The 117497-nt window shown below is 48.7% G+C and overlaps 2 protein-coding genes and 1 long non-coding RNA gene across 4 annotated transcripts; 2 read left to right on the top strand and 1 right to left on the bottom strand.

Annotated features, from left to right (window-relative positions):
• Positions 1-9015: 9015 nt before the first annotated feature.
• Positions 9016-15728, bottom strand: LOC113891337. 2 transcript variants are annotated; one of them, XR_003510727.1, is made up of 3 exons: positions 15601-15728; positions 13234-13987; positions 9016-9056 (listed from the first exon to the last, which is right to left on the bottom strand). It is a non-coding gene; the product is annotated as an uncharacterized LOC113891337 (long non-coding RNA). The 2 variants fall into 2 exon arrangements; XR_003510726.1 differs by having other exon boundaries at positions 13234-13474.
• Positions 15729-15921: 193 nt separating this feature from the next.
• Positions 15922-37786, top strand: NPC1L1 (NPC1 like intracellular cholesterol transporter 1). The gene is made up of 19 exons (XM_027539254.1): positions 15922-16060; positions 17034-18565; positions 21082-21182; positions 21592-21764; positions 22006-22134; positions 22546-22728; positions 23834-23948; positions 24079-24206; positions 24668-24805; positions 25086-25175; positions 31234-31424; positions 31591-31715; positions 32307-32433; positions 32602-32657; positions 33591-33741; positions 33915-34146; positions 34290-34403; positions 34480-34642; positions 36835-37786. The coding sequence occupies exons 1-19, from the start codon at positions 16007-16009 to the stop codon at positions 37032-37034; spliced, it is 4002 nt and encodes a 1333-aa protein (XP_027395055.1). The 5' UTR covers positions 15922-16006; the 3' UTR covers positions 37035-37786.
• A 4361-nt stretch (positions 37787-42147) lies between these two features.
• Positions 42148-112885, top strand: NUDCD3 (NudC domain containing 3). The gene is made up of 6 exons (XM_027539253.1): positions 42148-42645; positions 47783-48093; positions 88205-88337; positions 98190-98333; positions 108043-108231; positions 111132-112885. The coding sequence occupies exons 1-6, from the start codon at positions 42454-42456 to the stop codon at positions 111240-111242; spliced, it is 1080 nt and encodes a 359-aa protein (XP_027395054.1). The 5' UTR covers positions 42148-42453; the 3' UTR covers positions 111243-112885.
• Positions 112886-117497: the final 4612 nt, after the last annotated feature.

Genomic DNA, 117497 nt, shown 5'->3' with positions numbered 1-117497 from the left:
TATTGTGCCCGCTTATCACAGTGTCACCGTTATCCACTTACCAGGCCTCACAAGGCCCAGCTGGCGAGAATACTTAGTGGAAGAGGGTCAGCAGGGTTGGCAGGGGAGCTAGGAAAGAATTGGGAAGAAAGTTGGAAGTGCTTGAGTATTTCATTCCAACAGAACCAGGTAATGGTACCAGCACAAGCTGGTCTGCACAGTGAGGGGAGCCTGGGTCTCTGGCTGCTGTTAGCGGGTGGTGGGCCCTCAGGTTTAGGGTCTCCACGTTTCTGCCATCCTGAGAATTTCTAGGGAGTCAAGGTGCATGTGGTGGGGATTGCCGCTCAGGTGGGATTATCAGTGAGTGAAACAGCAGCCAGTACATTGCCACCGGGTTCCTGAAGCCTGCCATGGCTCGGGCACCTTAAGGAGATGAGCTAATGGAGCTGAACAAAGATGGCAACTTAGCATTTGTTGGGTCCCACAACTGCACCAAGAGCCTCATGAGTGTCACTGCCTTGTTGAAGGGCCCAAGCTTGGAGAGCTTCCTGTACCCCTGCCTGGCAGCTGGCTGCAGACCTCCGCACCTGCCGTGTGAGGCAGGCATGGCCCTGGGAACCCAAGAGCCTGGGACATTGAGGCGGCAGTCTGCTCAAATGGTGTGCCAACCTTGTTCCTCTGAGCCTGCCACCTCCTGGCGTCCCAGCCAATGAACTTAATGTTGAGTCTGTGCAGATGCAGGAGAGTGGGCGCCTTGGGTTTCTCCAGTGATGTTTCTTTTCAGAGGGGCCTCTGCTGGTGGGGTGCATTCCTGTCTGGGAACAGAGCTGGGGCCTGTTGGCCACATGCTAGATGCAAGCTGTGTGCTGAGACCCGCGCTGAGTGTTCTACCAACATCGGGGCTGCTCCCGAGTTCTGGGTGGGGCGGTTGAGGCTCAGAACTCACCTGGCAACAGGTCACAGGGTGGGTGAAGAGGACAGGATTTGGACAGCACAGGCCTGCTCTGGTGTCCCAGGCTGGCCCGCTGTCCACCCCCGTGAAGGAGTAGCCTGCTCTCACCAGCTTGGGAGTGGGTGCCATCCTAGGCACTTCACATAACCCTGTTTATATAACCCACGCTTGGCTGGAACAGGCCCTGGCACTTGGTGGAATCTGTGAATTGGGCCTGGTCAAGAGAATGGTGTGTTTCTGTGGCCTGGAACTGCAGATTAAAGGTGTGTAGACGTCTCATACAATCACACAGCCCTGGGAGGAGGCTGTGCTCTCCACTTACACACAGGGAAACAGGCTCTCAGGGGTTGAACTTGTCTATCTGATACCAAAACCTCTGCCCTTGATAAGTGTGTCCAAAATAGAATGGAACAGGCCATGGGACATGGGCATGCACGTGATAAGTGAGCTGAGTTTGGAAGGAAAGAGGTCACTGAACAATAGATAAGCTCGGCAGGTTTCCAGCAGGTTCCAGGCTGGCTGATGTACAGGGCTCATGGCAAAGGGGTCAGCAGAGTGCAGGGAAGTTCCACACCTCTGGCTGGCACAATCCCACCCACACATAGGCTTGAATGGCTATTGTGTTCCTGGCTCTGTGCTCAGACCTAGGGGAGATGGACAGAGCCCAGTCCCTGCATGCGAGGAGCTTTAGAGGGGTTGAAAACCAAACTTTCAGTGCATCCCAACTTCCCCAAGCTGCAGACTCCACGAAGCATCTGTCTGCTCCGCCATCACTTGGGGCTGCCAGGTGTAGACGCTGGGCTGGAGGCAGGAGGGAGTGGGTAGTGCCCTCTGGCCAGGCGCACTTGTGGCTAGATCATCTCCCTTCTGGGACGCCCAGGTGCCAGGAGGGTTACCTGGGGCCTCACCCTATTAGAGGAGTCAGGTGAGACTGGAAGTGGGGTTGGGGATGGTGAAAGTGCTCCAGGGGGGAGGGTGCCTGGGCATGTTTGGGAATAAGGAAACCAGAGATCATCACTGAAACAGGGAAAAACTGAAAAACTAAACTGATGTCTTTTATTTAAAATTTTTTTTATGTTTTGGCTGTGCCACGCAGCACATGGGATCTTAGTTTCCCGGCCAGGAATCAAACCCACATCGCTTGCTTTGAAAGTGTGGAGTCTTAACCACTAGACCACTAGGAAAGTTCCTGAATTATTTTTAAAGGACGATACAGCTACATATTAAACATTCAAAAGGTGCTGGTGGATTTGAAGCAGGGGAACACCCTGATCAGATAGCTGAGTAGCCATGGTGATAACACTGGGGCAACAGAATGTCCCTAGAAACCTCTGGACCCAGAGCACAAACCAATTCAAGTGCATTTCCTATTTCAGCTAATTCTCTCCCCCATCTGTTGAGGATCAGTGACTCAGCATTTGGGGAATTAGTTGGTCTCGGGACTTTGGTCTGTAGGAGCAGTTTCTCCTGGAGGCAACGCCAATTAAGTTGAATTTGTGCCAGGAGGTGCCCCTGCCAAATGCCTCTTTCCCCCAGAAAAAAGCCTTGGGGTGTCCTGGCTGCCAGTGGGGCTGGGAGCTGCTTCTCGTTTGTTTGCCACAGTGGTTTTTCTGTGGAAAAGGAAGTGATCCTTCTGGGCAGGAACAGGTGCCTCTGCCCAGCCTCCCATGGTGTGCCAGGCACCTCGCTGGGCAGAGTCAACCTCATTGAACCTCAGAACCTCTTCAGAGCTTGAGTGACTGTCCATGAGTCCATTCACAAGGCCAGTGAGAAGCAGCGAGATTAACATGGCATGGCTGAGCTAGAGAGCGTGGGCATGTCGAAGGCCTTCAACCCTAAGAACTGCCTTTGTGGCACCTGAGCTCGGCCAGCCTGACCTCCAGGGAGGCATCTCACCTTTCTTGGCCTCTTCTGGGGTCTCAGCTGTAAGTGCAGGTAGAAAGTACCCCCTCTGAGTGTCTGTGTGTGTGACATGTGCCAAGGAGGCCAGGCAGCCTGGGAGCCCTCCCCCGCACCACTGTGCCTGGCTCTGTGTCGGCCCCTGGGTCCCGTGGGGTGGCTCTGCTCACAGCACCCTCAAACTTAAATGCACACCTGGATCACAGAGTCTTCTTCTCGGAAGGCAGGTTTCATCCAGCTGGCTTGGGGCAGGGCCAGAGATTCTGTATTTCTAACAACCTCCCTCCTGAGGGAGCCTGATGCTGTGGGATCCCAGACCAGCCCTTAAGAGGCAAGCTTTAATGTCCACACACCCATCCCATTTTAAAGATTGGAAAACTGAGGTTCAGAGAGAATAAGTAGGCAGCTTAGGGCTGCCCAGTTAAGTGGCAGAGTGGGAGGGTGCTCAGATCAGTGGGCTCTACTTTGGAACCTAAGGCTCAGCCCTGCCCTGTCCCTTCTCTGAGTCTGACCTTGATCTGTGAGGTGCAGTGATGAAGCCTATAACTTTCTAACCTAAGTATATCCCATGCAATGTTTATGACATACTAAAACATTATTAGCTGCTTCTTTGAAATTTAAATCCCACTGGTCAGGACTTCCCTGGGGGTCCAGCTGTTAAGACTCCATGCTTCCGATGCAGGGATGCAGGGGCTTGGGTTCTATCCCTGGTCGGGGAACTAAGATCCCACATGCTGTGTGGCCTGGTCAAAGTTAAAAAAAAAATCTCCCTGGGTGTCTTCCTCCATATTTACTAAATTTGACAGCCCTGGAGTGTAAAACCTTTCTGGCCTGGACATGGCCTCCTCCAGGAAGACTGTCTGACTTCCGGCCTGGGCTGGGCATTTTTTTCTCAGTATGTCTCTAATACTGCCCTTGACCTCATTAGGGTTTTCTCTGACCCCTTGTCTCTGCCCTGGCCTGGGAGCTCTTGGAGGCAGGCACCATGCTGAGTTGTCAGTGGATTCCTGGGCTCAGGAACTGGGACTCACGGGTGTTGATAAAAGCTTTTCCCTTGAGAGTGTCCCTGGTCCCTTGGGGGTCATTCATTTTCATAACCCTCTCTCCTCTCCAACTGAGGCTCTTGAGCACTATTTCCATTTAAAAGTGAAAGGGAGGATGTGCCAAGCAGGCTGGACTCTGCTGCCCTACCCGAAGGGCTGGACACTCCCTTCGAGTCACCTCTGTGACTCAAGGTGGAGACTGGGCTGTGGGCCTGGGCCATCCTTCGTGTGAACCCGCAGGCCTTCCCTGCCTCAGCAGTGGGCTGGGGAAACAGGCTCCCAAGATGCCGATAGCTTCCCTGCAGGGGATGGGGACAAAGGACCAGACAGCCTTGAGCTTTCTGGCTTCCACACCAGTGCATCCAGACCGTGACTGAGTTGCAGGGAAAGATTGTCTCATACGTTCACTGAAATACATAGATTGGACCCTTATATGTTCAATATCTTCCAGGAACCAGGAACTCAGCTTCCAAGAGCAAAACACAAACATAAGGCAACCGAGAAGCCAAGTGGTGTGATGGCGGGAGCATATGGCCAGCCTGCATGGGCCGGGGATTGTGGGCAAAGTCCCCACAGCGATGGAGAATTCCATGCGAGCTGTGAAGGACAGGCAGGTTTGGGGAGGACTTGGAGGGGGTTTTGTGGCATCACAGCTGAGCTGGGGGAAAGGGACCCACAGCACATTTGCAAAGCAGTGAGCAGGTTAGCTGGCTTAGCAAAGGCTGCACAGGGCTGTAGTTCTCAACTGGGGTGATTTGCCCCAACGGGGCCTCTGGCAAGGAGTGGAGACAGTTTAAATCATCACATGTGGGAGTGGTGGATGCTCCTGGCATCTAGGGGGTTGAAGCTAGGGATGCTCTTACATCCTACAGAGCCCAGGGCAGCTCCCGCATTGAAGAGTTATCAGGCTCAAAACGTCCATGGAGTCCTGCAAGCAACAATAGGGGAGGGCATGCTGAGAACCAGGTGGGAGAGAGCAGGGGCTTCTAGGCATGTTACTCAGGAGTGCATATAGCTGCAGTAAGAGAAACTCCAGGATAAGGATGTGAATGAACAAGGGTCAGAATAACTGGATGACTGTGGACTTGGAGCAACATCACTGCAGTACCATTATGGATCCAGATTCTTCCATCTTCCTGTCCTGCCATCTTTCTTTTTTTGTAATTGTGGTAAAGGATACATAACATAAACTTGATCATCTTAATCATTTTAAGTGTATGATCTACATTGCTGAAAGGTGAAGTATATGAAGTAAATTCACATTGTTGTGGATTCACTACTATCCACCTCCAAAACTTTTTCACCTCCCCAAACTGAAACTCTATACCCATTAAATGATAACTTCCAACCCACTGTAGGAGCTCCTGGAAACCACCATTCTATTTTTTTGTCTCTAGGAGTTTGACCACTCTAGGGTCCTCATATATGTGGAATCATACAGTATTTGTCCTTTTGTGTCTGGCTTATTTCATTTAGCTTAATATCTTTGAGTTTCATCCATGTAGTAGCATGTATCAGAATTTCATTCCTTTTTTGTGGCTGAATAATATTCCAAGCCTGTATATGCCACATTTTATCCATTCACCTGTTGATGGGTGCTTGGGTTGTTTCCACCTTTGGGCTGTTGTGAATAGTGCAGCAATGAACATTGGTGTACAACTATTCCTGCTTTCAATTCTTTCCGAGTTGATTTCTTTGTAATGACACATTTTGATTCTGTTCTTGTTTTCTCTTGTTTATAGTGTATAGCTGCGTTTTTTGGTAGATAGCACGGACATTACATATAAATCCTAAAATCAGTCAGTCAGTTCAGTCACTCAGTCGTGTCCGACTCTTTGCGACCCCATGAATCGCAGCACGCCAGGCCTCCCTGTCCATCACCAACTCCCGGAGTCCACCCAAACCTATTTCCATTGAGTTGGTGATGCCATCCAACCATCTCATCCTCTGTCGTTCCCTTCTCCTCCTGCCCTCAATCTTTCCCAGCATCAGGGGCTTTTCAAATGAGTCAGCTCTCAAATCCTAAAATACAACTATCTAATCTGAATTGATGATAACAATGTCAAAGAATACAAAGCTCTATTCCTATACAAGTTCATCTTCACTTTATATTACTGATGTCACCAATAACATCTTCTTACAGTGTTTGACCAATACAAATCAAATTATAATTTCCATGAATTTGTCTTTTAAATCATGTAGCAAATTTAAAAATGTAGTTACAAACCAAAGTTGCAATAATACTGGCTTCTATATTTGCACATATATTTACTTTACCAGAGACCTATATTTCTTTAAGTATCTTTGAGTTCTGTGTCCTTTCATTTCAACCTGAAGAACTCCCTTTAGTATTTCATGTAGGGCAGATCTAGTGGTAATGAACTCTTTCAGCTTTTATTTAGGAATTTCTTAATTTCTTCCTTATTATTGAAGGGTAATTATGATATATATAGTATTATTGATGTTACTTTCTTTCAGGACTTTAAACAAGTAATACCTACTGCCTCTGGCTTCCAAAGTTTCTGATGAGAAATCACTTTATAATCTTACTGAAGCAAATTTATACATTATGCGTCACTTCTCTCTTGCTGCCTTCAAGGTTATCTCTTTGCCTTTGGCCTTTGACAGTTGATTATATATAGTGTACCCTGGTATGGATCTCTTTATGTTTATTCTACTTGAAGCAATGATTTATATCTTTGAGAAAATCTGGGAAGTTTTTGGCCATTATTTCTTCAAATACTCTTTCTTCCCTTTTCTCTCTACTCTTCCTTGGACTCCCATAATATATATGTTGCTTTGCTTGATAGTGTCCTAAAGTCTCATAGTCTTGTCAGTTTTGTCTCAAGCTTTTTTATTTCTGTTCTGTATTCAAGTCCACTGATCATTTCTTCTGCTTACTTACATCTGCTGTTGAACCCTTCTAATGGATTTTTCATTTCAGTTATTATACTTCAAGCTTCAGAATTTCCTTTTGGTTTCTTTTTAGATTTTCTCTTTGTTGATATTATAATTTTGTCAATACATTTTTTCCTCATTTCCTTTAGTTCTTTGTACCTTCACTCGCCCCCCCCCCCCCATTGCCTTCTTGAATATATTTTTTAAGAAACTAAACGTTTAAAAATATTTAATTATTTGGCTGCACTGGATCTTAGTTGTAGGATGCGGGATCTTTGATCTTCGTTGAAGCATGTAAAATGTTTAGTTGCACCATTTGAATTCTTAGTTATGATACGTGGGACCTAGTTTCTTGACCAGAGATCGAACCCAGGCTCTCTGCATTGGGAGCACAGAGTTTTAACTACAGGTTCACCAGGGAACTCCCCAAAATAGACTTTAAATAAAAAAGTTTACAAGAGACAAAGAAGAACCTTGTATATTAATAAAAGATTCAATATAAGAAAAATAATTTTATATAAACATTTATGCACCTGATGGCAGACCATCAAAATCTATGAAGCAGAACTTGACAGAATTAAAGTGAGAAACAAAGTTCTACAATAATAGTAGGAGAGTTCAATGTCTCACTCTCAATAGTAAGGAAATAGAGGACTTGAACAACATGTTAAACCAACTAGATCTAACAGGCAAATACAGCACACTCTGCCCAACAACAACACAATACACACTCTTTAAAATTCACAGTTTTTTTCAAATACAATGGAATTAGGTCACAAAGTCTCAACATTTGAAAAGATAGATATAATGTGATATATATCCTCTGATCAAAACTGAATAATTTAGAAATAAATAATAGAAGGAAAACTGGAAAATTTGTAAACTTGTGGAAACTGTACTTAATTTTTAAACTCTTAAACAATCAATCACTCAAAAAACAAATCACAAGAGAAATTAGAAAATAATTAGAGATGAATGAAATGAAAACACAATATACTAAAACCCATGTGATGCAGTGAAAGTGGTGTTAAGAAGGTATTTATAGTTGTAAACAAGAAAGATTGCAAATTGATAGTCTAACTTTACAACATAAAGAATTAGAGAAAGAGGAACAAACTAAACCCAAAGCTAGCAGGAGGGAGGAAATAATGAAGATTAGAGCAGAGATAAATGAAATGAAGAATAGAAAAACTGTATAGAAAATTAATGAAATTAGAAATTGGTTCTTTAAAAGCATCAACAAAATTGACAAACATTGGTTAGAATCAAGAAAAGGAAGAGGGAAGACTGCAATTATAAAATTTTTAAAATGTAAGTGGGGACATTACTACAAATTCTACAGAAATAAAGTATAAGAGAGTACAGTGAACAATTCAGATCAGATCAGATCAGTCGCTCAGTCGTGTCCAACTCTTTGCAACCCCATGAATCGCAGCACACCAGGCCTCCCTGTCCATTACCAACTCCTGGAGTTCACTGAGACTCAACGTCCATCGAGTCAGTGATGCCATCCAGCCATCTCACCCTCTGTTGTCCCCTTCTCCTCTTGCCCCCAATCCCCCCTAGCATCAGAGTCTTTTCCAATGAGTCAACTCTTCACATGAGGTGGCCAAAGTACTGGAGTTTCAGCTTTAGCATCATTCCTTCCAAAGAAATCCCAGGGCTGATCTCCTTCAGAATGGACTGGTTGGATCTCCCTGCAGTCCAAGGGACTCTCAGGAGTCTTCTCCAACACTACACTTCAAAAGCATCAATTCTTCGGCGCTCAGTCTTCTTTATAGTCCAACTCTCACATCCATACACGACCACAGGAAAAACCATAGCCTTGACTAGACGAACCTTTGTTGGCAAAGTAATGTCTCTGCTTTTGAACATGCTATCTAGGTTGGTCATAACTTTCCTTCCAAGGAGTAAGCGTCTTTTAATTTCATGGCTGCAGTCACCATCTGTAGTGATTTTGGAGCCCAGAAAAATAAAGTCTGACACTGTTTCCACTGTTTCCCCATCTATTTCCCATGAAGTGATGGGACCGGATGCCATGATCTTCGTTTTCTGAATGTTGAGCTTTAAGCCAACTTTTTCACTCTCCACTTTCACTTTCATCAAGAGGCTTTTGAGTTCCTCTTCACTTTCTGCCATAAGGGTGGTGTCATCTGCATATCTGAGGTTATTGATATTTCTCCCGGCAATCTTGATTCCAGCTTGTGCTTCCTCCAGCCCAGCGTTTCTCATGATGTGAACAATTGCATGCCAACAAATTAGAGAAATATAAAATGAACAAATTCCTAGAAACACAAAATTTACCAAGAATAAATTATAAAGAAACAGATCATCTGAATAGACCTAAAACTAGTAAGCAGATTGAAGCATAATAAAATATCTCCTAATAAAGAAAAGTTCTGGACCTGACAGCTTCACTGGTGAATTGTACCAGACATTTTAAGAATGAACACTAATACTCCTCAAATTCTTCCAAAAAATCAAAGAGGAAGGAACATTTTCCAACTCATTCTATGAGAACAGCATTGCCCTGACACCAAAGCCAGACAAAGGTAGAAGATAAAACTACAGAACAATATCCCTCATGAAAACTGAGGCAAAAATCATCAACAAAATATGAGCAAACAGAATTCAGCAGCGTGTTAAAAAAAATTATACAGCATGACCAAGTGAGAGTTACTTGTTAAATGGAAAAATGTTTCAACATACTAAAATCAATCAATTTAATATGCCACATCAACGAAATGAAGGGAAATAAACCCACTGTATCATCTCAATTGATGCAGGAAAGAATTTCACAAAATCCAATATGTTTTCATGATTTAAAAAGAAAACACTCAGTAAATGAGGACTAGAAGGAATACTTCATCACAATAAAGGTCATATATGGAAAAACCCACAGCCAACAGTGTACTCAGTGATGAAAGACTGAAAGCTTTTTCTCTAAGGTCAGAAACATGGCAAGGATACTCACTTTAATCACTTCTTTTCAACATAGTTCTGGCAGTTCTAGTCAAAGTAATTAGGCAAGAAAAAGAAATAAAAGGCATCCAGATTGGAAAGGAAGAAGTAAAATGGTCACTGTTTGCAGATAATATGATCTTATATGTAGAAAACCCTAAAGATTACACAAAAATACTTGTTAGAACTTAATAAATGAATTCAGTAAAGTTGCAGTATACAAAGTCAACCCATAATCTCCGTACATGACACAATTCTGTACACACAATTCAAAAAACAATTCCATCTATAATGGCATCAAAAAGAATGCAATACCAAGGAATTACCTTCTTTAGTAAAAAGGAGGTGAAAGACTCATACACCGAAAACAACAAAACATCACTGAAAGAAATTGAAGATGATGTAAATAAATTGAAAAACTTCCAGTGTTCATGGGTCGGAAGACAATATTGTTAAGGTGTCGATACTATCCAGAGCAATGTACAGATCCAGTGCAATTTGTATCAAAAGTCCAATGATAGCTTTCACAGAAAGAGAAAAACACACCCTAAAATTTATATTGGAACCTCAACAGCTAAAACAATTTTGACAAAGAACAGAGACAGAGCACTTACACTTCCTGATTTAAAGAATTATCACAAAACTATGTAAGCAAAGCAACATAGTATTGGCATAAAGCCAGAGAATAGAATAGAATAGAAAAGAAAGCTCAGAAATAAACACCTGCATGTATGGTCAAATGATTTTTTGATAAGAAGACCAAGACCATTCAATGGAAAAACTGTCCATTCCCCCATTGTCCATTCGGGGGAATGGACAGTCTTTTCAACACATGCTGGGAAAATTAGATATCCCCTTACAAAAGAAAGACATCAGACCCACACTAATACCATATACGCAAGAGACCAAAGACCTAAACTTCAGAGCTGAAAAACTACAAAACTCTTAGAATAAAATATAGGACAAAGTTTTTATAACACTGGAGTTGGCAATGATTCCTTGGGTGTGACACTAGCAGCACACTTAGCAAAAGGAAGAGTAAACGAAATTGACGTCATGAAAATTAACTTTTTGCATCAAAAGTCACTGTCAACATAGTAAAAATACAACCCACAGGATGGGAGAAAACATTTGCAAATGATATATCTGACAAAAGATTAACATGCAGAATATAGAAAGAGCTCTTAAAACTCAACATCAAAAAACAAAACAAAAAAACAACCTATTTAAAAAATTGGTGAAGGACTTGAATAGATGTTTCTCCAAAGAAAATATATGAATGACTAATTAGTATATGAAAAGATGCTCATAAAGGAATTGAAAATCAAAACTACAACGGGATACCACCTCACACCCATTTAGGATGGGTACTATCAAAAAACCAGAAAATCACAGGCGTTGGCAAAGAAATGGACAAATTAGAACACTTGTGCACTGTTGGTGGTAACATAAAATGGTATAGCTGCTGTGGAAAAAGGTATGGTGGGTCCTCAAAAAATAAAAAATAGAACTGCCATATGGTCCCATAATTCCATGTCTAGGTATATTCTCCAAAGAACTGAAGCAGAGTCTGGAAGAGATGTTGTACATCCGTGTTCACAGTAGCATTATTCATAATAGCCCAAAAGCGGAAGCAAGTGTCCTTTGACGGATGGGTAAGCAAAATATGGGTGTATACATACAAGGACCGTTATTCAGTCTTAATAAAGAAGGAAATTTTGCAATATGTTATAAGATAGATGAATCTTGAGGACATTGTGTTAAGGAAAATAGACCAGTAACAAAAAGACAAACACTGTATGATTCTACTCATATAAGGTAGTTAGAGTAGTCAGATTTATAAAGGCAGAAAGAATGATGGTTGCCAGAGGCTGGGAGGAGGGGAAGATTGGGTGCCAATGTTTCATGATATCGAAGTTCAGTTTTACAGGGTGAAATGAGTTAAGAGGATAAATGATGTTGATGGTAGCACTTATTTATATTTAATGTATTTAATACCTCTGAACTGTACACTTAAAAATGGTTAGATGGTAAATTTTGTTATGTGTATTTCATGAACCATAAAAAAGGTATACACACTACTCGGCCATGAAAAAGAAGGAAATCATGCCATTTGCAGCAACATGGATGCAACTAGAGATGATCATACTAAGTGAAGTCAGAAAGACAAATATCGTATGATATCACTTAAATGTGGAATCTAAAATGATGGCACACGTGAACCCATGTATAAAATAGAAACAGATTCACAGACAGAGAATAGACTTGTGGTTGCCAAGGGGAGAGGCAGAGGGATGCACCGGGAGTTCGGGGTTAGCAGATGTAAACTATGACATTTAGAATGGATGAACAAGGTTCTAATGTATAGCGCAGGGAACTATATCTAACCTCCTGTGATAAGCCACAATGGAAGAGAATATATATATATGTGTGTGTGTGTGTGTGTGTGTGTGTGTCGAAGAAGGCAATGGCACCCCACTCCAGTACTCTTGCCTGGAAAATCCCATGGATGGAGGAGCCTGAAAGGCTGTAGTCCATGGGGTCGCTGAGGGTTGAACACGACTGAGCGACTTCACTTTCACTTTTCACTTTCATGCATTGGAGAAGGAAATGGCAACCCATTCCAGTGTTCTTGCCTGGAGAATCCCAGGGACGGGGAAGCCTGGTGGGCTGCCGTCTATGGGGTCGCACAGAGTCGGACACGACTGAAGCGACTTAGCATAGCATGTGTGTGTGCATAACTGAGTCACTTTGCTATACAGCAGAGATTGTCACAACATTGCAAATCAACTATACTTCAGTAGGAAAAACAAATGCACAAAGAGCTGTGGTTTTCAGCAGTTTGGATTTGGGGAGAGGGAAGGATGAATAGGTAGAGCATACCAAGGGGATTTTTAGGCCAAGACACTATTCTGTATAATATTATGGTGGTGGATACATGTCATTATACATTTGTCAAATCCCATAGAATGTGCAATACCAAGAGGGAACTCGAAGGTGAACTATGGACTTCAGTGAATAATAATATGTCAATATTAGCTCATTGATCGCAACAAATGTGCCATACATTAATGCCGGATGTTGATAATAGATGAAACTTTTGAAGGGATAAAGGGGCATCTGGGAACTGATACCTTCTGCTTAGTTAAAAACATTTTTTTTAATTAAAAGATTTATAAAGCTGTGTTTGCTTGGTTTTTCTGTATACATAAGACTGCTCAAAAATTAATTTTTTTTTAAAAGAAGTCTTCACATTGGGCAGAACAGGATCACGGGACCACTGCTGGTTGCAAAGGAGGCTGGGAGAGCAGGGAATAGCATCTTTCACCTGGACTATAAACACAGCCCTTCACCAAATAGAATCAGGATCTGATGGCAAAGATGAAAGCTCTACAAGATGACCAGGCTTGAAATCTTAACCTGCAGGCTGGTTACCCCCCAGGAGCCAGAAATTACCAAAGGCTGTTCACATCCCTGCTAGTCAGAGCATAGCACACGTACCTATCCAGGTGCCACGGCCTGGACCAGTGACCAGTAGAGCATTGCAGTCATACCTTGACCTCTCAGCCCAGACTGTAGACCCTCTGCAGGCTCCTGGGATGCACAGCGGCCAGTCAGTGAGGGGAGCTGAGTCAGCCAGGCATCCCTGACCGCAGGAGGGCCGTCCTTGCCACCTCCTGAGCTTAGGGATGGTGTTCAGTTCCAGTTCTCTCTCTGCTACTGCTCAAACATATTCAATCCCCTTAGTAATAAAGGAAAATTGAAAATGAGGCATCTTTCTACAGTTATTAAATGTGTAAATCTTGATAACAGATTGAACAGATCGATGAGGCTAGTGATTTGGCATTTTTGATTTTTGCTGGTGTCAGTGAGAAGAATCACAGACCTGGGGAAATTCATGGGTGTCTACCATCACCAGACACCAACCAGAACCAATCAGCACCGATCAGTAATTATCAGGATAATTACTCAATATATCCTAGATTAGATTAGCCCAAGGAGAAAGCTGATGAACTCTGTGTGCTTAGGGTTGTAAACTTGGTACTCTTTAACACTCCAATCTCATCTCTAGAATCCCGGATTAAGGAAGGTAAACATGAAATAGAGGAAACAGAGTTAGGCAAGAAGATAGTCACCCAAAACTTGTTTATTGGAAGCAGCCTGACCTTTGGCACGAGGAAAGCAGACGATCCATCACTGTGGGACACAACCCAGTGACACATGTGCTAGTCAGAGAGTAAAGGAAGCGTTGAGTCTGTGTTAAAAGTCAGGAGATAAAGTGGGATACAGGAGTGTACAGGAACTGTGGTCACAACTGAAGTCTGTGCCCCAGGGCGTGACCTCAGAGACCCCACATGCACAGGGAGCCTGGTGGTGCGTCTGTGGCTGAGCGTTTTCCTCTGTAACTCAGAACTGGCTGGTACTGCTCTCACCCTGTGTGTGTCTCAGAGAAGACTGCAGATACCGTACATCTGGGCTCCGTCTCTATGGGTCTCCCGCTGGGAACGAACTAGATCGAGGGGGTGTGCCTGGGGGCTCCACACATGGCAGGGGGGGGCCTGAGACTGAATCTGCAGGGAGTGTCCTCAACCAGCAACCAAAGAAAATGATGGACAAGCCCACACCCTCTGGGGCAGTCTCCCCGCCATTTCCCAGCGGATCTCTGTGGGCATACAGATGCCCACGTGGGAGCCTACTCTTTTTTTTTTTTTTGACTGTAAAGCATAGCGTGTGGGATCTTAGTTCCCTGACTAGGGATTGAACCTATGCCCCCTGCAATGGACGTGCAGAGTCTTAACCACTGGACCACCAGGGAAGTCTCAAGAGCCCACTCTTCAATGCACCCTGGTCAATTCTTTCCATGTCCTGGCTCATCCTTGCTATCTGGTACTGCCCTCTGGGATCACCTTCCAAATCAACTATTCATACTGGAATCCCTGTCTCAGCATCTCCTTCTCAGGGAAGACATCTAGGAAAGAGAACAGAGCCCATAGCTGTGGGCTGGAGTCCTCAGCATCTGCCGGTCAGGGTGTGTGGGGGCAGGGCCAGGGAGATGCCGGAGGGAAGTCACTGCACACAGGCAGGCCCTGGGCCATTGACTCTCCTCTCCACTGTGGCTGATTCCAGGTTTAGGGATCTGTCTGCTCCTGCCCCCGCATCCCCCCCTTGGCGTCTGGTTCCCTTCCTCTTGGCTTCTGTCTTCCCCCGTAGCTCCCTCTGAGTCAGGCCAGCGTCCATGAAACAAACACAAGACCAGGGAGATAGCAGGTTCCTTCCTGCTACTGCCTCTGGCAGGTGGCCACAGGGGAGATTAGTCTCCATAGGCTGCCCTTATCAGCTCAGCCTTGGCATGGGGGCCAAGGTCTGGCCCATTCTGGTGATAGTGAGCCCAAGGAAGCCTTCAGAGATGCCTATCTGGAGGGAGCAGGGGTGAGTGCAGAGTACCTGGGCCCATGGAGGGTGGGGCTGCTCGCCTGGGTCTCCCAGAAACACTCGGCCCCCTCCACGGTGGGTGGGGACAGACCCAGGCAAGGGACATAAGGGAGGGGGCCAGGGCTGAAGAGCAAGGCTGTGGCTCTCAGCCCTGGGATCTCTGTGCGCTGTCAGACGCCAGCGAGCTGGGCCGTCCCCTCTACCCGCAGGAGGAGACTATTGTCCCTGCGTCACTCCACTCCCCACTGCCCCCTCTGTTATCGGATTGTTAATATTAATTAACAACAGTTGCTAAGGATGACAGTGCAAGGGTGTGCCCTAGCCAGAGCTGGCCTGGACCCAAGAGGGCACTGAGGAGAGTAGGGGTCTGAGGCTTGGGATCTGGGGTGGCGGGTAGGGGTGGTAGAGTTTCGGAGGGCCAGTGTCCAGACCCACCTGAGTCTCCCTCTTCTCCTGGGCCTGGTAGCTCCTGCAGCCGAGGCTGTGTGGGAAACTCTCGGCAGGTCGCTGGCTGGCCCAGCCCTCCGGCCTTGGTCACTTTGGGAAGTGGGTAAAGGGGAGACCCTGAGAGGCTCATCTGAGAGGGTGGGACCAAAGGTGGGAGGGACAAGTGATCCATTGATCATTAACTAGCTAAGAGCCCTGGGAGGCACAGGGCTCAACCCCATTGGTCCCCAACCCAGTCAGGTGATGCTGTCCCTGGTAGGGAAGCTGCCCTGTAGTCCGTCCCCAGTTTCAGTATATGTACGGCTGAAGTGGGCTCTGGCATTGTCAGGAGCCGGCCCTTGGCTGTCCCCAAGGCCTGGCCTCACTTACCCTCTGACCCCTGCCCAGTGCCAGGATGGTGGAGACTGGCCTGAAGGGCTGGTTGCTCTGGGCCCTGCTCCTGCACTCGGTGAGTCCCAATCCCTGTGTCCTCTCTGGGCAAGGGCTGCTTGGCAAATGTGAGAGAGGGCCAGGGGTCTGCAGATGGGGGCAATTTCTACATAGATGAGGGATGCCAGGCACCCTAGAGAAGAGGTGCAGGTTGGGAGTCTTAGGCTGCTCAAGTCTCCAGATGATGGGGTCAGATGGACACAAGCATGGGGAATGGGACAGGTGGCTTGGGTGTGACCAAGTTCTTCCCATCCCTGGTCTGCTGTGGGTGTCCTGGCCTAAGGTGGCTCGTGGGAGGTTAAAGGAAGATCCAGTCCTGGGGTGCTGATGAGGTGGATTCAAGGGGAGAATCACCCACAGAGGATTTGGCATCCAGGGAGGAGGTCCGAGGTTCTTACCTCTCAAGTTTCCTGCTCATTTCCACGTCTGAGGAGGTGGGTGAAGGTTTTCAGCTCCCGGCAGATGAAGGCAGGGGAAGCTCTGCTCAGATTCTCCAAGAGGGGTCCCGGCCTCTGGGTGTGGTCTGCAGTTTGGTCATGGTGGTGGCTGACTGCTATGGCAATGATGCCCGAGGCACACAGGGCCTGCATCCACATGGCTCCTGGGAGTCAGTCCCTTGACTTGTCCAGGGGCCACTTTTTCTCAGGAGGACCACACAGGGGTCCAGGGGTCTTCTGGGTGACCCTGTTCTCTCCCAGATATGTCAGGTCACCTCTTTCTTCAGTGACCCTGTCACTCAGGGTCAACCAGGCCTTCACCCATCCGCTCACAATCCTTAGACACCGCCGAGAGTCCCATGTGCTACTTGGGCATCCCATCTCCTCCAGTGCTCCCCTGGACCCCCTGGCATCCTGGAGCTGCCCGACGTCCACCCCTCACCTGCCCTGTTTGGCATCATTCCCCACGCCCTCCCTGGCTGCCCACTGCCCCATCAGCTACCCAGAGGTGCTGGCCAGCGCTGGGGCCCGTGGTGACATTGCCCTGTTCCACAGGCCCAGAGTGAGGTCTACACACCCATACACCAGCCTGGCTACTGTGCCTTCTACGATGAGTGCGGGAAGAACCCGGAGCTGTCCGGAAGCCTGGCTTCGCTGTCCAATGTGTCCTGCCTGGATAACTCACCTGCTCGCCACATCACAGGTGACCACCTGGCCCTCCTACAAAGCATCTGTCCCCGTCTCTACACTGGCGCCAGCACCACCTACGCCTGCTGCTCCTCCAAGCAGCTGGTGGCCCTGGACATGAGCCTGCGGATCACCAAGGCCCTCCTCACTCGCTGTCCCGCCTGCTCTGACAACTTCGTGAGCCTGCACTGCCACAACACCTGCAGCCCCAACCAAAGCCTCTTCATCAATGTGACCCGAGTGGTCACACAGGGGGACAGCCAGTCCCAGGCCGTGGTGGCCTACGAGGCCTTCTACCAGCGCAGCTTTGCCGAGCAGACCTACAACTCCTGCAGCCGTGTGCGCATCCCCGCAGCTGCCACACTGGCCGTGGGCTCCATGTGTGGCGTCTATGGCTCTGCCCTCTGCAACGCCCAGCGCTGGCTCAATTTCCAGGGGGACACGAGCAATGGCCTGGCACCCCTGGACATCACCTTCCACCTGTGGGAGCCTAGCCAGGCCGAGGGGAGCACGATACAGCCTCTAAATGATGAGGTCGTGCCCTGCAACCAGTCCCAGGGGGACGGTGCAGCGGCCTGTTCCTGCCAGGACTGTGCCGCCTCCTGCCCCGTGATTGCCCAGCCCCGGGCCCTGGACCCCACCTTCCGCCTGGGCCGGATGGAAGGGAGCCTGGTCCTCATTATCATCCTCTGTTCTCTCTTTGTCTTGCTCACGGCCTTCCTCCTGCGGTCCCGCCTGGCCGAGTGGTGCAGGGGCAAGCGCAAGACGCCCAAGCCCAAGGCAAGCATCAACCTGGCCCACAGGCTTAGCCTCTCCACCCACACCCTCCTCAGCCGCTGCTTCCAGTGCTGGGGCACTTGGGTGGCCTCATGGCCACTGACCATCCTGGCGGTATCTGTGATTGTGGTGGTGGCCCTGGCAGGGGGCCTGGCTTTTATAGAACTGACCACGGACCCCGTGGAGTTGTGGTCAGCCCCCAACAGCCTAGCCCGACGTGAGAAGGCGTTCCACGACAAGTATTTCGGCCCCTTCTTCCGAACCAGCCAGGTGTTCATGACAGCACCTCACCGGCCCAGCTATAGGTATGACTCCCTGCTGCTGGGGCCCAAGAACTTCAGCGGGATCTTGTCCTCGGATCTGCTGCTGGAGGTGCTGGAATTGCAGGAGAGGCTGCGGCATCTGCAGGTGTGGTCGCCAGAGGAGCAGCGGAACGTCTCCCTGCGGGACACCTGCTACGCCCCCCTCAACCCACATAACGCCAGTCTGTCCGACTGCTGCGTCAACAGCCTCCTGCAGTACTTCCAGAACAACCGCACTCAGCTGCTGCTCACAGCCAACCAGACGCTGTCAGGGCAGACCGCCCAGGTGGACTGGAGGGACCACTTCCTCTACTGCGCCAAGTGAGTCCTCCCAGGACCAGGTTCTGGGGTCAGCATGGGCCTCGTGGGGCCCAGGCCGGGTACACATCTTGTATGGTTGAGGTGCTCTGCCTCTCGGTCACGTGGGCTGTGATGTGCCGTGTCTCTCCAAGTTCCTTCTTGGGTTCCGCATCCTCAGTGGAGTGCACGCTCGCCATACCTGATTCACACTTGACTGTCCTGGCCTCCACGTGGTCTTTCTGTAGCGCTCCTGATGTAGCTGGACTCGTCCTTGCATGTTCTTGGTTTAAGGGTCACAGAGCAATCTGAAGGCCCTGCTCACTGGTGTGCTTTGTAGTTTCCCTTCTTTGCTTCTGTGCTGGGCCTGGGTGCAGGCCAGCAGGGCCATGGGCAGCCCAGGAGGTGCCCCGGGCCTGGGCAGGGGCCTGGGCCAGGTGCCCTGTGCAGGTTGTTTGGGGCTTGGTCCCCAGCTGCGTGAACTTGGCTGTGGTGCAAGCAGGAAGCCAGTGAAGCTTATGGGTCTTAGGACCAAGAGTGGAGGTTTGAGAGCTACCAAGCCTTGAAGGGAGCAGGCTGGCTAGCAGCACTGAGGCCCCTGGGGTTGGAGTGGACAGAGGTCTTCAAATGCTTGGTCTCAGGGTCCCTTCACTCTTGACAAAAGACCAAGCACCCCAGAGAGCTGGGGTGTGGGTAGAGGTTATATTCACTGACATTTACCACATGAGAAAGTAAAACTGAGAAATGACAAAATAGTTAATTAATTCTGTAACAATAGCTATAATAGGCCCATTATATGCTGACACAAATAACATTTTTTATTTATTTATTTTTTTAAAGGAAATTATTAATTTTTTTTTTCTGTGCTGGGTCCTTGTTGTGGCACACAGGCTCTTTGTTGTGGTGCTCAAGCTTCTCACTGTGGTGGTTTGTCTTGCTGTGGAGCACAGGCTCAAAGGCACGCAGGCTTCAGTAGTTGTGGTTCATGGGCTCATTAGTTGTGGTGCACGCATGGGCCCAGCCATTCTACAGCATGTTGGATCCTCATGGACCAGGGATGGAACCCGCGTCCCTCACACCAGTAGGCATACTCTCAACCACTGGACCACCAGGGAAGTCCCATAACATATTTTTATGAAAAAAAATCGTATTTTCTGTACTGAAAATATCAGGAGTGATCACAGTAACATTGTTTTAGATCTTTGCAAATCTCTTTGGGGTCTGGCTTAGCAGAAGATGCTGGATTCTGGCATCTGGTTCTGCATTTGGCCCGTTGGTTGAAGTGCAGCGAGAATGCTTGGCCGCACACCCACCCATGTAGCCAGAGGAGGGAAGTGTGTTGTCAAAGCCTTTCCAGAGAATTGTGGGTTTTCTTTACTACTTCATCTAACTCAGCAAGTGATGCTTTCTTAAATGTTAGCTGCAATATGAAACTAAAGCCATGTCAGTGAACTGTCTGTAGGCCACAGACTTGAGATCAAAGGAGGCTGAAAACAGAATGGCATCTTAGTGTTATTATGGACATAGTTTTGACTTTGTAGACCTTGAAAGGGTCTCTAGGGCTCCTGAGACCCTGGGTTACCCTGAATACCTCTGGATAAGAGTCAGGGCTCCCACCCCTCAGGCAAACCAAGTGTGGGCTGCTTCCCGGAGTCTGTGCCTCAGCCCCAGGGCTGGCCCTTGGGACTGGCAGGTCAGGGGAAGAAGCTCTGACTCTGGGTTTCCAGTCCTTTGTTGCTGTTCAGTTGCTCAGTCGTGTCTGACTCTTTGAGACCTGATGGACTGCAGCACGCCAGGCTTTCCTGTCCTTCAGTATCTCCCGGAGTTGCTCAAACTCATGTCCATTGACTTGATGACGCCGCCCAACCATCTCATCCATTCCAGTCCTTGAATTGCCTTTATTTTGATTTTGGATGCTCACAACTCTTGGGTGGCCTGATTATCCCCATTTCAGAGACAGGGAAACTGAGGCTCAGAGGGGTGTGGTCAACTGCTCAAGGTCACACAGCAACCAGCACTCCCCGCCAGCTGGTGACTCACAGGTGCACTCAAAATGAGTGCTTTGTCCAGGCACCTATGACCCATTTACAGAAAGGCCTCAGTGAGGGGCATGGAGACCCGACCACAGTTACAGAGCTGGAACATTGAATGAGGAAAGAAGGAGTTCCCACCTCAGGGCCTGGAGGGCTCTGGGCTGGTGGGAGGAGACCCCTGAGGGCAGTGTGAGGCCTGTGTGTCTCTGTTGGTGCTTAGGACTCAGGGAGGGGCTGGTACCAGAATCCAGCCGCCACTCCAGGGGAGTGTGTGTGATGCTCATCCACCTGCCAATCTGGAAGGAGATGATGGTGGAGCCAGGACCATGAGGCTGGTGTGAAGGGAAAATGAACTCGAGGTCCTGCTCAGGGAGCCCCAGTTCACTCTGGATTGGACCAAGAAATGTTCTGATTGGGGGTCAGGTGATGGTGCTGGGGTCTGGGGTGAGGTACAGGGGCCATGGTGGTCGGAATGGGGTCAGGAAAGGTCCTTTTCTCTCCCACCAGTGCCCCCCTCACCTACAAAGATGGCACGGCCCTGGCCCTGAGCTGCATGGCTGACTATGGGGCACCCATCTTCCCCTTCCTCGCCGTGGGGGGCTACAAAGGTAAGCTCCGACCTCCCCAGGAGGCCAGTGAGTGGACATATGGGGCAGGAGTCATGGACAGAAGGATGGGAGAGGCCGTGGGGGCTTCCCACTGCCTGGGAGCGGCTGGGTCGGTGAGGGGCTCATGGGGATGACAGACCTGCCCATCCTGCATCCTTTCTCTGTCACTTATTGCATCTTCCGCCAACCCTGCTCAGGTTCTCTGGTTCTGTGCCTGAAACCACAGGTTTTGCCTTTGACTGATAGAGGGAAGTAGGATGTAGAATTACACAATGGCTTGGACGAGGAGGGTGGGGGAGGAGAGGCAGGGGTGTGGCTGCAGTTGGGGGAGGGGAAGCAGGGGTGAGGCTGGAGTAGGGGGAGGAAAGCAGAGGTGTGGTTGGAGGTAGCTGAGCATTTTTCTTTCCAGGAAAGGACTATTCTGAGGCAGAGGCCCTGATCATGACCTTCTCCCTCAACAATTACCCTCCTGGGGACCCCAAGCTGGCCCAGGCTAAGCTCTGGGAGGCAGCCTTCTTGGAGGAGATGCGAGCCTTTCAGCGTCGGACGGCTGGTGTGTTCCAGGTCACATTCATGGCGGAGGTAGGGGCTGCAGGGTCCCTGGCTCTGGGGCAGACAGTTCAGGTGGTTTTGGTGGGGTCCTGTATCCCCATCCTTCCCTCACCCCTCCCAAGTGACCCTGAGCTAACGGGTGCCTGCCCAGGAGGATGGGGTGATGCTACAGCTGTTTGTGAGCCACGTCCGAGTTCACAGGGGCTCACATACACGGTGCCCTCTGGCCGAGCTCTTGGGTCAGGGGGTCTGGTCGGGTGTGTGTCCACAGCGTTCCCTGGAGGATGAGATCAACAGCACCACGGCCGAGGACCTGCCCGTCTTTGCTGTTAGCTACCTTGTCATCTTCCTGTACATCTCCCTGGCCCTGGGCAGCTACTCCAGCTGGCGTCGGGTACCGGTGAGAAGTGAGAGGGGAGCTGTGAGGGTGAGCTGGCCCACCATCAGGGTGCCTAGAACTTTCCCAACCTACTGTCTAGAGCACTTCAAAACAGCAAAGTGGACATACCCAGGGTGGCTCTTCCAAGGGGTGATGCTTCTTGAAGTGTTCTGTTTCGAAAGGCCATGCGAGTTTTCACTCTGCTCATGACAACCCTCCCTCGACTTGTGCAAATGCGAAGTTGGTATTTACATAGTCTTACGATGCATGCTCGAGGAAGAAGTGGTCAGGCTCACAGGACCTGCTCTCGAGAGGATGGCGCTGCAGAGTGGCCAAAGTGCAGAAGCTCAGAGCATGCAGCTCTCCTCTAACGAGGGTTGGGGCACATCGGGCAGCCCTGCAGCCAGGAGGCTGAGCCTGGTCCCATTGCAGGTGGACTCCAAGGCCACGCTGGGCCTGGGCGGGGTGGCCGTGGTGCTGGGAGCAGTCGTGGCCTCTATGGGCTTCTTCTCCTACCTGGGTGTCCCTTCCTCACTGGTGATCCTTCAAGTGGTGCCCTTCCTGGTGCTTGCCGTGGGGGCTGACAACATCTTCATCTTCGTTCTTGAGTACCAGGTAAGAGGGCAGAAGTTCTGCACACCCTCAGCTGCCCCTACACACCCAGGCATGGCCCCATGGGTTTGCTGGGTTTATTTCAGCCTCTTCCTAAGCACTGATGTCCATGTGTACAATTCCTGTAGAATACAGTGCTCTGTGTTTATCTTTCACATAAATGCATTTGTACCTCACATGTCTCCTGAACTTGCTCTCAGTTAGCCCCACATTGTGTCTGGCAAGAGTGTCACACAGCACATCTGTTACTGAGCCCAAGCTCATACTGCTCACTGCATGGCAGTCCAATAAATTGAGAGATGAGGTGCTGGGGAAAGGAATAGTGACTTTATTTGAAAGGTCAGCAGACTGAGAAGATGGTGGACTAGTGTCCCAAAGAACCACCTTACCTGAGTTAGAATTTAGACTTCTTTTATACTAAAAGGGGAAGTGGTGTGGCTGGGTGTTGCAAACCTTTTGGTGCCAGAATCTTTTATTCTTGCAGCTGTCAAAGTAGGTCCTAAACCCCTCCAACAAGGCAAATGTTAGATTCTGTTCTGCACCCTTTTAATCTCTATATGAATGGAAAAGTGTTATACCCTTTAAAGGTCAGAGCCTTGGCAATGGGCTGTCATGTATATTCCAGGCTCTGGGCAACATCCTTTTACAAAAGATCCAGAGACAGCAAGACTAAGCACAGGCAACAGAGCACAAAGGTTAGAGGTCCAATATGGAGTCATGTTTGTTCATCTCTGCTCTACACAGAGCCACCTCTGTCTTTGTAGTGCTAGGTAGCATTCCACGGAAAGACAAGTAGAATCTTTAGCCTCTCTTGTTAGTGAACATTTAGAGTTCTAGTGATGAGTCAGAGGAAGGATGCTATGGACATCCCAAAATACACCATGCGTTTCTCTGGGCCAGACCCTGAGAAGTGGAAGATGTGGCAGGGCAGAGTGTCACTGCCCCGCTGTCCCCACTGGGGAAGGTGGGGGCAGTTCCTCAGGCCTGGCTGCATCTCCAGGCAATGCCCATGCCTTGGGGAGTGAGGGCATGTGGCAGCTCCCAGCTGGCCTGTGAGGGACAGAGCCCTTGGTCAGATCTTGACCCTGTCCCTGCCATCCCCATGCAGAGGCTGCCTCGGAGGCCTGGGGAAGAACGGGAGGCCCACATCGGCCGAGCCCTGGGCAGAGTGGCCCCCAGCATGCTTCTCTGCAGCCTCTCTGAGGCCATCTGCTTCTTCTTAGGTGAGCCTGAGCAACCCCTCCCCACCAGGCACTGGGAGTTCTTATGCTGGCAGCCCCCTTTCCCTCTATTACCATCTGAGCAGGTGCCAGGCCCTGAGATTCACTCTTGACCCCCCTCCCCGTCCCCCAGGAGCCCTGACCCCCATGCCAGCTGTACGGACCTTTGCCCTGACCTCCGGCTTTGCAGTGCTTCTTGACTTCCTGCTACAGATGTCAGCCTTTGTGGCCCTGCTCTCCCTCGACAGCAGGAGGCAAGAGGTAGGGGTGGAGGCAAGGCCCAGGGACTCACCCTTGGTCCCCATCTTGGCCGGGGATGGAGTGGCTCCACTTTGCACAGAAGGCTCAGAGCATGGGGACTGAGTGTGGGAACAGCGTGCTGGAATGTTTAGGTCACAAAGTCCCTGATGTCCCGTGGAAAATTAACTTTGTTTTGGTCATTTGGGGGAATATGATCAAACCTGCTAAAAGTACCTGAGGTCGTGAAATAAAGTATAAGTGAGAGATTGACAGGGAGGGAGCTCTTGTTTCGGTGATGGTGCAAAGTTCAAAGGTATTTTATCAAGGCCGAAAATGAAGATAAAGAAAAGAGCACACTGGCATGTCCCCATCATGCGGTGCTGGAACAGTCCACATGTGGAAGGTGACTCTCCCACTCCACGGGAGGGAAGTGGTCCCCAGGGTCTGTTTTGGGGTCATCTTGAGTGCCTTCCTCCTTCTAGGCTTCCCGGATGGACATCTGCTGTTGCAAGACAGCCCAGAAGCTGCCCCCGCCGAGCCAGGATGAGGGGCTCCTGCTCCGATTCTTCCGCAAGTTCTACGTCCCATTCCTGTTGCACTGGCTCACCCGCGTGGTCGTGGTGAGTGGGCGAGAGGGGCAGCAGGGGGACCTTATGCCACCCAGGGTTGGGGGGGCCTGGCAGTGTCTGGGGTGGGAGGGTCTGCTTAGCCTTGATCCTTGCCCGTGGTCATCGGAGGGGTCTGGAGCTTGCCCAGGTCCAGGGTCTGAAGCCGGGGCAGGGATGGGGGTGCTAAGATTCAAGTTGGCCCAACTCCAGAATGTTTCTTACAAGACCCCGTCCAGACCCAGACTGGGGAGTTGCTGGGTGGGAGGCTTTCAAGTGACGCTTCCCTTTCCAGGTGCTGCTCTTCCTGGCCCTGTTTGCAGCGAGCCTCTATTTCATGTGCTACATTAATGTGGGGCTGGACCAGCAGCTGGCTCTGCCCAAGGTGGGTGCCCTCCCTCCCCTCTCCTCAGTCCCCAAGGCTGTGAGGGCAATCAGCAGCACAGAGTGGATGGGTTGGCCTGAACCAGGGGTGTGGTAGGGGTGGGGGACCATTCATCATGAGGAGTTAGGAAGAGAAGCCATATTCTGCATGGAAAGTGCCTGAGTTCGGTTCCAGCCCCAGGCCACCAGAGGGAGACGACCAGGCAGCCGAGTGACTGGCCGTGGGAGCCGATTGTCCGGGCAGAATGACCAACATCTCAGTGAATGTCTGCCTAGTGCCAGATGCACAGTGCCTAGTGCCTAGTGCCTAGTGCCTGCCTCTCTGTCCTCAGGCCTGGGTTTTGCAGCAGCAAATGTCCCTGGACTGTCCTCGGAAAGACAGGGAGGGTTGGGGGCTCTGGGGAAGAAAAGACCTGGATGGTCTTGAGGATTTTGGATGGAGGAGAGGCTTGAGGGGTGTCTGAGCATGAGTGGGATTTGCAGAGGAAGGAGGCAAGGGTCACAGCACTGACCCATGGGAGGTTGGGGCGTACCAAGGCTCATTTACTTGTGCAGAGGTGACTGTAGGTGTGCGGAGGAGAGGCAGTAAGGCCGAGAGCTGGAGGTGCTGCAGGTGACGGGGTGGGGAAATGTGCTGACAAGGACCAGCTAGCATATGAGGTTGACAGGAATCATACATCAAAGAGGCCAGGGACCTGAGGTTTGTCTGGACATGCAACCAGAGCTGGGCTGGTGGCTGGGGGAAGCAAGTCTGCATACCTGTGCTCTAGGGGAGAGAGAGCATCATGAGGGCTTGGACATCCAGGGCCACTGTAGGGGTGGCGATGGGGGTCTGGGCGTGGGCAGGAATCTTGGATTCAGTGGCCTGGTAGCCACCTTCTGGTGGTGCTGGTCTTGGAAGCAAGATGAGGCGGGAGCAGAGCAGACAGGCAGGACGGCACCTTCGAGCCACCATAGGGAGCAAGAAGAGGCTGCAAAGCCAGCAAGGGTCCAGAATGACTCTGCCACTCACGGTGGCCCTGGGGACTGCTCACACGGCTGAAGAGAAGAGGGTCCCCAGTGACCCCAGAATGGGTATCAGTGGCCTGGTAGGCCAAACCAGTGAGAAGGAGGTACTGGGCTGTAAGACCAGCTGAGGAATTTTTTTTTCTGGTTGTGTTGGCTCTTAGTTGGCGTGCTCGGAACCTTTAGTCACGGTGTGTGAAATCTTTAGTTGTGGCGTGTGGGATCTAGTTCCCTGACCAGAGATCAAACCAGGCCTCGTGCACTGGGAGCGGGGAGTCTTAGCCACTGGACCACCAGGGAAGTCCCCCAGCTGAGGTTTTGTTTATGCTCTTTGTTTATTTTCCTTTGGGGGAGAATTTGTTTCTTATGACTATATAAAATGTATTTCTTTCAATTTTTTTCTGGTAAAATATAACATAAAATTTGCCATTTTAACCATTTTTTAAGTGGCATTAAGGACATTGTACAATCCTCACCATCATCCATCTCCATAGCTCTTTCATCCTGCAAAACTGAAACTCTGTCCCTATTAAACGCTAACTCCCCATTCCTCCTCCCCCAGTCCCTGGAGCACCCCCTGCCCCATTCTCCTTTGTGTCTCTGCATTTGTCTATTCCAGGTCCCTTACATATGTGGAATCATCCATTTGTCCTTTTGTGATGGGCTTATTTCATTTAGCATGATGTCCTCAGGGTTTGGTCATGTTGTAGCATGTATCAGAATTTCCTCCCTTTTTGAGGCTGAATGATATTCCTGTATGTATGAATGCATATATATCACATTTTGCTTAACCATTTTTCTGTTGATGGATATGGGTTGCTTCCATGTTTTGGCTATTGTGAAATAATGCTGCTATGCACATGGGTTTACAAATATCTCTTTGAAACCCTGCTTTTAATTATTTTGGGTATATACCCAGAAGTGGAATTGTTAAATCATATGGCAATTCTATTTTTAATTTTTTGAGGAACCTTCACACTGATTTCTATATAGCTGTACCATTTTACATTCCTACCAACAGTGCAAGGGTTCCAATTTCTCCATGCCTTCACCAACACTTATTTTCTGAGTTTTGTTTGTTTGTTTTTTGACAACAGCCATCATAATAGATATGAAGTGGTATCTCATTGTGGCTTATTTGTGTTTCCCTAATGATTAGTGATGTTAAGCATTTACTTATTGGCCATTTGTATATTTCCTTTGGAGAAATGTCTATTTTTGAATTGGGCTGGATTTTGTTGTTGTTAAGTTTAAAGAGTTCTTTAGATAGCTTGGATAATCAATCCCTTATCAGATATGTGGGATTAATATCTGATTAATTAATATCAGATATCAGATATGTGAATTGTGAATATTTTCTTCATTTCTGTTGGTTGCTTTTTTACTCTATTGGTAGTATCTTTTGATGTACTTAAGTTTTTAATCTTCATGAAGTCCAATTTGTCTATTTTTGTTGGTGTTGTTAACTGTGCCTTTGGTGTCATATTCAAGATAAATCATTGCTGGGATGTATAATTTCTATGACTTTGTGAATTTTTCAGTTTTCCTTCTGTTAATGATTTCTAACCATGCAGTCATGGTCAGGGTGTATACATAATATGACATCTATCTTTTTAAATGTTGAGATTTAATATGTGGCCAAATACCTAGTTTATCTTGCAGAATGTCCCATGTGTATTTGAGAGGAATCTGCATTTTGTTGTTGAGCAGAGTTTCTGTATAAGCTTGCTAGATTTAGTTGATTTAGCGTTGTTCAAGTCTTCCATTTCCCGACTTGTGTTCTGTCTGGATGTCCTACCCATTACTGACGTAGAGTACTGAACTCATTGTAGAATTTCCTATTTCTCCCTTCAGTTCTGTCAAGTTTCGCTTCATAGATTTTGATGGTCACTCATTAGGTGTGGAACTGTTTGTATACACTTATCCTTGCTGTACTGAATCTTCTAATAATATATAATGTTCTTCTTTGTCTTGTAAACTTTCTTGATTTAAAGCCTATTTTACCTGGCAGTGGGATAGCCTACTATTGCATGGAATATCTTTGCAATCTTTGCAAACTGTCTACTATTTGCATGGCATATCTTTTTCTATACTTTCACTTTCAACCTGTGGGTGTCTCTGGATCTCAACTGACTCTTATAGACATCATATTGTTGGATCCTATTTCTCTAACCCATTCTGTCCACTTCTGACTTCTTATGAGAGAGAGTAGTCTATTTACATGTAAAGCAATTACTGATGAGGAGAGACTTGCTATTGTGCTGTTTGTTTTCTATGCACTTTATAGCTTGTTTCTCATTTCCTGCATTGCCATCTTCTTTTGTGTTTAGTTGATAGCGAAATGTTTAAATTCTTTTTGCATTTCCTTTTGGGTATGTTATATGACTATTTCCTTTGTGGTTACCAGGGAAATTACGTTAAATATCCTACAGTGCGTTGAATTTATCCTAGATTAACATGGATTGCTTACAAAAAATCTGTTCCTTTACTGCACCTTTCCATTTCCTTTCAGTTATTGCTATCATAAAATCACATCTTTATACATTGCGTATTCAAAAACAGAATAATACTTTTTTAATGTATCAATCTCTTAAGATATGTAGAAATAAAAAAATGGAATTGCAAACCAAAGTTATAATAAAACTAGCTTTTATAATTTCCCATGTATTTACTTTTACCGGTGATCTTTATTTAATTACATGACTTTGAGTTATGCTTTAGCATCATTTCACTTTAACTTGAAGGACTCACTTTATAGCTTCTTGCAGGACAGGTCTTCTGGCAACAGACTTCTATAGTTATTTTAATTTTTAATGCTTTAATTTTCCCCCTCATTTTTGAAGGACAGTTTTGCCAAAAATGGGGCTCCTGGTTGAGAGTTTTTTCCCACTTAAATACTTTAAATATACAAATCCACTGCCTTCTGGCCTTCAAGTTTTCTGATAGAAACTATGCTTATAATCTTTATATATAATAAGCCTCTTCTTTCTTGTTGCTTTCAGAATTCTCTTTTTGTCTTTATCGTTCAACACTTGAATTGTAATGTGCCTTGGTTCTGGGTCTCTTTGCGTTTTCCTACTAAGAGTTTGCTAAAGTTCTATGGATTTTTATACTCATATCTTTTATCAAATTTATGAAATCTTGGCCATTGTTTCTTCAAATAATCTCTTTTCCTCTTTCTCTCTCTTTTCTGTCTGGGATTCTTATGATGTGTGTGTTGTTCTGCTTGATGATGCTGCACGATCCCTTAGTTTCTGTTCATTTTCCTTATTCTTTTTTCTTTCTGTTTTTCATTTGATAATTTCAATTGTCCTGTCTTCATGTGTGGCCATTCTTCTTCTGACTGCTCAAATATGTCTTTGAATCCCTCTAGTTATTTCTTTATTTATTGTACATTTCAGCTCCAGAACTTCTTTTTGGTTCTGTTTTATATTTTCTCTTTATTGATCATTCCATTGTGTGTGTGTTGTGTGTGTTTTGGCTGTGCTGGGTCTTCATTGTGGTGCACAGGCTTAGTTTCCCCAAGGTTGTGGAATCTTAGTTCCCTGACCAGGGACTGCACCTGTGTCCCCTGCATTGGAAGGCAGATTCTTAACCACTAGATCACCAGGGAAGTCCCTCCATTTTGTTCATACATTGTTTTCTTGACTGTGTCCAGAAAACAATGTTATTTTGGCTCTTTGAGCATCTCTAAGATAGTCGTTTTAAGGTCTCTATCTAATATATCCATTGTCTGGTCTTTCTCAAGGATAGTGTCGATTAATTTTTGTCCCTAGGTATGGGCCATATCTTTCTGAGTCATTGCATGCTTTATGATTTTGTTGTTGTTTTTGAAAAATGGACATTTGAGTCCAAAATAACTCCAGAAATTAGATTCTCTCCCATCCCCAGAATTTGCTTATTTATTCATTTATTTTAAAAAGTTAATTGTTGCGAATGTCTCTGTCCTGGAGATCAGCTTGAGATGTAAAGTCTTTACAGATCTTTTCTGAATCTCCACTTTTCCCTGGGCATGTGCAGTGACTATCTACTTTTCCTTGTATTTGTGGTTGCTTTTGAGTGTCATGTTTCTTAAATGTCTGGCTCTCAAAAGGAGAAAAAGGGAAATATGAAGGGGGAAGACAAATTTAGCACTTGCCCTTTAATATCTTGGGCAAGTAAAGATAATCTTTAAATATCTTGGCAGTCACTTCAGTTTGAGGTGAAGGTTCTAATGGCACCTGACTTTGTTTCTGCTCTACTGAGATTAGAAGCAGCAATGAGTGATGAGAACACAGATCCTTGATATTTAAGAGGCAGGTCTGCAAGCTGTGTGCAGACTGTTCCTGGAATGCATTCATGGCTGCCTGCCACAGGTCGGGGAGGATAAATGATGACTAGCTAGTACCATACTAAGAGCTGAAGTAGATCGAATTAACCACAATCTACCATCCAGAACTTTCTCTGGAAACTTGAAGCCCTCACTAGACCCCAGAGTACCAAAATAGTTACATCAGGCAGATTCTGCCAGTGCAGTTATTGTCTAGATGGGGAGGCGAATCCTGGTACTTCCTACTCCACCATCATTCCTGATGTCACTTTGAAGTTTTATGTTGCAGGAGAAGGGAATGAGCCATGAAGATGCCTGGCATACAGCCTTGAGGGTGTGCAGGAGGGTGTTTATATGTGTGCATCCATGTGGGCTGTGGTCATAGGCTAACTTGCTAGACTGTGGCTGTGCCAAACAGGGGATGATAGGAAGGGGTAAAAACTATATGTATGTGTTCGTATGTGTGTGTCAGAGAGCGTGTTCACACAGGGGAGTATGTGATGCCCTGTGCTTGTACCTCCGTTGAGTGTGTTCTGTGTAGGTATTTGTGATTATACCTAGATAGGTGTACCTTGGAGTGTGTGTGTGCCTCTGTGGGTATACTTATGACCATGTACGTCTGTAGTGGAACTGTACACATGACTCTGTGAGCCTGTACCTCTGTGTGTATCACTGTGTGTGTATCTCTTGAGCATATGCTGGAGGTGTGTCTGGCCATGGGCTCACTGACTGTCTTCCATTGCAGGACTCATACCTGATCGACTATTTCCTCTTTATGAACCGCTACTTTGAGGTGGGGGCCCCGGTCTATTTTGTTACCACTGGGGGCTACAACTTCTCCAGTGAGGAAGGAATGAATGCCATCTGCTCCAGTGCAGGCTGCAACAACTTCTCCTTAACCCAGAAGATCCAGTACGCCACCGACTTCCCTGATATGTGAGTGTCCCAGCCCACCTCTGTGTGTCTCTCTCCCTCCTGCCCTGCTGCCCACCTGCTGCTATGCGCCTGAGGGGAGCCAGCGTGGAGGTTGGACTGTAGGAAGGACCCACAACAGCTTGCCTATCTGGTCCTGTCCCCTGACTTCCTCTTCCCTGACATTCAGGTCTTACCTGGCCATCCCTGCCTCCTCCTGGGTGGACGACTTCATTGACTGGCTGACTTCATCTTCCTGCTGCCGCCTTTATATCTCTGGTCCCAATAAAGATGAGTTCTGCCCCTCGACTGTCAGTGAGTATGGGGCCTCTGGGAGTTCAGGGCCCACCATAGCTTGGGGAAATTGGGACTAGAGAACGGACAGAACCAGTGGAGGATCTCTTACCCCTTCCTGCCCTCCTACAGGGTCAGTTTGGGGCAGGGACCCTGTCTAGGTGCTAAGGTTGGGGTGCTACACCTATATATGTAGATGTCCAGCTGGATTACCAGGCAATCGCACCCTCCTGGCCCTGCTGAGTTGTGCCCATACCCACTGAGCAGACTGGTGCTCAAGTGCCATGTGAGTGGAGTGAGAGTTGAGGTTGGTGCATGATCCTGCCTCAGCAGCTGCGCTTGTAGGTGGAGTGGGGAGGCCCCGTGGAGGCTGTTTCTCCGCCCTGAACTTTGCTTCCCACCCTGCTTGAAGGTACCAGCAGTTTCCATATATGAGAGGGGCACTCCTCCCATCTGTAGAGGCAAACACATATCTCTCCACAGTAACCATGCTTGTTACAGCAGTGGGAGTGCATGGGGATCCTAATGGGAAAGGAGCACAAGGTGGGGCAGGGCATCGTCTGCCTGGCCTTGGGGGGTGCTGCTGCCTAGAGCCCCCCACTCTCTTTGTAGACTCCCTGGCCTGCTTGAAGACCTGTGTGAGCCCCACAGCGGGCTCTGCCCGGCCATCAGTGGAGCAGTTCCACAAATATCTTCCCTGGTTTCTGAGTGACGAGCCCAACATCAAATGTCCCAAAGGGTAGGCAGTGGGCGGTGGTGGGGGGGCACTGAGGAGGACAGCTGTGTGGGTGCCCACGGCAGGGTCACAGGGGGCAGGAGGCAGTGCGGGGCCTCTAGGGGTAGCCATAGGCCAAGCTCACAGAGGGGACAGATCCTTGGCTAATCTGTTCTGGTCCTCCTCCTGCAGTGGCCTGGCAGCATACAGCACCTCAGTGAATATGAGCTCAGATGGCCAGATTTTAGGTAAGTCTGGCCTTGACTGGAGGGGAAGACCAGGGTCAGCTGCCCCGGGGGCCCCAAGAGTCCCAGGAGACAGATTCTCCATCTTGAACCTTCCCTCCTTCTTCCTTTCTGGGGGACTTCTAACTGTCCTGGTCCTGTCTTCAGAAGTCATGTCACCCAGTTTCATGTCCTCGGACTCCACCCTGTGTCTGCCTGCTTCCTTCTCCCCATCCCCTAAATTCATAATCAGTGTGACATTCATGGAATTCTCAGTGGCTGATGCTGCACTTGGGGGCCACCTACTTCCTCTTCTCTCAGGTGCAAGTCACACCCAGATGTGGGCAGTGGGCAGCCAGTTCAATGAATGACTATTCTACTTACCCAGGGGGTCCCCCAACCCACAGCTCTGTTAAGTCAACTGTTGTATTTTTTGTCTCCCTTTCTGGTCCTTTCTTATAGGAAAATGTGCATTGGAAAAATAATGAAATTAATGTTAAGAATCCAGTGCATGTTTTGAAACCATACAGAGCAGTGTTTGGGTTCATCCAGGAGATCTCTCTCTTTCTTTAAAAAATATATTTATTTGGCTGCATTGGGTCTTAGTTGTGGCATGCAAGTTCTTAGTTGTGGCATGTGGGACCTAGTTCCCCAATTAGGAATCGAACCCAGGCCCCCTGCACTGGGAGCCTGGAGTCTTAGCCACTGGACCACCAGTGAAGTCCCTCAGGAGAACTCTTTAAGTTCCATCCATCAGAGGCAGGGCCAGGACTTGAGTCTGGCACAGCAGTAGGACCAGCTACAGAGCTTGCAGGGCTGGGGGAAAACCGAAATGCAGGGCCCTTTGCTCAACATGTATTAAGAGTTCCCAAATGATGGCAGCAGATCCCTGAACTCAGCTGAGCACTGCCTCTTGGGGGTTCTGAGGGTATCTGACGCAGGCTCTGGCTTTCACAGCCTCGCGGTTCATGGCCTACAACAAGCCGCTGAAGAACTCGCGGGATTTCACGGAGGCTCTGCGGGCAACTCGGGCACTGGCAGCCAACATCACCGCTGACCTGCGGAAGGTGCCAGGCACTGACCCAGATTTTGAGGTCTTCCCTTACTCGTGAGTGCATGTGCTCCAGAGGGGGGTGCGGGTGAGGGTGCTGGGTTGGCAAGGGTGGCCGCGAGGTGGGGGTGGGCTCCAGCAGAGGGGCTTCAGCTGCACCTGGACCCAGTGTTCATCCCGAAGTGGGCACAGGAAGCTGCGGAGCAGTGACTGTGCTCTGTGCCCCACAGGGTCACCAACGTGTTCTATGAGCAGTACCTGACCATAGTCCCCGAGGGGCTCTTTATGCTCACCATCTGCCTGGTGCCCACCTTTGTCGTCTGCTGCTTCCTGCTGGGCATGGACGTCCGCTCCGGCCTCCTCAACCTCTTCTCTATCATCATGATCCTGGTGGACACTGTGGGCTTCATGATGCTCTGGGACATCAGCTACAATGCTGTGTCCCTCATCAACCTGGTCACGGTAACCCGCCGGCTGGAGTGTCAGGGCTCTAGTGTGGGAAACGAGGCTCCCAATTCTTTCTAGAGTCTAGGTGCTGCCTGCTGGCCTGGGTGGAGGCCCCTGCCCCTGCCCTTGGGTGGCTGAAGCCCCCTTTCTTCCCTCAGGCGGTGGGCATCTCTGTGGAGTTTGTGTCCCATATCACCCGCTCCTTTGCCATCAGCACCAAGCCCACCCGGCTGGAGAGGGCTAAGGAGGCCACCATCTCCATGGGCAGTGCGGTGAGTGATAGGCTGCCTTGCATGGTCCTTGGCCAGCCACCCCGTGCCCAGTCTGACACCTGCTTGTGACCCCCAGGTGTTTGCAGGAGTAGCCATGACCAACCTGCCTGGCATCCTTGTCCTGGGCCTGGCCAAGGCGCAGCTCATCCAGATCTTTTTCTTCCGTCTCAACCTCCTCATCACTGTGCTGGGCCTGCTGCATGGCCTGGTCTTCCTGCCCGTCATCCTCAGCTACCTGGGTGAGTGCCAGGCCCCTCCCACAAGATTCCAAGCCACAGGCAAAATGCCAGGAACACTCACAGCCCCCCCTCACCTGGAACGGGTACTGCCCCAAATTGTGGGCACACCATTTCTCCTGGTTTGGAAGCTACAGTTTTTCATTTAGCATATGAAAGCATCTTTTTGGGGTCAGATGTGCATTTCAAACACATTCAGTGGCCATATGGTTCTCTGCTGCATGCCATTGAACTTTTGATCATGACTTGAGCAAAAAATAGATTTTCACATTGAGAGGAGATATGTACAGGTATGGACATGGACATGCAGAGTAGAACAGGCCTTTCACAAAATAACACTGCCTAAGAAGCTTCAGGTATTTTCTGTTCTATTCTATCATTGATTTTTTAAGAAATTCCGGTGTTATCTGAGAAATTGATTTCATGAGTCATTCATGGGTGACAACTTGCAGTTGAAAAACATATCCTTTTGTATGGATTGGCCACAGTCCATTTAGCCAGCCCCCAGTTGCTGGACATTAGACTGTTTCTGGCATCACCAACTTGATGGACATGACTTTGAGCAAACTCCAGGAGTTGGTGATGGACAGGGAAGCCTGGTGTGTTGCAGTCCATGGGGTCACAAAGAGCTGGACACTACTGAGCGACTGAAATAGAGCTAGAACTAGACTATTTCTGACTTTGCATGTTATTGTCAGTGCTGCAATGACTATCCTTTGTGGCTGAATCTTTGACCTCATTCTCCAATATATCCTAGAGAAAGTTCAGTCCATGAATACTGATTGTTCATTCCAACTGTTAACACCCTCTAAGAAGTTTTACCATTTAAACTCCTATTAGCAACATGTACATTTTTGTTTCCTCACTGTAGAGCATTCAGTTCAGTTCAGCTCAGTCAAGTCTGATTCTTTGCGACCCCATGGACTTCAGCATGCCGGGCTTCCCTGTCCATCACCAACTCCTGGAGCTTACTGTAGAACACAGTTATTCTTTTTTAAAGAATTACTTATTGGCTGCTCTGGGTCTTTGCTGCTGTGGGCTTTCTCTAGGTGCAGCGAGCAGGGGTTACTCTAGTTGTGGTGCGTGGTCTTCTCTTGTTGCGGGGCACAGGCTCTAGAGTACATGGGCTTCAGTGGTTGTGTGCATGAGCTTAGTTACCCCGAGACATGTGGGATCTTAGTTCCTGGACCAGGGGTCAAACCTGTGTCCCCAGCATTAGCAGGCTGACTCCCAACCAGTGGACCACTAGACAAGTCCCTACTGAGCACAGTTATTTACACACCCCATCCCTCCACAGAGATTTAAACAGGACCCCTGGATGGAGCGTTCCCTCATAGGGTGGGCAAGCTGAGAGTTCAATTTTGCACTGTTCCCTGACACCAGGACTAATAATAATGGTAATTTTAGATGGACCATTTATATTAATAGAAGAGTGTGTTTGTGTGCTAGTAAATATATATTAATTCTCTTATCATCCCTGGAGGTAGGTGATGTTTTCATCCCCATTTCACAGATGAGGAACCTGAGACCCCTCCATCCCAGTAATAGAGCTGGTCACATGCAGTGTATTTGGAGGCCACACAGCACCGGCACCCCTCCGCAAGGCACCCCAGTCTTGTAGAAACTTCCTGACCCCCTTTGGAAGAGGAGAATGTGGTTGTTGGGGACCTCCCCAGAGGCTACCTGGCTGGGGAGCCACAGGTCCCATAGGTCATGGCCACCCCTTGGAGATTCTGAGTGGCCCACCCCCTGGAGAGTGGCTGGAATCCTGACAGAGAGGCGAGTGGCAGGCGCAGGGATCCGGGTCCCCTCTCTGACCTGAGTCTGATGACAGTGAGGAATGGCTTCTCTCAGCAAGGAATGCTTGCACAGCGTGTCCAAGGAAGAGAGGAGGGGGAGGGAGTCACTGGCTATGGGTGGCTTAGGGCTTCCCCTGCCAGACCCCCGGATGGCAGGGACCTGCACTGGAAGGCAGAGGGGACCAGGGGCTGGGCGTGGGTGGCAACTGACAGTTACCAGCTTTTGGGGGGTGTGGTGAAGTGAGGGCTGGGGTGAAGGGCAGTGATGGGAGGTGGGGGGCTTAGGACTTAGCTCTCCCTCTCTAGAACTTCCATTTGAGGCTCCAACACATGCCTGCATCCCGCACCCAGCATGCCGCCTCCCTGACCGTGTTGCTCGTGTCTGTCCCTCTGCAGGGCCTGATGTCAACCCAGCTCTGGTGCAGCAGCAGAAGCAGCAGGAGGAGGCAGCTGCGGCCAAGGAGACCTCTTGCTCAAAGCACCCCGCTCAGATGAGCACTGATTATGGTGTCTACGTCAACTGCAGCTTTGAACATCCTGCCAAGAGTGTAGGAGGCCTCGAGAGCTCTCCATCAGAGAACAGGCAGAAGTTCTGATGGGGCCAGAGCCCCTGTCCAAGCTCATCAGCCATGACCTGAGGGGCCATGAAGGCTCCTCCTGGGGGTCCTTTGACTTATCCTTCCCCCAGGCCCTGAGAGAGGCTGTCTCCACAGGACCGTCCACCATCGGTCATCCTCTAGCCACCAGATCTCACCCATAAGGACACTGATTGTGATAGAGGTGCCACGTGATGGCTTGGGTGTGACCTGGTCCAAATCCATCTCTTGAATTTGACATGTGTCCTCCTCATGCAAGTTTTAAAACTTTAGTTCCATATATGTGAACAACATATTTGTTCACATTTAAAATTTTCCTTAATTGATACCATACGTGACCTATCCTTTTGCAATGAGGTTTTTTTTTTTTTTTTTATGCAGCATACATTTTTTCGATTTATTCGTGACGATACATGGAGATCTAGTCCAATCATTTTAACTGTGACACAGCTTTCCATTGTGTGAATGAACAGGATGTTTTTTTATGCATTCCCCTGCTAGTGGGCAATCACATTGTCCTGAATTATTTTTTCTGCTATAAGTCCACAGTCACTTATGTGGAATTTCAGAACCCCCAGAACTCTGAAAACCTAGTGTGTTTGTTTTTGTCTTTTGTAAGTTTGGGACAAACTCATTTCATAGCAAAGACTGATCAGACACGATGTATCTATTTATACTCTTTATAAATAGGTTTCCCTGGTGGCTCAGATGGTAAAGAATTTGCCTGCAATGCAGGAGATTCAGGTTCTATCCTTGGGATGGGAAGATCCCCTGGAGAGGGAAATGGCAACCCACTCCAGTATTCCTGCCTGGAGAATTCCATGGACAGAGGAGCCTGGCGGGCTATAGTCCACGGGGTTGCAAAGAGTCAGACACAACTGAGTGACTAACACTTCTCTTTTTTTTTTTTTCTCCCATAAATAGCATACTTACACTCTTCAGCCAACTTGATGTGAATAGTCATATATTTCAGCACATTAACAAGTTTGATTTCATGTTGCTTCCCCAGATCCTGATGAGGTCTAATATCTAATGTACTGTAAGCATCAAATTACCTTTCTAAAAAAACGTTCTAAATTCTGAAATTCAGCTTGCGTATGGGATTTCAGGTATGGAACCATGGACCTGTGTGATGAGCAGGTGTTTACACGTCTCCTGTCTATGTGTGGGGAGCTACCATCGCTGTAGCACTGAATGGATACAGACTAGTGTCTTCCAGGGCGTCTGCCCTATTCACACCTCCACCAGCAGGGGATAAGGGTGCCTCTTTCCCTGCACCAATACCAACACAACGCTCCACTTGTTTCTGGGAGGGAGGGGAGTGGGGTTATAGATTGTTATCCCTTTCTAAAAAATACTTTTTTAAAAGAAAACTTTTTTTATTTTAGAATAGTTTTACAGAAAAATTACAAAGATAATACAGAGAGTTCCTGTATGCCCCCCGCCCGCCCCCCAAAATTTACTTGAGTAACACATTAGTGTGATAACACTTGTCAGTGTACCATGAATGAACCAGTACTGATAATTACTACTAACCCAAATCCATATTTTGTTTAGATTTCCACAATTTTACCCAGGGTCCTTTTCCTGAGCCAGGATCCTGTCCAGGACACTCCACAACACTGTTGTTATGTCTACTTAGGCTCCGTTTGTTTGTGACAGTGTTTCAGGCTCTCCTTTTCTTTGTTTTTGGTGACTCGGACAGTTGAAGATTGGTCAGGTATTTTAAAGAATGTCCTTCAAATGGGGTTTGTCTAGTGTTTCTCCCGATTAGACAAAGGTGATGGGTTTTTCGGAGGGAGATCACGAGGCAGAGAGCCGGTCTCAGCCTATTGTGTCAAGGGTGCCTGCAGTCACCGTAACTTGTCGCTGTCACACTGGCCCTGACCACCTGGCTGAGGTTGTGTTGGCCAGGTGTCTCCTCTGTACACTTATCTTGCACCTGTTTGCGTGGTGCACTCTTTGCAGCGAAGTTGCTATGCACAGCCCACACTTAAGGGTGAGTGGTTATGCTCTACTTCCTGGAGGGTGGAGTGTTTACATAAATTATTTGGAACTCTTCTGAACAGGGAAATTGTTCTCCATTTATTATTTATTCAGTATGCTATCTTTATCAGTATGGAACCAAGGATGCTCATTTTTTACTTTGGGTTTTAATATAGTGACTATTTGCTCCACATTTGGCCATTGGGAACTCTTCCAGTTGGCTCCTAGGTCCCTTTGATGTATTCCTTTCACTGTGGGGTTCCCCCCACTTTTTGAGCACTTTTGTACTTCCTGGCATTATAAGATAGTATAGGCTCAACTTGTATATTTCTATCCCAGTCCTAGAGTCAGCCATTTCTCCCAGGAGTTCCAGTCCTTCATCTGGAGATAAGATTAGAAATCAGGATCTGGGTGTTCAGTGTGTTTTGCTGCTGGGGCTTTGTTGCTTCTGATCCTCTCAGCTGAGAGAGCAAGGGCATACATATGTGAATACTGACCTGTATATGTACACATTTCTAGAAGTATTTCTATGAAAAGCCATCTGTATCTACATTAAGCTAAACAGGATTTTATGCTGATACCTCCAGTTATAACCCATAATCACATGAATCATTCTAGACTCCTTTCTTGCTTCTCTGTAGCCTCTCATGCCACTAATGAGAAGCCGGGCTCCACAACCCTCACCATTTACTTAGTTGTTGATTACCTTTATACATATGTAGGAGTCTGAGAAATGATAACCTACACTCCTGTGGAAAACAACTTTAGAATTTAGTGTTTACATGCAATTCCTTTTGCCTTTAGTCTTACAGACATCATTCCTTTCCAAAGTTACTTGGGTTAGCATCTTTCAGATGGGGTCAGTATCCCTTTCAGAGAAGCTGCTTCATACATTGAAAAAATATTTATTTATTTATTTTTGGCTGAGCTAGGTCTTTGTTTCTGCCTTCAGGCCTTCTCTAGTTGCGGAGATCAGGGGCTACTCTTTAGTTGTGGTGCGTGGGCTTCTCATTGCAGTGGCTTCTGTTGTTGCAGAGCACAGGCTCTAGGTGCATGGGTTCAGTAGTAGTGGGGCACGGGTTTAGTTGTTCTGCAGCATGTGGAATATTCCCAGACCAGGGATTGAACTCGTTTCTCTTGCATTGGCAGGATTCTTAACCCCTGGACCACCAGGGAAGCCCTTATACATTTTTAATATAGTTAAGATTCTTGCATCACATTCTTTATTCCATTCTGATTTTACAAAATCATGTGTGTAAAAGTTTGTTGGGGGTATTCAGGAGAACACGATCCCTGGTTGACCCTCTGGCTAGACCCAGGCAATGGGAGACTCCTCACGCCTTCCTCTGTCCTTGTAATGTATGCTCTGCTGCTCTGCGTACCATTCTCACAGCGAGAGTTGTTTTCAACAACATCTTCCTCTCAACACCTTGAGAGAGGAAGGTGTTTTTGAGACCATCTGGACAGTGTATGTGATTGAACCCAGTTAAGGTGTCTGTATAAACATTTGCGATTCTGGCAAAGTGGACGTGAAAATACACTGGTCTTGTGGCTGCCCAGGACAAGTAACTTTCCTTGCTTATTAAACCTCCTACCTACCAGTCTGAAGTGGTCTGCCTCTTTCTTCCATCTCTCCTTGCTCTGTGTTGTGTATACAGAGACTAGATTGTGAACAAAGATCCACTCAAAGTATTAGGACAGACCAATGGATATTAATGTGACAAAGTAGGAGACATTTACTGATACAATTTCAGATTTCACAGTGCAACTAATCTTTAAGAAACTACAATTTGTTGAATGTTGATGTAGTTTCCAAGAATACTCCTCACATTTATTTGAAAAGGCAATTAAACTGCTATTTGTATAAGACTGGGTTTCTCATACTTCAATCAAAACACCATACTGCAATGCAGTGAATGCAGCAGATGTGAGAATCTGGCTGTCTTCAATTCAATTAAGCTAGATAGTAAAGAGATTTGCAAAAATTTAAAAGGATGCTTTGTTTCTCATAAACTTTTACTGCTCTGAAGAACCTTACTTCTTTACAAAAATATGTTAACATGTTTTTATTATGTTAAAATGCATAAATATTTAAACATTTTCTGTTTTTATGTCCAATATGGTAACTATCAATAAACAGAATACACATAAAATTTATGGAAGACTCCAAAGAGTCTTTGATATATTTTAAGAATGAAAATGTGTCTTTTTTTTTTTTTCCTCCTTTTGGCCATGGCCACACTTGTGGGATCTTAGTTCCTGGAGCAGGAATTGAACCTGGGCATTCTGATGTGAGAGTGCAGAGTCCTAACCACTGGACCCTCAGGGAATCCCCTGTAAATAGGTCCTAAGTCCAAAAAGTTTCAGAACCGCTGCTCTAGAGCAATTTATGAGTTTGACTTTGTTTACAATTCATTAGAGTCCATACACTATGAAGATACATGTTAACTTGTAGATTTCAGGCCAGTAGAGATGCAAATCATTTCTATCCACTAGGAAAGATAATCTACATCATTTTATAGGACACCAGCCAGCGTTGTATCCAATCTAGCCATCTTACTCTGTTTTCTGAAAGCGTTATAAATACCCAGTTTCTCGAAAAGCTTCTTCAAACTAGCTTTATCATATCATTGGTTACTGTTAATTAAAATGGATAAATCTCTGATGTGTTCATTATATATTTGAGTAAGTGTTATGTTTTGAGTTTCAGATTATGCTTTGAAAGACACTTAGAACATGTATACATGCTGTCTGTGTATATATATATATACTATGCATACGCATATATACTATACACACACATATATATGCGTATATGTATATTTCACAGGATGGCACACCAGATTATTCTGCATCTAGCTCTTTCCATTTAATACTGGTACATGCACTCACTTGACAATCTTGTCTTCTTTTATTTATGCACATCACCTTGCATTTCACCCACGACTACGTTAGTAACGGGAAACACACCAACAGAAAGGTCTCAGTTTCCTCTTGGGACTCGCAAGCAAAGGGTTCTCGCTGTCCCGCCTAGTTTCTGGATATCCAGTCTGGAACACAGCCCACAAACCACGTGACAACAGCGTGGCTCACGTAACAGTTGTTGCCCGCGCTACAACTTTTCCGCCAGTTTCCAACATGGCCACTAGGCGCCCTCAATGCCGCAGCCCCGGGCCCTCTTGCGCTTCGCGGCCCACTTCTGCTCCTCAGCGAGACCGCCCGAGAAGCCCGGGGGCAATAGGGGCGGTGCCTGGGTCCAGTCGGCTCCAGCGCAGTCCAGCCCATCTCCACCGCGGGGGCGAACAAGAGCGGACCGGAAGTTTCCCGGGCGCGCTAGCGGCCGAGGCCGTTACTGCAGAGCACCGGAAGTGGCCATAGGCCGGCGTCCGGGCCGCGCCCGCAGTGAGTGAGCTTTCCTCCGGCCGGCGACGCCATGGAGCCCGGGGCGGCCGAGCTGTACGATCAGGCCCTGCTGGGCATCTTGCAGCACGTGGGCAACGTTCAGGACTTTCTGCGTGTGCTTTTCGGCTTCCTCTACCGCAAAACGGACTTCTACCGCCTGCTGCGCCACCCGTCGGACCGCATGGGCTTTCCCCCGGGGGCAGCGCAGGCGCTGGTGCTGCAGGTAACGCGCGGTGGGCGGGAACCTCGGGGTGAGGTGGGGGAAGATCGTGGGAGCCCCGATCCCCGCGAACCCGCTCCCGTAGTCCCCCACCCTCTGGGAGCTCAGGCTCCTGCGAGCCCGCCGCTTCCTCCGCTGCCGACCTCAGTTCATTCTCTGGCGCTTCCCCGGACCCGCCTCCTGCGGCCGCGGCTTCTGCCGAGATGCTAGTCTGTAATCAGTTTACTCCTGTGCGAGAGATGCCGGCTCTAGAGCAGCGTGGTCCGATAGGGTGCATTTGGATGTCAGAAGCGTAGGGCCCGGTCAGCTCCAGCAGCGCGTAACCCCTTCGAGTGACAGGGCCGGCCAGGCAGAGAATGAAAACAGTGCAGGCTAGACTGGGGAAGGGAAGGGGCGGCGGCAGCACGGACACCTGCACACCTCAGAACTACGACTACTGGACGAGGGGGAGGCTGTGTGATGGGTGTGGTTCTCTCATTTGAAACGTGACTTTTCACGTCGAAGACCGTATAATAGTACTTAATAAGTTTACATGTGAGCATATATCTGTGCATCCCAGGTTAAGCTTATGTTGGAGGCTATCATTCACTGAAGTTGACGTGGTATTTGAAATGTAATAAGCAAGAATTCACACTCTTAGCCGCCGCAGGCATTGGAGATACACTGGTTATGCGGATGGTTAAATAATGGTTTCTCTGCTTGGGACACTTACGCTATATTTAAAGAGATGAAATACAGTAGCAGGGATCTTTGCCTGTTATCTGACAGAGCCATTGGAAGGAAAGGAATAGAAATGATCTTTTGGAAATGAAGACAAGTTTTGTAGAGGAGGTGGAATTTTGATGGGATCAAAAGAGGATACTCAGTCAAGCATTGAGCCAGGAACCTGAGAAGGTAGAAATGCTGGCGATACCTCTCACTGTTGTCTAGCACTTTACAGTTTATAGAGTGATTTCAAAGGTTCATCTCGTGAAGTCTTGCTACTCACTTCAGGTTGGTCCGATATTACTTTCCTAAGTGCCTGCATGAAGAAACAAAAGCTTAGAATGTTTGAATAACAACCAGAGATGATATGGTCAAATGAGGAGTGAGGTTGGTATTCCGTTTGAAAACTTAAGGCTGTTCCTCATCCTTGTAGTGGTTAAGTACCATCCAAGTGATCAGAGAACTGTGTGTCAGAGATGGTTTTTAGCAAATCCTTTGGCAAATGAATAATTTCACGGAAGCCTGAGAAGTAGATAAGGTTGAATTTTATGTGGCAAATGAGGGTGCCAGTTCAGCAGATCAGGTGTTTTGACCAAACTCATCATATAGCTAGAGCTCAAAACTTCATTTTTCTGATTCCATATCTTTCTGTTCTATTATTTAACCAGTCCATTGTAGAGCGGCAACACTTTTGTCTAGGGTGATCTTTTGCAGAAAAAAGAAAGGAACATTTACTGAGCACCTAGCAGTTGTTACGTAATTTTTGTTCTAGGTTGTCATTTGTTCCTAACAACCTGAAAAGGTTGATCTTTCTCCTTGTTTTACAGGTGAACTGACAGGTAATTCATGAATCTGGTAACAGTATGTAAGACACCTGCTATGTTTTAGAGACTCTCAAAGGTTAAGACTTGGTGAACAGTTTAATAAAGTGGAGGTAGGGAACAAGGCAGAGAGGGGTGGGATGGGCCAGCAGTGACCCAAGGTTTCAGACCAGGGCACTGTAATATCAGTAGTGTATTCACTGAATTGTCACATGTGTTTAGGGGAAGAAGCTTAGTTTTAGACAGGTTGAATTGGAGATTGCAGACAGAAGTCTCTGTCCATAGGCTGTTGAATTGTGGGACTGAATCTCATGGGAGGTAGAAGAATCTGAGTGGTTTGAAGGAGAGGAGCTGAAGGTGAAGGAGCACGGCAGAGAGAAGGTGCTTTTGGAGGGAAGGACCCCAGAGAAGGAATTGGAGAAGCAAGAGGCTGTAGGAGTGGGAGGGGGATGGAGGGAAGTGGGCAGGGCAGTAAGTTCCATGGAAACCAGGAGGGACAATTTCTAGCAGGTAGTTAAGAGGAATGTAGTGTTTTTTGAAAGTGGTTCTCAATCGTCAGCATTGCCCAAGGAACTTTAAAAGAGCAGATGTCCCCTGGTTATTGTGGTTGAGTAGATCAGGGTAAATCCTGGGGAGCTGTTCTTTTATTCAGAGAGGCATTGGGCAGTGGGGTGCTTGGGGGTCTTTTCAGAATTCAGGCAAAGAGAGTTTGGATGGGAGTATTGTAGTGCTCCATTCTGGAACTCCTGTTTTCCCCTGGTATTTTGGGGTATGGGATGTTTGTGTGGTTTAAACCTTCTTCAATTTTTCCTCCCAGTTCTAAGGGCTTGCACAGCCAGGCTGTACAGTTTGAAGGACCTTTAGCAGGAAAGATGCATGTGGAAATTGTATTCCACTCCCTTATTTATTAGTGTATTTTAAGAAGACAGTAATTTAGACTGACATTTTGTTCATTTCAGTTGAACCTGTGTTTATTCTGGAGTTCAGTTTGGGAAGCCTGCTTAAAAGGTTACCACCCCCTCCCCCCCCCCCCCCCCCCCCCCCCCCGCCCCCACCACCCCACCTCCCCATGAGAGTCAGGAAAGCTAGCTCTTTTTGCTCCTCCTGGAGCTTCTTGGGAAGTCTTGGGAGACTCACTCTTCTCTCTGTCAATTGAGAAGGTTGCTTGGAGGTCAGGGACACATCTTCCAGCTCCGCAATCCAGAATTCTGAAATGAGTGCTGAGGTCAGCGGCGATGTGAGAGGTGAAGCACGTGTCATCTTAGAGGATCCGGGGGTGCTGAGTAAGCAAGGGCAGTGGGGGCCACAGTGTCATCAGGAGTATGAGGCCTGGGGTCCAAGGGAGGTCCCAGTGTTTGGAGAGAGCCCTTGCTGTTACTTCTTTTCTGGAGTTAAGATGAAGATGTGGTGTGTCAGGAAGATGAACGGCTCTGAGGGCAGTGGGTCTGGTGTCTGGTAACATTGACATGGGTGTGAGAGGAGTGAGTCAGGGGCTCAGGTTCTCTGGAGAAGCAGAGATAGGTACTGTTTCTAGTTTTTAACCTTAGGATTTCCCTTGCCTTCCTCTGCCTCCATTTCCTTTCAGTGTTTAGTGTGCTTCCTGTATAATTGTTTACTTTCTTCTTTCATTGGCAGGATCTTGGGCAAGTTACCCTCTGAGCTTAGTTTTCCCTCATCTTTGAAATATCAGTGCTATCTTCCTAACAGCATTTTCCTGAGGGTTGTGAGAGAATGTTTATAAAAACACTGACATTGTAACTTCTCTTGTTCTGTCTTCTGGCCCAGTGCACACAGCAGTTATTTAGCCCCTGTCTACATTCTAACCCTTTGGAAACTGACTTCTACACACTTTAAAACATTTTTGTTTTGTTAAGACTACTTTTTAGAGTAGTTTTAGGTTCAGAACAAAATTGAAGGGAAAGTACAGAGATTTCCCATTTACCCCCTGCCACCCCCACCCCTACAGCTTCCCCTGTTGTCAATATCCCCCACCAGAGTGGTGCATTTCTTACAATGGATGGACCTGCATTGACATATCATAGTCACCCAAACCCAGACTTCACTTTGGAGGTCATTCTTAGTGTTGTTCACTTTATGGGATTTGGACAAATGTATGATGACATGTATCCCTCATTATGACATCACACAGAGTATTTTCACTGCCCTAAAAAAATCCTGTGTAGTCTTACTTGTTCATTCCTTTCTCCCCTCAACCTCTGGCGACCACTGGTCTTTTTATTGTCTCCAAAGTTTTGCCTTTTCCACAGTGTCATATAGTTGGAATCACACATTGTGTAGCATTTTCAAATTGGCTTCTTTTACTAATATGCGTTTAAATAACCTCCATGTCTCTTCATGGGTGATAGCTCATTTCTTTTTATGGCAGAATAATATTCCATTGTCTGGATGCACCAGTTCGTTTATCCCATCATTTATTGAAGGATATCTTGGTTGCCTCCAAGTTTTGGCTCTTATGAATAAAGTTGCTATAAACATCCGTGTACAGGTTTTTATTGGTACATGTTTTCATCTTCTTTTGGTAAATACCAAGGGGCATGGTTGCTGGATTGAATGTAAGGGTCTCCTCCCACCCACTTTTCAACGTGGATCTTCTGGCTTTCCTGTCTCCAGCTGCCATAAGAGATATTTCTTGATGAGCCCACCTCTTGGCGCTGTGACATTTCCTCCTGTCATTCCTCTGGAAGACATACCTTTCATTCAAGGTCTGATGCAGACCCCCTTCTTCTAAGAGATGTCCTTAGCTCTCTGTCGCCAGAATGCTTGTTTGCACCCACATTCCGATGGCATCACATGTATCTATCACAGCCTTTCCTGTCAGACTTGTCACTTCTGGGTCTGTCCTGGCCACACTTCAGGGTTATGTGCACCCTTAAATAGTGCATGCAATATGCCGTTTTCCTGTGCACTTTTTGGATGGAGAGTTGCAGTACTTTTTTGGGTGTGACTGTGTCCCAGGAAAGATTAATGACTGATCCACATGCCAGAAAATTGAGTTGTTCAAGGGTGGGAGCTGTCGCTGGATTTTTGGTGCTCCTGGCAAGTTGTAGGCACGTTATGAATGTCTTTTGAATTCCCAGGGTGAGACTTGCACTGTCCCTCCTCCCATGCAGTATAGGACGATAGCAGCAACCCAGTGAGCCAGCCTGCACTGTGGACTGAAATTCAACCAATTCCCCATCTTCCCTTTTTGCATCTGAGTTGTTGGGGCTTTTATAGCTCCCAGCACCAGGACAATGGGTTCTTTGCATTTTGAACAAGACTCTCTGGGGCTGTAGAAGTAATGACAGATGAGACCATTTAGTTACACGTCTTTTGACGTAAATATTGGGCTCATAGGTGTGTAAATATTGTGAGCCTTGGCTTGTAAAAGTTTCACTTTTTCATTGATTTTTGGAATTCCCCTGTTAAAGATTGTTTTCGTAGTGGCTTTTGGTGAATTTGAAGTGCATTTCCATTTTGCTAGTGGGAACATCTTCTTATCTATTGCTTTTTCATTCTTTTTTTTTTTTAAACCAGATTTTGCTGTATTTCTACAGAATGTGTGATACAGTACTGGCAGATGAACTCAACACTGAATTGCTGTTTGATTTTAGGTATTCAAAACCTTTGACCACATGGCCCGTCAGGATGATGAAAAGAGGAGAAAAGAGCTGGAGGAGAAAATCAGGAGGAAGGAAGAAGAGGAGGCCACGGCGGTGGCAGCTGCCACAGCGGAGCAGGAGCCAGTTCCAGCCCCGGTTCAGGAGGTGGAGGTAGACTCCACCACAGACTCAGGTGGGCCCCAGGAGCCCCCAGGCCCACGGGGCACCCTGCAGGAAGTGGCTGTCAGCTCTGGGGAGGCAGAGGCACCGGGAGCAGATGCTGGCGCTGCTGAAGCCCCCAGGGAACCGCTAGCTCTTCCCAAGTAAGAATCTCTACTCGGCTGCTTCTTTCCTTTCTTTTTCTTTTCCCCCATCATGATTTATTACGAGGTACTGAATATAGTTCCTTGTCCCATACAGAAGGATCTTGTTTATCTGTTTTCTACATAGTAGTATGTGTCTGATAATTTAAACTTATAACTTATCTTCCCTTTTCTCTTTGTTAACTGACAACTTATCTTCCCTTTTCTCTTTGTTAACTGTAAGTTTGTTTTCTGTGTCTGTGGGTCTGCTTCTGCTCTGTGTATAAGTTCATTTGTATCTTTTTTAGATTTCACGTGTGAGTGATATCCTATGATACTTGTTTTTTTCTCTGTCTGGCTTACTTCACTTGGTATGGGGTATGGTAATCTCTAGGTCTATCCATGTTGCTGCAGATGGCATTATTTCCTTTTTTTTTAATAGCCCAATAGCATTCCATTGTGTGTGTGTATGTGTGTGTATCACATCTTTATCCACTCATCTGTTGATGGCCACTTGCATTGCTATCATGTCTTGGCTATTGTAAACTGGGGTGCATATGTCTTTTCAGATTAGAATTTTCTCTGGATATAGGAGTGGTATTGCTGGATTTTGTGGTAACACTATTTTTAGTTTTTTAAGGAACCTCCATGGTGGCTGTACCAATTTGCATTTTTACCAACAGTGTAGGAGGCTGGCCTTTTCTCTACATCCTCTCCAGCATTTATTATTTGTAGGTTTTTTAGTGATGGCCATTCTGACCAGTGTGAGGTGATACATCATTGTAGTTTTGATTTGCATTTGTCTAATAGTGATTTGATCATCTTTTCATGTGCCTGTTGGCCATCTGTACGTCTTCTCTGAAGAAATGTCTGTTTAGGTCTCCTGTCCATTTTTTGTTTGGGTTCTTTGTTTTTTTTGTTATTGAGTTGTACATTATTTATATATTTTGAAAGCTGTAGGTCAACTAGTTCAGTCCTCTTCCTTTTTCTCTCTGTAAGGTAAGGTAATAGTCTGCCCACAGTCATACAGCCAGTTAAGAGCTTGAGCCAAAGTTAGAGCACTGGGTTCATAGAGTTATGCTTTCCCATGAGACCTACTTATCCGTGTGGAAGTTTCTCCTCAGAGTCTTGATTCTGTTCTTCCCCTGCAGAGTAACTGCTGAGATGCAGGCCTGCGATCCTCTTGGTCTAATGCACACGTGAAGAAGTTGTCTGATACGGGGGACTGTGGACCCAGAGTTCCCCCCAGAGTCTGCCATTTAGTAAATGTATTATCTTGGGCAAGCAGGGTCACTTTTCTGTGTCTCCGTTTTCGCCTTTGCAATGCAAAGGTGGTAATTACAGCACCTGCCTCACTGGCTGTCGTGACTGTTGAATGAACTAAGGATCATACAGCGACTGAGTGGAAGGGCTTCAGTCAGGCCCTGTGTTGGTACTTGTCTTCACTTTTCAGAGGTTCCGCTCCCTGGTGCTTCACTGCTCCCATTTGGGTGAGAAGAGCTGATACCTCCTTGTGTATGAGCTGAGGCAGTGTCTGAAAGACCATGCTGCTCCTGGCCTGTTTCTGTTTTTAGGCAAATCTGCTTTCTTCCCTCTTTAATAGGACCGCTCCCTGCCCTCTCCTGGGCTACCTCTCCTGCCTCATCCCTTCTAATTTAACTTCCCTTCTGTTCTTCCCTCTCCTTGCACTGTGCCTGTGACCTGTTCTGGGGAAAATGAATTTTTTGGAGACAGGTTGGGGCAAGACAGCAGAGTCTGAAAGGCTGAGGTCGACTGCATGGAGGATCAGTGCCTGTAACCACCATGTGTTCAAGAGGGGGTTAACTGTATGTGTGAGAAAAGCCTGGAAGGAAATACGTTATGAGTGGAATTGTGAGTGGTTTTCATTGCCTTTGTTCTTCCTTACTATATTTTCTAATTTTTCTATAATGATTTGTATACTTCATTTTACTAATTTTTTGCATTCTTTTTATGTCTAAAAACTCTATTAAAAGAGGGGGTTTATTTTTGATTCATGAGTAATAGATTAGAATAGCTGCCTTGTTGTTTTGCAGAGACCCTATTCTTAGACCAAAGAGTTGTGTTCTGGGTTTTGTGAATCCTACCCTGGTGTAAGTATAGACTGAAGACTTGGGTGTGTCCCAGAAAACCTTAGACTGATGCTACAGGCTCAGTGGTTCCAGGGACTGAACCTTCTTGGCCTTCAGGTACTTGCTGATTTTCCGTGAACAAAATAAGAAATTGTGGTCCAGATCTCTAGCTCGCTCTGACAGACACTGCTGGGGCAGCTCTGAAATGGAACATGAAAGCCGTCCTTGTCCCCCTAGTCCCTCCAGTCAGTGCCCAGAATCACTTATCCTGTGAACTGTAGATCTGGAAATCGAAAGAAAGAAAGTGAAAGTCGCTCAGTGGTGTCTGACTCTTTATGACTCCATGAGCCTGCCAGGCTCCTCTGTCCATGGAATTCTCCAGGCCAGAATACTGAGTGGGTGCCGTTCCCTTCTCCAGGGGATCTTCTCAACCCAGGGATCGAACCCAGGTCTCCCACATTTCGGGCAGATTCTTTACTGTTTGAGCCATCAAGGAAGCCCCTGTAGATCTGGGGATTCTGTTAATTAAATAACCTAAGACAGTTACTCTTGAGGTAGCCACACAGGAGCACTGCCTTTCCTGGGTAACCTGTCCAAAAACCAGTTACCTAGAGTCTGATTTCCAGTTTGAGATGACTGATTTCTGATTCCTCCTGCTTGCTACCTGTTTGCTGGTGGTTCTGCCCAATGTTGGGTAGTGGTGATGGCAGCTTCTCTCAGTCTACAGGCAAATCATTCTTTGGAGTCAACTCCTTGTCCCCAGCCTAGGCCCTGCCAACCACCGGTTAAAGTTTCTGCAGTGTACATTTTTGCTTATACATAAAATAATGTGCAGATTTTTAACACCTGCAGATTTTTAACACATGCCACCTCAGGGCTTAAGATGCCCAGTTTTATTCCTTAGAGAAGAGAGCATTTGGGCACACAGATTTCCTTGTCCATACAAGATAGCTTTGAGAACATGCTTACTTTCTGCAGGGGAACTTCACAGTATATGAAGCTTCACAGCTTCACAGTGTCTGAAGTGAAGATACTGTAAAAAGTACTGCTTCGAGTCCCAGTGTTTCTATTGTACTTGACCCAGTGAACTGTGCTCAAAGGACTTCTAGGGATACTGCTGGGAAACTTTCAGAAATGCTGATGACATTACTGTTGCTGTGAAAGGAGAGGGATGCAAAATCAGTACTATCAACATCCTAATGGCTACATTGGACACCTCTCAGAGCAGCTGGTGGGTGGGGTTTGCCTCTGATCCCATCTCTGTGTCTGGTCCCACTTTGGTGGCAATAGGTCCTGCAGTTTTGCTCTGGATCTGCAGGTGTCGCTGTAGGCAAACAGTAATAATGGCACTTGCTGGTGCTAGAGTGCTGACAAAGATGTCCAAAAGGCTGTGCTACCTCTGGCTTTTGCCTTTATAAAATCATGAACAGAATTTTTTAAAAAGAAGAAAAAGGAAAGAAAGCATTATTGGCTCTTCCACAATACAACCTTGAACTGCGCAGATTCATCTATACATGGATTTTTTTCAGTAGCAAATACTACAGTACTACAGAATTCCTGAGTCCCTCCTGAGCTACCCATCTTCCTGCACAGGGAAGCAGACAGAAGAGCCTCGTGAAGGGGTGGTGTCATGGAACTGCTTGATGCATTGACCTGTGTGGTAAAGTCCTGATAGAAAAAGGGTGTGTTAGAAAGCTGCTCAGTGCTTCTCTTATTTTGGGTGGCATGGCCTTTGTGTTCAGTTATTCCACTTTCAGATTCCAGATTTCCAGTAGTATACCCAGCAGATGTTTCATCTTCATCGCGCTGGTGCATTTGCCCATGCACAGCACGCTCTTCAGTGCTTCTGTCCCCTCAGTAAGGTCTTCCAGCCTTCTGTCCTGCCGCCTGCCACAGGTAACTGCGTCTCCTTTGAGTGTGTGTTTCCTCTTACCATTTGTTTATGACTAGTTCTCACATCTTTCAGCGTTGGGCAGAGACTTACTCAGCCTGTCTCTGGTCCTAGCTCCATGTTAGGTGAGTGTCTGATGCATGCTGAGTTCATTCCTTCGTGCCTCTCCTTTGGTTCTGCTCACCCACATCCTGTGACATCTCTGCCTTAGAGGTGCAGAGGGCATCTCTGCATGGGCTGTCACAAGAGCAAAAAGGCAGAAGTTTTCTGCCGGGGCATCCTCCCTGCGTGCAGTCACGCTGCCTGAGAGCTGGCTTTCTGGGCTGGTCTCTAAACAGGGTCCTTCCTTTGTTGGTCCCTGCTTTTTCAGGTGCCCATTGCAGGAGGCCCTTTGATAGAGTCACGTGGACATACCGGAATGCCACCCCAAGTACCCGCCCTGTCGGCTTATGGTGAAGATTGACTGAGGTCAGTGTGTAAGACCTGATGAGCAGGAGTCCTGCACATAGTGAGCCCTCAAGTAGGTACTGTTCTCGGTATTGCTTTTCTTTCCTTAAACAAGAACAGACTGTTTTTCTTCTTCATTATAATCAGTGTAGGCTATTTGGATAACAAAGATAAGGGTATAAAGACAAGAACACATCCTACCATTTCCCCTTAATTTTATGGGATATTTCTGCAGTTTTTTCCTATGCATGTAAATGTGCATGCATGTGTTTGAACACACACGCGCACACACACACGCACACACAGTATGCTTATAATATAGTTCTCTTACACTTGGCTTATGTTTTGCTGAACATTGTATGCTGAGCATTTCCTGCATCCCTTTTGCTGATTTTGATTTCATGTTGTGTGTGCTGTTGAGTGTCGTGTGTCCAAGAGGTTCTTTTGCTCAGATGAAGGTGTTGGCTGTAAACATGCATTTTGAGAATAGTAAGTGGAAAGCCAGAGGTCCAGGGATGTCTGCCTGCTTTCCCCATAGACGCAGCTCTCAGACCTCACTGGGGCTGTGCTGGGCCCGCCTGCCTCAGGGTCTGTTTTCAGTCTCATCCAGTAGAGAAGCTGCTGTCCCACCCAGCGATTCACCCTGAAACTGCCCCTTCTCTAAGGAACCTCAGGTGTAAGAGGCCTCAAGGATTTGATTTAAATTACAAGTCAAGAAACATGATATAGGTTGTTTGCTAGAAGTATTTTTTTTCCTCTAGAAACATTATATTCCTGTTTTCATTTTGGGATTCATTTCTAGCTTCTAGGCTTCATTTAGAAGAGGTTAGCCTGTATATCTTACAGCAGTGACTTAAGTTTATTGGATACTGAAGCCGCATCATAAAAATGACCTGGTGTCCTAGCCTGTGAGAGTGAACATGAGTGTGTGGGGAAGGAGGGGGCCAGTGAGACTCCCCCAGGGAGCCCCCCCCACCCCGGGAATGTGTACTTCAAGATGCCAGAGCCTGACATTCTTCCTTTCCACCGATGAGGAATGGAGATAGCAGTGTGAAGTGCTTTGCTTGAAACCATAGTTAGAAGGGAGGGCCAGAGTCAAGGGGAATTGAAGCAGTACTCAGTGTTCTCTGGGGCCCAGATGTTCTCTTTGTTGTGTTAAGAAAAAAAAGAAAACAGCTATTACCAGAACTGTCTGAGAGATACTTTTCAAAAGTAACACAGTCGGTTTCTATTTGAGTGTTTTTTGGTAGCATTGAAGAAGTATAGAGAAACCTATATGCAGGTCAGGAAGCAGCAGTTAGAACTGGACATGGACCAACAGACTGGTTCCAAATAGGAAAAGAAGTACGTCAAGGCTGTATATTGTCACCCTGCTTATTGAACTTCTATGCAGAGTACATCATGAGAAACGCTGGGCTGGAAGAAGCACAAGCTGGAATCAAGATTGCTGGGAGAAATATCAATAATCTCAGATATGCAGATGACACCACCCTTATGGCAGAAAGTGAAGAGGAACTAAAGAGCCTCTTGATGAAAGTGAAAGAGGAGAGTGAAAAAGTTGGCTTAAAGCTCAACATTCAGAAAACGAAGATCATGGCATCTGGTCCCATCACTTCGTGGGAAGTAGATGTGGAAACAGTGGAAACGGTGTCGGACTTTATTTTTCTGGGCTCCAGAATCACTGTAGATGGTGATTGCAGCCATGAAATTAAAAGATGCTTACTCTTTGGAAGGAAAGTTATAACCAACCTACACAGCATATTGAAAAGCAGAGACGTTACTTTGCCAACAAAGGTCCGTCCAGTCAAGGCTATGGTTTTCCCAGTGGTCATGTATGGATGTGAGAGTTGGAGAAAGCTGAGCACCGAAGAATTGATGCTTTTGAACTGTGGTGTTGGAGAAGACTCTTGAGAGTCCCTTGGACTGCAAGGAGATCCAACCAGTCTATCCTAAAAGAGATCAGTCCTGGGTGTTCATTGGAAGGACTGATGCTGAAGCTGAAACTCCAATACTTTGGCCACCTTATGCGAAGAGTTGACTCATTGGAAAGGACCCTGATGCTGGGAGGGATTGGGGGCAGGAGGAGAAGGGGACGACAGAGGATGAGATGGCTGGATAGCATCACTGACTCGATGGACATGAGTTTGGGTAAACTCTGGGAGTTGGTGATGGACAGGGAGGCCTGGCGTCCTGCGATTCATGGAGTCCCTAAGAGTCAGACACGATTGAGCGACTGAACTGAACTGACTGAAAGAAGTATAGCTTTTTATGCTTGCTTTTTTTTTTTTTCTGTTGAAAAAAAAGTATATGTACCTTGTGAAAAATGTATTAAGTTGACTTTAAGTACAAAGGGGAGAAGACAGAAGAATGTCATGGATCTGGGTGTACTCATTGCCAACCTGGCACCCAGCCATTTCTCCCCCTCCTGTGTTATTTAGAAGTAAGTTTTATCTCATCATTTCATCCGTAAATGTTTTCAACCAGTGTTTAAACTTCCAGTTTTTCATAGTGTCATAATGTTTAAAAAAGTTTAAATCTATAAATTAAAGGCTCCAACCACATATTGCTTATAGTTGACCCTCTGCTTTTCTATTCTCAAAATTTATTTGTTTAAAAAATCAGGTTGTTGATATGCTGAGTTTCCCACTCCCTGATTATTTTGTAGTAGAGTAAATGGTAGGCTGCAGTCCATGGGGTCGCACAGAGTCAGACACGATTGAGCGATTTCACTTTCACTTTTCATTTTCATGCAATGGAGAAGGAAATGGCAACCCACTCCGGTGTTCTTGCCTGGAGAGTCCCAGGGACGGGGGTCACACAGAGTCGAACATGACTGAAGTGACTTAGCAGCAGCAGCAGAGTAAATTAGCAGTTGGATTTAGGGTGAACACTTTTGAAAGTTATGTGAGTGTGTACTGAAAATGAGTTCTCCCTAAAGGCAGCCATTGTCCATACTTTTGTAAAAACCTTTTGAATTTATTTATTTTTAATTGGAGGATAATTAAATAATTAAATAACCAATGTTGTTGGTTTCTGTCATACATCAACATGAACCAGTCATAAGTATACCCCTCCCTCCTGCCTCGCAGCCCCTCTAGGTTGTCACAGAGCATCGGGTTGGGGTCCCTGCATCATACAGCAAATGCCCACTGGCTGTCTGCTTCACATATGGACATCTTTATGTTTCAGTGCTACTGTCTCAATTTGTCCAGTCTCCTTCCCCCGCTGTGTCCACAAGTCTCTTCCCTATGTCTGTGTCTCTACTGCTGTACAAATAGGTTCATCAGTACTGTCTTTCTAGATTCCATATGTATACATTTATATACGATATTTGTTTTCTCTTTCTGACTTACTTCCTTTTGTATTACAGACTCTAGGTTCATCCATCTCACTAGATGTAAAATTTTTCTGTCTTATAAACTTTTATTTTTCATATTGATTTATATATGATATACTGTGTGGACTTTTAGTTACATCCCTGAGCAGCTGACAGGCCGCTGACAAGGACTGAGTCTTTCTGTTGCCAGGTGCCCTTTTTCCTGATATGCATGGTCACTGTCTTCACAACTACAGGACTTTTAAGATGCTGATTGCTGGACCCACCCCTCGAGATCGAATTTGACCGGCCTGGCTGCCACTGTGTGTCAGAGTTTTCGGAAGCATTCTGGGCGAATCTGCCTGTAGCTAAGGGTCAGACTTGACTGCAGCCGTTCAGCTGTGGCACAGTATTCTCCTGTGTGGCATGGTGTCATTGTTTAGTGACTCTCCGCAGGGAGTGTAATTAGGCTGTTTTCAGTCTCCCACCGTCACAAATGATGCTGCAGCGAGTGTCCTGTACCTGCACATGTTTCTTGGAACATGTGTATGAATATCTGTTGGATGAATTCCCAGAACAGGAATTACTGGGTCAGAGGGTATGAAGTGTGTAATTTTGATGGATGTTGCTAGAGTGGTCTCACAGAGGTTGTAACAGTTTGTTCTCTCTCTCCCGGAATGTCTGATGGTGGGTACCTGACCCAACCCCAGGTGCCAGCCAGCAGCCCTAACACATTTCTTGACTGCTCTTACCTTTGCTCCATTGGTTTTACTTAAAATGTGTTTTTTCCTTTTCTGTTCCATTTATTCATAAACACTAAACCATTTGTTCTATTTGTTTGTTAGTACCTAGCTGTTTTATTTACAATGGCTTTATTGTGACACATTTTAATACTTGGTTTAATCCCTTGTCAACAGACTTTTCTGGAAAATTTTTCCATGTGAAAAATTCTGTTGAAATTTTTATTGGTAATACATTAGATATGTAATTGTAATTAGAGAGAAATGACGGCTTTACCTTATTGAGTCTTTCTGTCTAAGAGCTAGGTACATTTTGTTTATTCATGTCTTGTTTTATATTCTTCTGTAGAATTTTAATGTTTTTACTCAGTAAGTCCTGTGCACCGATACTGAATTCTCTCACTGTTTTGTAATGGTGTCTCAGTTGATTTTCTTGGATTTTCTAGGAATATAAACTCTTTAGTTTTATTATAGTGTTTTAGTGACAACTGTGTTTAGTAATACATTATATATATTTTTAATATTTTTGTAAATTCATTTTTTTTCTCTCCCTTAAAATTTGTTGCTCTGAGCCCCCTGGAAGGGTGGAGCTGACATTTGCTTGAAGGGACGGGGTAGGGGATGGCTAGTTCTGGGGGTGACAGGTTAGGCTTTGGCTGCAGTCATGTGCGTGATGTCCGTGAGTGATGTCGGTAAAATCTGAGGACGCTAGTGATCTCAGGTCTGGAACTCAGAGGGTGGGATGTAGGCGGGACTGGAGTGGGAGTTTGAAAAGCATCAGTATATGAATGGGTCTGAAGCCACTAACTGGATGAGATCACAGACTGGATGAGGCGGTGAGTGTAGATGGAGAAGAGGTCCAAGGATTGAGAGCTGGGGCACTGTACACGAGGTGAGGGGGCGTCTGCCTTGGGGTCAGGAGAGTGGGGTGTGTGATTGGGGGCAGAGCAGGGCAACCACGAGTGCCCTGCCACGAGGGTGGGAGGCCAGTGGTGACACGTGTGCAACATTCGCTGCTGCTCCACCCTGTGCTTGCTCTCTGCTGCATCCTGCGCATCCTTGGCCTGCTTTTGTCAGTCGTCACTCCCTTCCTTCAGGACACACTCCTGACCTCTCCCCTGGTCTCTGTTTCTGTGGTTGGCTCTCCTTGTGGCAAGCGCTTCTCTGGCCTCTGGCTCAGACCCTTGTCTCTGGCCCCTGGTGGCGGCTCCCGTGTGTGTCCCCATGTAAACTGCCTTTTTTATATCTTTAGCCCCCTGTGTTAGTTTTCTCACCAGGGAAACCAGGAGAAGGGCAGCTGGCAGAAAGTGATGGAGGGACAGAGCCCAGCTTTTCTGTTACTGTGTGCACCTTGGCTCTATTTATCCTGTCCACCATGTGTCCAGTGCCTGCGATGTCCCTGGCACATAGCTGGCACTTAGTAACCAGCCTAGTGAATGAGTGATTCATATTAAAAGTCATATTCAAAAGTGATAAACTTTTGAATTTTAACCTATCTAAATCCATTACCGAGTAACATTCAGGTTTTCTTGAATTTTCATAGAGTTATGAAAATTTTCATAGAGCTTTCACATCTATGTTCTGTTCATCCCTGTCTTTTATGGCAACTCAGCATTCTGTAAACTCCTGGTTGAGTCCTGTGTGACCACAGAGCCCTGAGTCCCTGTCTCTGTATGGAGAGGCCAGGCACTTAGCTTTCCTGCTGGTGAAGAACCCTTGAGGGACAGGCCTGGGACTGGTGGGAGTCCAGAGCCCTAGTCTGAGCGGGCCTTGGGCTCTGTAGGCTATACTGCAAGGAGGCTGAAGCAGGCCCTAGTTTTTAGTCTCTTTCTCTTAAGCCAGGGAATCCGTCCTCCTGTGGGTAAGAGAAATCCTTCTGGGAAGGCCACCAGGTACGACAGGTGGGGGCTCAGCAGTTGGCGACATAGGGCTCTACCTCCAGGTTCGCTTGGAGAAGCCCTGGAGTAGGTCGTCTCGGATGACTCCGCTTTGAATCCTGTGTGCCTAGTTGGTTGTGAGCTTGGATTCTGAGTTTCTCTTGAGGGTCAAGTGCATGTCCCGGTCTCAATGATGCGGTGGAATGCGGTCAGTTGTTTCTTAGCTAAACAAGGGCCAGCATGTGCTTTTGCATATAATTCTCAAGGTCTATTTATTTTGTGGTCTTTAAAAAAAAAACTTTCTGTTTTAGATGATTAAGACCTGCCAAAAAAAGAAAAGTTGAAAAAACCATGCAAAGAATCCTGTGGATCCCTCTGTCAGCATGCCAGATGTTTGTACCTCCTGTGACCAGGGGCTGCTGTGAGCACATCTGAAGACCTTGTTCCGTTTTCACCCACTGTTCCATTAGGGTCCTTTCTGCCTGGCCAGCATTGCATTTGTCGTCGTCACTGCATTAGGGGCATGTCTCCTCAGTCTCCGCTCTCTGGCACAGTTTCTTAGTCTTCTCTCTCATGACCTTGACACTGTTTGCTTGGTAGAGTGTTTCTCAGTGTGGTTTTTGTCTAATGTTTTGTTTTGACCAGCTAAGGTGGTGTCAGTGACTCCTTTTTTTCTGTGCTAAAGAGTTACTATTTTCCCCTTTGTAATTAATAAGTGTCTTGTGCAAGAGATACTTTGAGACTCTGTAAATATCTTTGTTTCTTCTCATATATTGCCCACTAATTTTAGCAACCATTGATTATTCTCTCCTGAAACAGTTACCGCTGTGGTGTCTGCTAAATTGCGATTTCCCGTTTATATCCTCCTTTCCACATTTATTAGTTGGGATTATATTGTTAGGAATGGCTTTTCTTCCTCCTCCACTCACTCTCATTCATGCACTTGTTTCTGTGTGTTGGAGTGCCTTACGATGTTGATTCTGTAGTTATGACCCCCATGTCTTGTGTTGTTGCTCAGGAAGCCCGTCAGATGGACTTATCCTTTTGACATCTTCACATCATTTTCTGAGCACTTCTCATGCTTGTGCCACAACATGTTCCATGTCATCCTATTGTGAAGTCGGCTTTTTCTCCAAGAGGCCTTGGGGTTTGTTTTTTGCATTTTTGGTTTTTTTTTTTTGCCGTGCTACATGTGGGAACTTAGTTCCTCAACCAGGAGTTGAACCCGCTCTCCTTACATTAGAACGTGGAGTCGTAACCACTGGACCCCCAAGGAATTCCTGGGCCTCGGGTTTAATTGGAGAATGGTCTGAAATTGAGGATCTGGGCACCAGGTGTATTATCACTGCTTGTGTCCTGGCTACTAGGCCTGGGTTATGCCCGTTTCCCGGTTTCTTTACCTCTGAAACTATCCTGCCCAACTTTTTACTTCCAGTGTTCTTCTCTGTGCCCCCTTAAAAAAAAAACTCATGGTATGGATTAAGGGTGTGCATCTTGGGAGTCAGAAACCCTGCATTCAGATGCCAGCTCAGACCTTGTTAAGCTGTCTGGCCTTCGGGCCTTAGTTTTTCCATATGTCAGGTAGGGGTGATGATTCTCAGCTTAAAGGGTTGTTGTGAGGGTGAAGAGAGACAGTAAAATGAGAGTGTTAGTTCAAGCGGAGGGTTCACTTGGATTCGTTCATCCAGCAAGTGTTTCTGGAATGAATACACATATAGGTTTGTCTCAGGATCTGGGGCACGTGGCGTGCAGCAGCGCCAGGCCCGGTGGGCCCTCTGGCCGGCTGGTGCAGGGGCAGCGCCTTGGACGCCTCCGCCTTCCCGAGCTGCTCTGAGCTGGAGGGAGGCGGGGGGAGGAGTGGGCGCTTGGCTGTCCCCAGCTAAATGAGCAGTCCCGGTTCTGTCAGTGCGTTCTGCTTCCGGCAGCGAGCCCCACGCTGGGCTGTGGGTGGCATTGTCATGTGTGGAGTTGGAAGGAACTACTCCCCTCCTCTGGCATAACCTTTCTGCCTTCCTTGGCCAGTTCTTCCGTGGGGTGGGGTGGAGTGGGGTCGAGTGTGACTCGCGCTAAGTGCGGCATGGGGGCCGATGAGGGGGACGGAGTCAGTGCTCTTCACGTTTCCATGAGCCCTCAGGTACTTAGACAGAATCTTTTCTGTGGGGCAAATCAGTAGGAAGTGCTGTTCCCCCGGTCCCTGCAAAGCCCTGTGCCTCGGGCAGCCACTCCACCCCCGCCAGCGTCCCTGGGCAGGCAGGCTCGCTCCCTGGGAGCTTTCTGTTCTGCTGCTGCCAGAGTGTCACAGTAAGTGGGTAGGTAGGACTAGCTGTGACCTAAAAACACTTGAGCATTTTCTGGGCGTCCCTGGGGAAAGCTGAATAAAGTAGGAGGAATGTCATTTCAAATGCTCATGTTCTCCCAGGAGAACAAACTTCCAAGTCTTTCCTGGCCTCTTGTTTCTGAAGGCAGTGCTGCTGACTCTGCGACCCTGGTGCCCACAGGCTGGCCCTGTGACCCTGGTACCTATGGGGTGACCCCATGACCCCAGCACCTGCATGTGGACTCCATGACGCTTGGCCCACATGCTTGGCAGAATGGGTGCTGCACAAAGCGATGTCATGACGACTGGTTTCTTAACTTGCTTTGTGGGACCGCCCACCCCAGCCCACTCTGTTGGGTCCTGAATAAGAGAACAGAAAGAAATCTGTTCTCCATCCCAAGAAAAACAAGTCCCCAACTCTCCGAAGAGCAAAACACAAAGGGAGTACCTCCCAGAGCTCAGGGTCGGGAAGGAGGGGGATGGTTGCCACACAGCAAGGGTCCGTGGAGCTGGGTGTGGTCCCTGTCCTCCGGCAGATTGGCAGTGCCCTCTTTCAGAGTAGATCTCACTTTAACAGCAGTGTTCAGGTTTCTGCCAAGGACACTGGGGAGAGCCCTGCTGAGGGTGGCCCAGGGGCTGGAGTCTCACCTGCCCTGGTTGGCAGTTTCCATTGGCTGCAGGGTAGAGGCTCTGCCCCTGGGTCCAGTGGTCATTTCTTTACAGCTGCCTCCTTGTGCTCATCTCTTTCCCACTTTGTGGTCTTGTGGCCGAGGACCTTTGATTTTGCTGCTGCAGTGTCTACTTAGATCTGCCTCCCGTTATCTCTCTAGCCCTGATGCTCATGCTTAGTTGCTCAGTCGTGTCTGACTTTGTGACCCCATGGATTGTAGCTGGCCAGGCTCCTCTGTCCATGGGATTCTCTAGGCAAAAATACTGGAGTGGGTTGCCATGATGTCCTCCAGGAGATCTTCCCAGTCCAGGGATTGAACCCTGATTGCCAGCATTGTAGGCAGATTCTTTACTGTCTGAGCCACCAGGGAAGCCCCCCGTCTAGCACTAGAACTTCCTTTTTCCTTAAAACTATTTTTTGCTGATGTTTTGAAAAATGCTATATGCAGATATTAAAAGGGATTGTAGCAGCAGAAAGGGGAGCCATGGAACTTCAGTCCTCCTCTCATCATGACCCCGCCTCCTGTTCTTTCCGCAGAGAGGTGTCTCTCCCCCTACCCCAACTCCGGGCATGAGCCAGTCACCACGGGGGAAGTCTGTGAGGATCCGTAGATGTTTATTTATGCCTCACCTCTACTTTTTAGAAAACAGACTATTTTTTAGAGGAGTTTTAGGTTCACAGCAGAGTGAGCAGAGTACAGAGTTCCCACGCACGCCTGCTCCCACAGGCACAGCCTCCCCCACGTCACCACCCTGTCTTTCAGATTGAATTTTTGCAGGGATGATAGCATGCTGTGTACATTGCTCTTCCCTTGCTTCTTTCACACAGCGACTCTTACAAATGTGTCCTCGCCGGCCTCATCGATGCCGTGTGTTCTTTGGAGCGGCCGCCTGGCGTGTTCCGCTGTGTAAACTGTGCTCGGTGACTCTGTCTGCTCTGTTGGCCGTGTTTCTTGTGGAGTTAGAGAACGGTGACCAGACTGTTAGATTCTGAAAGTTCTCAGAATGTCTTCAGAAGTAATACATATTCATTGAGGAAAATGAGACAGCTCAAAAGCCTAGGAGTAGGGGTTGTCCGTTTTCATAAGGTTTTTGGTCCACAGAATAAAAAAAGACAGATTTGGGCGTCTGCAGAGGTATTTGTTTCTGTGACTGGTGTGTTCTTGAGATGTCCGTGTGTCATTGGCCTGAGCCATGCCACTGTCACCTGGAGGTCGGTCTGGAATAGAGAAACACGTGATGTAACCCAGCATTTAGTCCATGGGGCCTTTTCCTTTCTAGATGCCCTGCCCCTTGGGGGACTGTTACAGAAGCACTGAGTTCTCATTTATTTCATCCAGAAAATATGATCCTTTGAAATTTTTCATTTATTTTTCCTTACACAGATAACTGAAGAGTACACTCAGAAACAGATAAATCTCAGGCCCCATTTGACCACCCCGATTGCAGTGTGCTCCCAGAGACAACTACTTTCCTGGAGTTCACCTTTTGTGTTTCCTTTTTTTTAAATTTCAGTGATCACCAGTTTCTCAGCTGGCCGATGGATTTTCTAGAGTCCAGTATCCCTCCCATCGCTTGGAAGGGTGATCGTGTCTGTTGTGGGGTCCTGGTATCCTGTTCCCTCTGGGGCTCACAGCAACACTTCTTTCCCTGTAGAATTTGGTGGCCCCCATCCTGGGAAGCTGGCTTGTCTCAGGGCTTGGTGATTCCTGATTTTGTGTTCCTTTTTGTGCTCCAGACTCCAGTTACCCTGTCTGTGAAGTCTGTCATTGATTCACAGCTGGTCTCTAGCAGTGTTTAGCAGGGCACGGGTGGCCTTGGCTGTACTGTGTCCGTCTCTGTTCTGCAGGAATGGAGCACCACTTCCTACGTGTCCCCAGACGTGTCCCCACACTCTCTGGGTTTGGTGCCACTTGGTTCATATTTTGCGTGTACTGGGAAGAGGGCAGGAGGTGAACCTGTAGTCCTTCTGTTGTCCTGCCCTCAGCACACTGGCCCTTCTTATTTGAGCAAGACCACAGCTGGGTCTGTCTCAGCATCTTTGACCCCTCCACGCAGACTGGGGCTTGAAGCCTCCTACTCGGTTCGTTGCCTTTCTCCATTCCCTTTAGTCTCATGCACACTCAGGCAGGTGTGTAAGATAATTCCCTGAAACTGGTGGCCTCCTCTCTCCCTCCCCACCTAAGGCTTCTGGTCACTTAGCCTAGCTCGTTGACACTCATTTTCTCTCCATTGCTTTTGTCCTGCAAACCTCACACTCTGCACCGTTTTATTTCAGACTTCTCCCCAGGGAGCCGTCTCCCGCTCTCCCTGCCTGCCTCCATCCCCGGCTCATTCCCTGCTCATCCCCTGATCCTACCAGAATGTCCCTCTTCTTGGGAGGACACTCCCCTCTATGCCCTGGCTCCTTTTCTGTCCTTCTCCCTCTCTGACCATGCCACTGGTTCTGGGTTCAGACTGCCTGAGGTTAGTCACGTATCCTTTTCTGCATCTCAGACTTGGTCTGTGTGCATAAGTACAACTTAGGCTTGAGGGGTACACCCCGAAGCTAATTATCCGAAGCAGGTTGTAAGTGAGAAACTGAAAGGTCATCTGCCTGAACTGCCCCCTCCACATGCCCAGGATGCCCTCCTGAGTTCTGGGGAGACATGGGCTCTCGAGCATCAGCACCAGCTGGCTCAGCAAGGTGCCCTCTCGGTACAGGGCTTGCCCCTGGCTCTGCTGAGGGGACAAGGCCACCCCTGCTGAGGGCCCCCTGGCCCCTTCATCTTCCCGCTGTCCCTAGACACTGGATCGCCTGGCTCCAGACTTGGAAGGCCCCTGGAATACTTGGTAAATTTACCACATCCTGCGTAGTCGTGGTTCTTGCAGGCCTGACTGTGGTCTGTTCCGCCACCAGCCGGAAACCTGGTTAGCTGTAAGTGATGAGGTTGAGCTGGAGCCCACCAGACACCCCAAGCCTGTGTCTTGTGTGTCTCACAGTTGAGGCTGCTGCCCCCGTGAAACTTTCACTTCGATCCACAGGCGGCTTCTGGCCAACTTGAATTCAGAATCTCCCAGGGAAGGGAGTTCGCAAAGATGGGGCCCTTAGGCAGAGTGACACACCACACGCATCTGTTATGGGTGCAGTTTTCAAGTATAGTCTGATGTATTTTTACAAGCGAGCATTGCCATGAATCACCACCCAGAACAAGATATTCCCAAGTGAGAAATAACCGGAAACTTGCCCATGTGCTCCCTCCACCCCCTCCCTTACAGTTGCGAGTGTGTCTGTGGTTTTGTTAGATCAGCCATGGACACTCCCCTGTGGAAGGCTGAGCTGTCTGCATTCTTAGCGCAAGTGTCTACGAGCCTGTCCCCACAGCTCGGCCAGCGGAGGGTGTGCTGAGCTTTTGAATTTTTTGTTCTTTGAAAGATGAGATACACTCATATTTTTAATGTTTATTTCTTTTATCATGTGTAAAGTTGTGCATAGTGACATGCAGCTAAGGCTAATTGTGTATCTTTTTTTGAGAGTACTCCATCTTTTGCTCATTTTTCTGTTAGGGTTTGTTATTTTTTTACTTTGACTTTCAAGAGCTTGTTCTCTATTTTGGAGAAATTAGGCTTTTATCTGTAATATAAATATTTTCCTCCAGTTTGTCTCTTGACTTTGTTTATGTTAGGTTTTGCTCCAAGCAAAAGCATTTTTTAATATTCATAATGTTTGTGTTATAAAATTAATCAATTTTGGGGGGAGAGTTCTGGAGTTTGAATTAGGAAGCTTTTCTTGTGCTCAGTTCGGGAAGGATTTCAGCCATTTTCCTCAAGTACATGTTTGCGTTTTTTCTATAGTTCTGTGAAAATAACCCTTGTGTGGTCTCATTTTTTTTATATTTATAAAAGATCCATTTGCTCTCTTTGTATGTGTGAGATGTGGATCCAGTGTTACCATTTCCAAAATGTCTCTTCAGGTGTCCTTATGACATCTGTGGTACACTGCAGGGACCGAGTTTTGCAAGAGGACTCTGACAGGTCTGGGCCCCTGGGGGGAGCCTTTGGCTCAGCCTTGGCCCTCTCTGAGGCAGTGGTGGCACTGAGGGGCCACACATCGTCCAGGAGTGTCCTGTGGTCTGAAAGATCTTGTCAAGCAGTGCTCCTGCTGGGGAAAAGCTCCCTCACCTCCCTGTTCTAGAGAGTCTCTGAGGCACTGCTTAGCACTTGCTCCCCAAAAGTGTCTGAGTGGATTCGACCTCTGAGCCTGGGTCAGGACGAGATGGCAGCAGAGCTGTGGACAGTGCCTGTGGACAAGTCACAGTTCCGTCCTGGGTAAATGAGGGGATTGTGCTGGATCATCTCTGAGGTCCCTTCAGCCCTTTGTCCTGGACGTGCACGGAGCAGTTGTCTTGCGTGGAGCCACAGCGTCCCCTGAGTGTGGCCTGAGCCCTGTGCACACTGTTCTTCGTGGGCACAGAGGCTGGCAGGTGGCTTTGTCTGTGGGGATAAGCTGTGTGGCTTGGTGAGGATGGTTTTGGGGATGATTCAAGCACATTATATTTATTATGCACTTTGTTTCTAATCTAATGCCGATGCTAATCTGATTGGAGGTACTGGTCCGTGGCCAGGAGGTTGGGGATCCCTACTTTAGATCCTGTTTTGCTTTTCTATAAGTTTATATCAAGAGGTGATTCTCCAAAGAGTTGCTAAGCATTCATTTATTTAAAAAGTGAAAACTCTGTTTCCTCCTTAGCTTCTTAACCTTGCCAGACTGTGCTCCCTTTTTATAAGAAATACTTTGTGTCTTTGCACTTTACTATCCTAGGTGAAGTTTACCAGTGCAGGTACTTAAGTCTACCAGTGCAAGTCACTTAAGTGCTGTGCTAGTCAAGCGTTTTCAAAGAGGTGACTAACTTTCAGGAGAGCCCAGAATCAAACAGATTCATACACAGTTGTATGCCTGGAAAATTCAGTGTGATGAGACAGGCAAAAGATTGTTAGGGTTTTTTTCTAAAATTAGGCTCTATTTCAGGCTCAGATTAGTTGTAAATAGGCTGCCTGAAGTTTAGAGGGAAGTGTGGGGGCTTGAGGGCAGAGGACAGTGTGTAGGCAGAGTCACCTGCTTCCTCCAGGCCCCCAGTGCTTCATGGCATCTCTCCCTTTGGTAGCTGTCAGCCAGGTAGGACTTTGCTGTTTTCATGCACATTTGAACAGGTGGAATGAGCTGCTTTCAGGTTTCTTTATTCCATGAGAAGTTAAGCTTATACACACACACACACATTTATATGTTTTTTAATATTTATTTATTTGGTGGCTTTGGGTCTTAGTTGTAGCACTCGGTGTCTTCATGGCGTCATGCGGGAGTCTCTTGTTGTGGCACATGGGCTGCAAAGCTCACAGTAGTTGCAGTGTGAGCTTAGTTGCTCTGAGGCATGTGGGATATTAATTCCCCAGTTAGCTCAGTCGCTCAGTCATGTCTGACTCCTTGCGACCCCAAGGACTGCAGCACGCCTGGCCTCCCTGTCCATCACCAACTCCCAGAGCCTACTCATACTCAAGTCCATTGAGTCGATGATGCCATCCAGCCATCTCATCCTCTTTTGTCCCCTTCTCCTCCTACCTTCAATCTTTCCCAGCATCAGGGTCTTTTCCAATGAGTTAGTTCTTTGCATTAGGTGGCCAAAGTATTGGAGTTTCAGATTCAGCATCAATTCTTCCAATGAATATTCAGGACTGATTTCCTTTACGGTGGAGTGGTTAGATCTCCTTGCAGTCCAAGGGACTCTTCAAGAGTCTTCTCCAACACCACAGTTCAAAAGCATCAATTCTTTGGCTTTCAATTTTGTTTGTAGTCCAACTCTCAACATCCATACATGACTATTGGAAAAACCATCGCTTTGACTAGATGGACCCAGCCTGGGGTCAAACCTGAGTTCTCTGCATTGCAAGGTGGATTCTTAACCACTGGACCACCAAGGAAGTCCCAAATTTATATTCTGATCAATTTTTTATACTTATTCTCATCCTGGAGACATGATTGTTAGAGGATTTTGGCATATGAATTGCATGTGTGTTGATTTATTTATATAGGTTATTACATAGTGAACATGTTAACAACACACTGAAGGGTTGCATTTGTTCAGTACCTGTGACTAAAACCCTAGAAATTAGTTTCTGTTGAAATCTTAGGGCAATTTGTGAAATGTCATTAGTAAGCAAGATGTATCCAGTTCTTTTACTGTTACCTGAAATATTCTCAAGGATCTAGAGGTAACACACATTTCTCTTTGTCTTTCCTTCTCTCCCAGGGAGTGTGTGTCTGGCTTTATTTTTACAGTGCTACAGATAGTCTCCTAGGGAGGCCACCTGTTCTTGGACATCTGCTGCACAGCTGACTGGTCTGAGCACTGATGTTGTTTGCTGTAGAAGTTGTCCTGTCATCACCTGTTCATCGCAAGTGTGGACAGCTTCCATGTGGTCACAAGTTTGGGCCAGCTGCTAAGGAGGGTGGCAGTGTCCCCAAGGACTGCTGTGTCTCACCTGTCTGGGCTTGGCTCACAGGCTTCTCTCTTCCTCAGTTTCCTCAGTTTTGGCCACTGGGGCTGAAGGCATGGCAGCACTCCATTCATAGGATGGCCCAGCCTGCACTCAACAGCTGTGGGTTTGGGGCCCTGACCCTCAGCAATGGGGGTGGGCTGTCTTCTGCCCTTCCACTCTCTCAAATGTGGGAATCCATCAGTCCAGTGGTAGGAAACTGATTATTTGAAGTTTCTTCTTCGCAGGCCACCCTGATGTTAGAGAAAGTGTCTCTCTGTGGTCCTGCCCTTCTATCCTCTCACCCCACCTGTGTGTTGTGTCTCTGTGGCCCATGCCAGGCCCTGCCGTTGCAGCCGAAGGGACAGGAGGTGCTTGCAGGCTCATGGTGTGGGGATGGCAGCAGACAGCTGTGGTCCAGTGTGATGAGTGTCAGGAAGAGGTCAGACAACCCGCTTAGACATCTGAAATGCTTCCTGGAGAAGGTGTGCTAGACAGGGCCCCAGGAGCTAGGAGTGGGGGCTTCCTGGTATTCCAGCCCATGTCGTGGCAGGAGGCAGGCAGGTGAGGGCCCTGCGTGTGCTCAGGAACTCATAAGATGGGCAGGGTTGTGGCCAGGCTAGTCTTTGGGTCTGCTGTCTAGGGCCACCTCGCATTGGTGGGTGTGGAAATGAGCCATCATGCAGTTCAGATAGGCTTTAACAGAGACTTTGGATTTTTTCAAGAAAGCCAAAATCTCTTACTGCCAATTTTGTGAAAAGCATAACAGTCACTTTTTCATGTGGAGTGTCTTGTGGTATTTGTGATGGAAAAACGCAAACAAACATGTTGGGCAACTCAGTATGTTATCAAGTAAACTCCCATTAAATTAAAAAAAAAATTTGTGTTAAAAACAGATATATCATTGCATTGTTCATGGCTTCCTTTCCTTCTCTCATTAAATTCAGTTACAGAAAGTTGTCCTGGAGAATTATATACAGGTTTCATGTATTCTGAGTCCAATTAATATCCAGATATTTAATGTTTGTATTGCATTTAGGAGTGGCATTCTCTTTGCCACTCTGTGTTACAGCTTGTGGCAGTTAGGAAAGCAGTTCCTCTGCAATGGAAGTACAGAGTCTTAACTGCTGGACTGCCAGGAAAGTCCCTGGAGTGTAAGTTTTATCATTTTTTTGTTAAATTTATTTCTAAGCGTTTTATTCTTTTTGGTGCTGTCGTGAGTGGAATTATCTTAATTTCTTTTTCATACTGTTCGCTTACTGTTATGAAATGCAATTGATTTTTTCATATTGATTTTTTTATCCCACAGCTTTGCTTAACTCATAATTTTTACTGAATTCTTAAGGATCTATCTATTATCTGTCTGTCTACAAGATCATGTCCTCAGCAGATAGAGATATTTTCACTTCTTCCTTCCCTTTAGGGTGCATTTTATTTATTTTCTTGCCCAATTGCCCTGGCTAGCACCTTCAGTATTACATTGACTAGAGTGGTAAGAGTGGACATCCTTTCTTGTTCCTAGACATGGGGAAAAGCAGTCAGACTTTTACCATTAAATGTGATGTGAACTGTGGACCTTAGTCTTCCTTTACTCTTATGTTTTAGTTGAGAACACCTGCTAGTAACTTCCTGAGAAAGTGTCCATGAGAGAATGTTTTTGAGATGTCACCAGGCTTCCTAATTTTCCTGGGATTAAGGGGTTCTTGGGATAAAGGGGCTTTTGTTTTGTGGGCAGACAATTGCCCATGACTGAGTGGGTTCCCAGGATGTGAGAATCCAGTGCTGAAGCCAAGAAGGTCCTGAGCAAACTGGGGCAAGCTGGTCACTCTCCCAAATGCCTGAACATGTCTGTGTTGCCTTTATACTGGGTTGGTGGTCCGGCTCTGTGCTGAGTGTTAGGCTGGCAGTGTGCCCTGCATTCCCTTGTTTTCTTCTGGCCCACAGTGCACTCCTGAGAGTCAGAGGGCATTCTGATTCTTGCTCTTCCTGAGCTTACTCTTCCCTGTGTTCCTGCTGTTCCAAAAATGTGTTCTGCTTCTCTGGGTTTGGCTCTCGTTCAGCTCAGTGTGCTTTGCACCTGGTGGGCCTGTCAGACTGTGGATTGATATTCTTCATCTCTACAAAGTGTCTTTAAATTCTTTCTGGTTATCTTCTCCCCTTTATTTTCTTTATTCTTCATCTAATTTTTCTGGTATTAGGAAATTGGATCTCTTGTTCCAATACTCTTTTTTTTTTTTTTGGTGATAGGCACACCCTGCAGATATTGCAGGTTTGGTTCCAAACCACTGCAATAATGCAAATGTCAAAGTGATATGAATATTTTTGTTTCCTAGTACATATAAAAGTTGTTTATACTATAAGCCTATTAGGTGTACAGTAGCATTATAATTCAAAAACTAATATACACACCTTAATTAAATTTTTTTTTTTTTTTTTTGCTAAAAAAATGCTAACCCTTACCTGGTAGTGAACGCAAGGTTGTCGTAAAGCTTCAATTTGTTTTTTTTTTTAAAAAGAAAGCAGTATCTGCAGAACGCAGTCAAAATGTGGTAGTGCCTGTGTACTCTGTCTCTGACTTTTTTTCTGGGAAGCTCATGCACGATGTCCTCATCTGCATCCTCCAGTCCTTTTGTATTGAGTTAGTTTTTACTTTGCTGTCATTATTCATTTCCAGAAGCTCTTTCTTTGTTTTCTGAAAGAGGTTGTTGCTGTCCTTTAACATAATATTCTGTTTTTCAAGGCTGCAGTATCCTCTCACTCTTGTGAGAGGACGGACACGTATGTGAAGATGGAGTCGGGTGTGTGTGTGTGTCTAGCTATTTTCAGTTCCCTGTGGAGTAAACCTTGAGATTTTGGAGAGTAGGTAGGGGTGGTTGCTCGTTTCGTGGAACAGGGAAGGGGTTGATTTTTCCTAGACAGATTCTTTATCCTGTCCTTAGTAATTAGCCCACTTCTCTACTTCGTAAAGTAACTGTGTCCCCACCTCAAGAGCCTTTGGGGGTTCTGTGGTCACAAGGAGTGTGCGTTTGGTTTCAGGTATGAGGTGACTGTGGAGACCTGTGAGTGGAAGTGGTTAGCTGACAGGAGCGTGTCAGTCTGAAGTTTAGGGAGGGGAGCAAAAGTTGGAGCCACTCATCATCTTAGACGTGATGGTTGTAATCATGGGAATCAAGTTTTATCTCTGAAAGGAGTGAGAAGGGCTGTGGCCAGTGAGAGATTGGGGAAAGTGTTCTGAAGATCTGGGGATGGCTGAAGAAGAAGAATCAGTGAAGAGGGGTAGGTTGGCTAGAGGGGGATCTGAAAGCAAGAGGGTCTAGGAAGGACTTGTTGACCTGAGCTGGGACAGGGGGCAGAGCTGTCGGGGAAGGGTGAGGTGGGTCTCAGTGGACTGAAAGCAAGTTCAGGGAGTTGAGCTCATCCATTGAACTATGTGGCCACATTTGGGATGGCTGCTGCTGCTGCTGCTAAGTTGCTTCAGTTGTCTCTGACTCTGCGACCCCTGAGACTGCAGCCCACCAGGCTCCCCCGTCCCTGGGATTCTCCAGGCAAGAACACTGGAGTGGGTTGCCATTTCCTTCTCCGATGCATGAAAGTGAAAAGTGAAAGTGAAGTCTCTCAGTTGTGTCCGACTCTTAGTGACTCCATGGACTGCAGCCCACCAGGCTCCTCTATCCATGGGATTTTCCAGGCAAGAGTACTGGAGTTGGGTGCCATTGCCTTCTCCGTTTAGGATGGCAGAACTTGGTAAGTCAGCAGATCCTTTGTTCATGTGCTCTTTGCTTACTTTCTTGACATGGAAGATGATTGGTTTATGTTACAATGTGTTTGACCTACAATATTGTAGTAGTTGCCAGTGTACAACATAATGATTCAGTATTTTTATAGATTAGAGCCTGCCAGGCTTCTCTGTCTATGGAGTTCTCCAGGCAAGAATCTGGAGTGGGTTGCCATGCCCTCCTCCAGGGGATCTTCCTAACCCAGGGATCGAACCCAGGTCTCCCGCATTGCAGGGAGATTGTTTACTGTCTGAGCCACCAGGAACCCAAGAATATTGGAGTGGGTAGCCTATCTCTTCTCTAGGGGAACTTCCTGACCCAGGAATCAAACCCAGGTCTCCTGTGTTGCAGGTGAATTCTTTACAGCTGAGCTACAAGGGAAGCCCCTGACAGGTATGAGGTGGTATTATTGGTTTTTATTTGCATTTCTTGACTTGAAAGAACCTTACTCTTTACATTTAAAGACAGATTTTGAAGCCCAGCATCTTGATGTGGAACATTAACCCTAACATCCCAGTATTAACTCCAGGCATGCCTGGGATGTGATGCGGCCTGTGTGTGAGGGTGGCTGGTGACAGCAGACACGTGGTGAAACTGAGTCCCAGCCCTTCTTTCTTGGGCCCGACCACGGACAGTGACAGCCTGTCTTGGTGGGCCGTGTGTGAGTCTGGTCTCTAGGATGGCAGGATGCCCGTTGGGAACCCTGTTCTGGTGCCCGAGGACAGGTTCTCTGGCTCCTCCATCCTTTGGGAGGTGAGGGTGTGACTGCAGAGTCAGTGTTGGCTCCCTTGTCAGGGCCTTGGCCTGTGCACCCTCAGGTCCCCTGCCAGGGCCCATCCCTGAGGAAGGCAGAGTGTGTCCTCCGTAAAAGGAGGAGTGGTTTTCCATCAGTAGCCCGAGTAGATGTGCCATATTTGAAAGACTGCCTGTCAGAGGTGCCTTTCTGATGCTGGTTTTGTTTGTGACTCTTCCAATAGTAAAGAAAGATCTTTGTAAACCTCTACATAGAACTCTCCAGTCTGCATTGCCAGAATCTGGGCTGTGTTCCTCAGGCATTGTTAGTCCAATGAGGTAATTACATTCAATAGAGTATCTAGTTCCGCTACTTTAAAGGGTAAAAGTATGGGAGTTGCAAATATATACAGTAGTCTAAGAGGCTCCTCCAAAGCACTTTTTTCAGGAGGCAGTAAAATTAACAGTGCTGTGTGGGGACAGGCATTGGGAGCCAAACAGCAAACTAGCTCGGCAAGGCTGAGTGGCATTGTGCTCCTGCTCACTACCCCGGGCTACGGGAGCACCTGGCCAGCCCGTGGCCTGGGTCTTGTCCAGCCATCCATTCAGCCCCCTTCAAAGCAGCACTGGCTGGAGGGTCTCAGCTCATATATATGCAAGAGGAGGGGGCTGTTAGGGAGGATTGAGTCTCTGACACAGAACTTTATAAATAGTAGGAGTGTTTCTCCAGCCTGTCTTCATTCTGTTCGCAGCTAAAATTCCCTGGCAGCCTGTAACTAATGAGAACGGAAAGTACTATTTGCAGAGACTGAAATCCAGCAGGCGTTAGTGTTCCCATGGCACGCTGTTGCTTTGGCTGAACTCTTGGGCCGCCATCTCTTCCATGTTGAGCTGTTGTCAGGCTGTGAAAACAGCTCTACTCTGACCAAGACCCTGGATGTGTGTGGAGAAGTGTGTTTTGTCAGTGTGAGAGCCTGACCACACACTCTCAGAGCTTAGGGTCGTGTGCATGGGCAGGTGGCTAGCACCCAGAAGTCACAGTTCTGAACCTGAATTTGGACCTGAATTGTGCCATCTCATGTGTGTAAACTGGGGCTAAGGACCAACACAACTTGTGGGTGGATTCTGAGGGTCGGCTACTGCCAGTCTGTTAGCTCACAAGGCCGTGCTGTCTCCTCAGTGAGGGGTTATGCTTCCCATTGCACCAGTGAGCACACCGAGACTTGGGGAACTGGGCCAGCTTGTCCTGGTTCCATTGCTGGTTGGTGGCCCAGCAGGGACCTTGACTCCAGAGTCTGTGTCCTTGAGCACTAAATTATTCTGCCTTTTTTTTTTTTTTTAATCTGAATTCCTTCGAAAATGTTCCTTGCTCTGACTGAATCAGACATGTGAATCCCTTTGCCTGGCCTTCCATTTTCTCTCTAGGGTCAGGTGCTCATTGCTTCTCAGTGTTACATAAGCTGCCGATTCTCGTCCTCACACTGTGAGTACCATCGATGCTGTGTCAGAGTCTGGAATGCACCTTCTACTGTGCACATGTGTGTGTACACACACATACCCCAACAACCGTCCTCCCTTCCAAAACAAGACAGAAACACCAGGCACAGTTAGTGGGGAGACTCTGCCAGACTCCCAGGGAGATGGCGTGGGAGGTCAACAGGTTGAAAAGGGTAGGCAGTCCTGTCGGGGAATTCCAGTACTGGTGTGCCGGTGTTCTTGTGGTCCTGTGGGAGGTCTGAGGAGAGAGGGCTTGTCAGTACCTGGGGGCTGGGATGACCTGGTGAAGGACCCTGACTCACGCTGAAGAAGTGGGTCTATCTTGTGGGAGATCGCCAGTGGTTTCTAACTCAAGAGTTTGGTACTGTGGCTTGTTTGCAAGTTAACAGGGAGCAGACATAGCTGGGGGTGCAAACAGGATACCTCACTGGCAGTGTTTCCGGAGAAACACTGTGTGTGGAAGGTGCAGGGTTAGTGCTGTGACCCTTGGAGCTTATGGGGAGGACGGGGCAGAGGAAAGGTTGACCGTTGGAGACCAGGTGGTGATGGGTGTGATGGTGGAGGAGAGAGCTGGGGACCGGGTGGTGATGGGTGTGAATGTGGAGGAGAGAGAAGGGGGCCCAGGTCTCGGGCAGAAAGTTGATGTCAGATACTGTAGGGGGAGTGCAGGCTCTGAAACTACAAAAGCCCTGCTTGGCTACGACACTTGGAAGTTGCTGGGCTTGTCAGAGAGTTTCACAGCGGGGTGCTCTGGAGGGTTAGGTGGAGAGGAAGTGACTTCCTGAAGGGAATGCTGGTAGGGAATGGGGGTTTTTTAAGTCCTTGTTTGTTGCTAAGATCTGCTGAGGAATGAAGTGGGTAGCAGTAGATGAGAAGAGCTAGAGGCTGTGAGAGACAGTATATCCATGGGAAAGGTCAAGCAGGAAGCAGTCAGGGGGCCTGGCAACGTTGATCTTGGCAATAGGAAGCAAGAGCAGCATCCCAGCTCCCTAGGGCTCAGCATTTCTAGTTAACATCGAAATTGTGTTCCATAGCATTGTTAAGAGTGGAACTTTACTATGTCAAATGAATGCTTCACTTTGTGTGTGTGTGAGTCACTCAGTCATGTCCAACTCTTTGTGACCCCCATGGACTGTAGCCTGCAAGGCTCCTCTGTCCATGTGGATTCTCCAGGCAAGAATAGTGGAGTGGGTTCCATTCCTTTCTCCAGGGAGTCTTCCCGAGCCAGGGATCGAACCCAGGTTTCCCACATGGTGGGCAGATTCTTTACAGTCTGAGCCACCAGGGAAGCCCATTAACTAAAACCTTAGTTCACTGGAGTAGTTCTCTTTGCAACATATATTCGTGCCACACCAGTGTGAAGGTCTTTGGGGTTGGTGCACCTCTTCCTGGCCTGGCAGAGGGTGGAGAGGGTGTGGAGGGAGTCAAGATGGTGATTGGGCGAGAAAAGGGCTAATTCCCCTGCCTTGACTTTCTCTGTTTGGATTTACAGTCAAAGCAGTGGATGAGGGCCAGGCAGTAGGAACCTGAGGTGAGAATGGAGGAGACAGGCCGGTTCCATCTCAGAAACCTGGAGAGCAGAGAGGATAGAAGTGGCTGGATGGGGCCCAGGCCTGCGGCTGCCCCCATACTGGTCAACCAGCCTTATGCCAGGCCCTGTCTCAGGTCATCAGCCTGCAGTTCGTGATTGATTTTCACTTAGTGGAATTTAGTGGATTCAGTTCAGTTCAGTCACTCAGTTGTGTCTTTCTCTTTGCGACCCCATGGACTGCAGCACACCAGGCTTCCCTGTCCATCACCAACTCTTGGAGCTTGCTCAAACTCATGTCCATTGAGTCAGTGATGCCGTCTAACCATCTCATCCTCTGTCGTCCCCTTCTCCTCCTGCCTTCAGTCTTTCCCAGCATGAGGGTCTTTTCCAATGCGTCCGTTCTTCACATCAGGTGGCCAAAGTATTGGAGTTTCAGCTTCAGCATCAGTCCTTCCAGTGAATATTCAAGATTGATTTCCATTAGGATTGACTGATTTGATCTCCTTGCAGTCCAAGGGACTCTTGAATTCCAGGTGCGAGTTTTTGCCTGCTGCAAAGGCATTCTAGAGTTTACTGAGAGGAAGCTGGTGCACATGCAGAAGGCTGACGTGAGGCTGACCTGCAGCAGGACAACTTCAGGTCAGGCCTGAGGCTGCTTCAGTGGACAGCCTTCCCCACCCCTGATGGCTCTGGGCCTTCACAGCTGAGGAGATGGACTCCCTCTCTGCTTAGAGTTCCAGGGCGTTCTTCTCAGATGGAAAACGACGCTCAGACATTGGTAACTTGAAACTTTTTGGATGGATTTAAAAGAAACAGTGTGAGAATGTCTTCTTTAAGATTATGATGAATATATAAGTTCTGTGGTTTACATTTAATGTGTTCAAAGCTTGTCCAGCTGTATAGCAGACCCTTGTTAGGTGTGGTTTTTCTTCTGGAAGATTGTGATTTCATGTGGGGCCCCATGACAGCTGTGCCTTTTGCTGCCCAGGTGTAAGCGTGAGATGAGCAGAGAGCACCATGCCTGCTCTGTGTGTGTCTCAGTGTCGTCTGCATCCTGGTGTTGAGTGTGAAGGGGGGATTCGTCCCTCTTGTCATCAGGGATGAAGCTTGGTCCTGGTGAGGGCTTGGTGGGGAAAGGCAAGGACGGATGAGCAGGCTGAGGGAAACGGGTGGGGAGGGGAGGCGTGCCTCCAGTGTGGTTGGCTCACCCCGTCCCGACTCAGCCCCCGGCTTCTGAGTATCTGGGCTCTGCCAGCCCTCCAGGTGCTCGCCCTCCTGCTACTCCCGCCGCCCCTTTAGGCTCCCATGCCGCCTGCTGGCTGGTGCCCCCAGTACCCTCTCCTCCAACCTCTTCTTGTCCCTGCTGACCCCCCACCAGCTTCCTTTCCCACACTGGGAGCGGCCTGCCATCTGATCAGCGCCACATGGCAGCCTTGCAGGGACCTTTTAAAGCAATCAAATGATATCACTCCTGGTTCCAACCCTGTGGTGACCACCCATCACTTTTTGATTAAATTCCATACCCTGGTTTTAAAAGCCCAGGTCTTACCTGGCACAACTGCTTCTTGTCTTTGACAAAACAGTGACAGTGTTTATAGAATTGATGATCCAGGTGAGTAATGATGTTGATGATGGTGACACTTACTCTGGGCCAGGCTCTGCTCTCAGCGCTTTGTATGTCTTGACTCATTTAATCCTCACGTCTCTGAGATTGGTACTGATAGGTCCCCGTTTTACTGGTGAGAAGCTTGGGGCATCAGCCCAGGGTCACATGGCAAGTCGCTGGCAGAGCTGGCTTGGGGCTGGGCGCCTGCCTCCCCTGCTTGCCGGGGTGATAGGCACCCTTCTGCCTATCAAGCCTCTGAGTGACTCCCTTGACCAGAGATGTGGCTCTGTGGCCTTTCTGAGCAGCCTGTCGTGTCATCTAGCAGATCTCAGTGGGAGGCCCTGGAGGCTCTGCAGGGGCCACCCAGTCACATTTATTAACACGGTACACCACTGGCCCTCGTGGTCTGAGCCCCACTCAAGTGGGCCTTGCCTTTGATGCCCCCTCTCAGGCCCCGGCACCCAGAATGGTGTAGGCATAGTGGTGCTCAGCTGGTACTTCCTGAGCAGCAGGTGTGTGGATGCTGCAGTCACAGGGGTTTGGCTTTGGCACTGCTGGTGGCCAGGCCTGGACGGAGCTGAATGTGGGGGCCTGAGGAGAGGGTGGCACAGGGAGGCCAGCGCCGGGCAGATACCAGGCATCGGGGCTACGGGTCAGGCAGGGTGTGCCGAGAACTTGGGCTATTTGATGTGGGTGACCCTTTTAATCGGGACGGGGCAGGTTGATGCTGATGCTATGGGGCTTGTTTCCCAGCAGATTGCTTAGCTCTTCTGCTGGAATTCCTCCCAGAAGTTGGTGCATGCAGGAAAACAAAGGGCCATCTTTCTGAGTCTAGATTGGAGTAATTCAGGCTAAAATCCCTTAGGTCCACTGTCGCCAAGCTGTGGTTCAAGTTAGGAAGCCAGCTCATCAGTGCCCTCCCCGGACTAACTGTTGTGCAGACACATCTCGCTATTTGTGGATCCCTGGCATTGTCGCCCCCAAAACGGCAGGAGCAGTAAATAACCACTCTCCAGATAAAGCAAATGGGAAAACACTGCCAGAATTTGCTACATCAAGTGCTATGAACAATGGCAGTCGGCAGGGAAATTATGCAGAGGGAAAAAGCCCTTTTATTTCCTTTTCAAAATCGGTGGGACTGGAGAAGTTCGGGAGGTAGGGAGGAAAAGGAGGGGGAAGAGTAAATACAGTAATCTTGAATTGGAGATGATGCCAAGCCTCATTGCCTGGGCTTTGGTTCAGCATCACGGGCAGGAAATGTTAGCGAATGTCTATTATTAACAACCCTGCATCGTAGAGAGCTGCTTGCACATGGAGTACTGGGTGGGGTCTTGTGAAAATTGTTTGATGTAAGTCTCTCAGCAGCCGTGTGAGTAAGCAGGTGAGGAAATCCAGGCTTTAAAGGGGTTGAGACATGTGATCAGATAACACCCTTGCCCCAGTGAAAGTCAGGATTCAAACTTTGGGGTGGCTTGAATCCCAGGGCCTGAGTTCTGGCTGTAGAGTGAGCCTAAGAGTGGAGTCGCCCTTCTGCCCCTAAAGTGGGCTGGTGCACTTGTCTTTTGGGGGTTTTCTGATTTTGGCCCCACCACCACCACCCCCTTCCCTAGCTAGTGTTCCCTTTCTGTCCAGAAAGGAACAGAATGCCACCTTGCGTGTTGTTGTCGTTTCTTTAGTCACTTTCAGCCCGGGACAGTTTCTCCATCCCTTTGGTTTTTGTGACTGTCAAACTTCTGAAGACATCAGGTGTGTTGTAGACACTCAGTTTGTGTTGGTCTAGTGACCGCGGAGCCTGGCGGGCTGCTGTCTATGGGGTCGCACACAACTGAAGTGACTTAGCAGCAGCAGCAGCAGCAGCAGTCTTTTCTCATGGTCCAGTTGGGGTATGGATTTTGGGATGAAGACCGCAGAGGTGATGTGTCCCTCCCCTCACATCCTATGAGTGCCCGTCATACGAACATGACTTAAGACTGTGATGTTGGCTTGGTCGCCTGGTTGAGGATAAGTCTGCAGGTGTCCTTACCCAATGTCACTGCTGTTCCCTTTCTGTTCTCTGGTCACTGAGCCCATCTCCACCTCCTAGGAGGGTAGAGGAGTTGCTGAGAATTTGTTAAATTTGTTAAATTCTCAACATAGATTAAAACCACATTGATAAATGCTTTGGGGGAGATACTGTGAAGTTATGCAAATATCCCATTTCCCCTTAAAAATCTCACCCACTATTTTTAGCATCATCAGTGAATCTTGCTTACAGCAATTATCACTGTGGTATTAACACTGATTTTATATTTCCCTCATTCCTCCTGTTTATTAATTAGTTGTTTATTTATTCAGTCATTCATTTGTATCAGAGTGACTCACGGGTATCACTTTCTTCTCTGCCTTATAGTCCAACACTGTGTCACGTATTTAGCCACTCACATCAGTTCCAGCTCTGCCCCATTGGGAGCTCTCTGGTTGGCTTCTTTGTCCTCTTGACGTTCTGCATCCTGTGGTTTTTTGAGCGCTTCCTTACTTTCTGGCATTGCCTGGTTCCAGGCTCATCTCATCGTATTTTCTCTTACACCCGTTCTCCAAGGAGCCTGATTGCTTTCTTTACAGGCAATATTTAGAAACCGTACATGGCAGTGAATGAGCTCACTGCTTCTGGGAACCCCTGCCGCTGGGCCCCCCTACCACTGCCCTGTCAGTATATGTGCTTATTATCTTTTTTTTCTAGAAATACATTGAAATCTTTGTACCTTTCTCTGAGAGTGAGAACAGGGCTCCTATCACCTATAACCTGCGATGGAATAGGCCAATCCTTCTAATAGGTGAATTCCGTGTTCCAGCTTGGATGCATTCTGGAGGAGGTGTTCCTGCTTTTGTGATTGACTGGTTGACTGTGAGCCCCCAGCTGCTTCTCTGTCTGTCTTGTGTTGGTGGATATATCCACCCCCAACACAAGCACCACCCAGTCATCACCCTTCGTCTTTAAACGGTGTTTCCAGTTGTGCAGCCTCATACATTGGACGCTGATTGACCTGCTGTCGTGCTTACCCCCCTGGATGTCAGATAGATCTCTGATGCGATGTCCTGCCTACTCTGTGACCCCCTTTCTACCCCAGGGCCCCCCTCTGGCCCCGTGACCCTCTCTTGACTCCACGGCCTCTCCTGGCCATGGTGCAGCTCCTTTCCTGCATGTGTGATGGGTTCTCTTGGGCAGCAGCATGCAGACTCTCTTGGCTGCGCCCTCAGATGCCCAGTGCAAATGTGGGGGCAGCTCCGCGAAGCTGTGCTGGCTCTTTCTCTGCAGTACAGCTTCCCATTTTCTGTACCCTGTTGTGTTCTGTTCCACACGTAGATTTTATGACCCACGCGCTGAGAAGTGCTGTTGTAGGGTGTGCACTCTCCAGGGCTGCATGGAAGGTTATACTCCTCTCACCCTGCTCTCTCATTATCTCAGTGGTTTATTTATTGTTTTTTTGTCAGTCGACGGGTGAGTCCATCATTTTGCTCACGATTGTGGTTACTCGCAGGCCATGTCGTTCGGTGTTCAGTGGCAGTTCAGGTTCCTCCTCTCTGAATGTCTTCTTGATAGCCCTTGCCCACTTTCCTATTTTTGTTACTAATTTGTAGAAATCCTTTATATATTTCAGTTCTTTGTTGGTTATGTGTCATAGATTTTCCTCCTCACTTTGCCCTACCTTTTAATTATTTGTATTTAAAAAAATTATTTATTTATTTATTTTTGGTTGCTACAAGAAGACTTTCTCTAGTTGTGGCAAGTGGGGGCTACTCTTCGTTGCGGTGCTTGGACTTCTCATTGTGGCGGCTTCTGTTGCAGAGCACAGGCTCTAGAGTGTGGGCTCAGTAGTTGTGGTGCACGGGCTTAGTTACCCCAAGGCATGTGGAATCTTTCTGGACTAGGGATTGAACCTGTGTCCCCTGCATTGGCCAGCGGATTCTTAACTGCTGGACCACCAGGGAAGTCCTTAACTTTGTGTGTTTTGGGGCCTTCTCTTCCAGAAGTATTACATTTAATTTAGATGTAAACTTTCTTTATATCTTATGTATTTTCTTGTTAATACTTTTCTACTTGGATGTGGTAAAAATATTTCCTACAAAATGTTTAAAGTGTAAGTGTGCTTATCACGTCTAGGTTTAGTTTTGTGCATTGGCGCCCTTGGTCAGACAGCCATTCTTCCTCACCCCGGTGCCACCCAATTCCATGAGGGAGGCACTGGTTCAGGGCTGGGTGGTCTTCTGCTCACCATTTGCTCCCTGAGTGCCAGGGCCACAGTCGGCATCTGCAGGGGCTGTGTCCGTCCCCGGTTCCCTGCCCCCGCCCCGGTTTCTCCTCTTCGGAATCATCTTGGTGATTCTTGATATCCTTTTTGGTCTCTATTTTAATTCCCCTACCTCTGTTTTTTCCAAGCCTCATCCTCATCCCTCTAAGGTCTGGACTAGAGAGGTGGAAGCCCGAAGCCTGAGTGTGCCCACCTCACTTGGTGGGTGAGATTGTCTAGTCAGGGGGACAGTCAGGAAGGTGTTGAGAGAAGAGGGCAGCAGATAGCTTCCAGAATGAAAGGCCATTTGCTCTCTTCCTCAGGACAGGGGCAGGGATGGGGTGTTGGGAGGGCTTATGGGAGGGAAACACTAGATAAAATCCCACAAAACGTGTGTTGCCAGGTGCCCGGTGTGCATGCACTTCCACGTGATTGTCACCTGAGAATCCTGGGAGGTGACAGGATGAAGAGCCTGCAGCCCAGAGTGGGTGTGAGTGGTCTGGCTCATCATCCTGAACCCCTGGCCCGTCTGCTGTCCACACTGACCCTTCCTAGGTTGGAGCCACCGGGAGTGGGGGGAGAGCCCCGTCTGGCCACATGTCCCAGTGATTGGAGTCCTTTCATTTCAGATGCTTTCTTATTGATTAAAATTGTTGCCTTTTAAAAGTTTTCTTGAAACATGGCTTTTCAAAAATAACAAGAACAAAAAGCCCAAATGAAGCAAACCTCATTAAAAACTAACCCCCAAATTCCAAATTGCAAAAACTAATTTAAAGGGCCAGCTGGTAAATATTTCAGGCTTTGCAGATCACGCATTCTGGAGCCCAAAGCAGCCAGAGATGCTTTGTAAATGGGTTACTGTAGCTCGTTCCAGTGAACCTTTATTTACCAAACAGGTGCTGGGCTGTCATTTACCAACCCCTGACCTGTTGTATCTCAGACAGTGTCTTAGTAAAACACTTTGAAAATATAACAATAAAATTTACGTTAGCCTTCTCAGTACTAAGGACGGGACGTTTGTGACACGTGGCTGTGTTGCGGGTTGCATCCCTGATGATATGCAGCTCCTGAAAGTTTGGGTGTTGTTTTCCTCTGGTCCCATTACACACGTACCTCATTTTATCTCGCTTTGCTCTATTGTGCTTTACAGACACTGTGTTGCGTACCAGTTGAAGGTCTGTGGCAATCCTGTGTCAAGCAGGTCTCTCAGCCCCATTTCCCCAGCAGCATTTGCTCACTTCTTGTCTCTGTGTCACGATTTGGTAATTCTCCTAATATTTCAAAGCTTTTCATTATTATGTATGTTATAAATCTTTAATGGATGAGGAGTTGCTTCTTACGGATGTGCAAAGAAAGTGATTTCTTGAAATGGAATCTACTGGTGATAATGCTATGAAGATTATTGGTGAAATGACAGCAGAGCATTGAAATATTACATAAACTTAGCAGTAGGATTTGAGAGGACTGACTCCAATTTTGAAAGAAGATCTCCTGTGGGTAAAATGCTGTTGAACAGCATTGTCTGCTCGAGAAATCCTTCATGAAAGGAGGAGTCAACCCATGTGGCAGACTTCATTGTTGCCTCCTTTTAGGAAATCGCCACAGCCACCCCATCCTTCAGCAGCTATCACCTTGATCGGTCCATAGCCACCACATCAAGGCAAGACCCTCCACCAGCAAAAAGACTGACTCACTAAAAGCTCAGATGATGGGCAGTAGTATTTAGCAATAAAGTAATTTTAATTAAAGTATGTACATCATCTTTTTAGACATAATGCAGTTGCACAATTAACACAGAATAGTTGTATGGTATAGTGTAGACTACATGTAACTTCTGCATGCACTAGGAAATCAGAAAATTCTTGTGACTCACTTTATTGGGGTGTGTGGTGGTCTGGGACAGAACCTACCATATCTCTGAGATACATTTGTATCCCTCAGTTGGGAAGTCTGTTGGAACTTGAAATGGTAAAGCTAGTCATAAGTGTCCTGATTTTGGATGACTAGGAATAGAAAATTGATTTAAAAGACTAAGAATTCAGCATATTTATGGAGTAAATTATCTTTTTGTTTTAAAATGTATATTTCACATTTATACACTTGTAAAAAAAATTGGGATGTCTCTTTCCCTTGTTAAAGTAATTAACATGATTTAAGAAAATGTCTCACTATAACCAACTTATATCTTTTGTTAATTAGAAGAGTTTGTAGTAAATATTGATTATGTTTTTGTTGGCTGACCATCTGATACAGATTGTCAAATACATTCCCTAAATTTGCATTAACACCTGTTAAGTGATTCATGGGCATATCATGAGACTCCAAGCACCTTGCCTCGTTTATTTTAGGTAAATATAGAATCAGCTCGTATTTTTAACCGTACTGCAAAATTAATTTTAAAACATTAAAAGCACATTTTCAAAATATACTTGTTGTAAGAATTTTTTTTATTAAACTGAGTCTTCCTTAAGGTGGTGAGTGGGCGCTAAGGACCAGAAGGTATCCCAGAGGAGCTGGGCTTGTGCATGCAGTGACTGCAGGCGAGTCCTGTTCCCGGCTGGCCCCTGTGTTCCTCAGCTGGACTTTCTGTTTAGACAAGCTCCTGATCCAAGTGGTCAAGAGAAGAAAAGACTACACAAGGAAGCCAGGTTGAATGCAAAGGGCATGATAACTCCAAAAACTAGAGATTAAAATGTTAGAGTATTCCTGTTAGAAAATAGATGCGATGCCCTTCAGACTTCAAGGAGGGAAGGAGCTGTGAGATTGTTTGATGATAATGATGGTGCTTGAGTTATCAAACATCTGGAAGGAAGGAAGTAGGAAGACAACTTAGCCAGGAGAAGGCGTTTGTATACTCAGAAACCAACAAAGAATTTTATCAAAAATTTATGGAGAACTTCTTCAAACCAGGGAAAGCACAAGCAAAAGCCATGGCAGGAATTTTGCAGAAATGAGTCGCATATGGCCAGTTAACATTATATGCAGGGAAATGTGAATCAAGACCGATAGGAAACACTATTTTTTGTGTGTATTTACTTGATAAAACTTGAGAAAGTGTTCCAGTGTTGAGCAGGACCCTGTGCACACCACTGTTGAGTGAGAATTGGGGCAGCCCTTGGAAATGAGTTTCCCACTGTCTCTTAAGGGTGAGATGCTTTCTTTTATACCCTTGACCCAGCAGATCCACTCCTGGGTGAATAGTCAAGACAGATCCTTCAGGTTTGGTGACACAGAAAGGAGAGGATAGCATAATGAATGTCTGTGAGGTTCCCCCACTTCCTCATTAACAATATGTCAGAATTCATGTTTCGTTTCTTTCTCTAATCCCTTTTTGTTCTGATGTGGCAGAGCCCAGAAATCACAAACTTTCTTTCACCCATGCGTACTTCAGTAAAAAAGAAAAGTGGACTAAATGAATATCACAACTGAACAAATTTATAATTCCCTGTAATCATCTAATGTCCAGACTGCATTCACTTTTCCCTCATTGTCTCAAAATGTCTTTTTACAGTTGGTTTTTTCAAAATACCTGTCCAGCAAGTCCAAACGTTACATTTGGTTGCTGTATCTTCTAAGTCTCTTAATTTATAATAATTCCTCTTCTTTTTTTTTTTTTCATTTTATGATGCCCTTTGTAACCATTTGTTTGTAAAGAAACTTAGAACTTTGTCTATTGTAATTTCCCAGATGCTGGACTTGGCAGGTTTTATGTTGGTGGTTTTGATGGATACGTTCTCTACCGCTTCTGCTGTCTGTGGTCTGGTGGTTAGACCTATGGTGTGGAGCAGATTTAAGGCTCAGCATTAGGGCAGGACTACCACAGAGGTGAGGTTCCCTCAGGAGATGCCTGGTATCTTGCTGTTGTGGACACAGCAGGATTTTCCGGTCCTTCTGTGAGCAGACTCCCGTCCACCTCTCACCTAGAGCTCAGCATCCGTCAAGGAATGCTGCCCAGACTCAGTGTTTCCATTGTAGGTTACACAATGGTGATTATCTCATTCTGTTATACCTTTATTATTTTTGGCTGCACGGGCTTTTATCGAGTGGCAGCGAGTGGAGGCTACTCTTTAGTTGCAGTGCACAGGCTTCTCATCGTGGTGGCTTCTCTCATTGCGGAGCACGAGCTCCAGGTGTGGGATATGGTAGGATCAGTGAGGAGAGCAGGAAATCAACACGAGATGGGGCTGCTCTGCAAAGGGAGAGGATGAACTACTATCTGCTAATGTACATACACACGTACTGTCTACACCATGTACACCGCCCCCACAGGCTTGCACGCACACACAGCACGAACATGCTCACACCACATGTTCACATCACACACGCACACATGCACATGGAAGTGCTCACACACTGTGTACTGTGTACTCCACACACACACACTGTGTACTCCACACACAGGTACACACCACACACGTGCTCACAGCACATACTCACTCACATGTACACACGCACACCACATTCCTCATGCACAAGCCCTGGCCTCTCCCCCGGGTACGTGGACAGTGGCATCTACAGGTGGGTGAGGAGCTGTCACACCTGTGTACCACTGAACACCCAGGAGAGGTGGCCTTTGCCTTAGAGCATGAGGGACAGGTGTGAGTGAGTGGAGGCAGGATGTTCCAGGGTGGAAGCAGCTCTTTTCTGGCTCCGGGAACCTGGTGAGTGCTGGCCAGCACCTGTCTCCACATAGTAGGGAATCTACCCATCCCCCTGCCCCAAACCCTGGGAACCTGGAAAGGGGCTTGAGAGTGCCCCCTGCTGAATTATAACCTGTTCCCTATATGGGCTCCAGCCTCCTGCACAGAAGCCTTTATTTGGGGGCTGTGACCCCTTTTACCCACCACTTCTCCCACTCCGATGCTGCCACCCCCACAGGGCAGGGGATTGGAGAGAGGGAGGGGGGAGGTGGCCTGAGTTCCTTTCCCACCTGTACAGGTGATGCTGGCTGTGGGCACCTGCAGAGCCTCTCCTTTGGAGAGGGCCTTTTCTTTAACAGTCACAACCCTGTTATCTGGGCTGATCCGGCTCATCAGGCGTGGGTGCTGCAGTGAGGCCTGCTCCCTATCTGCACCCTGGCTGCTGACGCATGCTCCTCCTCCCACCCTTCCCACTCCCCCCGCCCCCTTCCCCCTCCCACCCCAGTTCTGGCCAGCAGCTACAGGGGTGTGGCTGTAGGCTGGTCTGGGAGGACAGGGTGAGGGCGGGGGCCCAGAGAACCTGCATGTGACAGGAGACTTCTTTTATGCACACTGTCGGTGGGAAATAATCAACTTTATTGAATGAGAATGTGGATTTAGAGTGTTAAAAACACCCAGAAGCTTGCTGATCTGTGCTGGGGAAAAGCTGCAGGTCCATACAGGGTTGCAGGGGGCAGGGAGGTGTGCGTGCCTGCTGAGCTGCCCACCCTGTGATGCTCCCTGGCCAGCGCCCTCCACAGACACCAGCTCCACAGCGCTCGCCTCTGCCGTGTGGCTGTCTTCTCCCCGAGGTTCTTCACGTTGTCCCTCTGTGCGTGTGTCTTTGTGTCCAGAGCCCCCTCCCTTTAAGGACACGGTCGCATTGGGTCAGGGCCTACCCTAATGGCCTCATTCTAACGGATTACATCTGTATAGACTGTGTCTCCGCGTGAGGTGCCGAGGGCTAGGACTTTAACACACTCATTTTGGGGGACACAGTTCCGCCCGCAGCAGCCACACCAGTTTACCAGCCCAGAGAGCCTGGGCTGTGGCAGAGGCCCAGCCTCAGATTTAAGGTGCAGAAGGCACACCCACAGGAGGGAAACATGTTCTTGGCTTACAGCGTTCACCTGAAAAGTGCATCCTCATTAACCACCACTCGCGGCCCCTCCTGACCAGAAGTGAGAGGCTGATGGGGTACAGCCCTTGACCCTCTTGTGTGTTTTCCTCTGCAGACATGTGGGCGTGCACAGGAATGTGGCAGCCCACCCATCAGCCTCTCCCTCCAGGCGCATCAGCGGGCTCCGCACGCGCAGGAGAACGGGGCTGCATGTACCTGTTGTTGGGATGGGCGTGCTCATAGGTGTTGTCTCCTCCTCGACTAGGTTTCTGTCTTTTAATTTAGATCAAAAACTTACTATGATGGACTCTCAACTTATTTTTATGTGGTGTTTTTACTATTATTAACAGTTAAATTTTGTGACAGTTGTTTTATTGTGTTTTATTTTTGACATCAGCTTCTGGCCATGCCTGTTTGCATCTGTGCTGGGTTGGTAATACACGTACAAGAAGATTCAGCTGACGGAGTTTCTTTCCTAGGCTGTCTCATAAGCACACTGCTCACGTCTGAAGAAAGTCTGCAGTTCAGTGCAGTGCCTTGGCTTTGATTTATTTACCAGGGGAAGATGGAGGCTGGGTTTGGATTAGAATTGAAGTTGAGTAGCTACAGGCTAAAGTGGTTTTTTGGTATCCCCTCCGCCCCGCCTTTTTTTAAAAAAAGATATGGCCTGCCAAGCAGTTTATGGGAAACCAGGCACCCACAAGCCCCAGGATGTTATTAATTAGGCTCTTTGGCTTATGGACTGGTCTGGTTTCTAAGCTTTGTGAAGACCAGGAGGGCCAGGCTATGCCATGGACTGCATTGACAGATATTTTTCCTAACCTTGAGGGTGCTACACAGGGTCTTCTCCTTGGATTTTCCCTTTGTTCCTGTGAGTTCCCATTGAGGCCCGAATTGGGTGGTCAGAAAGGAAATCAGCCAGAGGGAAGGGGACTTTTAGACGCAAAACCAAGCAAGGTTAGGTAAACGTTCTCAGGACCTGGAGACAGTATGTTCCTGGGACCCTGTGGGCTTCCTGCCCTGCTTGTGGGCCTGGGCTGTCGTCTTACTTCTTGTTCTTTCTCAGGAGACAGGAGCAGTTCCAGAGAAACCCCGACAGCTACAACGGTGCTGTGCGTGAGAACTACACCTGGTCCCAGGACTACACCGACCTAGAGCTCAAGGTGCCGGTGCCCAAGCACGTGGTGAAGGGCAAGCAGGTAACCGCCAGGTTCTTCCAGCTTCATCTGCTCAGCTTCTTTCCTGAAGCAAAGGCTTCAGGCTGTGGGCTGCACTGGAGCTGCTTAGCCACCAGCACAAGACTGCTTCTTGTCTTCAGTCACCAGCATGCCAGTCTCCACCCTCTTTAACCACGTCAAGTATGAGACCCAACTTAGCCTCCTATGTGAATAGCACCTGAGCTTTTTTTTCTTTGTAATTATAGTATTCTCATATCATTTATTGTCTTTAGTCTCTGCAAAAGCACTACAGAGTAGGCAAGGCAGTTATTGTTACACCCATTTCACACTGGAGAAGATGGAGTCCTGAGAGGCAAAGCAGAGCACCACAGGTTCTGTTGTGATAAGTGGACAGTCCTGTGGTCTGTGGAGCTGTAACATTTATAGCTTGAGTGGATTTCTCCATCTTAATGAGCTTGAGTGAGTAGAAATTTAATCTTTTAGTGAGATAGAGATGTTTACTTGGGGACCTTGCTGAGAATAACATTATTATAGCTCGTTGTAAGTAGGCAGGCTTCACATTAAAGAAAAAAACTCTCATGTGAAATGGGACATTGTTACTATAATCCACAATGTAAAAAATTCTTATATATGCTAGAAACTGTTTTCTTATTTCATTTGTCATGAGAAACTACAACCTGCAAAGTAAGTGGTATCTTTCATGTTTTATAGATGAGAAATTGAGGCCGAGAGAAGTTACTCAGTTATCCAAGTTGACATGGAAAAGTCACCATGTGTCTCCTTCACTCTTGCTATGCCAGGAACAGTGAGCACTGTCTGAATGTTTTAGAAGGAGTGAGTGACTGAATGGGTGCCCTGGTACAGCCGTGGTTTGATTCAGGTGTGTCTGCTTCTAAAGCTTATACTGTTTTCCCTGTGTCCCACTCCTCACTTTAAAAGCAGAAACAACTGCAGCCTTCTTTAAAAGGGATGGTCCCAGAGCATATGAAATGGAAGTTGAGTTTCATGTACGTTTCAGAGAAAGGACCACTGTGTGAAGTGGCTCCTGCTGGTCTGGATACATGTCAGATCCAGGCTCTAGGCAGTGAGCAAGCCCTTCCAGGCCTTCCCCTTAGCCCACTTCCATCCTGAGGTCCCTCCTGGTCCCTTTATGATTACCCAGGCTTTACCTAAAATAAACCTGCCCTCTGCAGCAGTCTGGGTGGGTCTGGGGAAGCCTCTAGAAGACTGCAACTTCCTACCAGTGTCAGATAAATGCAGTTCATCCTGCAGCATGGAACACAGGAGCAGGACTGGAGCCCCTGGGTCTTCACAGCTCCTTGTGGGTGTGTGTCAGGGCGCCGTGGGGATGGTGTCAGCTACAGCAGCACTGTCTACCATCTCTCCCTTTCTCTCCTTCCACACTAGCCCAGGAGATCTCACTAGGGCTCAGTGACCTCCTGACCCAATGGACTTTAGGATCCAGGTCATACTGGGTACCTAGGGGTCATCCCCACAGAATCCTACTTTTGATGACCGTGTCCTCTCTGACACTGTAGGTCAGAGCCAGTGCAGGCTGTGTTGCCCAGCATGCTTTAGAATTTTAGTTGGTCAGGTGTTGATTTTCATTATTTTTTTTGGTACGATTACCTTGTATGTAGGCAAATAAATTATGAAAAGTGTTGGTTACACACTTAATGAAAAATGTTAGAGCTTCCTGGTCCAGCGTGTCTTCTAACTTCTCCATGAACTTCGGGAACTTTCTCTGGAAGGACTTTTGTTAGGCCCAACCTAAAGCTAGTTATTTTGGGGAATTCCCTGGCAACCCAGTGGTTAGGACTCTCATGTTTTTACTGCTGACGACTCAGGTTTGATCCCTGATTGGGGAACTAGGATTCCTCCAGCTGCACAGCATGGCCTCCCCACAAAAGGCAAACCCCACCCCTCAAAAACCCCAAACTAGGTATTTTGACTTAAGAGACCTAGGTCACCTGACAGCTCTTGCTGAGCTTCCATGGCTTCCTGGGAAGCCTGTTCATTGAAAACAGCATCTCAGATGTGCCCACTAGTCACTGGGGTGTCAGTCTCATGAGTCCAAGCTCTGCCGCCAGCAGTGTGTTGTGAGGGGCCTGCCCTTCATCCTACTGTGCTAAGGGACGGACCGCCATGCCCCCGGCACATCCTTGCCTCTCAGCTCCACTTGTCTTGACCTCTGGGGTGAGATGGCCTCGGTTTCACTGAGGATGGCCCTGGGTTTTGCTCATTTCTGCATTTGACATTTACTGAGCCCGTGACGGTCCCTGAGACTGGTATGAGATGACTGCACTGGAGCTGACATGTGGGGCTCAGGTACAAGGCAGGTGCGCCAGCACAGTTCCAGGCTGTGTGGAGCGTAAACAGGCTGTTTGTTTAACCTGCGCTGTGCAGCCAGGCACCCCTAGGGCCTTTCCTCCAGCAGTCCTTTGAAGCTTTGCGGTTCACAGGAGGAAACACAGAGAGGGTCAGGGTGTCCAGGCTGGCTTTTTCTGGAGCTAGCGCTCCCTGCACTCGGGGGTGTGTGGATGAACCTGAGTGTTTGTGGTGTTGGGACTGGAAGAGGCTCATTCTTTGTAAGGCAGTTATTTATCTAGTGTTGGCCCGTTGTGATACTTGCTGATTTAATTTGCACTAATCTCCTGTGTGGTTAGATTTTCTTTTCTCTTTCAGTAGTATTTTTTCCCCAAGACATTAAAAAAAAAAGTATGATTGATACACAGTGTTAGTTTTAGGATAATGGTTTGATATCTGTGTGTTGTGCAACGATCACCACAACGTCTGGTTAACATCTCACCATACTATAGAGCTCCGTGTGTGTGTGTGTGTGTGTGTGCACGCGCGCTGAGAACTTTTAACATACTCTCCTCAGCAACTTTCAAATTCTGTATTTTTCTTAAAAATTCATGATCGCTCTAGTTTTTAGTGATCTAAGAGATTTAGTTATGCCTCACTTATGGCACCCCACTCCAGTACTCTTGCCTGGAAAATCCCATGGACGGAGGAGCCTGGTGGGCTGCAGTCCATGGGGTCGTGAAGAGTCAGACACGACTGAGCGACCTCACTTTCACTTTTCACTTTCATGCATTGGAGAAGGAAATGGCATCCCACTCCAGTGTTCTTGCCTGGAGAATCCCATGGACGGAGAAGCCTGGTGGGATGCCATCTATGGGGTCGCACAGAGTCGGACACAACTGAAGCGACTTAGCAGCAACAGCAGCACTTAAAAGTTTGAGAGTAAGTTTATTTTGTATCTCTTGGCTTTTGCTGGCCTAAGGGTTTTTCTGAGTTGCCAGTTTCTTTCTGGACTGGCTCCTTTCCAGTTGTTCCCTGCGGCACCTGTCACAGCTACCTATGGGCAGTGTTTATTTTTGGTTTTTGTCTGTGGCACCTTTCAGATACCATCATGGTGGTAGCTGTGATGGTAGCAGCTCAGCTGATGAAGTCGCAGTTGTTCTGGGTTTGTAAGTAGCTTTCTGTGATGGGGGCAGGCATGTTGGGCATAACAGGTAGATGTGGCAGGCACCGAGTGTTAATGGAGGGCGGTCCTGGGCCCCCTCTTCTTCAGCTGTAGCTTGTGCTTGAGGCCTCAGAACACTGCCTCTCCTTTACTCCTTTTTGATTTTTTTTTCTGTGGAAATGGGTTTGCTTCTCAGGTGTAGTGGGGGACAGCTAAATGCATGTGGGTTATGCTTTATGTTCAAGTGTTGTTATTTTACATGCAACCATTTTTAAATTTTTGTAATTTCTATTGTTTTGCTGGTGAATCTAAAGGAAAATTTCTCAAAATGAAGCTTTGGTCTCTTTCATTAATGAGATGTAGTTAGATCTTTGCTCTGCACAGGAAAAGCAGCCAAGTTCCCCATTCTGTGCTCAGCGTAGCCATGAAGTCGGGAGAAGGAACTTTGCAGTCAGGACGGAGATCTTTGTGTGATCGCAAAAGCCAGCTGGGGCTGGTTGTAAACATGGCCTTTGATTGAATCATAGGATTTTAATGATGGAAAATTGAACTCCAGAGATTTTTAGTCTAACCTCTCACTTGGCACATGAGAAAACTTTCCTGGAGATGTGAACTGCTAAGGCCCTACACTGTCTGGTGAGATGGTGGCGGAAGAGAGAGCGGGACCCCGCTCCCACCCCCTTCTCTGTTTGATCAGTCATCTTCTGAGTGGAAAAATATCATGATATTGTTGTGCACAGTCCTGACTGGATGACAGTGAGTGACAAGTGAATTAATTTCCTTTGCAATATTCTCTTTCCTCTCGGAGATGGTGCATGGTCTATATTGACTAATGAAGTCCTGCGGGCTGGTGGGCTCATGCCCATGCTGCATGTCATCTCTAGCCTCACTATGGGAACCTTCCAGAAGAGCACCAAGACCCCTTGGCATGTCTTGTACAGTGATGCTGTGCCCCAGAGCTCAATGCAGCTGTTGGAATTTGTGCTAAAAAGCTCTGCAACACAGTGTTCCCTTCTTAGAAGGCGTTTAGAAAAAAATGTAGGAAGACTTTTATTATAGGAAACTTCCATAGCAGAAAAGGCTAATAGGTTGCATTTATCTATTAAAAAAATTTTTTTTGCTTGAATGCATAGGACACTTACCTGTTTAAAACAATAAAAATGTACAATGAAAAGTTTCTCTCCTGCTTCTGTCTTTTTATCCTATTCCAGCCCCCACCCCAAACTCAGAAATCACATTCCTGGTTTCTGGGATCTTTTGGCAGGTCTTTTCTTCTTTCTTTCCTTTTTCTTTTTTTTTAAAGATTTTTGATGTGGGCCATTAAAAATTTTTTTATTGTATTTGTTACAGTGTTGCTTCTGTTTTTATGTTTTGGTTTTTTGGCCACAAGACATGTGGGATCTTGGTTCCCTGACCAAGAATAACCTGCACCCCCGCCATTGGAAGCGAACCTTAACCACTGAACCACCAGGGATGTCCTGCCAGATGTTTTCTATGTGTATCTTGTCAAATATGACTTGATACCATCATGACCCTACAGGCGATACACTCGCATTGCCCACATTGGCCCTTCCAGGGAGGCTCTGGTCTCTTGTTTGCTGCCCTGCTGCCCGCACCTTAGCTGAGCCTGCCAACCAGCAGGTGGCTGCCCAGGGAAGTCTCAGGGGACCTAGAATTTCCCCTGATGTCCAGCTTCATCTATCAGGACCCAGAGAGTGTGTGTGCCTGAGCCCACTGCCCCTTCCACTCGGGGCTCCAGTCTCTGGTTTTACTCTGGTCGGGCTGTTTTGGTGGTACTTACTCCACTTTCACTACGTCCCTTTGGATCAGGAGTTTCTTGAATAGTTTTTTGTTTTTCTGGAGTTTCTTCATGTCTTGCTTTTTTTTCTTGTCAAAAATAGTACACTATCATCATAAACTCAGAATTACCCAGATTCTCACTGGTAATCTGTATTGTCTAGAAATCATTCTCTGCAGACCATTTCACCCATGACTCCCATTTGGACTGATTATTTTCTAGTTCAATATTATATAGCTTGCATCCTAGAACTTTTTTTTAACCTCACTTATAGATTAAATTCACTGTGTTTTAGATCCTTTCTGGGCCTTCCTCCTTACCCCCTCCCCCTTTATTTTTATTGAGATGTAATTGACATATATCATTGTAGTAGGTTCAGGTGTGCAGCATAAATACTTGAAATGTGTATGTGTATATATATATACATATATGTAGCAAAATAATTTCCACCATCAGTTTAGTTAAGATTACCACCTCACATAGTCACAGTTTTTTTCTTGTGATGAGAACTTAGTTCTCCTGTCTTAGCCACTTTTAAATATACAAGTATTGTCAATTATAGTCACCACGCTATACTTTAGATTCCCAGAACTTACTCATTTTATAAGTAGAAGTTTGTACTCTTTGACCCTCCTTCACCCAGGATCTTCCTCTGTTTTAGTTTCATCCTCATTTTGTTATGTTACAGCCTCAAGTAACTTTCTCAGAATGATGGTGTGGTAATAAATACAGTGCTCCTGAGTGTCTTCAGTTCAGTTCAGTTCAGTCGCTCAGTCGTGGCCGACTCTTTGTGACCCCATGGACTGCAGCATGCCAGGCTTCCCTGTCCATCACCAACTCCCAGAGCTTACTCAAATTCATGTCTATCAAGTTGGTGATGCCGTCTAACCATCTCATCCTCTGTCGTCCCCTTCTCCTCCTGCCTTCAATCTTTCCCAGCATCAGGATCTTTTCCAGTGAGTCAGTTCTTTGCACCAGGTGGCCAAAGTATTAGAGTTTCAGCTGCAGCATCAGTCCTTCTAATGAATATTCAGGACTAATTTCCTTTAGGATGGACTGGTTGGATCTCCTTGCTGTCCAGGGGACTCTGAAGCGTCTTCTCCAACACCACAGTTCAAAAGCATCAATTCTTTGGTGCTCAGCTTTGTTTGTGGTCCAGTTCTCACATCCATACGTGACTACTGGAAAAACCATAGCTTTGACTAGATGGACCTTTGTTGGCAAAGTAATGTCTCTACTTTTTAATATGCTGTCTAGGTTGGTCATAGCTTTTCTTCCAAGGAGCAAACGTCTTTTAATTTCATGGCTGCAGTCACCATATGCAGTGATTTTGGAGCCCCCAAAATAGTCTCTCACTGTTTGCATTGTTTCCCCATCTATTTGCCATGAAGTGATGGGACCGGTTGCCATGATCTTAGTTTTCTGAATGTTGAAACATTTCTGAATGTTTTAAGCCAACTTTTTCACTCTCTTCTTTCACTTTAATCAAGAGGCTCTTTAGTTCTTCGCTTTCTGCCATAAATGTGGTGATATCTGCATATCTGAGGTTATTGATATTTCTCCCGGCAACCTTGATTCCAGCTTGTGCTTCATCCAGCCCGGCATTTCGCATGATGTACCCTGCCTATAAGTTAAATAAGCAGGGTGACAATATACAACCTTGACGTACTCCTTTTCCTATTTGGAACCAGTCTGTTGTTCCATGTCCAGTTCCCACTGTTGCTTCTTGACCTGCATACAGATTTCTCAGGAGGCAGGTCAGATGATCTGGTATTCCCATCTCTTGAAGAATTTTCCACACAGTCAAAGGGTTTGGCGTAGTCAATAAAGCAGAAGAAATGCAGTTATTTTAACCTTTCACTTATTTTGTGATTTGAGTTCATATGGAATTCTAACTTTAAAGTTCCCTGGTCTTTTGCTGCTGTGGTCCAGGTTCAGTCCCTGGGAGGGGAACTGAGATCCAGCAAGCTGCGTTGTGTGGCAAAAACAAATAAGCAGACTCCCCCAGCATGATTGTAGGTGTCATTCTTTTGTTTTCTTACATCCACTGTTATTGATTGTAGTAATCTCTTCCATTCTGGTTCTTTGTGCGTAAACGTTTCCCCTGTTACATAGAACTTTTTGGAACTTATTCTAAATAGCAATATGAATTGTCATCTTTCATTCCTTCTGTTCAGCCCTCAGTGGGTTCTTTCAAACTGAAGACATGTTTTTCTTAAGCACGGGTCGTTGTCTTGTCATAGTTTCTGGGATGCCAAACTGATTGCCTGGGTTGGTTTCTTATTCTACCTTGAGTTTTTTTATTTTATCTTCCAGTTTTTTTATTTTATCTTTTTTATTTTATCTTTCCTTTCTATTGAAAATTTTATTTTCACTCTATTTTTTTCTAAGTATCTTTTGTTTGTTTTGTCTAGTTCTGTTTTCGTGTTTTATTCTGGTTCTGCAGATGCAGAATCTTCTCAGGTCTCTCAGAATATAAATTGGACATATTTTAAAATTGCCTTTTTTCTTAGGTAGCTCTACAGTCTTTACCCTTTTTGTTGTTGTTAACCTAAGTCTGTCTTTGGGGGCTGCTGCTTTTTCTCATAGGATACAATCCTTAGTTCCCTATTAGTTTTTTTATTTAAAAAATATATGGTCCTCGTTCTTTTGAGTGTGGAATGATGATGGTTTTCTCCTTTACGTGTCTGAGGTCTGCTCCTCCCATCACTGCTCACAGCTGAGGGCTTGACTGGTGGTTGGCTTTGCCTTATGGTGTACTGGGCCAGTGTCCACCCAGTCCCCTCAGCTGCTGGCCAGGTTTTCTGGAGCTGGGCTGCCTGTTGCTCAGTGGCACCCAGTGGGTTCCAGTCTCTCCTGATAGGGCTTTGCTGGCCCAGCTGCCCTGTGGACTGACTCAGCTGCTCTGCCTCCACTCTCCGTACTTGCTGACTGCCAGCCGGAGGCCCCACGCAGCTGTGCTTGTCCCTGTTCTGTGGTGTCTGTCCCCACACACTTCTCCTTCCTCTCCATAGAGCTGTCAAAAGCTTGTCTGTCCCGGCCTCTCCCTACTTACCTTGTGCTGTCCGGGGTTTTTCTGTTTGTGTTTTGTTCCTCTCATCTCTGTGGGTCAGAGGATGACCACCTGTTCTCAGAGTGACGCCTTGGACTGGAGCTCTTGGAAGTGTCTCCTGCCTGGTTTCCCTTGGTGCCTGGGTGCATCCCCTTTGTACAAGAGACAAGTGTTGTGGAAGCTCACCCAGATTTGGAAATTATCCTGTTAGGTGAAGCTGGCTGGAGAATTTCATTTGTTAAAGTGAGCTTGTTCCTGGGAGGCCAACTGATGGAGCCTTGGTCCACTCTATCAAGTGTTCTTCGCACATCTGAGTTCATGGTCAGGGACACAATTTGGCCAGTGATTGTCTGGACCCATCTAGGAGTGAGCTGGGCTGCTGTTGGGCAGCTGGGAGTGAAGTGAGTTGTGCCTGTGCCGTAGCAGGATCAGTCGAGAAAGTGGTAATTCTCCCAGAAGTTGAGTGTAAGTGGAGCTGGGGCTTACAGGGCCTGACTCGGCCGGCCTGTGGGTATGGTGTGTGCAGACATCGTTTTCCTTTCCATCACTCATTTATGGTTATTTAAAATTCAGGTAGGTTATAGTATCAGATTCCATCAACGTGTGTGTAAACTCCATTTAGAAAATTCTGTGACACTGAGGGAATCTTTCCAAGTGCTTTATAAGCATTTAATAAGCACTTACCAGGTGACATGGGAGGGCCACCTCCAAACTGTTTTGACACCTTGACTGACCCCACGCTCCGGTGAGAAAGGTCTAAGTTAGCCAGCCTCTGTTCATGTAATGAATACATTGTGTAAATACTATTATAAAAAGATTTTTGCATTATAAAACACAGAATTTAAAATTTTAAAGAAAAAGGGGTGGTGGAGGTGGTGGGGAAATCCCTGTAGTTCTGTTTTCTTTCCTGGACTGTTTACTGATCTGAATGTACTTGGGATGCTGCTTGCTGGGATCCACGCATGAAGCAAAGCCCCTAGTCCAGCAGCTCCAGCACAGGTGTGAAGACAGATGTGTGAGAGCAGAGATCCAGCGAATGAGTATATGGGAGAACAGAGACAAAATGTAAAACCAGAGGATCTGGCCTCACCCTCCTGGGTGAAAGCCGAGCTGTGGCCATAGCCGGCACAGCAGCTCCTGGAGGGAAGAGGAGCTGGCTGCTCTGGCCCCCGGGCATGTCCTCTGGGGTGGGACTGCTCCGGACCCCAGACAGCAAGGTGGGCCTGGGGAGAGTAGCCGCCTGCTACACTGGCCCTGCTTGCCTTCCGTCCAGGGAGTTGGTCTCCCCTAACTGGAGAGGAGATTCTGCTCCCACAAAGCACCCCCTGTTACTGTTAGGCGTATTGAAACTGTAAGTGCGTTCTCTTGAAGGACATGACGACACAGTCTCCTTCATGTATGAATTGGTATTATTTTCTTGGTTCAGTGGACCTGGTGACGCTTGGCATGGTCTTGCATCCTGTTCTCCTACCGTGTGCAGCCAGGTGCCTTGGAAACCACTGTTCCTTCCTGTCTTGGAGCACAAGGTGATTCTCTTTCACTCTGTTCCAGGTCTCGGTGACCCTCAGCAGCAGCTCCATCCGGGTGGCTGTGCTGGAGGGAAATGGGGAGCGTGTCCTCATGGAAGGGAAGTTCACCCACAAGATCAACACCGAGAGCTCCCTCTGGAGCCTCGAACCCGGGAAGTGCGTCTTGGTGAGTGTGGGTTGTGAGGCTGTGAGCATGTTGATTGCTGCAGCGGGGGAGTTGCCCCGTTGTTTCCCACGTAGCTCAGAAGGCACCTTTGTGGGCTTCTGCTGACTCACTGCTGCATCTGCAGCCTTGGCCCCTGGGGTCCCAGTGCTTGACTTCTTGAGGTGGAGCCCCTATCAGTGAGAAACTCAGGGGCCCTTGAGTGCAGTCTCTTCTCCTGCCCACACACAGACCACACACGGTGACCATGGAGGAGGTCGTGGCGGGGCACCATCCCCAGAGTGTGGCTGTGCTGCTCACACTGGATGTGTCTCTTCAGTCTCAGAGGCCTCTCTCTCCAGGGATTCAGTTATATCTAAAAGGCAAAACCAAATAAGTTAAAAATTAAAAGGCAGATCATTTACATGAATGCCAATCTGGAGGTGCAGAGTTAATAAACTCAGACAGCCTTATTTGATAAAGGGGGTCTCAACTGGCTAAGCTAACCAAGGGTGTGGGATCCAGACTAAGGGGAATGTGTTCCAGGTACTACATTCTTCCTTCATAAGAGCCTTGTACCTGTTCAGTGGGCAGCATGCAGGGAAGCTTCCTCCACCAAAGGGAGACTGTATATTTGGGTTCATTCTTTTCCCTCCTCCTGGGGTGCTTAACCTGGGGTGTGGTGAAAGGGGTAAAGATGAAAAGAAAAATATTAAGTCTTTGGACAAAGAAAAGCCTCAGAATTCTATATAGAAATATTCTTTATGTACAGTTTCATCAAGATCTACTTGTCTCTGGAAAATAGATGCCCATGGGCCTGCCTGTTTGGTCCTAACTGGCAGGCCCATAGGGTTCTGTTTGGGTTCTCTCAGCTCGCAGACACCCATGCCGGATGGAACAGAGAGGAACCCCCAGTGCTGGGTCGGCTGGAGGTCTTGGCGTGCTCGGGATGCATGGGCGCACGCAGCCCCTCTGTGTGGCAGGGACACTGGTGGCAGAGCGCTGGCCAGGTCTGCCAGAGTCTTGTTTAGACCTTGCTCTGTTGCATAGGCCCTGTCCTCAACACGAGCGTGTGACAGTTGTGATGATTTCCGCCCTCATTGCCCTGGGCTCAGCCCCTCATCTCTTCACCCCTGTGCCTCCCCACTTGCAGTGCCGTTCCCCAAACTATGGCCCATGTTCTTATCACCAGTTCCTCCATTTGCAGATTGCCTTCACGGTCATGGTCTCATCTGGACTTCGCATGGTTGCGGGAGGTAGAAAGCCAGGGTTTCATTATCCCCCTGCCTACCGAGGTCATGCCAGTAGCCAGTGGGAGCCAGCAGCTGGCAGGCTACCCTCCACAGGTGCTGCTGTGATGGCTCAAGTGGTCCCAGAAATGTAGACTCGTGATCTTGGGTGCCCTGTTATCCACGGGCACCAGGCCTGACGTCACCTGTGTGGGGTTGATGGACTGTCCAGAGCAGTCCCAGCAGGCAGCTGCTGTGCTGGTCTCCCTCTGAGGGGCACTTCTGCTATCTTCAGCCCTGTAAACCCGAGCCTGTGCCTGGGATGGAAAGACTGACCTCGTTGCTGGACTCTGAAGGTTCACAGCCTCTGTTTACAGCCCACGTGGTCTGTCAGGGTTGTAATCAGGATACCGAGGATTCCCTTTACTTGACATTACTTCAGTGAAAATGAGGTTGTTACCAGGTAGCTCACTCTTTAGGGTGTTTGTCACAAGAGGTGACACTGACTTCTTCACACCTGTTCCAGAGCCATGTCATCTTGTGTGTTTTATACAAGTTACACCTGAACACAGATGTGGCTTGTGGCCAGGGCCTTAACTCCTTGTAATTCAGGCCTCCATGTATTGCGTACAGGCACTCTGGCCTGGCTCTCTGAGATGCCTGGCAATGCTGATTCATCTCGGCAAGCCTGTTTTACAAACCAGGATGCTGACACTCAGGGTGAAGGGCTTGCTCAGGGTGGATCCAGACCCCAGACCCGGAGGCCTCCTGTTCCCTCCTTCTCTGTCTATCAACCAAAAGGTGCCCTGGTGGGGGCAGGCAGGGGAGGAGAGCTGGTAGCAGTGTGGTGGTGTTTGTGAGAGGCTGCACTAGGCCAGCAGGGAGACTGGGGTGTCGCCGTCTCTGCCAGCCTTGCTCAGGTGGCCCAGGTGGCCGGTCATGTGCCCAGGCCCCATGGTCAGCCCAGGTCCTCTTCTGGTCCAGGAGGAAGCTTGTGCCCTGGCCACCTTTTAGTTTTCCAGTTTGCTTTTGCCAGGCACCTGCTGCTCAAGGAGTTATAAAGGAGCAGCCCTAGCTGTGGACCGAGGGACACCTGTCGCTGCCCGTAAGCGTGGCTCAATTCTGCTCCCGCTCACTGCGCAGGGTCCACGTAGAAACCTCCGGGGATTGCGGGCGCTGCACTGGTTCTTTCCCTGGTTCCTTTGAGTAGCTTTCATTATCCGTGGATGGTGTCACATTTCTAATGCTGCAGCAGTTGTAGAAGGGAAAGGGGACTTGTTTAGAGCATCATATCCTCCTCTGGAGCTTTCTTGACAGCACAGCCCCCTGCTCACCTGGCGTGCACTTTCTCCTGAGATGCGGGACTCTGCCTGTCTCCGCCTTCCTCCTGACCATTGGTACAGCCAATGCCTGCGTGTTGTGGAGACACTGTTACTCGTGGAGCTGGAGGTTTGGTGTGTTTTCAGTGTAGTTATTTATTTTATTGATGACGCCGAGTGCCATGTGTCTGAGATGATACTGTAGTGCAGTGAGCACGCTGCTTGGATGTGTGAAGACCCTGGTGCACCTGCTGTGAAGAACCAGTGCCACTCCCTCGAGCCTCTGGAGGAAGCAGTGTGGCTGCTGCGGTCACCAGGCCTGCTCTCTGCCTCAGTCCCACTAGCCTGAGCCCCATGGTACCTCTGTTCCCTGGTCTTAGAATGAAGCTCAGAGCCTTGTGTGCTTATCACTAAGTGCCAGACCCTGTGCTAGGCCCTGGGGCGATTGAGGGAAATCATCAAGGGCCCACCTCCTAAACTCTGAGTGGACTGGAAAGGGCCCCTGGATGTCCTCGCCAAACCCCAGAACCTGCAGATAGGGCCTGTTTGGAGGAAGGGTCTTTGCAGATGACAAGATGATCCTGAATTATCCAGGTGGGTCCTAAATCCAGTGACAAGTGTCCTTAGAAGAAGAAAAGACACAGGCACACAGGGTGACATGACCGCCAGGCAAGGTTCCCTAGAAGCTCCGGAGGGAGTGCAGCCCGGCAGCCCCTCGATGTCGGCCTTCCAGCCTCCAGACAGAGAAGATAGATACCTTGTTGCAAGCCTACCATATGTGGGCTTTGTTACGGCTGCCCTGGGACACTCACACAGGCTGTATCATAAGGCATGGTTTCTGTGGGGGCCACTTGGGACAAGAGGGGTCCCCCCAGGGATGCTTGTCACCTCGCCAGAGCCCATGGCCTGAGTCTTCACCTCCCAGGCAGGCTGACGCAGACATGCCCCTTGATTCCCAGCCACCGCTCTCTCCTCGCCTGAGCCGGGATCCGCATCAGACACGCCCAAGCAGCCTTTCAGAGCAGGCAGGGGTGGCAGCTAAAACCGGATGACAGTTCTTGCCTCCCTCCCTCCCACACTTGAGAATGTTAAACGAGGCTGCTTGATTCTCAAGCAAGCTCCTTTCTTGGTTACGGAGACGTGAAACCAGGGCCTCCCCCTGTGCCTTGTTCTGTCCCAGAACCCGCGTCGGCTCACTGCCCTGGTTTCTCCCCGCAGGTGGGGCTGATGGCCAGGCTCTGGGCGCCTGCAGGCTATGGCCTCGTGCCTGTGATGCTCCATGTCTCTGATTCGTAGCCATTTGTGAGGCGAAGCCCGTTCACATGCCGACATGACCCACACTCGAGTCATTTAAAGTCAGTGCAGGAGCTGCAGTGTTTGCAGACCTTTGTCCACTTGCCTAAAAGCTCACACTGCTATGTGTCTGGTGCCTGAGCCTGGGAGTGTTTTAATGCATGCTGTACCCCCATATTTAGATGATTTCTTTAAATTACAGTTCTCAGAAGTGGGGTTACAGGCTGACTGTCGTCCTTGGCCATTGCCATGGCTCTTCCCTGAAGGATGTCAGATTTCTGTGACGTCACCAGGCCCCTTTGCACCCCAGCACTGGGCTTGTTCATTTTAACTTATCTTTGCTGACTTATCTGCATTTATCCCATTTGTTCCTTTCCATTTTTCTAGGGAGGATATATGTTTTTCTGTGAAGTGGTTCACCATCTTTGTTTCTTCGTGGGTGGCTACCTGCCTCTTTCCTGGCCCTGAGGGACCACTGTTCAGCTTAAAATACAGATTAAGTTATGTTAGTATTTTGGCAAGAGCCCAAGCCTGGAAATTAGTCCAGGGAGTGAAATGCAAGTTCTTGGCTTTCAGTACCCATGTTTCCCGGGACCTGTCATGTTTCTCAGGCTGGTCACATTTTTGGCATCATTGCCAATCCCCAGGTCCCAGCCAGAAAGAGCTGAGGCCTGATGTTGAGAAGTAGGTGGCCTAAGGCATCATGTTCCAGCACCGTTCTAGAGAAGTTGCCCAGTGAACAGGAGGTATGTGCCAAGCCAAACCAGAGGACCACGCTCCCAGTGGACAGAGCAAGCACCCCCTCCATCCCATGTGGAAGGAGAGAGTAGAGGAAGCTCGGCAGCACGTGGTCACTTTCTCCCAACCACACCCCCATCATAGCCAGCTTCTGTCTGGCCCTCAGCGCTTTAATGTTAAAGCTTAAAAATTTGTTAACATCAAAGACTGGCAGTTTCCCCACAACAGTACTGCCCCTGGCAAAGCCCTGAGAGGTCAGTGGTCTGGCTGGGGATCACGTTCTCTCCGCAGAAGTACCTGAAGCTGAGCAGGCCCCCTGCTGTCTCTGCCTGTCTTCTGTCCTGGTTTCAAGGCAACCCCCTGAAACATCACCCGCAACTTTCACACACATCTCCTTGGTCCAAACTTGATCCCACGTATGGGCAGCTGCGAGGACCCGTCTTCTTGCCGGGCACACTGCCTCCCTGAATAGAAACAGGGTTCTGTGAGGAGGGGAGGGGAGGGAGATGAGTGTCAGTGAGTCATCAGCACAGATTGGGGTGCTGAGGTAAGCTGATCCACATGGAGTTGGAAGTTTCTGCGAGGACATTTTGGGAAAACTGTTCAGCCAGCACTCTGGGGGTTCCCCTGAGAAACTGATTCTCGATCTGGGACCAGTTGCTACAACCTGGAGGAAGGCCGAGGGATAAGGCTGAGTTATCAGGTCATAGCAGCCACCCCTGACCAGCCAGGCTGGGGCGCTCCATGTGCTGCATGGTCAGGGACTGGAGTGAGTGAGAGCTGTTGAGATGCTGGACATCCAGGAGCTGGTGCTGAGAGAAGGCCCCTGCTGGCCTCCCACAGCTTCTGTTGGGGCTGGCAGCATAGTCTCCCCGCCACTGCGGGGGAGAGGGGGTCAGGGAGGAACCCCCAGGCGCTGCAGCCACGTGACGTCTTTGCCTGCCGGTGGGACATCGCAGGAGGGGCACAGCATCGCCTGTGCAGGGTTCTACTGGGGGCGCCTCCCTGAGTCAGCAGGAGCAAGCACCAGACAAACCCCAGATGAAGAATGGATTTTATTTTATTTTTTTTTATTTAGATCAAAGGATTATAGTTTTTTTAATATAAGTTTATTTATTTTAATTGGAGGTTAATTACTTTACAATAATATTGTATTGGTTTTGCCATACATCAACATGAATCCACCACAGGTATACACGTGTTCCCCATCCCGAACCCTCCTCCCTCCACCCTGAAGAATGGATTTTAACAACAAAAGACCGCAGCGGCAGAATGTTGTATGTTAAAGGGGACAGGCCCACTAAGATGTAGTCGAGACCCTGGACTGGATCCTGTGCTGGAGGCAAGGGGAGCTGAACTCTACTGGGTTGTCCAAAAAGTTCAGGTTTTTCCTTAAGATGTTACAGAAAAATCCAAATGAACTTTTTGGCCAGCCCAGTAGTGAAGAACTTTCATATCTTCAGGAAGAGGCACTCACTGAAGTATTAGGGGTAAAGGGCCAAGATTCTGGAACAAGTGTCATGTAACTTACCACATATTATATATATAAACTTACACACAGAGTGTGTGTGCAGACACACGCATGTAATAAAATAGTGTGTTAACAGTGGGTGAATCTAGGAAAAGGGTGTGTGGCTATTGTTTGTACTTGAACAATTCTAGTAACTTGTGAGATTGAAATTGTTCCAGATAAAATGTTTTAAGAAATGAGATGGCACATAAGTCCATGAAAAGATGCTCAGCATTGTTAGTTGTTAAGGAAATGCCAATTAAAACCATGGTGACATGTCACTTCATATTTATTTGATTGGCTCCTGAAAAGAATCAACAGTAGCAGGTGCTGGCAAGAGTGTGGAGCCCCTGGAGCTCCCCTGCGGAGACCAGGGCCATGAAGTTACACATACAGTTGATGGGAAGGTCATAAAGTTACACATACACTTACCGTAGGACCCCGCAGCCCTGGTGTCTGCTGGGTGTCTACGAAGGGGAAGGGAGACACATGTTCACACACAGCCCTGCAGGCAGCCTGGTAGGTGACTGCCGAACCCTAGAAAGGCCCACCTGGCCACCCACAGGTGCGTCAGCCCACCGTGTCAAGGGGTTACCCCTCCAGGCATGCCCAGCATGGCTGAACACCAGACCACTATGCTAGGAGAAGAGCAGACCAAGACACAGACCAACCAGATGGCAAAGCAAGTGGCGGGCTGAGGGGTCACCGACAAGGGGACCAGGAACTTAGGGTGTGGCTTGATAGTGGTGGCTGTGTGGCTGCATTTGTCAAAACTCATAGGGTGGACCTACTCTCACAAGTGAGTTTTACTATGTGCCAGCTTACGCCCCCACAAACCCAATTAAAAAAAATAACTGTTAAAAAATCAAAACCAAATGTTAAACCATCAGACTGCTTTATCAAAGATATTATTTTTAGACCTGAATCCTTCAGCCCCATTCCAAGAACATTTTCCCCGTGTCCTCTGGGTGCTACATTTTGTATTGCTCAACCTGGAAAAGGAATAAAGTTCTGACCCACTAGCACAGGAATGTGAGGACATCGCATTGAGTGAAAGAAGCCAGGCATGGGAAACATAGCCTTTGGGTCCATTTCTGGGAAGTGTCCAGAAAAGGCAAATAAATGATTTGTTGCCAGAGCTGGGGGAGGGCAAGCCTCTGGGCAGAGTGGGGAGTGACCGCTTGTGGGTACAAGTTCTCTTTGTGATGACAAGAATGTTCTGAAACTAGACACAGCCTCTGTGAATGCAGAATGCACTGAATTGTTCACCTTAAAATGGCTAATTCTATGTTGATGTGAATTCCACCTTAAAGGTGGTGCTAGGCTCATCTTAATGCCTGTTGGGTGTGCAGAGTGCCCTCGCAGACGTGTTCTGTGGAGGCAGGAGGCACAGGTAGTGAGGCCCACCAAGCTCCTCGTCAGGATCAGTCCCGTGGTGCCCCCGAGCCGTGTTAGGCCTGGGTGTGCGTGGACCTGTCTGGGACACCCCACATGTGGTTTGTGTGAGAAGGACCAGCAGCAGAGCACCGGGGTGGGGTTCAAGCTGCCCCCCCACAGTGCCGTTGAGGGCTCTTGGCCCGAGCGCAGCTCTGCTCTGCCTGTGGCATTGGGCAATCCAGGTGAGGCGCTGACTCCAGGTAGAGGTAACAGTGTGTATTTTACAGGGCTTGGATTAATGCTAATGATACACGTTAAGAGAGAGCTCAGCAGTGATAATGAGATCACTGCTGAGATCAGTGATCACTAACAAAGACACGAATAAAATAAATCCGAAGGGTTTGTTCTCTTTGGAAATTTATATTCTGTAAGTACAGTTGTCTCTCAGTATCCTCAGGGGGTTGGTTGCAGGACCCCCAGAGGATACCCACATCCAAGGATGCTCTCATCTCGTATATAGATGGTGTTGTGTCTGCACATAACCTACATACATCCCCTCTCATACTTCATGGGATGTACCCAATACAATGCAAATGCTATGTAAAGAGTTGTGGCTGAAGGAGACAAGTTCAAGTCTTGCTTTTGAAAACTTTCTGGAAGTTTCTTTCCCAAATATTTGTGATCTGAAGTTGGTTGAGTCAGTGGATAGAAGGCTGACTGTTCCTCAGAAGCTCTCCTGGAATAATATGAAGAGAGTGGATTTCCCCCTCAAGCCTTTCACTGCACTGACCCAGAGATCTGCAGTTCCATGAAGATGGGGCTCAGAGCTTGGCACTGGGGTCTTGGAGGGCCAGGTCAGGTCCACGCATGCAAGCAGGAGAGTAAGTGGGCAAAAAGCTGCCTGAGCAGCTGGGCTAAGCAGCTGGGCAGAGCATCTGGACACAGAGACTTCACTCTGACTGGAAACCGTGGTGTTGGCAGGGTAGAGGCCATTCATCTGATGAGGAGGGCAGGGCCCCTGCCACCTCACCCCTGCCATCTGCACAGCCACGTCCACCCATGATGGTCAGAAGTGGGGCAGCCTTGTGTACTGGGCTGAGATACTGACATTGATTCTGTGCTCGCGGTTTTCTGGAGCTGTCTCCACTGCATGACCTGCCCTATCAGCGCCCACACCTCAGCCGCTCTCAGTGCCTGGGGCTGAGCTCTGCTGGACCTGGACTCCGTAGGGGCTCTTGGTGCACCGGGACAGAGGGCTGGAATTGGCAGCACTGCCCCCCGCAGCCCGTGAGCCATGGGGCAGGCTGACTTGTGGCCTGTGAGCACGCAGTATCTGCACAGATGTCACTTGTCAGGATTGCCCGCTAGCCAGTCACACCGTCCTCATGGCTCTCTGAGTAAGAGCTGCTCTTGCTGTGGGCTCCTAATCTCTATCACCTCTGCACATCTTCGGGCGTGACTGGGGGTTTCATCCTGTCCGAGAGTGGACAATGTGAGGTAGGTTCGCAGCTCACCTGTCAATTCTTGGTCAGCTGATAGAGAGTTTCCCCAAGAACCCAGCTGCTGGGTATAGGAAGGGGTGTGCCCTGGACCCTCCCTGTGTGGACGCTGGGATGCGTGTACTTGGCTTCACCTTCAGGCCAAGCCCTGCTATTCCGCCATCCTTGTCTCTGAGTTCTCATGCCCCCCTGACTCTTCTGTCTCCTCCCTGGGCTACACCATGAGGCTGGGCAGAAAGTGACTCACACGCAGTGGTCGCCCTGGCCAGGCCAAGGAGGACAGTGGGACAAAGAAGCCTGGGCGTCTGGTTGTGGGGGAGTCTGTCAGGCTGAATGCTTGGTCCCTTGGGTTCCAAGTGCCCCCAGCAGGCAGGAGACTGGCTGCTGCACTTGGAAGCAGGAAAGGTCATTGTAGGGGTGGTGAGCTAGTGGGGCTCCACAGGTGGGTGTTGAAAGAATCTCCTGTTTGGGCTCAAGCTTCCCTTGGCAGCTTGGGAGGCTGTGACAGGGGCCAGTTACCACGGGTGGTGCAGCTCAGAGCAGCTGGAAATGTCCCCTCTGATGAGCAAGCTGGGCTTCTGGTGGCTGAGCAGGTAGGGTTGCTGATGCCCGTCGGGGGGTCACTTTTTCTGAGAGGACCTGGAGACAAGGACCTTAGGCACCACTCAGTCCCAGTTCTGGAGAATGGAATCCCCAGTGTCCCCACATTCCCCGGGTCCCCAGTGCCACCTCCCCAGCCCTGACCCTGTCTCTGCCCTCGTGTGCCAGGTGAGCCTGAACAAGGTGGGTGAGTACTGGTGGAGCGCCATCCTGGAGGGCGAGGAGCAGATCGACATCGACAAGATCAACAAGGAGCGCTCCATGGCCACGGTGGACGAGGAGGAGCACGCCGTCCTGGACAGGCTCACCTTCGACTACCACCAGAAGCTGCAGGGCAAGCCGCAGAGCCACGAGCTGGTACGGGCACACACACTTCCTGGGCCTTCCTGGGGCTTGAGCTGGGGTGGACCGGGCATGCTGCTGTCTCTGCAGCTGCCTCCTGGGTCCCGACACGGCAGCCTGGGCCTGGTCACTGCCTGGGCTGGGGCTCTGGTTCCGTGCCTGGACCGAGAGCCCAGGTGGCAGGGCCGAGAGGTGCCTCTCCAGAGGGTCCTGGTAATGCTGCGTGTTCTCACCTCACACACTGGGGCTGTTCCTCCCCTCAGCCCCTCCAAGACCCTCAGCACAGGAGGAACAGCCTGGCCCTGCCCTACCTCAGGTCCGGTGCAGCTTTGACCACAAAGGACCCGGGGGAAGAAAATTCTTCCAAGTCACTTTCGAAGTCAGAGGCCTGAGAAGCGTGGCTGGCCGGTAGCCCAAGAAGGGCAGGAGGACATCAGTGACTGGAGAGGAGGCTCATCTGGAGCCTGTGGTGGCAGAGAGGAAGATTAGACTCGTGCTGTCTTTCTCCTGTTTGATACTCCCAAGAGGGGCTGTTTAGAGAAGAGAGTTCCTTTCTCAGTGTCCCAAGTGAACCGCATGGGGATTTGAGAGGAGGGTCGAGGTGTAGAGGTCACAGCACGTGTTCAAGGTCCTGTAGCTGGTCTGGCAGCAGGGTGGGGTTTGAACCCTGAGCTGGTGTTAGGCTTGTCTGTCATCCCTCCCTGAGTCTCTGAATCGTCCCTTGATCTGGTTCACCAACCTTACCTGGGCTTATGGGGCTGGAGGCCAGGACTGTGGTTGACCATTGGCTCCCAGGCACCTGGTAGTCTCATCTGTGGAAGGTGGCCTCAGGCTGTAATCCCTGAGCTGGCCTAACATAGGACAAGGGGTGCAACCACCTCTGTGCACGTTTAGGTGGCAGGTTTATCCAGTTAATGCTGCATTTGCCTGTAGCCGCCAGATGAAAGAGCAGTCTGAACACTGACCTGACAGGAGAGGGCCCTGGGCAGCTGTTGAAAGTTTGGATGTCCGGCCCCAGAGTGGGCAGGCACTAGGCCATGAGGTCTAAATAAGAAGCAAGAGGTTCCTGCTGATGAGCTCAGGGCTGGGATCCACAGATCCAGGAAGCATCTGAAGAAACCTGAAGATGCTGGTCTGATGGAAAGGCTTCCGTGGTTTGAGTCAGAGGTGCTGGTTCTAGCAGGACTTGTCAAGGGCCTGGCAGTGCTGACCATGGTGGCATGAGTGCCTGGCTGAATGCAGTGCCCTGTGGAGGCCTTCAGTGGACACACGGGAGCCCTTGGATGCTGGTGCAGGCGGTGACCCCTCATCCAGCTGACCTGCTGCTGAACGGCTCAGTACCTCAGGGCTGTGTTAGGAGAGGCAGGGGCACCAGCACTGCTGTCTGGGACTCCTCTGGGCTCAGCAGGGATTGGGAACGAACGTCTGCATACAGGGCTGGCCTCCTAGGTGTCCCCCTGGACTGTCTTCGGTACATGGGGCCTTGAGGGACACGCAGTGTGGGGAGCAGGTTTGGAACCAAGAGGAAAGCGTGGAGGCATGAGGATCCGGCAGAGCTGGCGTGGCCTGGTGGTGAGGCAGCTGGCCTCTGTGGCGTTGAAGCCCTGCACAGTCACTGTGGTCCCCGGAGGAGAGCGTCCCAAGGAGAAGATAGTCAGCACGCTGCAGGTGGCTTTGGTTGAGGGTGGTGGGAGGAGAGGGGGCTTAAGAAAGTAGGAGGTGGCAGTGAGGGGCCTGGGGCAGGACCAGTGTAGAGAGCGGGCTGAGGACCCTGTGGGGCTGGAGCAAGAGGGCCCGTCAGACTGCCCATGGCAAGGCAGGGGTATGGGGACATCACCATGGGTCGAGCTCAGAGGGTGTGTCTCGAGGCAGAGCTCACTGGAGAGGGTTTGTCTCAAGATGCTCAGATGAGGGGCGTGCAGTGAGAGCTTGAGGAGGAGGTGACTCAGAGCGGGCGGTGGGCACGAGCCGGAGGAGGAGGGATGGGATGCAGCTCGCCCTGTGGCTGCCGGCGCCCGGAGGCGCGCAGGTGGGCGGGGCTGGGCGTCTAGCCCCTATTCGGGCGGCCTGTGGGCAGCTGTGCCAGGTGCTGTTTGAAGGTCCTTGGCGTGTGTCAGGTGTGCCGAGCCGAGCGCAGTATGTACTGCGTGTCTGACGTGTTCGCTGCTGCACCACTTAGGTGGAGTAACGGGGCAGAGGAGGCCCCGTCAGGAGCCCTGCAGTCTTGTCAGACACCAGGAGCTTTCCCCTCAGCTCACTCTGTCGGCCTGGAGGTTAAGAGGTGGGCAGGGCTTTCTGGCCCTGTGGCCGTGCGTCTCTTCATTTCTCCTGGTCAGAAGGAAGGGGAGAGGGTTTCCAGCCCAGTGTGTTTGCAGGGAGGACATGGAGGGCAGATGTGGGAGGGGACAGGGAGCAGCTTCCTGCTGCCACCCCAAAGGCTGGTGGTCCAGACTGGGATGATTGAGCCCACCTTTGATAACAGCTTTGGCCCCTGCCCCCAGGGGCTGTGGGATCGGTGATTGGTGGGTACACAGTCAGACATCCTGAGGTCTCTTCCTTTGAGTCACATTCCTAGACTATCTGAGAGCACAGGCCTGGAGACTACCCACCTTGTCCCTATGAAAGGGGAGTAGAGACCCTCTCTAGAGCTCAGTCGGCTCTGTGGGCTGTGGCCCTCAGGCCCTCTGGAGCTTGGACAGATACTCCTGGTGAGCAGGGACAGCATCCAAACCAGGAAGGTGGCCGGTGTTGCTCTGGGGACAGGATGGGGTGGAACCCGAATGTGGGGAGCAGGGGCTCGCAGAGGGTCTGCTGTCAGCCCAGGCAGGTCCTTTTCCAGAGGAAGCAGAGCAGAGCTCTGCTCTGGGACGTGCAGGCCTGGTGACTACAGTAACCTCTCTGTTTTCTGTTTGTAGAAAGTCCATGAGATGCTGAAGAAGGGGTGGGACGCTGAAGGCTCTCCCTTCCGAGGCCAGCGATTCGACCCCGCCATGTTCAACATCTCCCCGGGGGCTGTGCAGTTTTAATGACCGGAGGAGAGGACGCCCTCGCTGGCAGGGAAGCGGGGCCTCGGCCGCGCCCCTCAGCTCCCTCCTGCCGGGGACTCGCTGTCTAGTTCACCTCTGCCATCCTTTCTCTCAAGGGTGAACCGGCCTCCACCCCTGGCCCTGCGTCTCCTGACTGTTTGAGAGCAGGGCGGGGCTGTGCGGCCTTGCCGAGGGGTGTGGGGAGCAGGGGCTGTCCCAGCGGGCACAGCTCTGGGCCCTGCAGGCGCCGCTCGCCGCTCCCTCCCTCCCTGCACTCGCTGCTCTGCTCCTGTGCTCTCTGCTTGCTGTTCTCCGTGCGCTCGGGCGGGCGTGGGTGCCCCTCGGCTGTGGAAGCGCAGGCAGGGATGTGCAGGCTGAGGGCTGGGCTCAGGGCCAGTTTGGGGAAGCTGCCGCCTTGCCCTCTTGCTGGGTGTGTTCTTGTGTAGTCTTGCCCATCTGCTTGTATGTGTCCCCTGCCTTCCTCATCGGGGAGCCACGGAAACCAGGGTGCTGGTCTCTGATTCCGGATGCTGGAAGCGTCTCTGGTGGCCTCAGGCCCTGCACAGCAGGATCTCTGTCTTCTGATTGGCTTGTCCTGCTGCCCCCGGCCTGGCACTTTCCCCTGGGGGACTGGTTCTTGTCAGAGCAAGCTGGGCCAGGCGCCCTCAGGAGACCCCACGGTGTGCCACTGCTCACTGCAGCCCCGGGTCCTTTCTTGGCTGAAGCCAGACTGTGCCACCCAGAGCTTGGGGCCCTGCTCCCGCGGCTCTCCCAGGACCCAGAGCCCTTGCCCTTTGCCAGGACTGCGCGGCTGCCCTATTGGTTGTTACCTTGCAGGCCTCTGCACCCTGGAACCTGCCCTCGAGCTCTGTGTGCTGGACTTGGGGAGGAGGAGTCCTGGGGCTGGGGACGTTCCTTCTAGAAGCTTCCCCCTTCAGCTGCGTGGGTGGGAGCTGGTTCATTGCCGTGTGTGGGGGCAGGTTTCTGGCTCACAGGGCCCTGTAGACACATCCCTGGGAAGCAGTTGCTTGCTCCTGTGCCATCACGGGAGGTGTGTACACCTGGTGACTGGTGGGAGCACCACCAAGGGGGCACGGAGCACTGTTGTTGGCTGTCGTCACCAAGGCTGGTCATGGAGCTGCTGAGGCCCCCTTTCAGCGTCCTCCGGGTCTCACCTGTCCCACGTAGTGAGAGGTCTCACCCATCTATGTGAGAACCGTTCTGGCGCCGTGCCTGTCTCCTCCCCTCCGCCACCACCAGGGGGTCCTCTGCCGTCACCAGGTGGGGTATGAGGCCTGCACCTTGGCTGTTTGGGAGCTGTGGACTCCATGGTCAGTTGTCTTCCTTTTGCCTGATTTTATTTTCAAGTGTTTGCGTTTCTCCCCACCCCACTGGGGGTAATAGCAGCTTGCCGGCATCTGGGAGTGGCAGGCTGGAGGGCTTGCCATCCTGTGGGCTGCCTGCGCCCCTCGCTGCTGGCCTGGGCCCTGGACCTGTGCACTCTGCCTGTTTTCTCTCTTCAGACACGGCAGGAGCAGTTTGGCCACTGAGCTCCATCAGCTGAGGTCCAAGGAAAATGGGGTGCCTGCCTGCGAAATCACCCTGTCTCCGGTGTTGGTTTGCAATAAATCTGTATTTAAGCACTTCTGGGTCTGTGTGTGATATTTTCTGCCAAGACGGTTTTCACTATGTGGTCATTACCCGAATTCTAGCCATCAGGCCCATGTATACAGCAAACACCAAAATGGGAATTCCTAAATAGCTCCCAAAGCTGTTTCTTATCCAGCCTGCATCCTGGCAAGACTTCACACAGCTTTCAGAAACATAATAAGCTTTCGATCAGGAAAAATGATTGTAGCTCTAGAGCTCACATCCATTTCCAAGCAGGATTCGAAAGACTTCAGCCAGAGGGTCCTTGGTGCCCCATTTACCTGCAGTGGCCCCAAAATGCTGGGCTCATGCTTGTGCCTGCACCCCTCCAGGCATAATAGGCTTGTGGCACGTCCTGGTGCCTCATTTACATCGCAGGCTGTCCAGTGTGGCCTCCCCCCACCCCCACCCTCATTCCAGGGGCCGAGCTCAATGGGCAGAACCTGGTGGGTATTTCTTGAATGAATGAAGAAAGTAGACAGTTCAACAGTGAAATTACCAAGCAAACTCCCAGGACAGAAATAATCTGCCAGGAAGGACAGCACCGTCTTCAATAGTTTGTCTCCGAAGTGTGCAGGAGGGAGAAGTCAGGAGTATTTTGTGTGCAAATGTGTCCAGGAGGTGGCAGCTGCCTTACAGAGACCTGACCACTCAGAGCACAGTCTGGGGAACAGACCCAAACCCACCTCCAATCTGCTCCCCAGGCGGCCAGCTGGCAGCAATCTCAATCCAGGGCGGACACGTTGTTTCCATGAATAAAGAGTGGAGTGTGGGTGTGGAAGCAGTCCTTGGTAAGCACTCTCTCCCTCTTGGACAGAGGGCAGGCGCCAGAGCAGAGCCCCTGCCCCGAACAGTGGCACACACATGGCGCTGGTCCCCCGTGGCCTGGGAATCAGGTTGTCCAAGCCTGGCTGCTCCCAGGCATACCTCTCCTGGACATGAGGTTGGCATGATGCCCCCTGGACATGGTTAGGGATCCCAAGCCTCTCCTTCAGTCCCTATCACAACTTCAGGGGCGAGGAAAAAGTAATAATCTGCGATTTCAGGCTCAGCTCACCCCTCAGCTTGTCCACACGAGCTTGGTTTTATCTACATCCTTGGGTTTATTCTTTATAACTCAAGGTTGGATCACTGGTCTGCTTTCAAAGGGGAAAAAGGAGCGTCAGATGCCAGGTGGGGCCTTAGATCTCCCTGCCCCTGGAACCTTGAACTGGACGCCACTCCCTGCTCTCCCAGCCCTGTTCTGCGGAATCTGGCATCTGCTGCCATTGGCGTGGGGAGGGGACGTCTGAAACCACACCCTCCAGCTCCCGCTGGGAGAGTCTGGCTACTGTGACTCAGACTTGGTGGTGCTGAGAGGGGTCAACCTGGTGGCACAGGGAGATACCACCTTTTACAGGGCACCCGTGGGCCTGAGGTGGCCGTCCTCCCGCAGAGCAGGCCCAGGCCTGTCGTTTCTGGAGGAGGCCTTTGCAAGAGAGGTGTCGACCCGAGGGTGAGTCAGGGCTTCTCCAGGGAGCTCAGGCCAGGCCTTCCATCACCTCTGTCCTTGTTCCTCCTGGGAGGGATCCTAGGCTTTTGGCCAGCACCGGCTGGGGCATTAGAGACATTTTGGCTTAAACTCCCCGTGTACAATGGCCACAGGGGAACTGTCACCACTGAGGCGTGAGCTGGGCCCCACTTGTGCCCTCATTCCCAGTGGGACCCCCTGCCTCTGCTCTCGCATCATCCCAGAGATGGTCTGGCTCTGCATATAGATGCTGAAGGGGTGCAAAGCATCCCCCAGCACCATTCACCCACTGAAACTCTGACAGCCCAGACACTCCGAGAGAGGCCCCAGAGGGCACTTCAGAAGCCACAGCGGAGCGATGATGGAGGGTGGGTGGTTGGCAGAGGTCTCTCCTGCAGGGATGGCGAGCCTGCTGCCTGAGGGACAGGGTTGTTGGGAAGCTGCTCAGGTTATGACCTTGCAGGGACCAGGGTCAGGAACATCGTGTTAGGGTTAGAGTGTCCCCTGATGGGCCTGGGCTGCAGAGGTGTGGCATGGGGAGTCAGCAGCCCCCAAAGAGGGTCTGTCTGGCCTACAGAGTGCCCACAGGGGGCTTGGGGTTAACAGAGGCCAGGGAGGGGGTGCAGAGCGGGGCCTGTGGTGGAGAAGGTGCCAGCATTCTCAATGACCACCCATCAGAACCGGGCTGGTGCAGAGGACCCAGGGTGGGAGACCTCAGTCCAAGGTGCAAGGTGCCAGCAGAGGGCAGAGGACAGCAAAGGGAAGCGGAGGCAGGGGCAGGAAGGAGGAGAAGGGCCCTGCCGAGCCCCACAGAAGCTGTGTTCTTAAACAGCCCCATCCGTTGAGCACAAAGCATCCACAGGAGCCACCCTGAGTGTGGGGTTTGTGCCAGCTCCTTCCAGGGGTGTCAGCACACACATCGGTGGTTCATACAAGCATCAGTACCAGCACCTGGGAGGACTTAAGATGTGACCTACAGGGCCAGAAACTAGGCGGGAATCCAGATGCTTCCCAGGGTCTGAGCAGTGCTGTCCACCCACCCTGGCGGAGCACCCTGAATCCAACCAGTGGGTTAGCAGTGCGTTTGGGGCCCACTGACGTGTTGGCCCTCGCCTGCCTTCAGGAGAGGGCTGGCGGTGCTTGCTAGAGAAGGAGGCTGTGTTCTTGTGCTCCAAATTCCTTCTACCTCATTTCAGGACACTCAGGGTCCAAGAGCGAGGAAGGAAGGAAGAAAGGAGAGCAAGCAGCAGGCAGGTGGGGAGTTTGTGCCCCTCCCAGTCTCTGGACCACGTTCCTATCAAGAGGTTGCATACGGGGTTCCTCAGGACACTGTCAGAGGCTTCCTCCAGTGGAGAGGGTAGCAGGGCTCACCCCTCCCCATGGGGATTCCACTGGCCTGTTCCACCTGCTGCGACACCTCCCTTGGGGTTCCTGCCCAACCCGACTACCTTGGGGGCTACAGTGCAGCCATGCTCTGTCTCTGAGTGCATCAACCCAGTGACAGGAACCCTGTGTTCAAATTCTTGGTTAGGGGAAGCAGGTGGTGTTTCTGGAACATTCTATCACATTCTGTTGGACTGGACACCATCAGGACATCCTGGGTACCCCCTGGGACTCTAGATCAGCGTCTCCCAGTGCCAGTCACAAGAGCACATCCCGTGTTTATGGTCAGTAACAAGCAACAAGGTCTCTGGGACCCCCAACTCCCTGGGTTAGTGGCTCACATGAAGCCCAGAGATCTGGGGCAGGCCAGGGTATGGGCAGGCACCCCACACGCCCCTGGGCCTGGGGCCAGGGATGCGGCAGTGAGGGCCCAATGAGTCCAGGTCTTGAAAGCCTGTGCCAGGTGTGCAGGGTGGCAGGTCCTGAAAAGGCACCCGTTGACCCCTCCAGTGGCATCATGACCCCAAGCTCCTCTCACCATCGCCTTCACACCTGGAGAGGTGGGTGCACCTGTGAGTCTACCCAACCATCCCTGGCCTCTGCTCGCCTCCCCGCTCCGGCCCCCTCTCCCCTCTGCTTTCATACTTCTCTCCCTTCCCCTTCCCACTCCCCACCTCCACTTCTCTCTCCCCTTTTCTCCTCTCCCACTGCTTTCATCTCCCCTCTGTTTCCCATCCTTTCCTTCCTCCCTGCACTCTCCTCCTCACCTCCTCAGCCCTTCCTCTTCTGACCCCAAGGCAGGAAGATGACCACACCCTTTAACATGTTTATTGTGGTACCATATGCATGAGACAGAATTTAGCATCTTACCCACGTTGAAGCGTGCAGTTCAGTGGCATTAAGTGCATTCACGTGGGTCTGCAGTCATCACCACTGTCCATGTCCAGAACTTACCTTCCCAAAGCGAAATTCCATATCGGTTAAAATTTTTAAAAATTCGTTGCAGGTATTGGAAGTGAGATTTAACAGAAGTCTCCGTTTCTGGGCTCTGTTGACAGCTTTGGAAACCCAGACAGGTGGCATCCGGGCAGCTGTGGCCGTAGCAGGTGGGCGGAGCCAGCTACTGCAACCCCCTTCGCTCCACACTGCCCACCGACGCTCCCTCAGGTGTTGGAAGTGGGGGCAGGAGAGTTCACGTCAGAGTGCTGTAATAACGGGAAGACATGACCAGCCGTTGCTTCCTATGAAGATGGTGGGGGCCTGTGGGCCAATAAATGTAGGCAGGCTCTCCAAGCTGGAAAACGCCAGGAAAAGGACTCTCTCCCAGAGCCTTGAAAAGAACACAGCCCTGCCAACATTGCTTCTCGCCCCATGAGACCCATCTGGGGCTTCTGACTTCCAGTACTCTGAGAAAATAACTATGCTTTTTTTTTTTTTAAGTTATTTATTTGACTGCACTGCCTTCGTTGCTGCCTGTGGGCTTTCTCTAGTTGCGCTGAGCAGGGGCTTCTCTAGTTGCAGTGCACAAGCTTCCTGTGATGGCTTCTCATTTTGGAGCACAGGATCTAGGGTGCACAGGCTTCAATAGTCTTGCCTCAGTGGCTCAGCTGCCCTGTGACATGTGGGATCCTAGTTCCTAGACTAGGGATTGAACCCATGTACCCTGCATTGGCAACAAATTCTTAACTACTGGACCACCAGGGAAGTCCCAA

This window comes from Bos indicus x Bos taurus, chromosome 4 (assembly GCF_003369695.1).
Source record: "Bos indicus x Bos taurus breed Angus x Brahman F1 hybrid chromosome 4, Bos_hybrid_MaternalHap_v2.0, whole genome shotgun sequence".
NCBI lineage: Eukaryota > Metazoa > Chordata > Mammalia > Artiodactyla > Bovidae > Bos > Bos indicus x Bos taurus.
This window is presented reverse-complemented; position numbering and strand designations above follow the sequence as displayed.

Coding starts and splice junctions, on each gene's coding strand:
- NPC1L1 (XM_027539254.1), top strand. CDS start 16,007: ATGGTGGAGACTGGCCTGAAGGGCTGGTTGCTCTGGGCCCTGCTCCTG. Junction 31,425..31,590: donor GCCACCGACTTCCCTGATAT/GTGAGTGTCCCA, acceptor CCTGACATTCAG/GTCTTACCTGGCCATCCCTG. Junction 34,643..36,834: donor CGTCATCCTCAGCTACCTGG/GTGAGTGCCAGG, acceptor GTCCCTCTGCAG/GGCCTGATGTCAACCCAGCT.
- NUDCD3 (XM_027539253.1), top strand. CDS start 42,454: ATGGAGCCCGGGGCGGCCGAGCTGTACGATCAGGCCCTGCTGGGCATC. Junction 42,646..47,782: donor CGCAGGCGCTGGTGCTGCAG/GTAACGCGCGGT, acceptor GTTTGATTTTAG/GTATTCAAAACCTTTGACCA. Junction 98,334..108,042: donor AACCCGGGAAGTGCGTCTTG/GTGAGTGTGGGT, acceptor CTCGTGTGCCAG/GTGAGCCTGAACAAGGTGGG.